Below are 144,179 nucleotides of genomic sequence, written 5' to 3'. Positions count from 1 at the left end.
TCCCCACTCTCCCCAGCCGACTCACAGTGTACAATTCTACCTACCCCCTTACTTTACCCTTGCACACCCCCCCCCCCAATATTTTATTTCAGTGGAATCAGCTTTAAATGGGCATAAAGGACAATTCTGAACAAAAATAGGACTCAGAGGATGGTCTGGTAAGTTGGGAAGGGAGAGGGTGACACTTCATGCATCTGATTTCTGAATCCATAGTATTTCTAGAGTGGGGCTTCTGAAGAAATGTTCTAAAAATCACGTGGGATGTTTGGACCATACTTGGGACCTATTGGGTCCCAGTCCCTGGGGGTGGGTCTGGGAATCTGTTAAGCTCCTAAAACTAGACAGCTGCAGATTTTCTTTTGATCGGATGGTAGTGCCATTTCAATCCCATCATAGCCTCTGGTATTCTGGCCTGGTGTCTGATTTCTACTACTGAACTCGGATCCTTAAATTTCATGAATAAAGACAGCCATCCATCTCCCAGTGCCTGCTTGTTCCTCCTTTTTCCCTAACAGTGACCTGACCCCATAGCACCTAAGTACACATGACTGGAAGGGCGATATGGAATGGAAAGGACTTGAACTTTGGAGTCATAGAGAACCATGATCAAATCTTATCTAGTGATTTAGCTTGCAGGGGCTTCAGTTTCATCAATTAACTACAATCACACCATTGAGAGTTGACTATATTATTATCATTGTTATTATTATTATTATCATTATTTGTCCCTTTTCCCTATTTAAAAATTTTAAAATATGATTTTACATTACATGATAGACAAATATATTCTCATTACAGAAACTCAAATGATATAGATGAGGTTAAAGTCCCCTTTTACCTTTTTAACCCAAAGTCCGTGCCAGATAGGATTGTGCTGAATACTGTTTTGAAATGTGCTCTGATGTCAGATTTTAGGAATCTTTCCATACTAGTACATTTAAATCCATTTCATTCTTTTGAACTGCTGTAGAACACAGTCTTTTTTCCAGAACTACAGATTCTCAAGAAATTGTACATACAGCTTTATATACTGTTTTTTCATTTCATATATGTGAATATTTCCCCATTTTGCTATAAATTCTGATGCTATACATCAGAAAACATGATTTTAATATTTCATAGTTATCCAGCATATATACTAAAATTAAATTAATAATTTATTTAATAATTCTGACTGTTGGATATTTAGGTTGCTTTCAATGTTTGATTATTGTTCCTTTTAAATAATTAATTCAGTGCCCCCTTACACTGCCCATTTCCATGGCTCCCTTATTTAGGGAATATAGATACATATATTATAACCAAGTAATTAAAGTCTTTGTAAAGTGTGTGATGGGGTCAAGGTCAATTTGTAGTTTCTGCCTTTACCTTAGGCACAAATTGCTCTATGAGAGAGAATGGGTGTTACCTTCTAACTTCTTAAACTTTTGTTGAAACTCCACTCTCCTCAGCCAAATAACTGAAGCAAATTGAAGGTATCTTTCCAGAACTGTTTACTTTGAGCAGGTGAGCATTTTCACAATTAGAAGGGAAGTTTGCAATCAGTTTCTTTAATGGAAAAAGGCACTCTTATAGAATTAATCCATGCCTGGCTCAGAGGAAGTAAGACTCTCTGAAATTGATTGGATTAAAGGGCTCCTTAAAATCAGAAATACTTGGGTACTCATCTGCTCTGCTGGGTGATTGACAGAGGTCTTCAAGCCATCATTCTTCATGGGAGGTACTTGGTGTAGAATTGTTGTGATTTCAGAGCCTCCTGGATTAGGATCAATTAAACCCATAAATAGAAATGAGTTGCCATTATTATCCCTAAAATGATACCCCAACACATTCACCTGGCCCACTCCTGCATCATGCAGGAGTTATAAACAGACTTGTAGCACTTGGATGGGCACAGCTAAATGCAAATGCTGGGAGTAATAGTCATGGAAAGAATGTGCTGGGTTTTAAGTGAAACATGAACTTGACTATTTTGCCCCTTTAAAAATACAAAGGGAGCAGGAGACATAGCCTCTACCCTTGAGGACATGTTAATCAAATATTACTATACTACCAACAACATTAAAAGCTCTAAACTAGAAGGCTTTATAAGGGAAATAAAATGCAATAGTGACTAATGGCAGTTGCAGATTTAAAACAACACTGAGAAGGAAATGAATAGCATTACTCCACAAAAGTAGTCTGGATATTCCAAATATTCAGTGTTTCTCCTAGAATTACAATGCTCTTTGACTCAGAAAATTTAGATAATTTGGGGTTCAATTTATGTTGTACAATTTTCATTATTTAACATCTGCTATCTTTGGGAATGTGATTAGAAGGATTGTCCAATAGCTGAGAGGAAGCTGATCTCTCTCTCTCTTTCTGTTTCTTTGTCTCTCTCTCTCCCTTCCCCTCTGCCCCTTGACAGATTCATCCGGTCCAAGGAGAAAGAAAATTAGGATTCTGGATGTATACAGCACCATCTGTCATATGTGGCATATGTGATTTCTTAACACCTTCCATAATGCTGGGAACAGAGACTGCGGTCTCCATTTTACTGAGAGAAAGTAAGGCAGGAAAGAGTGAGTGAATGGTTTACTGGCCACCCAGCAGGACTGCAGCATAGCCAGGATTAGGGCACAGGGTTTCTGAATTCCAGAGTACTCCTCTTTGCTCTTTACCACTCTTACATTTTGGACCAAATGCTTGCACGCTTGCTTCCTGGTTAAAATAATTTATTTCACTTGCTTCTACCAGAAGCAAAAAGTTACCCTTTGGCCATCCCCTGGGTGGAACTTTGTTTTCAAGCACTCACTTCTAACTCCACAGGGCGATAAGACACTGGGTCTCCAGGGAATTTGTGCTGGGAACCCAAGGGTGAAAGGTCATCCCCCCTCACCAACTCCTGTTCTTCCTTTGGTGAGTTGTCAGGCAGCCTCTCAACCATTGATCAATCAACCCCGACCACAGCCTGACTTCCACTCGGCTATCACAAATTCTGACAAAACAGGCATCTTCCTCCCCTACGCAGCTGGCCTCTCTCATCACCTCCGCGTTTTCTCTACCATTCTGTCCCTATCTTATCTTTCTCCTTTCAACTCCTTAAGTCTCGAAGCTGTATTGACTCTAACCTCAGGAATTAGTCACCACCCTCTGCTGACCTGTAGAAGTTTCCATGAATTCGCACTCAGCACCTCATCTAATGTGGTCAGATCACCTGTAAATGTGGGGTTTGTGCATATGAAATAAATAGTGGATGAATCAATAAATAAAGACCAGAGGCTTTGTTAGAGCTGGGAAGAAATGTGGAGGTCATCTGATTCAACCAATTCATTTTTACAAATGAAGAAACTTAAAAAGAGGTTAAGTGACTCTCTTGGGTTACACAATTACTAACATAAATAGTATTAACCAGATCTTCTGACACCCAAACTGCTTTTTCCCCCATGAAACCATCCAGCTTATACTTACTATAACTCTTATTCTATATTTGTCTAATTCCATTCATTTTTTTTTAATGTTAGAGATAACGGCATTTTTTTATTTAAGAATTTACCTATTATCTCTCAGCTTTATTCATTTTTGATAATAATGTATTACATCCCATACAGTATTTTAAAAACTTAAAATTATTTCCTAAATATCAAGGTAATACATGCTTAATGTGTAAAACTCAGAAGTAGTCTATAAAGAAAAAATTATTACCCAGTTTCGCCAATAAGACATAATTATTGTTAATGTTTTAATATATTTCCTTCTAGTTTTCATACACTTTTTACATTATTGAAATCATGCTGTTGGTAGAGTTTTATATTCTAGATTGTTTGTTTGCTTAACATATCATAAGCCTTTACTGTGTCATTATAAATTCTTTGTACACGTGATATAAATAGCTACTTATAATCCTATCATTTTATGGTAACACTGTCATCTTAACCATACCCCTAACTCTGGGTGCTTAGGTTACTTTCAACTTTTCATTTTTTTAAAAAAAATTTTTTTAATGTTTATTTTATTTATTTTTGAGAGACAGAGAGAGACAGCATGAGCGGGAGAGGGCAGAGAGAGAGAGAGAGGGAGACCCAGAATTCGAAGCAGGCTCCAGGTTCCGAGCTGTCAGCACAGAGCCAGACGCAACCTGACGCGGGGCTCGAGCCCACGAGCTGTGAGCTCATGACCTGAGCCGAAGTCGGACACTCAACCGACTGAGCCACCCAGGCGCCCCTCAACTTTCCATTTTTTAAGGCAATGCTTCAATGACACTTATGCATATGTATTTCTGATCTTGGAAAAAAATCCCAGAAGTAAGTGAGTCAAAAGCTATGTATATTTTTAAGGTTGCTACCAGTTGCTATCCAGGTAGATGGTGCCAACTGACACACCTACCAACAGGCTTCAGAGTTCCCCTTTTAAGTATTTTTTCCACAAATAGTATCTCATTTTTATCATCAATTCAGGTTTGACTGGCCCATGGTTTAAAATAGCTGCCGAACACCAGTTCAAAATCAAAATTGCAAACCAGACTCACAGTCCCCTCTGCAACTGTGTTTCCTTAGATTGTTCATGCTCCATTTGGGTTAGCCCCATCCTCCCGATATCACTGCAAAGGAAAGTTGGCAGCTCTTTTTATTTGCTTTCTGACTGTGTGTATTTTACTGTGCTAAATGTAGTTGAAAGCAATAGAAAGTGGACCATATGCTAGAAACCAGAGGTACAAGAGTTTCTAACCTCAAATCGGTCTCAGTATAGACCAGGAGATACACCTCCCAAAGCCAGGAGGAAGGACAGAGGGATTGCTGCTGCTGTACTGGATGTCTGCACAAGGTGTGTGGATGCCCAGACCAGACACACAGACGTCAGCCCCTGGAGGCAAGGGCAGCTTTTAAGGAGAAACAGCACTCAACCTGTTATCTTCAGGGGTGGGGAGTGTGCCAGACAGAAGACCCGAGATGACAACAGTCTATGCAGATGGAATGTACTGAAGCAAACTGCACTGTAGCAAACACTGTAGAGGTCAGCCTCTGATCTCCAGCCCCTTTAGACACTTGTCATCTTGGGACGGTTACTTAACTTCTCTGTAGTTCAGATTCCTCAACTATAAAAATATCACTAAAATAAACAACTTCAGAGGACTGTGAGGAATAATGGAGAAAACTCAGGCAAAGTGCTTAGAAAACATCTTGGTACATTGTAAGAGCTCCCAAGATGTCAGATACCATTGTAGTCATCATCATCACTGAAGCAGTGAGTTCCTACGAGGAAGTGGTGGCAGATGTGGGATTGGCAGGAGAAGGGTCAGTGCACGAAGGCCTTCTATAACATTCTGAGAAGGCTATATCTTACCCTGATATCCATCATTCCCTTTGAGATGTTTGCAGTTTTGGAGTTAACTGTCTCCAGGCAGGAGGATGAACCGATAATCTCCTCAGATTCTTTGCAGCTCTGAGACAGGATTCCCACCTGAGAGCAAACAAAGTCAGTTTTTATTCCAAGCACACAATCTTACAGAACACAACTGCTTCCATTTAGCTTTGTGCCAATAACCAAAGGAAGGTATCTTCCCTGCACTGGTTAACAGTCACCTAGTGGGAATAATTCTTTAAAAAAATTTTTTTTTTAATGCTTAATCATTTTTGAGAGATGGAGAGAGACAGAGCATAAGCAGGGGAAGAGGCAGAGAGAGAGGGAGACACAGGATCTGAAGCAGGCTCCAGGCTCTGAGCTGTCAGCACAGAGCCCTACATGGGGCTCAAACCCACGAACCGCAAGATCATGACCTGAGCTGAAGTTGGACACTTAACTGACTGAGCCACCCAGGTGCCCCAGGAATAATTCTTTTAATAATATCAAACTATTTAGTGACAGAATAAATTCTTAGGGATGGGAGAAGTGTATAAAGGACTCCCAGCCAAAAGAAAAAGATCTCGGGTATTATCACCTCTTGTGGGACTTGATTTTACTGGAAGGAAATGTGAAACAGGAAGGACTGATTTTGTCCAGTGAACAGAGTCTCTCTGCTCCCTTTCCCTCTTTTCCCTTGTAGCTTAAAACACTGCAGCATGGAGGGCAGTTGGACCACAGCAGCCCTTGCCTCCCATGTTGGGTTTGTTTCTTTTTCTTTTTCTTTTTTAATTTTTAAGTTTATTTATTTTGAGAAAGAGAGAGCACAAGCAGGGGAGGGGCAGAGAGAGAGGAAGAAAGAGAGTCCTAAGTGGGCTCCAGCATGGAGGGCTCAATCTCATGAGCCATGAGATCATGACCTAAGCCTAAATCCAGAGTCCGATGCTTAACTGACTGGGCCACTCAGGCGCCCCAAGCGGGGTTCATTTTTGACTACCTCGTTGGTACTTGAAGTCATCCCAGGTACTGCTCCCCTGTCCCCTCACTCCTGTCTCTCTGCCTCAATCTGCCTGTGCCCAACTTCACACAACTCAGCTCCACTCAGCTTCTGTGAAGGCAAATATGTCTCTAGAGATGCATTGTTTTCTACATGGACAGACAGGCTGGAAGAAAGGAAATAACTGTCCCTCTGAGTGTGTACCAGTTGTCCTGGCACAAATATTACAGTGCCTCTTTTCCGTCTCCAAAGTGTCCTGTTTGGAGAGCAAGTTATACGCAAACTCTACAGTCACATGTGCATTAAACATTTATCCTATCAAGGCCAGGGACTGGGTCATTTTTTACTAGGCAATCTCCAGCACATGCCACGAATCTCCTGTACTCTCTGTAATTTAACCGTGGATAATAGTCCTGCCCCCCATAAAGGCTCTGGGAGCTGAACATCAGTTTTTACATCTGTAAAGTGGAGATAATAATACTTACCTTCTAGAACTGCAAAGAAAACAAAGGGACTACTGATGTTATATTCTGGGAAGTGTAAAACATTATATAGATGTCATGTTCCAGAACTTAACATGGCAATTGTCACATGGTAAGCATTCCATAGATGCTTGTTGGTTGAATGAATAGATGAATAAACTAGTAATGATGAATTAACAACCTTTAGTGGGGAAACGATTGATTCCCCTAAAATTGGAGCACTATACTTAGCAACCAAAACTGATTTGGAATCTTACCTTACAGCCAATCTATAGATAATATGGCAAAATGAACCTCTCCCGTAGGCTTGCTGTGAGGACTAGAAAGAAAGTAATTGAGAAATATTAGGGCAAGTGGCAAATGAAGCTGAAACACAACTAAAGGTGACACAAGGAGACAGGTCCCTATAAGTTGGCCCTTACTGTCACTTCAGGGCTGGCAGGTGACAAGAGAGGGGCAGGATGTACCCTACCTGGTTTTCTGGTAAAGCTCATAACCTCTAGACAGTACTGAGCCAGGATGGTGATTCAAGTTGGATTTCTTGATTCTTGTTTAACTTGGGAGCATAACAAGGGAAGTGCATTGCTCATACCAGTGTGGAAATGCCACTGTGGGGTGCACTTTTATGACCTGACTGGTCCCTCACTAATAGGTACCATAAAATGCTAATTCGTCTTCTTTTCTGATTGGAAAGGGAAAGTTCGATTAGAAAACAAAGCATTGAACTGAATTTGTTTTCAGCCTGAGTGTTAGAATGTATGGTTCTGGAATCACAGAAGTCTGACTTCCACATCAGATTTGATTTTTCACAGTTAGAGCTAACAAAAAGGAGATCCTGACAAAGAGGTAGGAATCTCAACTAAATACCCCTAAATACCGATTCTGCATATGTCTCCTAACACTGGAACTGGCCCTGGCCCAGTTATTTGGCATTTTGTGGCATTCGAGCCCCACAGAAATTATAAAGGCTGTGGGATTTGTATTGAGTGATAGGATGTTGGATGTATACAAAGCCTCTTCTTTTAGAACCCAGTTTTTTAACTTTGAAAAATCAGTTTATCAATGACTGTTTCCCACTTATTTATGCTTATCAGCATGGTCCTCTCTGAATGTCAACGACTGGAGATTGGATGAGGTCTCAGAGCCCTTTGGGCACTGTTGGTACCACAAGGAGAGCAAGAGAAGAAGACCCTTTCCTCAACAAGCTTGCTGTCTAATTGGGCTGACAGGACACATCCGTGAGAAAATAAGTAGTGACATGAAGCAGAAATGACAACCATTCCACTGCTCTGAGAGCCTGAATGAGAAGTAGAGAAGTGACATGATAAAGCTGGAGAAGCAAAACCCTACCCAAACAAGCTGAGAGAAGGTGCAGTACTTTGGGGCCATGATGGTTGTGAATTCAGGCATGGGTTTTCAGTTCTTTCCTGCTTCATAAATATCATTAGACACCCCCTGTTGTGGGACAGGCCCCTAATGTGCTGCCTCATCTCAGTTCTGACAATATCATTTGTATTTTGGTCCTGCTCGTGAAAGTCTGTAACCACCTCCTGTGCCTGTGCTAGAACTCTAAGGGCTTGTTTTCTCACATCTGAATCACTGTGGTACCCTGAGTTCTCCTGCTGATCAGTTCAGGTTTCCAAGTTCTTACCCCAGCCACGTGGGCAATGCATCATCCTAGGAACTGGAAGTCATGTAGCAGAAGTGTGACAAGACTAGCAGAACTGATGCAGCATAGAAAGCATTCCTAGACAGGTCTGCAAGTATGCGACACAGCCAAGGAAGTCACAGCATGCAGCCAAGAACACTGTGATACCCTCCAAAGATATACGGCAACGATACAAACTTTAGAGGCAGGAAAATTTGGATCCAAATCCTGGTTCTGCCATGTAGTAAAATGGGAATGTCATAAAACATAACTCCTAAAGTTATGAGGTCTGAATGAACTACCTTTTATAAAGTGTTTAGCTCTATGCTTGGCATATTGTAGCTTCTTTTCTGGAAGTGTGGGAAGAATTGCATAAAGGACACACTGACCCCTCAACTCAATGAAAAGCTTCAGAGAGAGATTTAATCCATCCGGGGAGACTCATCCACAATTAGTCTCACAGTAACAGCAATGAGGTCCTTGAAGAGAAGCATTAATATCCAGGAAAGATCATGAACTTTTGCTGGTCAAAAATAGTGGATGCACTGTTAACTGTCCCATCTCACTTAGAGAGAGTTCCCATCACATTGCTTTTCACATAATGGAAACTGAATAAATGTTTCTTGAAATTACTGTATCATAATATTATATATTAAATATCACATGAATTCTCAAATTTTCAAATAATATCATATTCTGGCTATAATGTTAAAACCATGTAGAATACAAATTACCCTTGGGGGAAGCATAATTCAGATGTTTCAGGATGCTTTCATGCTCCGAGACATTACTTTGCTTACTAGTTCTCACTAAGTGTAGTAGGTTGCATTTTGTCCTCCCAACAGATAGGTGTTAACCTTGGTACCTGTGAATGTGGCATTATTTGGAAATCGGGTCTTTGCAGATGTAATTGGTTAAGACGAAGTCATATGGGAGTAGGATAGGACCTAAATCTAATGACTAGTGTCCTTGTAAGAAGAAAAGAAGACACACAGAAAACAGACACAGAGAAAAGAAGTCCATGTGATGACAGAGACAGAGGCTGGGGTGTTGCGGCTGCAAGCCAGGGACACCGGGATTGCTGGCCACCACCAGGTGCTAGGAGGAGACAAGGAAAGATACTTTCCGAGAGCCTTCAGAGGGAGCATGGCCCTGCTGACATCTTGATTTCAGGACTCCAGCCTCCAGATCTTTGAGAAAATACATTTCTATTGTTTTAAGCCACCGAGGTGATGGCTTATGGCAGCTCCAGAAAATGAATACATCAGGATACACCTGAGTGGAAGTTTTGATGCCCACATTTTATGTTCTCACAAAAGTAGAAGTTATATTTTAATAGGAGAGATGTTCCTTAGTACAGTTAGAAGCACACTCATGTCATAATCCTATACGTTAAAAAATAATGTTATTGAAAATTTATGTGTATATCAAATTGTAGCACCTAAAATCATATGCTAACTACCTGAAAGTATTCACCATTAAACATTCATGTTCAGTGAAATCAGTGGTGAGGCAATTCATCATCTCTACATAGCAAATTTTCAGGAGTAAAAGTAGCAGAGTAGTGTGACTTCTTTTGTTACTTCTAAGACAGCCATGTTTACTTTAAAACTTTTGTTCTTTTCTTATTAAATTAGCAATTATGTGGACCTGCTAAAAGTAACAAAGTTAAGTACCATTTTGAACAAAATGCTGCTTTTCCCTGTAAGATAAAAACTTAGCATAAAACTCTAAGCATGAGAAAGTTCAGGTTGCCTTGTATTTACAGTCTTTATCAAGCAAATAATATTCATATTTTGAATTATGCAAATAAGCATTTACATGATAAATTGTAATTGCTCTCAGACAGCTGTTTATAATTGGGTAAATGAGACACACTTTTAAATTGTCTAAATACATACTTACCCATGTTTACATATTTATACACTACACTGTAACTATTCTGAATCAGCTGTTAGCAACTATTGTGTCTTATACAGACCAAGCAAGGGAAGAGAACTTTTCGTAAAAACAGCAAAATCCCTTTTAACTTGCTAGAATGACCAAATCGTTGGCAATCCTTCTCATCTTCTCAAATAAGCGGTGACCTCTCTCAATATACCCCTTGCCCATGGTATTCCACACTGCTTCAAGCAGGAAATGATTTTATATCACTTTGGTTGGGTGGGAAATTAATCCTGATTCCTATTCTTATCTGACTAGATACACCTGTGACAAAGAAACATGTTCCTTCTAATGGAATGGTTTTATACTTCAAAGGTCCAATTATCTTATATTTGCCATTATATTCTTTTTAAAAAATTATTTATTTAAATTCATATTGGTTTCAGGAGTAGAACCCAGTGATTCTTCTCTAACACATAACACCCAGTGCTCATCCCAACCAGTGCCCTCCTTAATGCCCGTCACCCATTTACCTCATCCTCCCACCCCCCTCCCCCCATTGCAACCCTCCGTTCCTTCTCTTATGAGTCTCTTATGGTTTCCCTCTCTCTCTGATTTCATCTTATTTTTCCTTCTCTTCCCCTATGTTCATTTGTTTTGTTTCTTAAATTCTACATATGAGTGAAATCATATGATATTTATCTTTCTCTGACTGACTTATTTCACTTAGCATAATACTCTCTAGTTCCTTCCTTTTACCAATGTATTCGTATGTCAATAAAAAAAATCAACAGGTATTTTCTTTTGAAAATACAGAAGAAATATAAAGCACCAGCACCTGTCCTGGAGAAGCAGCTAGAATTAGCATGTCTGAAATGTTCAGAAAGCAATCAAAAGGAAAAGCAGATGATGTTGACCACAAGAGCTAAGGGAACTTAGAAAACAAAAGAAGAGGTAGGATGCACGGTCTTGGGCAAGGCGGTCTGGGTTCTGAGGACTCTGGGAATAGCTCACCTCTCCCGGTAGAGTGAGGTCTGTCAGGCTGCTGTGAGGCAGGCCTGGATGAGCAATACAGGGCCTGTGGGATTGAACACACAACCCTCTTCCCACCAAATTCACATGCACCCTGCCCCCCTCCCCCACCTTCCCCCGGAAATCCAAGAGCCTGACGTGAGTGACACAGCCTTGCCATAACCATTCCCTCCTCTCATTTTTCCCAGTAGGCAAAGAATCCTCCTCTGATCCCCACCTTAAAAAAAAAATCTTCAAGCATTTCCCTTTAGTTTCTTAGAGCAGTCAATATTTGCCTTGTTCTGCTTTTCTCTAGGCAAATGCATTTGTTTCTAATTCGTCTGATTCTGTTCTTATACAGTGTTTTATATGTGCCAGAGAGAACTTATACAAGATGCTCTGGCTGAATTGAGAGGATTCACATGCTACTTCAGGGATTCACACACTGGGAAGAATGAATCCGAAAGCATAGTGACTGGGGGAAAAAACACCTTGAAGCGGCTATAGAGTCACCAAGAAATGAAAACATTAGGGCTTGGGAGGCCGAGCCTCTATCCTTCCATTAAGTGCAGTGAGAGCCTCCGCACTGAGAGCAGAGATTTAGAGCCATAACAGCAAATAGGCCTGAGGCCAAAGCTCTGAATCTGGAGGGTCTGGGTTTAATGCAGCGGAGTTTAAGGAAATCTCTTCTGTAGGCAACTTTTTCCTAACTCTGTTCAGAAAAGAAAAGCTACTTCAGGGACTAGTACTGCAGGGCACAGGGAAGTAGAAAGAGGCCTAGATTAGGAAAATCTGGTCTTGAAGCCAAAGTGTGAGATGCTGGGCAAGTCACCCAAACTCTCTCTGTGCCTCAGTTTCTTCTGTGAATTGGATGAAGTTCAATTCAGCTCTGTGACTAACGACCCTAAACTTATTATAGTACAGCTCTCAGCTGCTCTGTGAATATAAAACTCAGCCTCTCCACCTCCCCAGGATAATTATCATAGCAACAATTGTCATGATAAACACCTATTAACTGTGGGCAAACACCATGCCATGCACTTCCTATAAAATATCTCAATAATCCTCACAACATCCATATGAATGATTATTTCTATTTTATAGGTGAGGACACTGTGGCTCCAAGAAATTACAAAAGTTGAACCAGGTCACCCAGGTTTTTCAGATAGTGAGACTTTGAACCCAGGTCTGGTTCTGTGTGTCTGCTCCCCCAAAGCTGGTGCATGTGGGATAGAAAAACCAGGTGCTCCTTCTAAACTCTGCTTTATGCTTGAGTAGATCAGCCTCAATGCTAGCTGAGTGCTTGTGGTTCATGAGTTACTCATATATTTATGGATTACAATTTTCTCAAAAATTTTGCCCCTTGAGGGACTTGCATGCCACTGATAATAAGACTGGGAGGGTGAGTAGCCTTGTGGTGGCTGGTGGAGGGGGTTTTATATTTGTGTAATTCAGTTGACTCTAGTTAGTATTCAGTCGACTCTAGTTAGTATTCAGTCATCATCTTTGGCAGCCTTCTAAATCTACTAGGAGTGTGGCTACTGGCCACAGAAGCCAGAGTGCAGACCTCCCGTCATGTAGGTTATATTTGGAGGAAGAAAATTGGCTGTGGATACAAATGTGGCATGGAATAGGAATAAGACAATTCCCCACCACCTTAGCTCCCTCCTGAGCAGGACTCCGGGTGGCTGGCCTGTCCCCGCCCCTTCTCTGGCTCCAGGTCTCTGTCTGTCTCCAGAATTGACTCAGATCACCTTGGGTGGTCGCTCCCATGGCCATTATGCACGTGCAGCTTTCTGCCTATTGACATTAGGGGATGTGCCCCCACCTTCCCTTTGTTTCATCCTCCATTTAAGACACATTTGTTCTCACTGGCTTTTAACTGGTTTTCAATCTATGTTCATTGCTAGGGTGAGTTATCTTCTTTAAAAAATGCAATTTACAACGGGTTTTCTATGCTGTCCAATTAGCATTGTTAAACTGTTTGGAAACAAATACAACTTAGAGCAGATGAAATCACACTCTGCTAGTCACTGAGATGCTGCTAAAAAGCAAATCACAAGAGGATTCCTAGAAATTAGCCTCAGTTCCCAACAAGGACTTTTAAAATGCTGTAGGCCTTCAAATCTTGGTTGGTATCTGAAGAAAACCACCCCTTCTCCTCCACAATTCCTGATGTGCTGCTCCAGAGGTGATCAAGACAACTCCCTTCCACCAGCCTTCCTCTTACCAACTTCCAGCTGGTAAACCATAGCTGGATAGAGATAGGCAATCACCAAGCTGAAACAGGCACTCACCCAGTTTCTCTTACCTACCTACCTCCCTTCACCCAATTGCTTTGACCTCCACTCATTGGGACACCTTGGATTCACTTAGACACACTAACAGGTTTTCTCCCCTCTGCTGCCTACCCCTTAGGGATGCTCCTCTAACCAGTCGGCTGATGCGAGAATCAAGATCCTACCAGGATTTGAATAATACGGTATCTCTAGGATTTGACTTCACTAGGATTTGAATAATAGAAAAATCTCGACAGTGGAAAACTGAGTGTGCATCATGAAAAGAGATTCTCTTATACTTTTCCTAATTGTTCCATAAAAGAAATGATCAAGATGATAATTCATGAAAACTGGGTGGTTTTTATTTTTCTTATAGAGGAAACTAAAAGGCTAAATTTACTAGAGATGACCTGCTAATCACATTGTCTAGCCTCCTGCATTCTTACATCTGAGCTGTCACAAAGTTCATCATTTAATAATCATTTTAATACATAAGAAATTGAATGTCTAACTTTAGGCACACATATTATTTCTTTGATTTTCCCCCTTGAAATTCATTTCACAGCCCAATCCTTTTGCTTAAGAGGAAAAGGTGGTTTTCTTTTTTTTTTTTTCTTATCAAGTAGTCAAGACCAAAGTAACTGAAATCCAATGTGTAGCCATCCAATTCTTTTCTCATGTTATCAACCATCCAAACATACACTTAATCCCAGTGCCTAAGAAAAGAACTAAGTTTCAACTATAATCCAAAATAATGTGCACATCCTGATGCCACAGCCATCTAGAAATATATCAGTCTAGTTTTTATAAACCGTCTTGATTTGAGCAGCTGGTAATGAAAATGAGCAATGGACACATGCTGTGTCGGACACAGTCTTTATAGTTGGTTCGTGTGGACCATGGACAGAAGAAGGCTGAAAACAGATTTGGTGGAAACTGTAGGGGAGTGACCTGGGACTGGCTATAAATTAAACGAGAACTTGACAAGCAGGTGGGATAAAACAAAAATACAATGCAAGTTTTGTGATGCACTCTCTTAAATTCATCAAGTTCCTGTTACTGAGAAAAACGTTGTATTTTAAGGATAAGCGAACAACAGTTTAGCATAGATCTTGCTAAATAAAATAAACTTATTCGGTGGGAGAAATTTTTTTCTGTCACTTAATTAAAGGTCAAGACCAATTAAAAAATACAAACATATATTAAAGATGAATCTCTCATCTTGGGGATACTCAAACTATCATTTAAGAAGTCACCTAAAAAAACACAGCTTTATCATACATAATTGTGTTAAATACATAGCATACATATGTTAGTATCAGAATTTATTTAGATAAAGTCATTTCTTAGTTGTTTCCCAACTTGAATAAGTCTACTTTATGGGTTTTAAGACTTAGAGCAAGGCAAATAGAACAATAAATTTCTCAAGAAATCCTAAACACCCTTCTTCATATACTGTTGTTGAGATAAAACTAAACTTAAAATGCCTAGTGTTGAGCTTTGTCATTTATATATTTGTCTGATGGCTCCAGAGGTAGTTTCCATGGTAAGCTCCCTGTGCACAAGAAGCAGGGTGACTGGAATGTCTCTTTCCAATGAAGAACTTTTCACTGACAGTGATAAAGGCCAAAAACCTCCTTCACACAAATGATTGAAAAACAGAACACGAAGGACATTTTTATTTTGTTTTGTTTCTTTTGTGTGGTATGTGACTTCAGTGCAAATACCCATTTAATCAAGAATACAAAGACAGCCACCTTTGCTGGCTAAGGGATTTTCAGAGACTGCGGTAAATGTATAGCTTTTTTTTACTTGTGTGTGTGTGTGTGTGTGTGTGTGTGTGTGTGTGTAAATTCTTGCAGGTTGTCATTTCATGCTCTTGTTATACACTTTTGTTTCCTCTTGAGAAAAAGAGTTTTTCCGAAGAAACATTTAAAAGTAAACTAAATAGAATCTAGGAAAATTTGAATGCTTTAGAAGGTGAAGTTTACTTATTTTTTATCTTTTAATTTTCTTATTGAAAATATGATTGATATATAACATTGTATTCGCTTTTAGGCATACAACATAATGATTTGGTAATTGTGTATATTGCAAAATGATTATCAGAATCAGTTTAGTCAATGTCCATCACCACACATAGGTACAGACTTTTTTTTCTTGCGATGGGAACTTTTAAGATCTACTCTCTTAGCATATTACATTATATGTTAACTAACTAGAATTTAAATAAAAATTTGAAACAAAAAAAATCTGCTCCCTTAGCAACTATTAAAGTATATCGTACAGTATTGTTTATGATAGTCACCACGCTGTGCATTACATCCCGGGACTTATTTATCTTATAAATGGAAGCTATTGTAATTAATTTTTAGAAATATAAATACTTTGGGGAAGCATACAGAAGCCACTGTTGACTGGAAATTTCTGGTTCATGCATTTTTTTCTGAGTCAATGAGATCAAATTGAACCTGTCGCTCTAAGACAGCACAGATTTTTCTCTTTCACCTCTTACTCATTATTTTCTAACGCCTTCTATTACAACAGACTTTCTTTCTCCTTTTTACATCCTCTTCATTCCCCCACCAATTTCTTCTATTCTGGGGACATCACTGTCTATCTTCCTTCAAGTCTCTCCTTAAGCTTTGCTTCTCCTAGGTAATCCATCCTGACTCAGGATGCAACAACAAATGTGAGTATACACTGCAACATTCTCAAATGTATAAGATGTAAAGTGATATTTTATTACTACTGCTGTCATCATCACTCTAAGAAAATGGAATATCTGATTCTTTAGACCTATCAGACTGTGGTCCTTGTCTTCAACAGATATTAACAAATACTTCTCTAGACTAATAACTGGTTTAGTGTGTAAGTTGCTGTCAAATAAGACAGAAATAATATCTCACTTTAATAATATAACCCTTTTAAATCTCAAAGTAAAGGTATATAAAAAAGAGGCCTCGTTATAATGCTTGGGTACTTTAAGAAAAAATAACTAATTTGAAATGAAGTGCTGGTGGTTATAAGCAGGTACTGTAGGCAGGCCTATGTGAGGTACAGGGGCAAGTACCATAAAGTACGTTCCTAGGGTCAGTCTACCCTGTCAGTGTCTGTATGTGACACTAAATGTGACTCAGGGCCTGGATCTTCATTGTGTAAACATCAATAAGGATACTATGCTATATAAGCTATATATTAGTCAAGCAAAGGAGTATAAAGTGACATCTTAAAAAAAAAAAAAGAGCAGACAAAGATGAGAAGTTCGGCTCTGAACAACTCAGATTCGTCACCCTCCCCAAGGTGTGTTATTATTTCTATTCTGACAACTTACATTCCATGCTGTCACCGCTACCCTAATTATACCATCGTAAGTATAGAAAAGACCAGATATACCTAAGAAACTAGTTTAGATTTTTTTTTAAGTTATTTGCTGGCTCTTTAGGAAACACTAGATATTTAATTAAATACCCTTACTTTTTAATTCACTAAACCATGTAATTTCCTATATTTTTTCATTTTATACCTAAACAACTAGATAAACATAGTAGGAGAGAAAAACTTTTCTCCTAGAGATCAACAACAACAAAAATCCATACAAAACCAATATTTTAAGGAACTTAAGATGGGATCTTTCAACTCTTGTCATTTAACATTAAGCAATAAAATCCGAAGCCCATTTCAAAGATGCACTAAATCCCCAGTCTGAAAGTCATTGCTGTTCCTTGTCCCATATGTATATATCATCAATACAACTAAGAATGAGTTGCAGTGAGGCCTGGACCACCACCTAGCAATTGATTATTAGCCAAAAAAGGGAAATGTTTACTTATTCATGGCAACTAGTTTTCAGAAGGAAAGGCAAAGGCCTCTGATTTTAAATGCTGCTTTTTCTTTCTATCCTAAGTCTGATCGAGATCATTCACTTCTTCCTGGAGGCATCAAAAGCCCATTTTTATTTCTCCTTTTGCTAGTTTTTAACCAGAATACTGATAAAAAGGGGACAGCAGTTGCTATGAGGCAAAGAAAAATGTCCTGGCAGTTGAGGGCCCTCCATCTATCAAGGGGAATTTGCAATGTTGCCTCTCTTCAATACTGTATAGATTTGCAGGATTTTGTGAAACACTTAACCAAAATGGAAGGATTTAAAAACGGAATGCAAGATATAGATGCAATCATTTTTAAAAATCAAGATACTTTAGTTTTATTTCAGAATTTTCGAGTCTTAAATTCTTAAGCACGCAGCAGTGATGATCATCTTGGATAATACTTTTGAAAGGGCGATTAGTGCAGACTGCTTAAATATATTCACTGTAGCGCAGACGCCTAACGATTAAAAACTCTTACGAGGATTGAGATGCACTACATCCAGTTACAGGGAAACAAATACTTATCTAATTAAATAATAATATTCACAAGCTATGTTGAGTTGCAAAATAAGTTCAAATGTCCAGAACACCAAACAATATTTTAAAATCTAGAAAGGTTATTCAGTTAGATGTTTACTTGTGAAACTAAGAATCTCTTATGAATTGAAGGCAATTTATATAAAGATTTCTAGTGTGTGTAAAACTTAATATCTTGCCTAGTTTTTTCCAATTGACCCAATATCAAAATAATTTTCTCCTCCTGTGTCTTTGAGTTCATCTGATATGAAGAGGCAATAAAGAAAGTGCTTTCACTAATAATTCTGGCTGTTTACCTCCTTTCCCCCATTACTTCAGAAGGCACAGTTTACATGGAGCAGCCTCCTGGAGTCCCCAGGCTCTGGCTGTTGGAGATAATTTAGATAAAGTGCCAGAGCCCAGTTGAGAGGATGATTGGAGTAGGCTGCAGAGGCACTTATGGAGGAGGGAGGAAACCACAATGACACAGGAAAGTTGCAATGCTTTCTAGAACCAGGAGGTACAGAGTTTTCCCAGGATATTCAGAACACAGACTGGGACCCAGGAACACTGTTGCCAGGTCAGGGAAGGTAAGGTTAGAAGTAATATTTGGAGGGGCGCCTGGGTGGCGCAGTCGGTTAAGCGTCCGACTTCAGCCAGGTCACGATCTCACGGTCCGTGAGTTCGAGCCCCGCGTCAGGCTCTGGGCTGATGGCTCAGAGCCTGGAGCCTGTTTCCGATTCTGTCTCCCTCTCTCTCTGTCCCTCCCCCGTTCATGCTCTGTCTCTCTCTGTCCCAAAAATAAATAAACGTTGAAAAAAAAAATTTAAAAAAAAAGAAGTAATATTTGGAGCTAATCCCAGAGCTAGATCCTTCTCAGAGCACCACTGCTAGTTGGGATTGGGGCGGGGGGCAGTATCTCCTCTTCGGGAGCCAAATACTAAGAGTAAAAGCAAATATTTGATGCTGAAGAGCTCTTAAGAATTGAAGAGTGCCATTTACTTATTTCTACGAGTCAGTGTGGGCTTAGGATGTTAAATAGATTAAAAGGCTAAGAGAGGTCAGTCACTCCAGGAAAGACTCTTCTTTTGCATCTCCTGACTTGGTTCTCTTTCCAAAATTGTTATCTACCTCATCCCCACTCTTATGGAAGGTCCTCTGGAAATTTGGAAGATGGCACCTCCTCTCCTAGAACATTCTGGAGAATGTGGAGTCAGAGTCCTGGGGATGAGTACCAGAACTGGAGGGAGGGGAGAGACCGAAGTTGCTGGTTAATACAACGAAGATGGTTTTAGAAAAATTCCAGAAAATGTGTAATAATAAAACTGGTAGAGTCCTTAAAGTTACCATATCTATTCTCCTCTGTTTCAGAAAAGAGGAAAACAAATTCAAAGAGGTTCAGTGTGATGAGGCGATTAGAGCTAGGTAGGGGTCAGATGGGCTACCAACTGACCCTGAGGCTAGAGTTCCTTCTCCCTGATACAGCCATGAAGTTCAGACCCCGGAATAGGAGTCTATCCTAATGCTTCCCCAGGACACTCTGTCAGTGCCCCCTTTCCACCTGTCTCAGGAAATGGGCTAGCAGAGGTTGCCAGGAATTAGGCTCTGGGTGGAGAGAAGCCAGGAAGCCCTAGGCCAATCTGTGACCCGCTCAATCTCTGGGCCGCTGGAGCTTAGGTGCTGGGGAGTGGTGGGCACCGAGTTTCCGGCTTCTGCCGCCCCCTGTCTTCTCTTGGCTCCCTCTGCCGCCCATCTCAAAGAGCACGGCCAAGTCATTCCAATTTAATCTTATTTAAAAAGACATAACTAATAAATCTATTGCCGGGGCGGCAGAGAGACGGCCAGCAGAGTCGATCGTGCTCCCAATCCCATTGAACCCCATTGAAAACCATGACAACACAGGACAAGCTCCGATTTATCCCGGCGTGCTAAAGAGCTTTGTGAGCAGGCGTCAATCACGCATTATTTCGGACTGAACAAATGCAAAATCTTGACTGGAACAAATGCTTCCAACAGGTCCGGGGCGTCGAGCTCCATTTCCCCTTTGTCCGAGGCCTAGCAGTTGGCCTGTATTGGGGTTGCCTCCGCCCGACCACCCAGTGCGCTGGACAGCCCGGGGCGCCTTGGGCACGCTTGACAGGGAGGCTGATGGGGCGGGTGCACCGGGTCAGCGAGCCTGGACCACTGCACAGGAGCCAGGTCCGAGTTAAGCTCAGGTGGAGCTAGGATATCGGGTGCAGCCACCCAAGCGCCGGGCCCCTCACTAAAATTTAGCAACCAAACATCCAAACCACTGCTTCGGGGGAAAAGGAGCCTCTAAAAGTGTCCTCACTGAGCCCTAGACCGAAGCGGGGCCATGCGGGAGCCTTGGGCCAACAAAATGCGTCTACACCGGCAGGCTCCCAGCGCCTTCTAGCTTGATCATTTGCTTGGGTAGGTCTGTGGTAACTAGATCTCAGAGAAACCCCGAGCAGCGAGCAGCGTGTCTTTTCTGCCCACGAGCCCAGTCCTAATTCTCCCGATCCGTCCTTCATCGGACCAGGCTGGCCAGCTACCTTGGAGAGGAAACCCCAGGTCGGAAGCCTGCCCTGGGGCAGAGGCCACCGTCCCCGATACTGGGCCTGACGTTGGGGCCGAACAGCAGAGGCTCACAAGTGGCACCTGGGGGTCTGGCGAAGCCAAGGAGGCCTCATAGCCTTCGTGGGCCTCCCCGTGAAACCCCGCTGCCCGGGGTTCCTAGAGCGGGCCCGGACTGGTCTCTGAGGAGCGCAGCCACTGGGCCTGGGCCCAGGACCGGTAGCGGCCGTCGGGCCGGGCCAAGGAGGGTGGCACTTGGGACCAGAACAGCTTGATCGGATTCCGCCTCCGTTCTGCGGGTCTGGGGAAATCCGCGCGGAGCCGGAGCTCCTGCCAGCCCTTCCCCAGCACACCTTGAGGTGGGGAACGTTTGAGGTGTGGTTCCTAGAGGCCTTCAAAATCCTCAGCCCAGGTGCCGACCGGACAAGGCCACTCGTTCTGTGCCCGCCTGAAATTTCTCGCCTCTGAATCCTTAGAGGGACCCAAACCAAAAAGAGAGCGCGCCCTAGTTTAACGCCGCCTTGTAAATCACTTCCCGGATAATTGCGGGAAACGAACACTCCAGCAAACAAGCTCGAGGAATAAAGCAAACAGGGAATAAATTCCTGGGTACTCATAAACCCACCCATGCCTCCCCCACCCTAGCCGGCGCTCCTGCGGGGCCAGGCCCCGTGTCAGCCAGGAGGAGGAGGAAGCCAGGGCTGGGACAGGCGGGTGGTGACCACCGCTCGCCACCCAAGATGTTATTCATTGGTAACAATCCCCATTATCTGTCCCCACTTTGGGCTAATCAGACAGAATCGCTAATGCCGAGAGCTGCTTCCTGCCGCCTCTGGGAGGTAATGGGGCGCCAAGGGGCGGGGGATGGGGCGGGGCGGGGGGCGGAGGTGGCACCTTCCGGGCTCGCGGGGTCTTTGGTCCAGCACTCATTCAGGTACTTAACACCCTGGAGACCCGGACCTCGGCTTTCAAAGCATCCCGGGTGGGAAGAGCTGTTTATATAAACAGGGATTCCGCTGTAAGCGCGCTAATATCCCAGCAGCCAGCGCATGGCGTGCACCTCTGGCGCCCACCCGTAGCAGCTACGTCCCGGCCGCCCCTCGGTTCCCAGCCTGCCCCGCCCCCCGCCTCCTTCCCCTCCTTGGCCATGGCCACCTCTGGACGCCTGAGCTTCACCGTGCGCAGCCTCCTGGATTTACCCGAACAGGACGCGCAGCACCTGCGGAGGCACGAGCCGGAGCTATGCGCTCCCCAACCCGGCCCCTGCGCCACCTGGTTGGAATCCGAGCGCGGCCACTACCCCTGTGAGTAAGCGGAGGACCACCGCGGGAGTGGGGAGAGGGGAGCAGAACCACGCTCCCGGCCCATGCGCCACTGGGAAGTCGAAACCAGTCTTGGAACCGGAGGCTCTGTCCTCCTCCAACCCCTATTCCATTCGTGCTCTAGTCAGCACATTTTGGGGGCAGATCCTTGCGCCTGACACTAACGCCCGAGATTTGGATTTCTGTTTCTAGAGGCCACAATATTTAAGAAACCGCCCTTAAATGTCTAACAACACGGCTACGTTCTCCAGGCCTCGGTCTGAGATGAGCAGCACTGGAGAACTTAGCTTTACAAGGTTCTGCAAACCTCAGTAAACTGGCGTGCAGTAGACCCGGCGGTGGCCTGGGTTGGTGCTCCAGCTTGCGGTAAATTCGTCCACTAGCGCAGCTACCGGTATGAACTTGTTTTAAGAGGTCCCTGGGGTGAGTTCCTTAGGGGGCGCGGTCTCAGGTTGTGGAATAAATGAGGTCACTGAATTCGGAGAGGTGGGTGTCCAGATGTGGGCCCAGGGAAGAAATGATCGCACCCCTAAAGCCGCTGGCGAGTGGGGGCGCCCTCCGGCCAGTGGCTCGGCGGGCGCGAGAAGCAGCCGGCGTTCGGAGGGGCCGGCGCCTCATCAGGCCGTGTCTCCTTTGCCGTCCCTAGCCTCGGACGAGAGCAGCCCAGAGACCAGCCCGCCCGACTCGTCGCAGCGGCCGTCCGCTCGGCCGGTGTCTCCTGGCTCAGACGCTGAAAAGAGAAAGAAGCGTCGGGTGCTGTTCTCCAAGGCGCAAACGCTGGAGTTGGAGCGGCGCTTCCGGCAGCAGCGCTACCTGTCGGCGCCCGAGCGCGAGCAGCTGGCGCGCCTGCTTCGCCTCACGCCCACACAGGTCAAAATCTGGTTCCAGAACCATCGCTACAAGCTGAAGCGCGCGCGCGCACCGGGCGCGCCGGGGGCGGCGGAGTCGCCTGACCTGGCAGCAGCTGCGGAGCTGCGCGCCGCACCCGGCCTGCTGCGCCGCGTGGTGGTCCCCGTGCTGGTGCGCGACGGTCAGCCGTGTGGCGGCAGCGGCGAGATGGGCACGGCCTCCGCCCAGGACAAGAGCGGCGCGTCCCCAGCCGCTGCCTGCCCTCTGCCGGGCTACGCCGCCTTCGGGCCCTGCTCGGCTCTTGGCCTCTTCCCCGCCTACCAGCACTTAGCGCCCCCAGCCCTGGTCTCCTGGAACTGGTGAGACCGTTGCGGGGGGGGGGCGGGCACTTGGGGCTACCCCGGACTTTGGAGTGGCTCTGCGGCCAAAGCGGGGCTGGAGGCCGAGATCCGCAAAGTACGCCCCCCACCCAGGGCCCATCTCTCTGCAGGTTCCACGTCCTACAGTGCAGGGGTCCCCTGCCCCGCCCTCCCCAGCCAATGCGCGGGGAACTTTCGCCAAGATTTCCCCCTCGCCTCTTGCCTCGACCGCCAGCCCCAGAGCTAGATTTTATTGCTTAAACCTTATTTGTATATTTTTAAATAGCTATTTGTATGGGAAGCAACTTATTTTGAAAGAAATAGAATATTTTTCCTCTTTGTGGTTCGAGAGTGAAATGTGTGTGGTTGGGTCCCTTGAGCACTGGCCGGGAACATAAGTGGAAGCTATGCTTCCAGACCCGAGTGCAGGGCGCCAGTATATTCCCCCTGTCCCAGGTTGGGTGGGAGGGCAGCTGCCAACGTCGACACAACTTTAGGAAGATCATTAGGGAGAAGGGTGGAAGGAGAGTGGAGGGGGGGGGTGGTTGTGGAGCAGAGGAAACAGCTGGGATCCCTGTCTGTGGGAGGTTGCTCTGGGCCCAAAGTGACTTGGAGGCCCCTCTCTGGGCTCCCGAAGCTGCTGGCGTTTCGGACACCAAAAGCCCAACCCGGTTGGTTGGCCACGATAGGGCATACTGAGCTTCTCCATAAGGATTCTCTGGAGACGCGCCATCTGGGCTGGGGGCAGAGTGTACTGCTTTGGAGCAGCGCCGGCCTGGTTGCAAGATGTCCCTTTCTGGAGTGCGGCATCCCAAGACAGGGGCCCGAAGAGCACCCGAGCACCCGGAGACTTTATACACCCCAATTAAGCCTGCGAATGCCTCGCTTGGCATCTGTGACTTCCTGCCTCTTCTTAGCTCCATACCTGGCAGGAGTGGAATGGGGAGGAGGTGGGGCAATGAGGAAATCAAAGGGTGGTGGGGAATGACCCTCCTCAGGGCTGCCAGTTGAGGGAAGATCACTTTGGAGAGCCCTGGTGGGCCAACGTAGGTGTGTGATCTGCTGGTGAGTCTCGCTTCACCCGCACTCCCAATGCACACTAGGCTAGGAGATCTAGTGTTCCACCCTTCGGGTTTGCAACTGCCCTTCACCTCGGTATCCGGAGCGGCAGGGCCTCCCGTGCAAGTGGTTACTCTCGGGAAAGTGACGACCTGTCTCCCTGGAGCCCACTGCCGGGAGATGCGCTTGAGGAGAGCAGGTTCAGGCAGCAGATCCAGGGAAGGGAGCAAGGGCTCAATGAGGCCTGTGAGGAGTAGGCATTGGGCCCGTCCGAGACCCTGGTCCCCCCCAGGCGGAGGTAGGGTGACTGAGGCAGCGGTATCACCTGGGATTTTGGGGGGTGGGAAGAGAGTGAGAGAGGACTGAGGGGGAAGGGAGTGGGGTGTTTGGGTCTCAGCTGCTGGCCACCTTGCCTTCCATATGGATGCGGTTATCTACGAAGAATCTCGATCCTTAAACCTCCTTTTGTCTTGGGAACTGAAAAGGGCATTGTCAGGCCTGAAAAGGACCTAGACAAAATCCGCACTGTTTCGATTCAGGACTCTGTTTAATCAGTCCCTGGTGACAATGTCGTGGGTGTTAGAGAGGACAATAGTATCTTTTTAAACCTTTTTAAACCTTGTGGCCTTCAGGAAGACAAAGGGCTTGAATTTTATGGGCTTACAACTTCAATTAGAACAGTGCCAGTGTGCATGGGAGATTATCAAATTTGTATCATAAAACCTCTTTCTAATAAATGATTGCTGGGGAGGGAGCCTGGACATTGTAAGACATATATTGGAAACCACCCTGGGGGCTTCCCAGTTAGCCCTGGCAGAGCAGATGGGAAAGAAAAGGAGGAAAGGATTTCTGAAGACAGCCTGGGTTGGGACTTGCCCTGTGGTCAGCTGGCTGGGTGCTTGGCTCTTCCATGCCCTTCCTCCAGAAAGGGATGTTTTCTCCAAGAATAGAGGTAAAGATTTGTAGCTTTGTTTTCTGCTATTGGTGATAGCAAAAACCTGAATATTCTTCGAGAGAAAGTGAAAATTATCACCATTTGCCTTTTCTTTTCCTGGAGTTCCAGAGAAAGTAGGTCTTGGGGTGTGCAAAGTGGAGAGAGCCTGTTAAATATGAGATCTATACTGAGGGATCTGAATTATGGAGAGACCCTCTTCCCAGGAGGCTCTTTGGAAGAGCATGTCCTCAGCCAAATTCATCCAGAGGTCTAACCACTAAGAAAGAACTGCTTCCTAGTGAGGTGGTCAAAGCTGTAGCCAGATGCCCACCAGCTAGCCAACTGGTGTCCTGGGCAGGAGGAGGACAGAAATTTTATGTGACCTTAGCATCAGGAGCCTTCGTGTATAAACTCTTACCTGCTTCCTCTTGCTCCTTTTCCTTGAGGCCCTTTCCTTTAGAGAGGAAAAGCTGTAGGGGAGTTTAAAATGTATTCCTATCACTACTGACCCATTTTAGAGATTCAGGCTGTCATGTGTCATCTGTTCACACCTGAGATAAGCTGAGAAAGGTAAATGTCAGTTTTTTGTGTGACCTAAAAGATCAGTTCTTCCAAGCTCTGATGAGAGAAGCTAAACCCAAGGCCTCTCTACAAGCAGCTGTGAGAACAGTTTTGATCTTCCTCCCTAGATGAGAGTGTTTCAAACCTGTCGTCCATCACCAACATCACAAGGCAGATTCACACTCTGTGTTGAAACTTACTGTCTTCCAGGCATTGTTCTAGGCACTTTCACCGTTGATCTCACAGAAACCTTATGTATTGTATATATTAATACCCCCATTTTGCAGATAGAAACTGAGGCTCAATGGTTGGGGGTAAGTGACTTGTCTAAAGCGGTTGTAAACTTCCTAAAATGTTACCATCATCCTTAGTTTAATTCCCATTTAGCCACCATGCAAACTGCCTTTAAGGAGGACAATTGTGATCTTGATGTGACAATATATAAAGTACCCAACCATCTCAAACTAGTCTTTTTTTTTAATGTTTATTTATTTATTTGTGAAAGAGAGAGTGTGGGCAGGGGAGGGGCAGAGAGAAACGGAGACAGAATCCCAAGGAGGCTCTGCTCAGACTCAGGACTCTAACTCAAGAACCGTGAAATCATGACCTGAAGCTGAAATCAAGAGTCAGATACTTAACCAACCGAGCCACCCAGGTGCCCTCATCATAAATTAGTCTTATGGTTACCACGGGCCGTGCACAGAAGCTGTTGACATGACATCACGGTAGTTGCTAATGTTATTGATGTTTCCCGGACACCAGGCAATATTTTAAGTTCTTTTACTCAGTAAACTCATTCAGTTTTCACAACAACCCCATGAGATGGTACTGCTATTCCTACTTTACAGATGAGGAAACTAAAGGCCAAATAGGTTATAAGTAACCTGTCCAGGGTTACACAGCTAGTGAGTGACAAGAGAGGGTCTGAACGAGAGCATTCTAGTTTCAGATCCCACATGTTTCACTACGTGGCAGACCCATTTCCCATTCTTTATATTTTATTTCTCCCAGTGGGTAGTCCTCATTACCTTACAGATGCTTCTCTAAGAGACGTGTTCTTCAGCATCTTTCCGTGTCTGTTTTTGCCTTCCTCCCTCCCTCTCTCCTCATCTGCCAAACCTCCGGCTTTTGCACACAGCCTCTGTGTTTCCCCTGTGTTCGTTTGTATGCATTCTTGCCCAGCTGTCAGTGAAACACAGCTCTTGTTGCAGGTCACAATATTTTCCTGTGACTATCATTCCACCATTCTTCTTCCAGAAAAACATCTGCTGCTGCTGCTGCTTCCTTGAAACCAATTGTCCACTCAGGGTTTGGCAGAGTCACTGCTGACTCTGATAAGCTCCTCTAAGCTCTCCCAACCCCCAGGCCCAGACCTCTGTGGAGCTTTATGACTTTGGCTTTGCTAGCCCTTTCCCCAATCATCTTTCTCCCTTCTGGGTCTCCAGTGTTATCTTTATTATTAAATATCATCCTCTTCACATTTTCTCTCTTTTCTTCCACTGTAAACACTTTTCATCTCACTTAAGTGTCTTGTGGGTGGAGATTGCAATTTTCACTTCAATTTTCTTTTCTCATTGTTCAGAGGATCTTACATCTTAGCAAGTCTCTTATCTGACCAATTTAGCACTTTAGAATCTTAGATAATGTGCTACTGATGGGTAGAAGGAAGTTGTTTGAGCCTGGGTTAACCTATACCTTCCTTTCTAACAATGGTGTTTAGATGTTTGTTATTCTCTTGCCTCTTACACACACAATTAACTTGTCTCTTACACACACACACACACACACACACACACACACTTTACTACTTTAAAGCATTTTAGACTTAGGAATAAAATGTTCAGGCAAGATAATTATTGGCTTAGCATGGTTAAATAGTTTGTTAACCATGTTTATCTGTTCTGCATGTTTCAGTTAACCAGCCTAAGCAGGTTATCTGTGAACAGGAACAATAGTCAGAGGACTTTTTGAAATGCTGAGAAAGTACTCTCCCTCCCTCAGGGCATGATCATTTCTATGGATGTGATTGCATTGTTTACTCTTCAAAATCTGCATGAGAAATTTTATTGTTCTAGGTCACTCATCATTTTCCCAAATCACGATGTAGAAAAGGATTTACTAAATGGTTCCTTAATTATTTTTAGAATTCCAATTCTGCATCTGTTAACTCACCTTTAATCCCCCACTCCAGATTAATAACTAAAGGTATATGACATTCCTCTTTCTTCTTTGTACCCACCATTCATGCTCAATAACAAAACAAACAGCATTCTCTTCAATGCTGATCCATAGAGTGGTGATTTCACCAGGAAGAATCAATTAGACTATTAAATAGTCACACACGTACCCCCAAATTTCAAAAACACAGGGATTCTTATTTTTTCTAACCATGTCCAGTGGAAAATTTTTATTGTTTATCCAGAAAGGTAACATCGTATTTTAGAGGTAAAAGCACATTTTCTTTTCAATACCCTGCCCTATGGACCAATAAAAATCTCTAGGTCTTATTGAGGTCATGTAATTTCAAAAGATCCTGTAGTTTCAATATAGCTTCTGTGAGTAGTGTTATGGGAAGAACATTTGAGGGGACCTTGGTCATGCTTAATTTCCTTCTGCATTCTGACTGGGTGGTCTTTTATGAGTCAACAGGTTTTCAAATGGGTTTCCTAGCTAAAAGCTCTGAATTGGATGGTCCCTTTTCTCTCCTTCCAATACCAACTGCCCCCCACCCATTCCTTCTTTCCTAGGGGCTGGATAGCATACTTGGCAGAATTTACTAGGAGGGTAATGGAGGCTGTTTGCAAATTAAACTGGAGACAAAATTGCAAAACAATCCATTAAAAGGGTCTTTGAATCTCTCACCTGAGATGTCTGTTACACCTTCCTCCTCCAGCTTTTTTGAAGGATAATGTGTTTAGCAATCAGCTCTTCCTCCTAAGGAAGTTATTGGCTTACATTTACATTACATCTTGGGAGGTAAATTCTCAACTAGAGGCAACCTGAATCATCATATGTCAGGGTCAGAATCTGTCAGAAAAGCATTAGTGCAATGACAAGAGCTTTTTTTACAATAAAATTGAAATACAGAGCAAGAAACACAGCATATCAGGAAATGACAAAAGAAACCTGGTGTGGGGAGTAAAGAAGTAACTGCCTTTCTGGGAAACTCTTTTTACTGCCTAATCACACTGATGGAGTCAGTCAATGGTGCTCCTGATTCACTACAGGAAATGCTACATTTTTGAGCCAAAATGTAGAGATAGGGTAGAATTTTCTTATTTTCTGTATTTGTAGATGAAACATTATCTTAAGGTAATCATTTTATCCATTTTGGTGTATGGGGGCCAGAGGGGACTAACTGAATAAAATAGAGCTCCCAGAATTTTGTTGTCCGGGAAACATGACAAGAATGTTCTCTTTCTTCACCTAACTTGTCACTGATTGAGAGGAACGTGAACGTGCCCTCAAATACGTTAGGTATGCCGACCAACTGAACAACGTAATTCCACGACTGTCCTGCTAACCTTTAAACTTTAAGTTTGTCAATATTTTATACATGCATGTGATACATATGTAAGTGGAGATGAAGCAGATTTGGGGAATGTTCAGTTCTTTTAATGAGAAAGAAAAACTCTAATTTATAACCTCACTTGTCAGACCTACTTAGAATGGATACTGGTTTTCTCACTCCAGAACTAACATATTTTCTTTGTAAGATAATATGAAAAATACAGAAATGTATAAATAAGCTATGATTTTAAATGTAGCTATTTTCATATGACACTTGAGTTCTTGTTAATACAATAGTGTAATGAGTAGGAGACTCAAGTAAGCTATTAAAAGTACAGGGGGAAAATCTCATTTGTGTCACTGCAGATTATAACCACAAAGAGAAATGATAGAGATGATATATGTTTGGAAAGAACAATTCCCCTTTATCCTTCAGTTCCTTCTTCTCTGCAGCCTCAGACTGTTCCCCCTATCAAGAGTCATGCATTGGGAATCACAGCCATTTCTGCCATTAGCAAGGTAAAAACCAGACTATGAAGCAGGACAAAAGGACTTGGACAGAAGAATCTGGCTGTTTGTTTCAAACTTGGCATGAGTTCAAACAGGGCAATAAGGTTTCCAGGGAAGCTGTAATTCACCAGCTTCCAGTCAGTCAAAGGCTTCAGAAAGCTCACTACCCAAAACCCATGTCTGTGAAGCCTTAGAAGGCAAAGGAATGATTTATTCTAAATTGATGTTAGAATGTTTAGTTGCCTTCAGGCCCTCTGAAAAGGCACCTTTGCAGACTATTTAACATGAGCTTTCTCCCATCATTGCCACTATGTGATGCCTCCACCAGCTAATCTGTAGACAGCAGAGGGAGGCTAAGAAACTTGTCTAAGCATAGGAATATAAGTGTGGGGATTTGGGATCCAAAGAAGGTTGATTACTCTAACTTCCTAGCAGCTAATACCTCCATAGTTCTGCACAAATGTGGTAATAGATCATCATTGCATGTAAGAAAGACCAGGGCCAAAATATTTACCCCCAAAATCCAAATTAATTCTCTATAAGTTGACCCTTAATCCTATGAACATAGCTATCTATGGTCGCTTTAACAAGGTTCTACCTTCCCATAACCCCATGACTCTTCAGGACTTCCCTTCATTCTATTTCTAGGGGGTCTTCAGCAAGACTGCCTCACCTGCCACAACTCTCACACGCTAAAGCTTGGAATCTGCAGACCATCTCAAAGTCTATTGTGCTTCATCATCCAGCCATCATACTCCTGCCTTGGAACTTGGTTTTAGCCTGTGTTTTGCTGAGAAATGCCCTACACTACAAGTCTAGCTCTTTTTCTTTCTGCACATGACTCCAATTGTAGAACTCCTACCTTGTCTACAAATTTTTCCCTCACTAGTTGGAATACAAGTAAAGAATTCACCTAGGTCCATACTATCTAAAGCTGCAACTAAACTCAGAATTCCTTTACTCAGAAGGCAGTATGAAAGAGTGCAAAGAATGTGGACTTGGGAATTGATTGAGCTTTGATTTGGAAAGAAACAATTGAATGTTGGCTGTCATACTAACTGTGTGAAATTACTACTAGCTTTGTTCCCTTCAGTCTTCATCTAGAGATAACACCATGTATCACATATGGTTAATATGAGTATTGAATGCATGGATAGTGTATGATAGTTGGCACTGAATAAATGTAGTCCTTATTCCATTCTGCAGAATGCACTTAAGGCTTTTACATACATCCAGTGTAATGTTTGGTTTGTTTAGTTTATCATAGAAGTCAGCTTGGACTAAGTTTTATGAACATATAACCCCAAAACCTCAGTAGCTTAATTACAAACTATTGTTTCTTTTTTACGTTACATGTCCCTACAGCCCTTCACTGTTTTGTTTTCATTCAGACTTAGGCAAAAGGAATAATCCCCCATATAGGACATTTCAGAGGAGAAAGAGAACATGGCAGAATCATACAATGGCTGTTAAAGCTTCTGATGGAAAAGGGCATATATCATTTCTCACATTTAAATAACTATCAACAGGGAGAGAGGGACAATGGATATTTTTTAATAGTGAAACAATCTACCACATTTGTGATTCACACATGTCTAATTTATGACCAAACATTATATATGCTTACAATTATTATTTGTTATTATTCCTTTACATTTCCAGAAGAAGAAATATCACAGTGTGACATTTCATACTATAAAATATATGCTATACATACTATATGTTCTTTGCTATAGACTCCAGAAGAGGAGCTAGGTATTTTCCCGTTTGTTTGAAAACCCCAAACCGTAGGCTCTCGGTGACCTTCGGGAGAGTGGTCAACACCCAACTTTACAGTCAAGTAGGAGGGCACCAGAACACACCATGAGCAATGATCATCAGGACTGAGAAAGGACACTGTGTTTACCTGCTCAATTTGAGGGCTATTTCCGTGGAGGCCACTCTTCTATGACTAATCTGTAGGTGATAAAAACCATTGCGAGGACTAATTGCATTCTCATTTACTTTATTCCTTATTATTCTAGAAAGTCTAGTTATAAAATAATATGGGTATTAGAGCAATGGAAGGACAAGCAACAGTAATTTGGAATGCCAGGAAATAAATTCATTGATCCAGTTTCCAGCTAAATCCACAGCATAGCCTTGTATATTACCTGACAGATAATCACACAACCACACAAAACCTGCTTTTAATTTAAGACCAAGATTTATTCAATCAGCTCTCAACTGATAAATACTTGTATAATTGTATTATATAATATAATTTTTACTGTTACATGCTGAAATGAACATTCTTATAGGTATGGTGCATCTGTATCAATATTTGCTAAGGATAAGTTCCTAAATATGGATTGCTGACTGAAGTGGTATGTACATCTTTAAGTCTTCTGATTCCAATCCATTGGTTCTCCCACCCTTCAGTATCCCCCAATCCTTTGATGCCCTCATTTTCCTCCTTACCCAACTCAAATTCCTCAACAAGCATTATCATTTGAACATATCCTCAACCTTCTGACCCCTCTCACTTCATTGTACTCAAGGCAAAATCTGTAACTCCTGTAGAATCCAACTCTCCATCTACTCTGCACCTGTGGTCATCACAATATGGCCAGAGAAGAACACAGAATCATATCGACTGGTCTCACTTTAAATTTATGGCCAATCAAAAAGAATGAAATCTTGCCATTTGAAGCAATGTGGATGGAACTAGAGTGTATTATGCTAAGAGAAATAAGTCAGGCAGAGAAATATATGATTTCACTCATGTGGAATTTGAGAAACACAACAGATGAACATAGGAGAAGGGAAGGAAAATAAGATAAAAAAGAGAGAGACAGGCAAACCATAAGAGACTCTTAAATACAGAGAACAAACTGAGGGTTGATGGAGGTGTGTTGGGTGAGGGGATGGGCTAAATGGGTGATGGGCATTAAAGAGGTCACTTGTTAAGATGAGCACTGGGTGTTGTATGGAAGTGATGAATCACTGGGTTCTACTCCTAAAACCACTGTATGTTAACTTGAAATTTAAAAAATTAATTTAAAACAAAACAAAACAAAAATAATAAATTTATGGCCACCAACTTCAAATGAGTCCTTAATGTTTCCAGGCCAGCATGCTAGATATCTCTAGACCAGTCATCCTCCCATTATCCTCCTTGCCTGTTTCATACTATTTTGTTTCTCATCAACTTCCCACCTCTCCCCCACCTCCCCCGCTCCCCAGTCTTAAACTCAGGTTCCTATTTCACCAAAACTGAAGTAACCAGAAGGGAGAGAATCCATAGAGTTCTACCACACAACACTGTCTTAACTGCTCTTATATTCTGTCTTCCCAACTGTTACCATAGATGAATGGTCTACCTCAAGGATATCACTCCAGCAATTTGCTCTCTTGCTTCTACATTATCATTTTCTCTCTACTGCATCATTCCCATCAGCATACAAACATACTGCTGTCTCTCCATTTTAAAAATAAAAGTATTTTCTCTTGACCCTTCCCTTGCCAACAAGTATCCCCTTTTAGCAAAACTCTTTAAATACTTGTCTGTATTCACAGTTGTCAATTTCTCTCCTTCCATTCTCTCTTGTTATTATCTTCATTGAGGTATAATTTACATACAATAAAATTCACCAATTTGTTGGGTTTTGAAAAATGTAAACATCATATAACAACCACCACAATAAGTTATAGAACATTTCCATCATCTGCAAAATGTTTCCACACACCTTTTATCCTGCCTTTTTTTTAATGATTCCATTTTATCTCCACTATTGGTTTACGAATTATACTTGTTTTGGTTTTTTCGATTAATGGTTGTTCTAGGGAGTCCAGTATACATCTTTAATATATCACAGTTTACTTTTGAAAAATATTATACCATATCACATATAATTTAAGAAACTTACAATGGTATATTTCCAAATTCCCCTCTTCCTTTGTACTGTCGTTCCCATATACTTTGCTTCTGTATGCCTGTAATACATTGTTGGTAGATTTGCTTTAAAGAATTATATTTTAAAGAATTTTTTAATAAGAAAACACTTCTGTATTTATGCACATATTTACCATTTCTGGCATTCTTCTTTCTCTGTGTACATCCAAGAATCCTTTATTATATCTTTCTGCATAGGGCTACTGGCAATAAACAATCTTAGCTTTTGTTGGCCTTAAATTTTTTTTTTCAAACAGAAGGTCTCACATAGTTATTACTGAACCAATCTAACAGTAAAGAAGCATAGAAACACGGAGAAAAATCATTTTCCCAATAAAATACATCTGACTGTTCAGATAGTGGTGATGTTTTCAGCTTGATATGATAAGACACTACTGATTATAATACAGATACAATATGTAGGCCATCTCATGTGCTATTCCTCAGAGACCCAGCTTGGTTCTTCTCCAGTGTTTCCTCTTGGAGTTGTACCTGATTTTGTTACCAGTTTTCATCCAAATCCATCCAAATTAGGGAATGGGATGATTCTGCTTTTGTTTCTTGGCCAAGAATTGCTCGATCCTGAAAGTCTTGTGAGAAAACCTGCTGAGAAACAGAGTCAACTGCATTCATCACAGTGGTAGAGTCAGGAAGTAAGAGCAGTCTTAGAATGTTTTTATTTCGCTTTTATTTTTGAAAAATATTTTCACTGGGCATAGGATTCTGGATTGACGTGATTTTGTTTCTTATAGCACTTCAAAGATACTGTGCTGTTGTCTTCTGGTGTGAAGTTGGCTGTCGTTCTTGTCTTGTTTCCCTGGGCTGCTTTAAAGATTTTTCCTGTTTTCACTGGATTTCAACAATTGATTATGATATACCTGAAAGCAGTTTAATTTATGTTTATTCTGTTTGGGGTTTCTTTTTTTTTTTTTTTTTTTTTTTTTTTTAATGTTTATTTTTGAGAGACAGAGAGAGACAGAGTGTGAGTGAGGGAGGGGCAGAGAGAGAAAGACAGAGAACCTGAAGAGGCTCCAGGCCCTGAGCCGTCAGCACAGAGCCCTATGCGGGGCTCGAACTCACAAGTGGCAAGATCATGACCTGAGCCAAAGTCGGACGCTCAACCGACTGAGCCACCCAGGCGCCCCTGTTTGGGGTTTCTTGATCTTTTTATGTCTATGGGTTTGTCACTTTCAAGAAATTTGGATTTTTTTCTGGTCATTATTTCTTCAGTTATATTTTATGTCCTCTTCTCTTCCCCAAGTCTCCTCTCCACTGGGACTCCAATTATACATATATTAGACACTTTTATTAGCCCCACAATTCATTGAGGTTGTGGGGTTTTTTTCCCTCTGTGCTTCAAGTTTACTTTCTTTTACAGTGTCTTAAAATTCACTTATCTTTCCAGTACTGTATTTTTTTTATTTCTAGAAATTATATTTGGTTTTTAAATATATATATATATATCTTGCATATCTCTCCTAATTAAGTTTACATTTCTCTTGACATCCTTGATCATGTTTATAAGATTTATAGTACTTGTTTTAAGGTCCTTATTTATGAATTCCATGATCCCTGTCATTTTTGGTTCTATTTCTATTGATTGTTTTTTAATCTGATTGTACATCAAATTTTACTGATTCTTTGAAGGGCTGGTAATTTTTTAAAAGTTTATTTATTTATTTTGAGAGAGAGAGAGAGCAGCAGAGGGGCAAAGAGAGGGAGACGGAACCACAAGCGGGCTCTGCACTAAAAGTGCAACAGGTCTCAATTCCTCAAACTGTGAGATCATGACCTGAGCTGAAATCCAGAGTCAGACACTTAACTGACTGAGCCACCCAGGTGCCTCTGAAGGCCTGGTAATTTTTATTGGATGAAGAGTTGTGAATTTTGCTTTACTTATTACTGTACTGTATTGTATTCCATTAAAGATTGTTGAATTTTTTCTGGCATCCAATTAAGGTACTTGTGGATAATTTTGATCCTTTTGAAAAAGGTTTGATTTTAAGCTTTCTTAGAGTGGGTCCAGAACAGGCTTTATTCTGGACTAATTTAGTTCTATCACTAAGCCAAGACCCTTCTGAGGACTCCAACCAATGTATTATGGGATCTCCTCATTTTGATTGGTGGGAACATGAATGCCTTCCAACACTATGCAATCTCCAGAAATTGTTCTGGCTCTTTTCCCTGGCCTTGGGGAGTTTCATTTAAGTGCAGATCAATATTAGCCAAAGACTCTAGAGGGTTCCTGTGGATATCTTCAGGGCTTTTCTCTGTGAAGCACCTCCTTTTCAGTATGTTGCCTTAAAAATCCTAGCTATCTTGATATCCCTGAATTTTGATCTTAATCTCTTCAATTCAGTAGGAGTGTTAGGCTCTTTGGGCTCCCCCTCCCTAGAGTATGACCTGAAAACTGGCTATGAACAATAAGCTGGGAGATCATAAAGCTCATCTCATCTCCCTTCTCTCAGTGACCAGAGTCCTGTGCTATCTTTTGTCCAATGTCTGAAAACCATTGTTTCATCTATTTTATCATGCATTTAGTTATTTGTAGTTGAAGGGTAATTCCTATTGCTGCTAATTCTTTCATAGTCAAAGGATATACTCTCCTTTAAACTTATTCTAATCAGCATTTGCTCCAGCATTCTGCTGACACTCTTTGCATCAAGGCCACTAATGATCTCCAAATTGTTAAATCTAATACTACCTATATGTAAGATGCACAAGGGTACCTGGGTGGCTCAGTCGGTTAAGCATCCGACATCAGCTCAGGTCATGATGTCCTGGTCTGTGAGTTTGAGCCCGCGTTGGGCTCTGTGCTGACAGCTCAAAGCCTGGAGCCTGTTTCTGATTCTGTGTCTACCACTCTCTCTGCCCCTCCCCCACTCACGCTCTGTCTCTCTCACTCTCAAAAATGAATAAATGTTAAAAAAAAATTTAAGATGCACAAAAGACCACTAAGTCCCCTCCAGAACTGATAAAACTATGATAGATGATGTAAGTAGGGTGGCATGTTAAGAGCACTGAATAAAACTATAGCACTTTAGGTCTAAAGAAAACTAGTCATGGATTCTCAAGACTTTCTTAGACAGCATGAAGCTCATCTAGGTGAAATACAACTTGTTTTAAAACATACCCAGGATTTGATTTTTATTCAGGAATGGTGAAGACAACAGAACAGGAGACAATTGCCATTGAAAAGGTGGTTTGTTACTCACTGTTTGAAGAGGAGAGAGATATTCCACACCACACAGGGCAACATGGGGAAGCACAGGGTCAGATAGGAGGCAGAAGGAGCGAGGGGAAATATGGGCAAAAGCCTTTATTTATGGTTTGTGTGGGAAGGAATGAGTAAGGCAGGGTAAACAGCTGATCAGGCATAGGGCTGCATAGTTTGAATTGTTTCAGTGGGCCCTAGTCTATAGGGGTGGTCCCTAGGTGTCCAGTACCTAGCCCTGGGGTAGTTAGGGCAAAGGAATATTGCCTCCTGGAATATAAAAGTGAGAAAGATGGGGTGGTTTTTGAGTACAGTCTCTGGATTTGTTAGTTTGCATACAATAGGTATGCATATGAAAGGCAAGTTGCTATCTTTAGGAATTAGCTAAACCTGGGAAGGGCAGTCCCTCCCCTGTCCACAAGGACCCAACATGTCAAAACATCATAAAATACATATCATAAGAAACATTAATACACAACAATAACAAATTGATCCACCCTACAAAGACTTATCTTCTTCAGGGAATGAGAGAGGGAAGACATAATGATTTCTAGAGACCCTGGTTCAGTCATAGGCCCAGAGGCAGGGCACCAGATTCATTGCAGTATATGGGCCACTGTCTTCTCTCAGCTGGGTTATTGCAGTCTCCTCCTTGCTTCTATTTTTACTTTTCTTCTCCACGCTATACTCCACTGATGTTTAATTGATACATGTCTGATCACATTGCTTATCTGCTTAACACCCTATAGTGGCTACTCGCTACATAGAATCACTCTCAAACTTCCTTACATGAAATATAATTTAGTCTCATTTCTTGCCATAAACCACTCTTCCCCCTCAATGCCCTACACTCACCAAATCTCCCCTCTCCACACATGGTATAGTCAGTTATACTGAACCTCCCCTAGTTCTTTAAAGACATCATACTCTTTTGGGGCACCTGGGTGGCTCAGTCAGTTGAGTGTCCACTTTGACCTAGGTCATGATCTCACAGTTCCCAAGCTTAAGCCCTGTGCCGGGCTCTGTGTTGACAGCTCAGAGCCTGGAGCCTGTTTCAGATTCTGTGTCTTCTTCTCTGTCACTCTCTCTGCCCCTCCCCAACTCATGCTCTGTCTCTATCTCTCAAAAATAATAAATAAACATTAAAACATTTTTTAAAAAAAGACATCAAACTCTTTCTAGTTCTTCATGAGTATTCCCTCTTCAAAGGATCTTTCAGACCTTGATTCAACCATATCCTCCTCAGAGAGGTTTTTCCTGACTGTCCCCCAATCCAACTCAGCTTCAGGGGACCTCCTCAATCTTTGCACAGCACTCACTGCTTCCCCACCACGGCACAGTCTAACAACATTTCTATAATCGCCTATTTACTTCTCCCATCTTCCTTGAAGACAGGCACCACGTAAATTGTTCACCTCTGTATTATCAGCACCTAGTACAGTGGTTGGCACATGAGTCTTTTGAGAAATGTATGTACAATGTGTCTGAATGCACAAAGCAGCAGAGTTCTAAGACCAGGCCTAGGTAAACTGGGTTTGAGTGTCCCCAGGGGGGCCTCAGCAGAGACACTGGTTTGAGAAGTGCATCAAGCTTCTAACATTTTTTCCACTGGGATGAGTGGGGTTGGGCCTGGGTTGGAGAATTCATAAACCTTCATTCCTGGTCCTGAATTAGAACAAAACCAATCTCCAGGGGAACAAGCAAGAGGAGATATAGCATTTTCTTGGGAGATCTCTTCTCAGTAAGTTTACTTTGGGCCCTTTAGTTTTTAATGCCCAAACAAGTTGATATGCTTATCAGTAATAGTGCTGTGATTTTATACTGGTTTAAAATGAGGGGTGCCTGTGTGGCTGAGTTGGTTGAGCGACTGACTCTTGATTTTGGCTCAGGTCATGATCTCACGGTTCATGGGTTTGAGCCCCGACTCAGGCTCCAGGCTGACAGTGTGGAGCTTGCTTGGGATTCTGTCTCTCTTCTTTCTCTGCCCCTCCTGCACTCTTTCTCTCTCAAAATAAATAAATAAACTTAAAAAAAAGATGTAAAATGAGGACAGGGATGACTACACTTGACAAAAGAAGATGAGCTATAAGAAATCCAGTGTTAAGAAACAATAAAAATTCTAACACTTTATAAACTTTGGGATATCTCTCTTTAATTTCAACATTAGATAAAGGTGATGAATATTACATCTCCATTTTTCTGAAGCCATTATTTCCCAGAAAAAGATAATTAAATTTATGAAAGATTTGAGAGTGAAATTTCCAAGGCTAAGGGAAACTTCCTATGGGAAGAGAAGTTACTCAAACACCTACAAAGGAAGAAGAGATGGGGAGGAGGGTGTGGAGGTGGTAAGTAGCTATAGTCAGTTTTGACTGAGGTCTGGACAAGAGGAACTGGCCTGAAATTGTAGCAAGATGTATTAGGTTAGGCCAGAAGGGAAAGTGTGGAATAAAGACCCAAATCACTCTCTCTCTCTGTTAACACACACACACACACACACACACACTAGCAGATTGATTTATACCTAGTTTGTTTAAAAGAAGCTCTGATTCAGAAGAGAAGAGCATATGTCAGACCACTTTCCAAGGCACCTTCAAATATTAAATATCAGACTTTTTTTCTCCCTCTAGCGGTTCCTTTTGCAAAAGAAAGGGACCCTCTACAGCTGGACTGCTCGTTTGAACATATGTCAGCATTGTTTTTTCCACTTTAAGAGATGCTTTCAGAAACTGAAAAAAGAGTGAAAATAACTGATAACATCAACACCAATATCAGAAAAGCAACCATGCTGGTCTGTGGGTACTCTGTATAATATGTTAGTAATAGATGGTGGGAATTGGGGAATAGGAAGGACCTAGGGTTTTTCTTTGTTATTATGTATTGTGAGCCAGGCTTTAGGAAAGATATATCTTACTGTAAATGTTTGCTGTTGAATCCACCAGCACCAACCAGAGCTAAGACTAATGGATTTCAAGATAAAGGCAGATTTAAGTGAATGTAATTTAAGCAAGAAATTGCTAAAATTGAGAGCATTAGACTAGGGAAGCTCAGACAAGGATTTGTGCATTTTAGATAGTTGGCTTAGAAAACCAATTGGTAATGTCCTTTTCAAATCTAAGATTCCTGATGCAGGGGTGTGTGTGTGTGTGTGTGTGTGTGTGTGTCTGTATAGGGTACACTGTGTGTAAAATGCCAGCTGCAGCTACTTCCTACTCTGAGAATGCGCCTTCACCGTGCTGTGGCTTTCCATTCCACAAACTCTCCACCAACACGGCATCTGTAGCAACAAGAAGGGTTTTACGGCCTTTCCTGACCTTTTTGTTGCTGATGTTGTTAGAATGGGGAGGGGTGGGGAGGGGGGGAAAAGAGAAGTGTCCCAGCTGGGAGCACCCTCTGAGGAGGGGGCAAAGATCTCACCTAGAAAGTTCCACAATTCTCTGATTTGTGCCTCTATGTTGTAGGAAGCACTTTAGCTGCAGATTGTCAGAATTGTACTATTTAACTATCTTTTGCCATTTTTTTCTTATAGTCTACCCTGTGCCTGCAGTTTTATTTTCAATGGTTATCCTAAGTTTTTCTGGACACTCCCTGAATCTCTTAGACCTGAATTTCTCTTTCTGGGCCTTGGCCTGTACTGCAATACTAATTTTCATGATTGGTTTCCTTTCTAGGCAAAATTGAGGTTTTGGATAAATGTATCCCCAAATGACAAATTGTATGGTTGTCATATATTTGTCTATCTGTAAGTCCTGTCATTAAAAACAAACAAACAACTAAAGCCATGAGTATTGTGCAAAAAGAAAAGAGTTAACAAGTTGTTTACAAGAAAGTGATAGCCAGTTGTATTTTCTGGCAGCAGAAAGGAAGGTGCATTGATTTTGGAATGAGGAAACTTGGGTTCAGATAGAGGGTCTGCTTTTCATTGACTTCGGGCTCTTAACAGCTCTGTAAAATTGAGAGTTAAATGTGGCTGGATATGGAAAGGCCCCCAGAAAGTCACCACCAATAAAGGGCAGGAGAATTTGCACTGAATAATTAGGAATTGGGGCAAAATTATGGTTTCAAAAATGCCTATACATTTTCTCTGTGCCCCCCAACACCCAACCAAATACTAAATATTAAAAATACAATACTAAATCTTGAAATACTAAATCTTAAATAAAGAAAAAGAAAGGAAAAATCCCAGGAATGTATGTGAATCTGATGTTGCTTTATTTAGGGCCTTTAGAATAGGTGATACTTTCTATAAAATAAATTTTTTCTAGAGCTGAAATGCAAAAAGACTGAATCATTTTTACGAAAAATCAAACTCGTCTTGGAAAGCACTTCATCCCCTCAGACAAGGCTCCCACCCCTCTGAAATCCTCCCATCCGCTGTGTGCTTCAACCCCTAGAGGGCAGCATGCCCTCAAAGAAACTCACGCAGGGCCCAATTAGAAGCCATTTAAATGGCCAATTATTTTCTTGAATTGTTTCTTAACAACCTTAAAAAAAAGACCTAAAAAAAAAAACCTCATTAATAACACTAAAGAATGAAAGAGAGTATTAGCAATTTCTAATGACTACCATAGAAGTATGTTTTATTGATGCCATGACATAAAATTAAGAGAAACTGGTGAATCATCCTCACCTTTACTGAAGGAATTCTCAGGAAGAAGCACCTCTGGTTTCTCAGATGGGGCCGCTCCTTCTAAAGTGATTTCCTGTCATAACCTCTCCTCGAAGCCTCTCTTCAAAGCTCTGAGTGACGAGGCGAGGGTGAGTGATACCTGCTCTTCCTCACCCCATCCCCTACCTGCTCCGCTTGCTTTCCTTCTTGGCCCAGTAACATATGGGCACTTCATGTATCTGAGACCAGGGTCTTAGTCACCCTTCCTTGGTTTCCAGGATTAACTTTCACTTTCCCTCACTAACACCTATATCACTGCCTCATATGTAATGGAGAAGACACAGGCCCACAACACCTGGACCCCATTCCCCACCCTCCGTGATACAACAAAGCCCACTGCACACACCCCTCAGAGACTCCAAGGCCGACCTCACCCTGTTCTACCCCTGGGGCTTCATTCAGCCTCCTCAGCAACTGCCCTGTCTTCACAAGCCCTGGGTTGTAATCCAGGTTCAAACACTAATCAGGACCTTGTGCAGATTCGAATGTGCAAAATGAAGGCTGAAGCCAAACGACTTCACCTACCTTCTAGACAGAGAGGGATTACCAGTAGAGAACCTGGGAGAACAGGTAACACAATTTCTCCCGTTCATAGGAGCTAGCATCTATGCTAATTCTGATTTGACTTTGGGGTTTTTGGTGACTCTCCATCTTTTCTCAAACTGCATTGGTTTAGGCAGATAAAACTATTTGTATCTATGTATGTGATGTTGTTGAAACAGGACACTAGAGGATTTTTTTTTGTTTTTTTCTTAATGAAAAAATCCCCCCAATATTAAAAGGTCATATCCATTAATTCAATCGAACATTATTTTCATAAGCAAATATGTTTGAAAAAATTAGCAAGTAAATGCATAAATAAATTACCTACATTGAAAGCTGTTACTGGCAGATATGATAACATGTTTCCTGTTAACTAGTTTACATTTCTTTTGAAGTGAATTTCTGGCTGACAGTGTTTATGTCACAGATGGTATCCTCACCTGCTTCATTAAGGCCTGTTTAGAATACAGTTCTAATGTAGGTTTTATTCCATGTAAAGCCACCTAGAGATAATTTTAAATGATCATATCGACTAACAAACACGTAATCAAGAAGCTCTTAAAATTTTATTAAAATTCAAGTCTTTTACCATTAGCAAACCTGCTTCATTAACATATTAATAGATAATGTTCCTGCTCATAATTAGCGTGCATTTTCTTTGCATCATTGTAGTTGAAAGAATTCAGGTGGAGTTTGATAGAAAAGTTGGGTTTTTTTTTGTCTGTCAACAAAGCACCTGGGGGGAACAACCGAGGCTCCTGACCACCATTTCCATCGTAATCATTTGCTTCCTCCTACCCATAATTTTCTCTCCTTCAATCTCATCTCATCATTTATATTCCTCATATTCAGCCCACTATGGATTATAGACATGATAAACAATGAACTACAGGTAACTGGGTATGGATCTGGTCCACTCATTGAAGAATGAATCGCTACCTGCAAGAGAAATCCCAGGCACAAACACTATTTTCATCTAGAATTTGAGAGAAGTGGGAACATTAAACCTGAAAAGAAGCTCATCTCTTTCTTTAAAATAAAAAAAAAATTGGGGGGCACCCTGGTGGCTCAGTCAGTTGAACATCCAACTGGTGATTTCAGCTCAGGTCATGATCTCACAGTTCGTGAGATCAAGCCCCATGTCAGGCTCTGTGCTGACATCTCAGAGCCTGCTTGGGATTCTCTCTCTCTCCCTCTCTCTCTACCTCTTCCCTGCTTGCATGAGCATGCTCTCTCTCTCTCAAAATAAATGAAATAAACTTAAAAAAATAAATATATTTCAAACCACTTATTTAAAATGTGTGTGTGTAGAACAGAGAATATAGCCCATGTCTGTGGTATCTTACAGAGAGGAATGATTCAGGGAGCCATCTAGGGCATTTTTGTTTTTGTTTTTAATGACACAAGATTAGATTAAGGCTATAATCGAGATCCCTAGAATAAGGCCACAGTGTTACTTTGAAATATTCTCACTTAAGTGATGTATTAGTTGTGATACATTAGCAACAAAGGATGGAATTAGTATTATCTCTTAAGGTCACAATCTCATCTTAAGATGGAAAATGATATTTATACCAGAAATAAATATTTATGCTACAAATAGCAATTATGCTCTCATATAGTCTAAACAAATGGTTAATTCTATTTACCAAAATGGTTCTGAAGCCACACCATTCTGTAACTTTAAAGCTTCTCTGTGATGCAAGGCAGAAACTACTCACACATTCTAGGCCTACTGGAACATCTTGTATGGGTCAGAGATTCATTTTACTTATCAGGAGTACACATTATAGTTCTGCTGCACTTTCAGTATCTTAGATCTTAGGAACATCCATCTGGTTATCCCACTCATTTTATCCAGGAGCAAATGCAGACCCAGAGAAGTTCATCAACTCTGTCTAGGTCTCTCGGCTTATTAGGGGCAGAATTGGGGATTAAACTTCAGGCCTTCAAGTTTATTTATTTATTTTGAAAGAAAGAGAGAGTGTCAGCAGTGGAGGGTCAGCGAGAGAGGGGAGGGAGAGAATCCCAAGCAGGCTATGCACAGCATGGGCAGTGTGGAGCCCCATGCAGGGCTTGAACCCATTAACTGTGAGATCATGACCTGAGCCAAAACCAAGAGTCAGACACTTAACCAGCTGAGCCACCCAGGCAACCTCTGATTTTTTTTTTAAACCACATCTCTTTCTTACCATTTTCTAGTCCTGATTTTCTCAATACGAGAAAAAAAGATGATATCTACAGATTTTTAAAATGATATAATATGCTGGCTTTGAGGGGAGAGTTAGTTGAATGTAATCACAAAGAATGTTTTCATCACCCACCCAGGACACCACCTAGACAAAGGAGGATTCAAACATACTACTCAAGACTTAGCTGGGACCACCAGGAGAGGTGCTGCCCCTTTGCCTTTCAGTAGTGTGATCCTGAACTAGTATTTCTACACTGATGATTTAAACTTACAGGACTTAGTAAAGCACTGTCCACTAGAATTTTCTGATATGTTAGATATCTAAACTGTCCACTGTGGGAACCACTAGCCATATGGCTATTGAGCACTTAAAATTTGGTTAGTATAACTGTGGAACTGAATTTTAAATTTTATATCTTCTTAACTAATTTAAATTTAGATAGCCGCATATGGCTGGTGGCTATTGTATCGTATCGTATCGTATCGTATCGTATCGTATGGTATTAGCACAGATTTAGTATATCCCAGAGAAGAGTTAGATTCATATAATGTCAGTGAGCTAGAGACCCCTGGTGGAGGGGACTGTTATCTGCAGGACACCAACACAACTTAAAGAAAGGTAGGTGATTTTTTTCCCCTAAAATGCAGACATTTCAGGACTGTTCACATATTTTGATGCTAGGTGTCAAATTTTCTAGGTATTACAGGATGGAATAATGAGGAAATCAGGGATTTATTAAATCGATTGATGTTCACTGTAGTCATATCACGCTTCTGTTACTAGTTTATTGACAGGACACTTAGCAGGACAGTGAAAACTGGTTTAAAACACTGCATTGGATTGTCTGGCATGATTAATGAAATGTCCTAGGGCCCCAGGCAGGCCAAAAAGCATTCATCAGGATGGATGGTGGTATCAAATTGTATTACATCAATTAAGACACGATATAGCTTGTAGGAAGTCTGCACCTAAATTCAAGATAATAGCTGTTTGATCACTTGACTAGAGAAGAAATGCCAATGGTCTTTCTACCCCCTTGCTGACCTACAACCACACACAGTTGCCCCCATAAAGCTAAGGTAAACTGGTGTCATTATATCAAGTTTAAAAGGGGAGATTTTATCTTTTCTCTCTCTTCAACTGTGCTTCTTAAAATGGAGCTTGCTGATATATTTGGTTAATTTCTGATCCTACTGCCTGCTATACTATTTGTTTTTCTCTTTAGCCATCAAAAGCCATAATTACCCAAACTATGGTCTTTATTACGTTCCCTGTCTAGGGAATTGAGGGCTCCCTCTCCTTTCTCTGGCTGTTCTTACTTCTCCTATATTCTGTCTTTGCTTGGTTTCAATCCTGACTCCTGCTTTCTTGACTGAAAACTCCCAAAGTACCAATGACAAAGACTGCTAGCTGACCCTTATAGTTGCCAAAATTAATAGAACCAACTTTGAGCTAGCATATTCTGAGCATTTTCAATGTGTAAACTTCTTAAAAACAATGCTCAGGGTATGCTAGCTGCTATTATTAGTATGTAAAAATCTTAAAGTCCTATGTAGCCAGGCCCATCACTAATGGCTTTCGAGTTTTCTAAATTATATAAGCAGTTCTCCTCCCACACCTCAAAGTTGTCCAAATACCTTCCTAAATACCTGCAGATAATTTGATTATATACCTGGAAAATCAATGATACTCTATTATAAATAATAAGAATTAATGAGAATAAATTGAGAAAGTAGCTAGGTATAAATTTTCAAAGAAAACATAGTAATAACTAAACTGGAACTGAATTTTAAATTTTATTTAATCTTAACTAATTTAAATTTAGATAGCCACATGTGGCTGGTGGCTATTATGTTGGGCAGTGCAGATTTAGTATATGCCTTGGAAGAGTTACATTCAGATAATGTCAGTGAATTGGACCGTGAGTTTAAACATACTCAGGTATGACTTGAACAGTAAAGAACCTATAGAGAAAAATCATGACATTGTATTATAGTACATGAACAATGAAGGTTGATGGGGGTGGGGAAGGGGAAAGTGAGTGATGGGCATTGAGGAGGGCACCTATTGGGATGAGCACTGGATGTTGTAAGAAAACCAATTTGACAATTATATATAAAAATTAAAAAAAATAAAGTACATAAACAAGACATGAATCAATGTAAAGACATACTATGTTCTGGATGGGAAGATGACAATAGGATTTTCTTAGAGCTAAAAAAGTATATATGTGTATGTATATACACACACACACACATATTCATGTGGAAAATAAACACATTAGAATTGCCATGAAAGATTTTTAAAGTTGGTAAAATGTGTCCCAGACATAAAAATCTACTATAAAGCTGCTATGAACAAAACAATATGACAATGACACATAACTAGGATAGTCAGAGAACTCATTACAAAGTTCAGCCTTAGGGGCACTTTGGTGGCTCAGTCTGTTGAGCGTCAGATTTTGGCTCAGGTCATGATCTCACAGTTCGTGAGTTCAGGTCCTACGTCAGGGTTTGCACTAACAATGTGGAGCCTGCTTCAGATTCTGTCTCCTTGTCTGCATCCCCCCCTCCTCTCTCTCTCAAAAATAAATAAACATTAAATAAAAATTTAAAGAGAAAGTTCAGCCTTAGATCCAAGTTCATAAGTGTGTCATTTCAGTTCACTGAGAAAAGAATAGTTTAATGAATGATCTTGGCAAAACTCATCTCCCATATAGAAGAAAACGTGGTTAGATCTCCATCGCATACCCCACAAAAATTTTTAAATCTGCCTAGAGTTATCTTATTTAAAAAAATTTTTTTTAATGTTTATTATTTTTGAGAGACAGAGTGCAAGCAGGGGAGGGGCAGAGAGAGAGGAGACACAGAATTCAGAGCAGGCTCCAGACTCTGAGCTGTCAGCACAGAGCGGGCCGTGGGACTCGAACTCACAGACCATGAGATCACGACCTGAGCTGAAGTTGGCTGCTTAAGTGGCTGAGCCACCCATATGTCCCCGGAGTTATTTTATTCTCAATAAATCACTGGGAACCTCCAATTTCACTTAAAAAAATCTTTTTTTTTTTTTAATTTAGAGAGAGAGAGAGCGTGGGAGCAGGGGAGAGGGGCAGAAGGGGAGAGAGAGAGAGAGAAAGAGACAGAAAATCCCAAGCAGGTAACACCCCCAGCACGGAGCAGGATTTGGGGCTCAATTTCATGATGCTGGGACCACAACCTGAGCTGAATGCAAGAGTTGGTCACTCAACAGACTGAGCCATCCAGGCACCCCTCACTTTTTGATATAAAGATTGTATCAGTTAAAAGAGGCCAGAGGTATGGATATCCTCTGTAAAAAGTTTATAGTTGAAATCTCCATTTTCCTTAAAAAAATATAAGATATATTTTATACCTTATTAAAAAAAGATATAAGCACCTGAAACTAATGTAGCACTGTGTTTCATTGTCTATTATACTCAAATTTTAAAAAGATATAAAATAGATACTAATATTCTCACTTTTTAGATGAAATATTAAATTGCCTTATTCTCAATAATTGGAGACCAAAAAATGACATTAGCGACCCATATTTTTAAAATTTTAGTACTCCAGGAATGCTTGGGTGGCTCAGTCAGTTGAGCATCTGACTTTGGCTCAGGTCATGATCTCATGATTTATGGGTTCAAGCCCCACGCCAGGCTTTGCACTGACAGCGTGGAGACTGCTTCGGATTCTCTGTCCCCCTCTCTCTGCCCCTTTCCCACTCACATGGGTGCTCTCTGTCAAAAATAAATAAAAATTTAAAAATATTTCTAAAAAATTCCAGTACCCCATTATGCAGTATCTTACTGTTTTAAATTTTCCTCTTGTTCTGGTTTTAGCACTGAAAGTCTTGCATGCGGGGGAACCCGCAGTCCTGGGCAACTAGACAATTGGTTACCCTACAAAAGATCTTCTCTTTTACAACCTAAGACAAACCATAACAATAATAGGGCCAAAAAAAAAACGGTGAAACTATCGAGCCATAACTTTGATGAGGACTCTGATGTGAAGAATCATTATCAGCTTGAAGAATTTCTAATACTTTTAATTATAGACAGTATTAGGTGATTTATTGAGTATGACTGACTCCCTGTGGAGAAAATTAGTAAAGTATATTCATGAAATTGCCATCCTAACTGACAGGAATATGTGACAAGATAAAAAAACAAATAAATAATAGTTATTTATCAATAACCAAGTTTAATGAATTGTTTTGTTACTTTTCCTGTCCCTGTGCATGTTAGCTACTGCATTGCTAGAAGCCAGATAGCTAATTACCTACATGAGTGATAGATCAATCTGTGCCAAATCTCAAATCTTGAACTTAAAAAAATCATTTCCTTCTTTATTGCTTTTATTTACTTAATTTTTGGTCATCTATATTTACTTAGTATTTGTGTAAGTAAAAAATTATAATGAGTAGTTTGATTATTAAACAGTTGAAAGTTTTTCTACATTATCATAGACTTTGAACAAATTCCTTTTCCCTTTGAATAATCAAAATTTTTTTAATGTTTTTATTTATTTTTGAGAGAGAGAGAGAGAGAGAGAGACAGAGAGAGCACAAGCAGGGGAGGGGCAGAGAGAGAGAGAGGGAGACACAGAATCTGAAGCAGGCTCCAGGCTCCCACTTCTCAGCACAGAGCCCTGCACAGGGCTAGAACTCGTGAACCGTGAGATCATGACCTGAGCCAAAGTCCAATGTTTAACCGACTGAGCCACCCAGGTGCCCCGAATCATCAAATTTTAATCTAGCATTGCGCTGAAGCCCAGCAGTGGTGGAGTAGAAAGAGTCTGCACTTTGGAGTCAGACAGATTTACTTGGTTGTATGATCTTGTAGAAGTTACTTAGCCTTGCTGATTCCAGTTTCTCCCTCTATAAAATATGTATAATACCAACCATCTCAAAGAATTGTGTGAGAATCAAATATCATTGTAGATAAACCACCTGGCAAATGACAGATTCTCAGGAACTAAAAACAGTATATGCGACGATTAACCGTAAAACAAAATAGATGTTAACAGGCAGTTAGAAATACCACTGAACCAGGCAACAATATTTGGATTAAGATCAAACTTGTCACTTACTGGGGCACCTGAGTGGCTCATTTGGTTAAGCATCCAACTTTTGATTTCAACTCAGGTCATGATCTCAAGCTTTGTGAGATTGAGCCCCACATCAGGCTCCATGCTGACAGCATGGAGACTACTTGGGATTCTCTCTCCCTCTCTCGCCGCCCTCCCCCTGCTCGTGCTTTCTCTCAAAATGAAAAAATAAACATTAAAAAAAACTTGGGGGTGCTTGGGTGGCTCAGTGGATTAAGCATCTGACTTCAGCTCAGGTCATGATCTCACATTTCGTGGGTTCGAGCCCCACAACGGGCTCTGCTGACAGCTCAGAGCCTGGAGCCTGCTTCACATTCTGTCTCTGTTCTGTCTCTCTGCCCCTCCCCTGTTTGTGCTCACTCACGCTCTTTCTCTCTCTCTCAAATATAAAATAAAACATAAAAAATTTTAAAAAACTTGCCCCCTACTAACACTGAACTTTAAATATACCCTTAACTCTGATGTTCAGTTACCTCAACTGTAAAATGAGAATGATTTATCCCTGTGTAACTCAAAGGGTTTTGAAGCTAATTTTGTGCCACCTTTGAAACTCAAATGAGAATATTCCTCAGAGTGAACTGAAATTTGAAGTCCCAGCTCTAGGGCACCAGGGTGGCTCAGTTGGTTAAGCATCCAACTTTGGCTCAGGTCATGATCTTGTGGTCTGTGAGTTCAAGCCCTGTGTTGGGCTTTGTGCTGACAGCTGGGAGCCTAGAGCCTGCTTCAAATTCTGTGTCTCCCTCTCTCTCTGCCCCTCCCACACTCACACTCTATTTCTCTCTCCTTCAAAAACAAATAAACATAAAAAAAATTTGAAGTCCCAAACCTTAGTTTTATAATTTTAAAGAAATATAAAGAAAAATGGAGACTTACAACAAGGGGTTTTATACCTAATTTCCTCCAACAGTTTAAGGTTGAAATGAATTTGCACTATGAGAGGACTCTTCAGCTTAAAAGTTATATTTGGGGTTGAATCACTTTGTGCAATGTTTTATACTTTTTTTTTTTTTTTTTTTTTTTTCAACGTTTTTTATTTATTTTTGGGACAGAGAGAGACAGAGCATGAACGGGGGAGGGTCAGAGAGAGAGGGAGACACAGAATCCGAAACAGGCTCCAGGCTCCGAGCCATCAGCCCAAAGCCTGACGCGGGGCTCGAACTCACAGACCGCGAGATCGTGACCTGGCTGAAGTCGGACGCTTAACCGACTGCGCCACCCAGGCGCCCCCAATACTTTTAACTTGCCTTGAGAACAGAACAATGAGAAAAGTATGCTTTATTTCCATGAATGAATGACAATAGTAAATGGACAAAATTGTGATATGATGCTTATTTCACAATATTTTTCTTCTGAAACTAGATGTATGTTGGCCTGTCTTTTTAAACAGCGCAAACAATTTTTCCTGTAAAAGGCTGGTAGTAAATATTTTCAGCTTTGTAAACTGTGTGGTCTCCCTGTCTACTATTCAACTGTGCTGTTGCACTGTAAAAGCAGACATAGACAAAAAATAGACTAATGGGTATAACCCTGTTCCAACAAAAGTTTGTTTATGAAAACAGGCAGCAGAGGTTGGCCTGTGGGCCATAGTTTTAAACCTCTCAGAGATTCATTGTTTGGCCATTTGGGCCCTCAAGACTGTTGAGTTAGAAGAATAAAGGTAACTAACTTAGGCTGTTAAAGCAAAAAAAACTGGAAGGAGTTGAAAATCATAGTAGCATCTCATTGTTCCTTTTTTTTTTTTTTAGTTTATTTATTTGTTTAGAGAGAGAGCATGCATGCACACGCAAGCAGGGGAGGGGCAAAGAGAGAGGGGGAGAGAGAAACCCAACCAGCCTCTGTGCTCAGCTAAATTGCACAACCATGAGATCATGACCTGAACCGATATCAAGAGTTGGACATTCAACGGACTGAGCCTCCCAGGCACACCTCATCGTTCCTCTTTAAATTAAATCCAGCATTGGAGAGGATGTGAAGAAACGGGAACCCTCTTGCACTGTTGGCAGGAATGCAAACTGGTGCAGCCACTCTGGAAAACAGTGTGGAGGTTCCTCAAAAAATTAAAAATATACCTACCCTATGACCCAGCAGTAGCACTGCTAGGAATTTACCCAAGGGATACAGGAGCACTGATGCAGAGGGGCACTTGTACCCCAATGTTTATAGCAGCACTCTCAAAATAGCCAAATTGTGGAAAAAGCCTAAATGTCCATCAACTGATGAATGGATAAAGAAATTGTGGTTTATATACACAATGGAGTACTACGTGACAATGAGAAAGAATGAAATATGGCCCTTTGTAGCAACGTGGATGGAACTGGAGAGTCTTATACTAAGTGAAATAAGCCATACAGAGAAAGACAGATACCATATGTTTTCACTCTTATATGGATCCTGAGAAACTTAACAGAAACCCATGGGGGAGGGGAAGGGAAAAAAAAGAATAAAAAGAGGTTAGAGTGGGAGAGAGAGCCAAAGCATAAGAGACTCTTAAAAACTAAGAACAAACTGAGGGTTGATGGGGAGTGGGAGGGAGGGTAGGGTAGGTGATGGGCATTGAAGAGGGCATCTTTTGGGATGAGCACTGAGTGTTGTATGGAAACTAATTTGACAATAAATTTCATATAATAAAAATTAATTAATTAATTAATTAAATCCAGCACTGAACATTTAGAACTACCAAAATGTGGCAAGATATCTACGTGTTCTTTAATTCTCCTTTACGTTCATGTCCACACATCAGCTATCCTACCATAAGTTTTGCCTCAGTTAGATATCCACGACCTCCAAGGTTGACCCTCATTTGGCTATTTTGTTCCTTCCCAGCCAAGATGTAGCTCCTAGTCACCAGCTCAGTTCCTTGTCCCTTAAATGGGTTCCTGGCAAGGCCAGTGCATAATTTTCAGGGTACAGTGAAAATTAAAATGCCAGACACTTTGTTCCAACAGCAGGAATTCAGTGCCACTAAAGGCACTAAATATAAAACTAAACACTCTCACCATGTGATCCATCAATCAAGCTCCTCGGTGTTTACCCAAAGGAGTTGAAAACTCATGCCACAGAAAAACCTGCACATGGATGTTTAAAGCAGCTTTATTAGCAATTGCCAAAACTTGGAAACAATCAAGATGTCCTTTAGTAGGTGAATGGATAAATACACTGTGGTACATCCAGACAATGGAATATTATTCAGCACTAAAAATAAATAAATAACCATGAAAAGCCATGGAGGAAACTTAACTATATATTAGTGAAAGAAAGAAGCAATCTGAAAAGTCTACAAACTGTACAATTTCACTAAATGAAATAGTAGAAAAGGCAAAACTACAGAGATAATAAAAAGATTAGTCGGGTGCCCCTGGCTGGCAGTAGAGCTTGGGACTCTTGATCTTGGGGTCATGAGTTCGAAACCCACATTGGGGGCAGAGTTTACTTAAAAACACAAATAAATAAAAAATAAAAAGATGAGTGGTTACCAGAAGTTAGTGGGGAGAGAGGAATGAATATAGGCAGAGCACAGAGGATTTTTTGGGCAGTGACCCTGCTTTGTTTGATACTATAATGGTAGATACATGTCATGATATATTTGTCCAAACCCATAGAATGAACAACATGAAGAGTGAACTCTAATTTAAACTATGGACTCTGGGTGACAAGGTTATGTCAGTGTAGTTTCATCACTTGTAACAAATGTACCCCTCTGGTGGGGGATATTGATAATGGGGAACCTATGCATGCATAGGGGCAGGGGATATAGGAAATCTCTGTACCTTTCCTTTAATTTTGCTGTGTACCTAAAACTGCTCTAAAAAGTAAAGTCTGTTTTTAAAAATGGGAAATGAGATTGTCTCCTTGACAAATTTTGCCCACCATGCTTCCTTGAACAGATTGTGACTACGTCTTATATTAGTTATTGATTCCTCACATTTCTTCCAAGAGTCCCTGGAAACTTTCAGTGCTGAGATTTCACTATCTAGCACCCAAAAAGAGGCTTTCATTACCCTAAGCTCTGTTCTAATTGTCCAAGGAAATAGGTTCTCTCTTCTATCTTTTGTAATTCCTCTATCCAGGACATTTTTTCTCAGCTAATATTAGTACCAAGAAACCCTAAATATCCTTTAATGGTCAATTCTTCTGTCTGTTTGAAACTATTTCCTCTTTTTATTCAAGTCCCTGGGGCTTGATTGAAGTACACTAGTTTGTGCAGATTTTATAAGTTATTGTTTTATAAGTTACTAAATCTCTTGTCTTATATTTCTCAGCACAGACTTAAAATCAGACTCTCTTACCTGAAAATTAAAATAAATTATAAAATGTTCTTTAAAAAAACCAATTGAGGGGTGCCTGGGTGGCTAAGTTGGTTAAGTGACCAGCTCTTGATTTCAGCTCAGGTCATGATCTCATGGTTGGTGAGTTCGAGCCCCACATTGGGCTCTGCACTGAGCATGGAGCCTGCTTAGGTTTCTCTCTCTCTCTCTGTCTCTCTCTCTCTCTCTGCCCCTCCCCTGTGGGTGCACTTTCTTTCTTGCAAAATAAATAATAAGTAAACTTAAAAAAAATCCAATGGAAGGAGTGAAGAACTGATACATGATCCAACATGGACAAATCTCAAAAACATGATACTAAGTGAAAGAAGCCAAACACAAAGACCACATGTTGTATGATTCAACTCATAGGAAATGCCCAGAATAGGCAAATCTGTAGAGACTGAAAGTAGATTAGTGATTGATTAGGGCTGGGGGAAGGAATGGGGAGTGACTGCTAATGGACATGAGGTTTCTTTCCAAGCTTATGGAAATGTTCTAAAATTGGACAGCTGAACAATTCTGCAAATACACTAAAACCATTGAATTGCATATTCACAATGGAAATTTTTATGGTATGGAAATTACATCTCAATGAAGTGTTTAAAAATAAAATCAATGTATATGAGCCTCTGTTGGACATAAAAATCTAATTCCAGCTCTTCTCTTCTTAACCTCTCCTTTTCTCTTCCTTTTTGCCACTTTCTATTTTTATTCCTTCTAGAGTAGCCTTCTAAAGCTCATTCAAGAACATCACAAGTCTTCTTTTTAAAAATGCATTTAATACATGAAAATCTGAGTAGGGACAACTACTAAAGTATGAAGTTATGATTTGTTTTATGACATCCTCCCTCATTTCCATAAGTTGGAAAATTTGCCTAATAAATTATGAAAAGTTTATTTAAGTTTTTATGAAAATCTGCTTACTTTATGAAAAATATCAAGGCAGGGGTTGAGAAGAGAGGAGACCCCAGATAGGGCTGCTGCTATGATGTGAATGTTTGTGACCTCCCCAAATTCATATGTTGAAGCTTAATACCTAACATGATGATGTTTGGAGGTGGGGCCTTTGAGAGGTAATTAGGTCACGAGGGTGGAGCTCTCATGAATGGGATTAGTGCCCTTATAACAAGAGTCCCAAGAAAACTTGCTTCTTCTCTCTCTGTTCTCTGCCACATTAGAATACACTGAGGAGATGGCTATCTGCAAACCAGGAAGCAGATCTCACCAGACACTGGATCTGTTGGCACCTTGATCTTGGACTCCCCAGCCTTCAGAACTGTGAGAAATGTTTGTTGTTTAAGCCACCCGGTATATGGTATGTTTGTTATAGTAGCTCCAAGCTGACAGCACCAGAGTCCCCCAGAGTTCACAGCACTGGGACAAAGTTGCTGACAGTATCAAAACTTTGGCTACAGGGATGCCTGGGTGCCTCGGTAGTTAAGCATCTGACCTTGGCTCAGGTCGTGATCTCTTGGTTTATGGGTTCAAGCCCTGCATCGGGCTCTATGCTGATAGCTCAGAGCCTGGAGCTTGCTTCAGGTTCTGTGTCTCCCTCTGTCTCTGCTGCTCCCCCACTCACACTCTGTCTCTCTCTCTCAAAAATAAATAAATAAATAAATAAATAAACATTAAAAAATATATTTAAAAAAATCTTTGGTTACATAAACAGTCCCTAAACATATATTGTCTGGTTGCTGGACCTGAACTAGAAAAAAGCAATAGAGAGAAGCTAAATATAAGTTAATACTAACAACTGCCATTATTGGCCATTGATATGCACCAGGCACTGTGCTTGCTGAGTGCTTTACACACATTCAGCTAATCAACACAACAATCAATCTTATGGGCAATTATTATCTCTAAAATACAAATAGAAAAATTGAGACTCAGAGAAGTTAAATAACCTGCCCTAGGCCTCACAGCTAGTAAACTAATCTCCATATGTGTAATCAGACCTCCCATTCAGTGAAGAACCCCAGAAAAATTACTTCTACAGCCTAAATCCCAGAGAGTAGAGGGCACCCAAAGTTCCATTTTAGAACCCACTAGTTGTATGGTATAGCATTAAAACTAGAGTTATCATCAATGAAGTAGTTGTTTTCTTTACGTTTGCCTGTTGTGGTTCAGATTGCTGAGTCTCTTCCCCCAGAGAATGAAAATATACTTTAGAGCTTTAACTCATAACAAAGGGAAATATGTCATCTTACTACTTATTTTAAACCACCCCCTGGAGTGCTATGATTTGCCCATCTTTGATCAAATGTTCTTCCCAAGCAGGCTGATTTTATGAATTTTCTGGAGCTGTGTTAAATGGTATCCCATTAGCATCAACATGAATGAGAAGCGAGGGGGTGGGCTCCTCACAAAAGCATGACCTCTTATTAGTTGCTATTCTGATACTTCATTTGTCAGCACTGATTTAATGGTGGGAAGAGAAGGCTCATAGGAGATTATGTAGAAAGACTATGCTACACTTTGTAGCCTTTCTCAAGCCATCAGAATAAAGAATTGACTGCTACTTACATCCATAATTATATGTGGCATTTTGGCTCTGTAATTAAATTCAAAATAAGTCACATGCAGCAATTTGTTAAATTTAAATAGTGTTACAAAAAATAAAAAAGATCACTGAATGATACGAGCTTCTGAACTTAGAGATATGACTTGAGGAAAGACTCATTCACTCAAACTAGTAGGGATTATCGCTGCAAAAATAAACTCAGTAACAATTCTGTGAATCTAGGATGTATTAGAATCTGTGCCATTGGTTGGGATTATACAATAAATAAGAAATTCAAAACTTTAAGTTCAAATAAGTAATATTCATAGGCTGGTTTCAATTTGTTATCCAAATGTTCTTTAAGAAATACGTGTAATATTTATTAAAATCTAGTAGGATTTTCCCAGTCCTTAAGAAGGACTGAGTTACAAAGAAGAGATTATTCAAATCAGTAGCAAGAACTAGGACAAATCAAAATAACTGTGTATAACAACAAAAACACTGGATGCTTGCTGAAAATTTTTTGGTTGAAAAGCACTTTTATATAGGTACAGATATCCCAGGAGAGTCCAGAAAAAAAAACACTTGATTTGTGATCACTTTAAGCTGTTCTCTGTCAGTTGGAGGAAACAGGCAATGTGGGACAGGGAGAATTGGGTAGCCCAAAGCTAGACTTGCCCAATGGATATGATAGAGAGTGGGTGGAGGTGGGGGTGGGGGTTGATAAGGGGATTTTTGCCAGTGTTGTCATAGACAGAACTTGAATGTTCAGAACCTGGATATTAGGCATGGATGATATAGCACACACAGTGTGCTGGTGTGGCTGGAAGTTTAAAAGGCTTCACTTCTCCAGTTGGGTGGAGTATCTTACTTTCAGCAAGCTAACAGGAAGGCATTAAACTTCTAGTGTGATGTGAAGGAGACAATGGGAAGCCATATCTATCTACCTGTATCTCTATCATGGGTATAAACTTTGCTCTGCTTGTTGGTTGCTTTAATAAATCAAAGTAAAGGCAAACTTGAACCAAGTCTAAGTTATTGTTCTTGCCTATCCTTGAAACTGAACCAAACATTATAGTTTTCTGAATACACTGTATTCATCCTCTATGGCCAAAACCAGGTTCCCAATAATCTGAATTATGAGTTATTCAGTCTGTTATGAATATATATATATATATATATGTGTAGTATATACATATATATATATATGGCTATGGTTATAGGAAACCAAACTCCTTAGAAAAGTTGTAGGCTTTGTTTGGCCAAATTATGGCTATGGTTATAGGAAACCAAACTCCTTAGAAAAGTTGTAGGCTTTGTTTGGCCAAATTATGGCTATGGTTATAGGAAACCAAACTCCTTAGAAAAGTTGTAGGCTTTGTTTGGCCAAATTATATTTTCTGTGAATTTAAGTATCCCTTAAACCCATTTTACCCAATTGTTTACCTTAAAGATGTCACCATACATCTTACATATTTATATGGTGCTTTTATAATTTTCAAAGAATTTTACCACTATCTTTCACTTTTATTGTCACTATATTCTTTTCTTTTTCTTCCCGTTGGCAGGTATTAGACATTGAATTTGAAGAGTTGCTGGCAAGGTTGCAGAGCAAAAATTCTCATATGCTACTGGTGGGAATCCAAGGAGGTACAGCCAAACAGTTTGGCAGTTTCTTATAAAGTTAGATATAAACCTATAATATGACCCAGCATGCAATCCCATGCCTAGAGAGGTAGCTAAGAAAAATGAATACTAATGACTGATTAGTGATTGTGTGATTAAACACAGAAATCGGTATTTACATGCTGCTGGGAGCTTTGTTCTTAATTGCATGCATGCACGCGCACGCACACACATACACACACACCTGAAAACAACCCATATGTTCTTTAACTGGTGAAGTAATGAATAAACAAGCTATGGTACATCCATACAAAGGAATACTCCTCAGCAGTAAAAAGGTATGAACCACTGGTACATGTAACAAAATTGATAAATCTCAAACACATTATGCTAAGTAAAAGAAACAACACTCAAAAGGCTATATATTATGTGATTCCATTTATATGAAGTTCTGGAAAAGGTAAAATTATAGGGCCAGAAAATAGATCTGTGGTTGCCAGGGGCTAAGGGTAAGAAGAGTTGACTGCAAAAGAATGGCACAAGAGAATTTGAGAGATGACTAGACTGCCATGGTTTCCACAAGAATGACCCTGAAAGATAACCCCTTTAGTGGGTGTAGAGTGCTTGGGGGAACAAATCTGGGAGTCATTTCAGTGGTGTCTCCTCCCTCCAGTACTCCTGAAGACAATGGGCCCCAGCTGCTGCAGCGTAAGGGCTTTTCCTGTGCAAAAGGAAGGAAAGGAAAACTATTTTATTGAATTCCCACTGTGGTGCCTGAAGGAGCTGAGAATAAGAAGTTTTACACACATCTCATTTTATCTTCATAACAGCTTATCATCCCCATTTTACACATAAGGAAACTGGGGCTCAAGTGATCCACTGAGAGTGAACTCAGGCACCTCTATGCTTAACTGACTCTCACCTTATTGAGCACAGACAATGGACTCACACACTTGTTATTAACCTTTCTTTCCTGTTACAGAGTCACAAAAATTTTCTATAACTAGAATATGGAACTACATCTATTCTGGAGGAAGGAGGGAGCACCCTTTTCTAATTTGTACAAAAGTGCTATCTGGGCAAATAGTGGACCTAGAGTCTTTTCACTGGCCCTGACTGACTGCCCTCCTGCTGGTAAATGATCACGATGCCTATCTCTACAGACCACCCTTATCCACCGGAGCCCATGTTCCTCTGGCCTCGGGGATGAGAGTTTGGGCTGGTATATCTGGGGGAGGGAAAAATTCTCTGGAGTCTGAGGAGACAGGATGGGGAAGTCAGGAGGGCAGAAGCAGAGAACAAAAAAAAACCTAAGGAAGTTGAAGGATGAGGGCAACGAAGTATAACAGTGGAGCCACCAGGAAAGTCTAACTGCTTTGTCTTATGCAATCATTGGGTAAGCTTTCAGAGTTTGCTTACCCTAGAAAAACTAGTTCTCTGGTTAATCAATCTGTGTGAATCAACATCCAGACCGGAGTCGTAAAAGCTCATCCCCTATAAACTGAAATTGTATCCCAGTTTTTAACTCTAGGAGAAAAGTGGGAGCCAAAATGGTTGATAAGGTTTGTGACTGAGTGTTTTGTCTGCCATGTCTGTACAAGTTGAAGTTGCTTTTCACTACAGTCTTCCAGGCAACACCATTGGGGTTCTACCAGTCTAGTCTCTACTGTGATGGACTAATTCCCTTGTCCCTGATGGAGTAGAACTGGTCTTGAAAGAAATGACAAAAGCTATGTTTAATTGAACTTCTATCCCAAAGCCTGTAAAAAAGAGGGTTGTAGTCAATAATGCCATTCATCAAATATTTTCACACTTCTGGATCATGTTAGGAATGTCCATCCTGGCCCCTTCATGGTTCAGTGAGGCCATGTGTCTATTTCTGGCCTATGAATTGTTGGCAGAAATGAAATGTGGCACTTTTAATGTCCTCTGGCATGGAAATGGGCTATGTTAGAGACTATGCCTGCTCTCACGGCCTGGATTTCCCAGTGGTTGCAGTGAGCAGAACACCCTGCTGAATCACAATGGACACGTTGTTTTAAGCCGTTGAGATTTTTTGTTGTTACCACTGCATAATCTGTACTGACTGATCTAATAGCTTTTTGGTTTAAAAAAATTTTTTAATGTTTATTTATTATTTTGAAAGAGAGACAGAAACACAGAGAGACAGAGTGCAAGCAGGGGAAGGGGCAGAGAGAGAGGAAGACAGAATCCAAAGCAGGCTGCAGGCTCTGAGCTGTCAGCACAGAGCCTGACGTGGGGCTTGAACTCATGGACTGCAAGATCATGACCTGAGCTGAAGCCAGATGCTTACCCAACTGAGCCACCCAGGCACCCCTACAATACCTTTTTGGTTTTAAATAATGTTTGCTGGGTTTTATGTTTTGGTAGGCTAAGAATAGTGATTTATGACCTATATTTCTAGTTACCACTGTTCTGAGTTATATAGTAATATGATATAAAAATTTTCAAAACAAAAATATAGCACTGTGTTTGAAACTGTCTAAAAATAAATTGTCTAGGGGCACCTAGGTGGCTCCATTAGTTAAGCGTCCAACTCTTGATTTTGGCTCAATCATGATCTCACTGTTCATGAGTTCCAGACCCAAGTGAGGCTCTGTGCTGACAGTGTGGAGCCTGCTTGGGGTTCTCTCCCTTTCTCTCTGTCCCTCCCCTGCCCACTCATGCCTGCACACGTGCTCTTTCTCTCTCTCAAAATAAAAAAACTTAAAAAAAAGTTAATTATCAAAATTAAATAAATTTTCTATAATTACCTTAATAAAATTCCATCAAAGTAGGAAGATATCCAAATTAAATACTTATCACAAAACCATAAGGCTAATTAAGCTTTTATATGTCTCTAATACAATGTTCCTTTAAGAAAAACTCAATAATAAACCTTTAATGTTGACGGAAACAAGTTTTAAATTTTATTAATTTGTATATTAACCATTACTTTATCACTTATGTTATCATCTGTCTGATGTGTTGGAAACATTTTGAAAAGCTAAAAGACAAAGGTTCGTAAATGTTCACAAAAGAAAAGAAAATATTAAAACCATTAGAACTGTAGGATTTTATTACCATCTTTTAAAAATATCATTAGCTTTTAGAATGTTATGTACTGTATGGAGCATGTAAGAGAATACATTCACAATGAAACACTTTTTCTTTAACTTTCAAACTTGCCAGCATGCACAATACTACTTTGAAGCTGTTCATTATCCTTAAAGAATACATGTTTATTTTTTACCTTATATGTCCTTAAGTTAAGAACGGCATGAGAATAAGAATAGACAATAAGCATCTTAGACAATAAGAACCTATTTTAGTCAAATACTAAGACCCAAAGAAAAAGTCCTTAAATGTTTACTTCTGAGATTCCAAGAGCTATTTGGATCCTACTTTCCCCATACTTGCTGTGTTTCATTGATTCTAAGACACATTCTTAAAAATGTTTACATTTTACATCTTAACATTACTATTTTCCTCTAAATTCTGTAGACAATCACCCTATTATCATCAGATACTTAATTTTGTATATCTGGGAATAACATGACTTATTTCTTCAAAGACAACTTAATTCTATCTAAATGCTTCTAGAATTTTTTATGTTTTATAATTAGCAAATATTTTGTATTTAGCAAAACCCCCAAAAATATAGTGGCTTAAAGATGCAATGATTTATTATTTGTCAGGGTTCCATGAGTGAGCTAGGCAGTTTCTCTGCTGGCTTCACGTGGCACCCTTGAACAACTGCATTTACTTGAACGATCAGCTGGGCTGAAAGATACACAGTGACCTAACTCACGTGTCTGGCAGTTGTTCCTGGCTGTCAGGTGTGGAGTCTACTTTCCTCCATGAGGCCTCTCATCCTCCATTTGGCTAGACTGGATTCTTTTTGTGGCAGTGTTCACTTCCACCACATTCTATTGGTCGCTACAACACCCACTCAGACTGAATGGGTGAGAAATTAGATTACAATTTTTGATGAGATATCCCCCCAAGAATTTGTGGCCATATTTACTCCCATCCACTATCTGGCCATACTTATTTACATTTCTCCAACATATATAAGACACTTAACTCCTTCTCAAGACCTCTAAAAGTTTGATACAACTATCAGATCTAATATTTTATTATCTGCATCTGATTCAGATATGAATAAGGCTTCTCCCATGTGCCAACCTATGATCTAAAAATCAGTGAACCAGGGGCACGTGGGTGGCTCAGTTGGTTAAGCATTCGACTTTGGCTCAGGTCATGATCTCATGGTTCATGAGTACAAGCCCCATGTAGGGATCTGTGCTGACAGCTCAGAGCCTGGATCCTGCTTCCAATTCTGTGTCTCCCCCTCTCTGCTCCTCCCTTGACCATGCTCTGCCTCTCTCTCTCTCTCAAAAATAAATGAGCATTAAAAAAATTTTTTTTAGAGATCAGTGAACCAAAGTAGGGGTCCAACACCTTTTTCTGTCAAGATCCCCATGGTAAATATTTTTGGCTTTGTGGGGCTGTTTAGTCTTTGAAGTTTTTTTGGGGGGGGAGGGGTTGTTTGTTTTTTAAAGATTTTATTCTCAAGTAATCTCTCCACCTGACATGGGGCTCAAGCTCACAACCCCAAGATCAGGAGTCCCATGGTCCACTGATTGAGCCAACCAGGTGCCCCTGTACAGTTTCTGTTATAACTATTTGATTCTTCAATTGTAATGTGAAAGCAGCTATAGAAAACATGTAAACAAATGAATGTGGCTGTGTTCCAATAAATCAGGTATTTACAAAAATAGGCCAAGGATTGGTTTTAACCTGTGGGTCATAGCTTGTGCCCTCCAAATTAGAGTATAAGAGACCCCACCGAGGAAAATCGAGGTGCCCCAGCCAACAGTTTGAACCAACTATCTGACATAAGAGTGAGATGATTTGTGACTTTTAGTCCAGCCAGCTCCTGCACTGATTTAACCGATGTGAAAACAGCAGAGGAATCTCCCAGCCAACCTACAAAATCATGAGAAATAATTTCTGTGTTTTAATCCACTTAGTTTTGGACATTTCATTATACAGCAGTAGTTAACTAAAAGAGAAATTGGTACCTGAAGTGGAGTACTAGTTTGGCATTTGGTTAAAAAGTAAATATATGCACATTTTTCTGGAGTGAAAAGCAGTAACTTTAATTAAATCCTTATGGGGATATAAGACCTATAAAAAGGATTAAGAACCTCTGTCTTGATATATCTCAAAGAACACTTTTAGGGTCAAGATATAGATTAAATATGGCCACACACTTTTTTTTTGCTCTAATTTTTTTTAAAAATTTTTTTTAACGTTTTATTTATTTTTGAGACAGAGAGACAGAGCATGAACGGGGGAGGGGCAGAGAGAGAGGGAGACACAGAATCGGAAGCAGGCTCCAGGCTCTGAGCCATCAGCCCAGAGCCCGACGCGGGGCTCGAACTCATGGACCGCGAGATCATGACCTGAGCCGAAGTCGGACGCTTAACCGACTGAGCCACCCAGGTGCCCCTTTTTTGCTCTAATTTTTAAAATTACATTAGTATCCTGCAACTCATCTATGGAGAACCTGAAGTTGAAAATCCCTAGCTCACATATTAGTATATTTTAATTAATTTTCAGTTAACCCTTTCCATCTGCAGACACAGTTCTTTAGCTTATTAAAATCATTTTTCATTGTTGTATCTTTATTGTAATACAACAATTCATTGTTGCATTGCTTGTGTTTCAAGTGTTCATGATTTATCTTCGTAACACTAACCATCCGTATATAGTCTCTCTATGCTCTGCCTTACATTATCACCAGCTTCTCACTTGTCATTTTCATCTCTTTATCCTTTCCTTTGTAATTTTAGCAAGTTTCTCATATATTTCCTCCATATTACTAATTTGATTTCCTTTGGTGTCAGTTCAATTCTTTATTGACATATCACTTAAAAATAATGTGTGGATCTGTTTCATATTCCGATTACATAAGCCAAGTACTTGAAGAAATAATTATTGAGACAGTTGAGGAAATCTGAACATCATCCAGGTATTTGATGTACTAAGTATTATAAGTCTTATTCAGTGTGATGGTGGAATTGTGGTTACATTTTTGTTTTTTTTTTTTAAGAAGAAAGGGGGCTCTTGGGTGGCTCACTAGGTAAGCATCTGACTTCAGCTCAGGTCATTTTTGAGTTGAGGCTGGTGAGTTTAAGCCTCATCAGGCTTCCTGCTGTCAGTGCAGAGCCTGCTTCAGATCCTCTGTCTCCCTCTCTCTCTCTCTCTCTCTCTGCGCACCTCCCCCACTCAGATTCTCTCTCTGTCTCTCTCAAAAATAAATAAACATTAAAAAATAAAATAAAAAAGAAGAAAGAATGACTTCATGTGAAAGAGATACTTATTGAAGTATTTACAGGTGAAATTATATTGTCTTTAGGATTTGATTTAAAATATTTTAGTACAGGGTCCCCTGGGTGTCTCAGTTGGCTAAGTGTCCAACTCTTGATTTCAGCTCAGGTAACGATCTCATGGTTTGTGGGATCAAAGCCCCACATAAGGCTCTGCACTAATAACAAGGAGTCTGCTTAGGAGTCTCTCCCTCTCTCTCTGCTCCCTCCCCTGCTCGTACTCTCTCTCTCTCTCTCCTCTCTCAAAAATAAACTTTAAAAAATAAAACAAATTTAAAAAATGAAATAGGGGCGCCTGGGTGGCGCAGTCGGTTAAGCGTCCGACTTCAGCCAGGTCACGATCTCACAGTCCGTGGGTTCGAGCCCCGCGTCAGGCTCTGGGCTGATGGCTCGGAGCCTGGAGCCTGTTTCCGATTCTGTGTCTCCCTCTCTCTCTGCCCCTCCCCCGTTCATGCTCTGTCTCTCTCTGTCCCAAAAATAAATAAAAAAAAAAAAAAAAAAAAAAAAAAAATGAAATAATTCACAAAATATTGGTAACTAAGTTGAATGATTAAATGGTGATTATTACATTGATCTCTCCACTATGTATCTATTTTAAACATCCCACAATATCAAGTATCAAAATTGCAAAAATAAGTCTGAACTTTATTGTTTTTAAATTTTTTTTTAACGTTTATTTATTTTTGAGACAGAGAGAGACAGAGCATGAATGGGGGAGGGTCAGAGAGAGAGGGAGACACAGAATCTGAAACAGGCTCCAGGCTCTGAGCTGTCAGCACAGAGCCCGACGCGGGGATCGAACTCATGGACCGCGAGATCATGATCTGAGTTGTAGTTGGACGCTTAACCAACTGAGCCACCCAGGAGCCCCATAAACTTTATTTTTTTTTTCAATACAGATTTAATATATGAGATTTTACTGTTTGTTTTTCCTTAATCCACCCCACTTCCTTTCTATATTTCTGCCTGCCTCTCAATCAGCTTTCTTTCCATCTCAGTCTGCTATTTTATATTATCTTTTATGTCTTATTTTATAGAATAAGTTTAAGGATTTTTTTGAGAACACTAAGCAGATGTCCTGTTCTTGCCAAAAATCTGTTTTAAAAGCCTGTTCTTCTTACCCATCTTGAAACTGTTTTCTCCATTTTTCCATTTTTTAGAATCTTTTCTTATCCCCAGTGTTCACTTTCTTTCTAATTATTGTCCTTAAAATAAAAAGGTACTATCAGGCCTGGTTTCCCCCGTAATCAGGGAAGGTATATTCTACTTGGTTCCTTCATTATCCCCAGGTTGTTGTTATATTTTCATTCCAGTCAAAGTCTAGTTAATACAAATTTTAGTAAACCAGAATTTTAGGGCCCATGAGAAAGATATGGAAACACTGAAAAATCCAAGCAGAAGAACTTCTTCTCTATAGTATCTTTCCACTGTGTCTACTGAAGCTGCTATACTGGAAGCTAAACTTCTGTATCTAGAGTGCTAATATTCTATTTCCATTGGGCCAGTAATTCATGTTAAGTGCAAGTACTTAAGGGTCTCCTATCAACTACTGCCTGCTTCATGGGACTCAAGATCCTGCCGCTTGGCCAGCTCTGCTCTTGGTGGTTTCCCATTGCCACTCTCTTTAATAACTGCTGATTTGCACTGATGAAATGGAATCCAAGTAGTTTCCATGGAACCAAGTGCTCCTGTGTGGTTTTTTAATGTATCAACTGGCTGGGCTGAACTACATTTCCCAGAATTCTCTTTCCTGTATGTTTTCCAGTTACAGTGAGCCACAAGAGACAGTCTTGTATGAGATTTAAAGGGCAAAAATGGGCACCACAGCCTTTTTTTATTATTATTAATAGCTTCCGTACATTTTTATTCACCTCCTGGCTTACCTTGTTGGTCTGCAGCAGCTCCATCTTCACCTGGATCCTCTCCAACTCCTAAGCCAGTTACCAATTTCTCCTGCAGGACACCCATGTGATCAAGACCAGAGACCGTGAGAACTGACACAGTGTTCAGTTCACCTTTGTGTGTTTCAGATTGTGCTTATCGGTCCTAGTTCATCCTTTCTCTCCTGCACTTAATTTTTTTTTTTTAATGTTTATTTATTTTTGAAAGAGAGAGAGCCCATGTGCAAGCTGGGGAGGTACAGAGGGAGAGGGAGACAGAGGATATGAATTCACAAACCGTGAGATCATGACCTGAGCCCAAGTCAGATGTTAAACCGACTAAGCCACCCAGGCGCCCCTCTCTCCTGCACTTTAAATTCGCCTTCCATTGGGGCACCTGGGTGGCTCAGTCAGTTAAGTGTCAACTCTTGATTTCAGCTGACAGCGCAGAACTTCCTTGAAATTTCCTGTCTCCCTTGCTTTCTCTGCACCAACCCCCTCTCGAAATAAATTAAAAAATAAAAATAAAGGAGGAGCCAAGATGGCAGAACAGCAAGGAAGTTTCTTGTGTGTCTCGTGTCCATGAGATACAGCCAGACCGACACTAAACCATCCTACACACCTAGAAAACTGACCGGATGATTAACACAACAATCTGCACAACCTGAACCACAGAATTCAGCAGGTACGCGGCACAGAGAAGTGAACTTGGGGAGCGAGAAGACACAGGAAGGGAGGTGTTTTTGTCAGCAGAGAGAGGATGGAGACTGGGGGGTGGGAGGGAGAATATGGGAAAATCACCCCTCCCCAAAAGCAGCTGGAGAGAAAGTAGAAAATTAGAAACAGCCACAGGGACTAAACTAAAAAGGGAGAAAGGAGAGGGTTTAAATTTCGTTAAGACTGTAAACAAGGGGAGCGCAGTCTGCAACTCCACAGCTCAATACCTGGCGGTGCTCTGGTGGGAAGGGCGAATCCCCAGGAACAGAGTGGGGTCCAGGAGGTTCTCAGGCCACCTGGGGAAAAGCGGTTCCACTTCTGGAAGGACATTTGGTAGAGACTGTTGAAGCCACCTGGTCCCAGCAGACCCCCGAAGGCGGCCACATTTGCTGGTGCTGGAACAAAGTCATTAAGGGTGAAGCCTGGTGCCAGATGTGTGTTGTGATTTTCCATAATCCCTGATAAGCTGCTGCTACACTGTCTCAGAAACTTTTACTGGGGCGCACTGGCACCCGGCCGCAGTCTCAGGGCACCGGCAGCAGCAGGGTCCATCAAGTGTTCCTGGGTGCAGCCAACATTCAGCCATTGCTCATTCAGCCATTGTTCGGTAAGACCCTCCTGCAGAGGGGCGGAAGAGGTCAAAGCCGCAGTCCTTCAGAAACAACCACATCTGAGTCAAAACGTGGAAGAGAGGCTTGGGGCCTGGTCACGGAGAGTGAAAAAGCAGGGAGTGGATGAAAGCTGAAGACAGAGGACAGGGGCGTAATTGCTGATCCGGGAGAACACATCGGGTAAGGGGTGGCGCCATTTTTACCGCTCCGGCGCATGCGCATACACACCTAGGAATCCCGCAACATTCCACCCCAGTAGGATAGCAGCGCCATCTAGTGGAGAGCGGAGCTATTACACTGAGCCCCGCTCAAGTGGGCCAACCTCACTCTTCAATAACACAAGTCTCACTGCTGGCTTAGTCTATGGACTATGAAACGCTACATATACTGACTTCTAGGGGAAAACGAAGTAATGTCAGTCCTACCTCATTCTGTTAGCAGGTCCATCTATTCAATTTTCTTTCTTTCTTTTCTCTTTTACACTACTTGTCTTTTTCTTTTTTTTTTTTTTTTTTCCCAACGTTTTTTATTTATTTTTGGGACAGAGAGAGACATAGCATGAACGGGGAAGGGGCAGAGAGAGAGGGAGACACAGAATTGGAAGCAGGCTCCAGGCTCTGAGCCATCAGCCCAGAGCCTGACGCGGGGCTCGAACTCACGGACCGCGAGATCGTGACCTGGCTGAAGTCGGACGCTTAACCGACTGCGCCACCCAGGCGCCCCACTACTTGTCTTTTTCTTGAATACAGAAAGAGAAAAAATTTATTTTTATTTTCAATTTTTATTAAAAATATTTTTCCTTGATTTTTATTACTATATTTTTTACTTTTGTGTAAAATTTTCAAATTCTATTTTACGTCCATCATTTTATTTTAGCATATTCACCTTTTCAAATTTTCAAACGATTTCCTTTTTTTTCTTTTAGTTTTTCTCTTTTTCGTTTCTTTTCTTTTTCTTGAATGCAGCAAGAGAAAAACTTCATTTTTACTTTCAATTTCTATTAAAAATATTTTTATTTAATTTTTATCACTATAATTTTTACTTTTGTATAAATTTTTTCAAATTGTATTTTACTTCCATCATTTTATTTTAGTCTACTACAGTGTATTCACTTTTTCAAATTTTCAAACGATTTCCTTTTTTTCTTTTTTTATCTTCTTTCTGTTTTTCATTTCTTTTCTTTTTCTTGAATACAAAAAGAGAGGATTCATATTTATTTTTAATTTTTATTAAAAATATTTTTCTTTATTTTTTTTCTTACTTTATTCATTACTTTTGTGTATATTTTTTCAAATTCTATTTTACTCCCATCATCTCATTTTAGTCTACTTCAGTGTATTCATTTTTTAAATTCTCAATTTCCTCCCCCCGCCCTTTTTTTCTCTAATCTGTCAAACCACTTTCAACACCCAGACCAAAACACACCTAGAATCTAGCATCATTTATTTGATTTTGGTGTGTGTGTGTGTGTTTAATTTTTTAATTTTAATTTTTTAATTTTAATTTTTCTACCTCATTAATTCCTTTTCTCCCTTCAAAATGACAAAACAAAGGAATTCACCCCAAAAGAAGAGCATGAAGAAATGACAGCCAAGGATTTAACCAACACAGATACAAGCAACATGTCTGAACCAGAATTTAGAATCACGATAATAAGAATACTAGCTGGAGTTGAAAATAGATTAGAATATCTTTCTGCAGAGATAAAAGAAGTAAAAAATAGCCAGAATGAAATTTAAAATGCTGTAACTGAGCTGCAATCACGGATGGATGAAGCAGCGGCAAGAATGGACAAGGCAGAACAGAGAATCAGTGGTATAGAGGACAAACTTAGAGAATAACAAAGCAGAAAAAAAGAGGGAGATTAAGGCAAAAGAGAATGATTCAAGATTTAGAGAAATCAGTGACTCATTAAAAAGAAACATCAGAATCATAGGGGTCCCAGAAGAGGAAGAGAGAGAAATAGGGGTAGAAGGGTTATGTGAGCAAATCATAGTGGAAAACTTTCCTAACCTGGGGAAAGACATAGACATCAAAATCCAGGAAGCACAGAGGACCCCCATTAGATTCAACAAAAACTGACCACCATCAAGGCATATCATAGTCAGCTTCACAAAATACTCAGGCTAGGAGAGTATCATGAAGCAGCAAGGGAAAAAAAGTCCCTAACCTACAAGGGAAGACAGATCAGGTTTGCAGCAGAACTATCCACAGAAACTTGGCAGGCCAGAAAGGAGTGGCAGGATATATTCAGTGTGCTGAATCAGAAAAATATGCAGCCAAGAATTCTTCATCCAGCAAGGCTGTCTTTCAAAATAGAAGGGAGATAAAAAGTTTCCCAAACAAACAAAAATTAAAGGAATTTGTGACCACTAAGCCAGCCCTGCAAGAAATTTTAAGGGGGACTCTCTGAGGGGAGGAAAGATGAAAAAAATATATATATAAATAAATACCAAAAGCAACAATGACTAGAAGGACCAGAAACTCCAACTCTACAAGCATCATAATGACAATAAATTCATATCTTTCCATATTCACTCTAAACGTCAATTGACTCAATGCTCCAATCAAAAACATAGGGTAACAGAACGGATAAGAAAACAAGATCCATCTATGTGTTGTTTACAAGAGACTCACTTTAGACCTAAAGACACCTTCAGATTGAAAATAAGGGGATGAAGAACCTTCTACCATGCTAATGGTTGACAAAATAAAGCTGGAGTAGCCATACTTATATCAGACAATCTAGACTTTAAAATAAAGACTGTATCAAGAGATGCAGAAGGGCATTATATCATAATCAAGGGGTCTATCCACCAAGAAGACCTAACAATTGTAAATATTTATGTGCCAAATGTGAGAGCACCCAACTATATAAATCAATTAATCACAAACATAAGGAAACTCATCAATAGTAATACCATAATAGGAGGAGACATCAACACTCCACTCACAGCAATGGACAGATCATCTAATCAAAAAATTAATAAGGAAACAATGGCTTTGAATGACCGGACCAGATGGACTTAACAGATAGATTCAGAACATTTCATCCAAAAGCAGCAGAATATACATTCTTCTCCAGCGCACATGGAACTTTCTCCAGAATAGACCATATACTGGGACACAAATCAGCCCTCAACAAGTACAAAAAGATCGAGATCATACCATGCATATTTTCAGACCACAGCGCTATGAAACTCGAAATCAACCACAAGAAAAAATTTGGAAAGGTAACAAATACTTGGAGACTGAAAAACATCCTACTAAAGAATGAATGGGCTAACCAAGCAGTTAAAGACGAAATTAAAGAGTATAAGGAAGCCAATGAAAATGATAACACCACAACGCAAAACCTCTGGGTTGCAGCAAAGGCGGTCATAAGAGGAAAATATATAGCAATCCACGCCTTCCTAAAGAAGGAAGAAAGATCTCAGATACACAACCTAACCTTATGCCTTAAGGAGCTGGAAAAAGAACAGCAAATAAAACCCAAACCCAGCAGAAGACAAGAAATAACAAAGATTAAAGCAGAAATTAATGTTATCAAAACCAAAAAGCAGTAGAACAGGTCAATGAAATCAGAAGCTGGTTCTTTAAAAGAATTAACAAAATTGATAAACCTCTAGCCAGTTTGATCAAAAAAGAAAAAAGGAAAGGACCCAAATAAATAAAATCCAGAATGAAAGAGGAGAGATCACAACCAACACAGCAGAAATACAAACAATAATAAGAGAATATTATGAGCAAGTATATGCCAATAAAACGGGCAATCTGGAAGAAATGGACAAATTCCTAGAAACATATACACTACCAAAACTGAAACAGGAAGAAATAGAAAATTTGAACAGACCCATAACCAGTAAGGAAATTGAATTAGTAATCAAAAATCTGCCAAAACACAAGAGCCCAGGGCCAGATGGCTTTCCAGGGGAATTCTACCAAACATTTAAGGAAGAGTTAACACCTATTCTCTTGAAGCTGTTCCAAAAAACAGAAATGGAAGGAAAACTTCCAAACTCTTTCTAGGAAGCCAGCATTACCTTGATTCCAAAACCAGACAGAGACCCCACTAAAAAGGAGAACTATAGACCAATTTCCCTGATGAACATGGATGCAAAAACCCTCAACAAGATATTAGCCAACCGGATCCAACAATACATTGAAAAAATTACTCACCACGACCAAGTGGGATTTATACCTGGGATGCAGGGCTGGTTCAATATCTGCAAAACAATTCACATGACTCATCACATCAATAAAAGAAAGGACAAGAACCATATGATCCTCTCAATAGATGCAGAGAAAGCACTTGACAAAATACAGCATCCTTTCTTAATAAAAACCCTCAAGAAAGTAGGGATAGAAGGAGCATACCTCGAGATCATAAAAGCCATATATGAACAACCCAACACTAATATCATCCTCAATGGGGAAAAACTGAGAGATTTCCCTCTAAGGTCAGGAACAAGACAGGGATGTCCACTCTCACCACTGGTATTCAACATAGTATTGGAAGTCTTAGCTTCTGCAATCAGACAACACAAAGACATAAAAGGCATCCAAATTGGCCAGGAGGAGGTCAAACTTTCACTCTTTGCAGATGACATGATACTCTATATGGAAAACCCAAAAGATCCCACAAAAAAATGCTAGAACTGATTCATTAATTCAGCAAAGTGGCAGGATATAAAATCAATGCACAGAAATCGGTTGCATCCTATACACCAACAATGAAGCGACAGAAAGAGAAATCTAGGAATCGATCCCATTTACAATTACACCAAAACCATAAAATACCTAGGAATAAATCTCACCAAAGAGGTGAAAAATCTATACACTGAAAACTATAGAAAGCTTATGAAAGAAATTGAAGAAGACACACACAAAAAAGGAAGAAGATTCCATGCTCCTGGATAGGAAGAACAAACACTGTTAAAATGCTGATACTGCCCAAAGCAATCTACATATTCAATGCAATCCCTATCAAAATAACACCAGCATTCATCACAGAGCTAGAACAAACAATTCTAAAATTTGTATGGAATCAGAAAAGACCCCGAATAGCCAAAGCAATCTTGAAAAAGAAAACCAAAACAGGAGGCATCACAATCCCGGACTTCAAGGTATACTACAAAGCTGTAATCATCAAGACAGTATGGTACTGGCACAAGAACAGACACTCAGATCAATGGAACAGAAGAGAGAACCCACAAATGGACCCACAAATGTATGGCCAACTAATCTTTGACAAAGCAGGAAAGAATATCCAATGGAAAAAAGACAGTCTCTTCAGCAAGTGGTGCTGTGAAAACTGGACAGCGACATGCACAAGAATGAACCTGGACCAGTTTCCTAAACCATACACAAAAATAAACTCAAAATGGATGAAAGACCTCAATGTATGACAGGAAGCCATCAAAATCCTTGAGGAAAAAGCAGGCAAAAATCTCTTTGATCTTGTCCACAGCAACTTCTTACTCAACACGTCTCCGGAGGCAAGGGAAACAAAAGTAAAAATGAACTACTGGGACTTCATCAAAATAAAAAGCTTCTGCACAGCGAAGGAAACCATCAGCAAAACTAAAAGGCAACCAACAGAATGGGAGAAGATATTTGCAAATGACATATCAGATAAAGGGTTAGTATCCAAAATCTATAAAGAACTTATCAAACTCAACACCCAGAAAACAAATAATTCAGTGAAGACATGGGCAAAAGATATGAATAGACACTTCTCCAAAGAAGACATCCAGATGGCCAACCGACACAGGAAAAAATGCTCAACATCACTCATCGTCAGGGAAATACAATCAAAACCACAATGAGATACCACCTTACACCTGTCAGAATGGCTAACATGAACAACTCAGGCAACAACAGATGTTGGCAAGGATGTGGAGAAAGAGGATCTCTTTTGCATTGTTGATGGGAATGCAAGCTGGTGCAGCCACTCTGGAAAACAGTATGGAGGTTCCTCAAAAAACTAAAAATAGAAGTACCCTATGACCCAGCAGTTGCAGTACTAGGCATTTATCCATGGGATACAGGTGTGCTGTTTCGAAGGGACACATGCACCCCCATGTTTATAGCAGCACTATCAACAATAGCTAAAGTATGGAAAGAGCCCAAATGTCCATCGATGGATGAATGGATGAAGAAGAGGTGGTATATATATATAATGGAGTATTACTCGGCAATCAAAAAGAATGAAATCTTGCCATTTGCAACTATGTGGATGGAACTGGAGGGTATTATGCTAAATGAAATTAGCCAGTCAGAGAAAGACAAAAATCATATGACTTCACTCCTATGAGGACTTTAAGAGACAAAACAGATGAACATAAGGGAAGGGAAACAAAAATAATATAAAAGCGGGAGGGGGACAAAACAGAAGAGACTCATAAATATGAAGAACAAACTGAGGGTTATGGGAGGGGTTGTGGGAGGGCAGATGGGCTAAATGGGTAAGGGGCATTAAGGAATCTACTCCTGAAATCATTGTTGCACTATGTGCTAACTAATTTGGATGTAAATTTAAAAAAATAAAAAATAAAATTAAAATTAAAAAATAAAATATTAAAAAATAAGAATAAAATAATAAAATAATAAAATAAAATAAAATAAAATAAAATAAATTCATCTTCCCTTCCCACCTATCTACCCTGTGAACTTCAAGCTCTAACATCAGGTAAAATCAACAGCCTTACAAAGACTTCTAGAGCAGCTTCTACAATTGAGGTCAAATTCCTATAACAAAGACATTTGTGTGTGTGTCTGAAATACATCTTAGTATAGCTATCTATATCTAGTTGTCTAGCTACCTACATATCTATCTATCATGTATATTTCATAGTGATTCTGCTTCTTTAATTGAATCTCAACTAAAAAAGCTCCACATCTGATCCATGACCCACTTTAGTTCCTGTTATTTTGCTTCAAAGTTTGGGAATTCTTGTTGGCTTCTCCCAAAGTCTCAATTTAACTTTGTGGTTATTTTGTTGTTTCTTAGGAAAGGGCTTTCACTACAACACTCAGTGACTTTCAGTTGAATGTGCACCTCATTTAACAGAAACTCCTTTGCCTTTTGGGCCCGTGATATTGTCTTTGCCTAGTAAATCAGAAGCAATGATCAATCCATGAGGGCTTTAGGTGCAGGGGCTTATGTAAATATTTTCTACAGCTGATTCCTGGGAGGGAAATCATTGTCAGCCCAAATCTAATTCTATATGTTTTATGTCCAAACAAATGTCACTCTATTGACTCTAGCTCTTGTTTTGAAGATTTCTGGGAATTAAGAAAAAGATCACTGGTCCCACTTCTAGCCATGACTAACTAGTGCCAATCATGCCTTCTCACTGTCTGCACGTAGACAACTAGACAAAACATGTGAAACAAATTTTCAGACATTGGACCACAACTAATTCAGAACTGTGATCTTGAAAATAGAGAAACAAATGAGGAGGGCTGTATAATCACCCCAGCTTTCTGGATGCAAGGACCATTTAGACAAGGACACAGAGAAGGGATCTTAAGCAGCATATAGAGATCAAAGTTTGAGGAGAAGAAAAAAAAGTTTGAGGAGGATAAGGTAGGTAGAATGTGTGGAACAGTCTAGAGAGGACAGAGCAATGACAAAAAAAGAGCTCCAGAAATACGCATAACATATCCTTGAGTTTTTGACTGAATGTAAGCAGTGTATAAATAGGATGGGATTCCAGAAGGCTAAGTAATGAATGGATCTGTCAAGTGAAAAGTTTCCATAGCTCACACTGGATGGGGAAGTTCTAACAAGTAATGGAACTGGAGAAGTTTTTGACTTTTTTGCTTTTTTCTTAAAGAGAAGCCATAGTTGCAACTAAGCCTTAGCTGGAAAGCTACAGAGTTTCTACAATGAATCATCAAGATGGATGCAATCCCAATGATACTATGGAGAAAAAATAAAATGAGACCCATACACAAAACATAATCAATGAATACCAACCTTAGAATGACCCTAGTGTTGAAATGAGCAGACAAGGATTTTAAAGCAGCTATTATAACTGTGCTCAAGGACATAAAGGAAAATATACTTGTAGTAAATGAACAAACAGAAACTATAAGTGAGAATCAAATGGCAAGTCCACAGCCTGAACATATGGTAAGGATGTGGGGCTCTTGGCCAAAGTGAGGTGGAAGGCCCTGGAGCAAGACAGAGTCCAGACCAAGCATTAAGTTTAGCTTGCAATGCTTATAATTAGAATGAATAATTTGAAATGGCAGCTTCACCTGATGCAGTCATGTCCTCTTCATCCAATTTCTTAAGATCTCTCTCAGTTTATGAACCTCTTAAAAGCATTAATCTCCTAAGATCTGATTGTTAAACGCTGTGGGATAAATCAGAATATTATTACAGAATTGTCAAGTTAATATTGCTGGTGTTTCAAGGTCCAACCACAGGTGTCTTTTCCGCTAGAATATATGATGATGACCACAATACCAAGATCCAGTACAGCCTATACTGTGCTTTTTGGACTTGGGCTTTAAACCCTTGCATGTAGTCACATTGATAATGAAAAGAGAAGGATGTAGGAGCTTGGCTGTAAAATGCATGAGAAGTATTTTCTACTGTTACATGCATCAGGATATTAAGGCCCAGAAGTTTAAGCAGGACACAGCCCAGTTCTTTTGGATATTTTTCAGCCACAACAGCATGAAATATGACTAACCAGGCATCGAACCAGTGAGTCTTTGAATAGAACTTCCACTGAGTTCTCTGGCCAAGCAGCACAGATCCTGCAAAACAAAAAACAAAAAACAAAACAAAACAAACACTCAATGGTATCATATCTGGGAAGCATTTACCATAGCAACCAACCTGTCAGATATGATAATATATGAGAGAAATGTCTTTCTCCTTCTTGAAGTCATGTTGGAAAATATCAACTAGCCACAAATATCAATTGTGGAGTTATTAATGGCTATATTCATTTTGCTGGAAAGAAATCTTCAGTGAGACTTTCAAGACAAAAAAGTAGATCTAGATAAACTGGTGAAAGAAAAATTTTAGTAATTTCAAAAATATGAGATTCAACTAAAGGAAGTTGACAAAAAAGATGATGTGACTTCCTTTTACAACACTCTCCCTAGTCCCTTGCTAAAAAAAAAGCTATCATATATATATATATATATATATATATATATATATATACACACACACACACAGGGGAGGGGATGAGGAACACCTGATTGCCTAAGTTCAGCTCACAGGTCAGCCAGTGGTCATGTCCTCTCGGTGACCTCCTTCAACAAAAGTTTAGGGCAGCTGGAGATAAGGGGGAGAAGAGGTAGGTAGTGAGGCAGGGAGAAATTAGTTTGGAGGAATATGTTGGACTCTGTCCTGTGGACAAGAACCATAGACTAGAGTGGAGAGAGCCTAAAGGTAGAAACAAGAGCTACATGATAGGCAATAGATGATGAATGGCCTTGACAGAAGCGTAAGGAGGGAAGAACTGGTTATGAAGAAGTAAGGCTGGATTTGGGAGACATCTAAGATGTGGAATTGATATGACTTTATAACTAGTTGGATGAGGAACAGGAAAAGGATGATATTCAGATAGATGGTTTGGAAGCTGGTTTAGACTGAATTTGTCCCCCAAATTCATATGTTGAAGCCCTAACCATCAATATAACTGTACCTGGAGGTAAGGTATTTAGGAGATAATTAATGTTAAATATGTTAAATGAGGTCATAAGGGTGGGGCCCTAATCCAATAGGACTGTGGCCTTATGAAAACAGGAAGAGAGAGAGAGAGAGATCTCTTCCCTTCAGTTAGAAGGTACTGTATACAAGCCAGGAAGAGTTCACCTGAAACTAAATGGCAAGAGCTTGATCTTGGACTTCCCAGCTTCCAGAACTGTGAAAAAATAAATTTCTGTTGTTTAAGCCACCCAGTCTATGCTATTTTGTTATGGCAGCCCAAGCAGACTAATACAAGAGCCAATGGGAGGAGTGGGATTATGGGGAGGGGACATGTTCATGCAATTCACCTGGATCAAGAACACAAAACAAGAAGCCAGTTGCAGCAATGTTTTGAGTTCAGATTGGGATATCTCAAGATTGGGATGTCTAAATCATAGACATTTATATGAGAAGATAAACGGCTGGAAATCTATGTATGAAACTCTGGGGAGTGGTTGGCTGGAAGTACATACTTGGAAACCATCAGCAGTAGGTGGTAGTTGAAGCCATGGAGATGGGCAAGCAGAGGAGGAAAGAAGTTCAACAATGCAGAATAAAATAGCCAGAGATGGAGGAGAACCATAACTGAGTAGTGACTTTGAAGCCAATGAGAGAATTTTGAAAAGAGATGATTAACAGGATCAAATGCAGTGCACTGAGCCCATTTCTGGGGACCTGTCTAAGTGTTTGGCACAACCCTTGAAATCAAGGGCCCAACAGTCTAGCTGAAAGGAGAACACAAACATATGAAACAATTAGGAAATCATTCAATTAGAGTAAATTGTCTTATTACTGTAACAGACAAGTGCAATATAGATCCATCCATTTATTCTGCAAACATATTGAGCTCCTACTGTGTGTCAGACATTTCGTTTTTGAGAGAGGCGATTGGGCTTTTTTAAAAGAAGGGCATGACTTAGTTATGGAGGTGGAAATGATATTCTAAGTGAAAAAGAACAAAAGCTGAGTAATTTAGGCACATGAGGAGAGGGGGTGGAAAGGATGCAGTCTTGGCAAGAGTCTAAGAAGGGGTGACTATCTGGGAAGAAAGCCTGGCTAGGTGAGTTTGTGCCAGAGATTGGAGGGCTGGAGGGCACCCGTCAGAGTGTAACTAGTTCCAGAAGTATTCCCGATCCGGTATATTTTCTAGGTGCTATCTACCTACTGCTTCAATAGCAAGGAGAGCCCCCTTGTGTCGAGCCAGTGGGGCCACTGCTTTCTGCAGACCTTGGACATGCAGAAAGTGCAAGCTTCTACAGGGGCCACCAAATACGTGTCGAATTGCCGTCAGATACGGAGAAGAGATTATAACTAGATATCAAGGGAAAGCATAATTAGAGGAAAGCTTTAGATATCACAGCAGTTTCCATGGCCCTGATCTACACATGAGCTTTTTCAAATAGCAGGTGCAGGAGACTGGGAGATCCCAAGCATCCATCATAACATCTATACTGCAGTGGCTCTGGGTGGACCGATTAGCAGCCAGGCGTATGGCCGGGTAGACAGTATGATGAATAGTGATATGGGCAAATTCGTGGAGGATGAACCACTACCAGTCTGAACGCTACCAGTCTTGCCTGGCGGACCTGGGAACAAAGCTTGCTTCCCCCAGGACGGCCCTGAGGGTGCAGTTCTCCGAATGGCTGGAAGAGGGCGCTGCGGATCGCACTGGTCCGGTAAAGTCCGAGGTCGACCCAGAGTCCTGGGAGGCGAGGGGTGGGGAAGCCAAGCTAGGTCTCCTCCCAGAAAACCCGAAGCTGCTGAAATCCGCAGAGCGCCTGGCGGGAGTGTTAATGCGGCTGCTTGAAACTTTGCCTGGACCCAGTGTTGGGGGTTGGGGGGAAGGATGGGAGATTGGAGAGGGGAAAGGAACAGAGAAATAAACCCCAGAGCGCTGCTGGCAACTCTGAGGAAATCACGACTACTATAGGCCCTCGGGCTCACACTGCTGGGGCTTCGGTTTGATGGGAGACCGAAGGGTGGAAGAGCTGCAGGCTTCAGCTATCTAAAGTTGAATGCAGCTGCACAGGTCCTAGGGCGAAACAGCCGCGGCGCCGCGAGGAACCTTCTTGAATCTTGTCATTTCGGCTTCAGCAGTCGCTCCAAAACTTTCTTCCGAACTGCACGCGCCTCCTAGGATGTTCCCATTCCTTAGGATGGGGGCTTCCTACCTGTCCAGAGTATGGCGAAATCACCACCGTCCACCCTGTCTCGCCCACTTACAGGCTTTTAATTTAAACAGGAACGAAGAACTGGGAGCAAACAAGCCAATCCGCTACAGGGCTCTGGCTCTACTTATGCCTCTGTCTTCCAGGGCGCCCCGCATCGGCCTCGCTGGGTCTCCCAGCAGCTGTAGGTCGGCCCCCTCCCCACTTCCCACCCCAGTATCGGTTTCTCCGCATTTCAAAGGATGCTGCTAGCGCTGAATTTCCTCCTTCTCTCTACTTTGTAAACCAATCCCCGAAGTCGCTGCTACCCAAGATCTCTTCCCGCCAGGGGGCGCCTTGACTATAAGGGCTCTGGCTGTAACTTGGGACAAGTTGAATTAGGCTTGAACCGTGTGACATGAAAATAGGCAAGTTCTGAGACCACAGGTGTGAACCTCTTGGAAGACTTGACCTGACAGAGGAAAAGGTTCTTTGACACTAAAGGCCGGAGGATGGACTCTCCTCCCTGGGAAGACTCCCACTCGAACACCAGACAGCGCCAGTGCAGGGAGAAGGTGACACTGGAGCTACTCTCAGACATCCCAGCGTAGCCTCCCCCCCCCCCCCCCCGTGCCTGCGCAGAAGCCACGGCTTGAGGAGGGTGTCCGGAAAAGGAAGGTGGCCCGCGAAGACCCTAGATGCTCAAGTCCAGACAGGAAGCAGTGAGAGAGCGCGCCTTAGCTCCGAATCTGTTCCTCGAACAGCCTCTTCGAAAGCCTCCTCAGGAAAGCCCCCTACTACAGCCCCTGCCCTCCACCCACCTTCTTCGAATAGATCCCTCAGAGGCTCTCAATTCTGGTGCCTGGGAAAAAAGCGCAAGGGGTTCCGGTGAGATCCTTCAGAGAGAGAAAGACGCCCTCCAGAGGGGGCTCCGGATTCTCCGTTCCTTGGATCTCATTGGGGAGCAGCGACCCCCCGCGCCTGGCTGCTTTCCTGCTTTCTCTTCCTGGGTGTCGTTGCCTCGACGGCACCCGAGAACCCAGCTCAGCCAGGCTCGGGAGCCTGCTCCTGGCTGAGGAAGGTTTGCCCTCTGGGGGGGCTAGGCACAGGAACAGCCGGGGGCCCAGAGAGCTTCATGCAGAGTTAGAAGCCTGGATTCATAGTTTCTATAAATTCAAGATACAGAGTCCTAAGTAATAATCCCTTTCATTTGCTAGCAATTTTTATGCTTTACAAACTCATGGATCTCATCCTTAAATACTTGGATCCCTAGTACAACCTGGGAGGTACACAAGGAGAGATTATGACTATTTTTTTGCCGTTCAGGAATCAGGTGCTAAGAGGCTTTGTTTCCTTAATTCAACATTTCTTGAGACACTGGAAAATTCAAGAATAAATAAAACAGGATCTCACTCTAAATTAGGGAGGCCAGTAAGCAACACCTTAGTTTACTCAGGCTGTGGGCAGAGCGGCTCCAGGGTGTGGTGGGAGTCCAGGAGAACTATACCACAGAGCTGAAACGTGGCAAAGCCAGGGCTCCAGTCCCAGGACTTCTGACTTGTACTCAAATGCTCTGCCTATGACCCCTGAGCACTTTAAGATGGGCTATGGTGAAGAACACTCCCCACCCCCGTCCTACACACACACACACACACACACACACACACACAACTTAAGATGAAGGGGAAGGTAGCTAAAAGAAAGGACACTCCTGGGTTAGGAAGAGGTGTTGGGGCCAGGAGACTTCATCAAAACCTCTATCTTGGTTGGATCCCAGAGTAACATTGTCACAAAGTAACTATGTACATATTATTTGGGTGATTTATTGTTAGTTTATAAGCTCTGTGTGGGTAGGAGCCACATCTAGCTTCTTTAAAGCTGAATTGTTAGGCCTCGCACGGAGCCTGGCAAAGAGCCAGTACTCAACAAACATTTGTTGAATAAATCACGAATTGCGATAAAACTCAGAGCAAAATAACACCAGAAGGGAACATGGCCGCTCACCGTCCTAAGAGAGGTGTGAAGGACCATGAAGAGAATTAGAAAAATGTGGCGCTGAGGACTGGGAAGGACTTTTCATTTCTCTAGCGATCCAAGCTTCAGACTCCGAGTCATACAGCCTTGTATGAGCCCTCCGTCCTAAATTCTCAAAGAAGTGACTCCAGAGGGACAGAAAGGCGCTTCCCCCCACCATAAGGGTGGTGAGCAAAGGTTGGTGCCAGTTCAACGCGTCCCTGGCCGGGCCTGGACCTGAGCCCCAGTCGCCCGGGCTCCTTAGATTCCAGTCCAAGCTGCAGAGAGCAAAGCTATGTGGCCGCGGTTGAGGTGGGCGTGTGCGGCCCCACCAGGGAAAGCTCCTTGAGAAGCCCGAAATGGACCCCACTGCGCCCACTCTGCCTGAGAGAGTTACTGAAGACGCGGGGACCTACAGGGAGGATCTCAGGCTTCCCAAGTATTCCCTGCAGCCATGAAGAAATTACTAGGTTAACCTCGGTCACCCTACTTAAGATGAAGGGGGAGGTAACTAAAAGAAAGGACACTCCTGGGTTAGGAAGAGGTGTTGGGGCCAGGGACGGACTCTCAAAGCCTTTGGTCCGGCAAGAGCAGAGATGGAGATATATGCCTTTTCCCTCCGGTAGACGCCTCAGTCCTTCAGGCTTATTGTTGGCAGTGCAGAGAGTGTGGGGCTGTGTGTGTGTGTGTGTGTGTGTGTGTGTGTGTGTGTGTGTAAGGGGCAAGGGTAGAAGAGGTGGGGGTGGGGTGCCGCAAGGTGGTGCAAAGGCCCAGGCGAGGTCTAGTCCAGAGCTAGTGCTGGTGCGCGCGCGCCTGGCGGTGAGGTGCAGCATAATCTTGGTTGCGGGGGTGCAGGGGGGAGGGCGGAGCAGCAGCCTCGGCCAGCCGCCGCCCTCTGCCCCCCAACTCCCGGCCCAGCTCCAGCTCAGTGCGGAGACTCAATGCCTGCTGCGTGGCTGGGGGTCGAGGTCCATTCTGCAAGCCTGAGGGTGGGGGTGGGGAGCTGCCAGCCACGTGCGCAGCCGGAGCCTGCTGCGGGACTGCGAAGCTGCCGAGGGACGAAGGCCCAGGCTCAGGGCCTGCGGAAGACGCACCCAACTCTCCCCTTCACTCAAGGCCTAAAGGCAGGGCAGGGTGGGGGGTGTGCTAACGACAATACAGAAATCTGGCGCTCTGGCAATGAAATTAAAAATTTTCTAAAGCTTTCGGAGAGCTTTTATGTGCCCCATCTTATCTGAAAATCTCAGAGAAACCTTGTGAAGAATTACCTACACTTCTAAACGGCATTGAGACCGAGAGAGACGTACACCATTCTATACTTGGTGTTTCTTATACTTACCAGTAATGTGAAATAATGGAGAGGGAAAGGGAGAAAGAAGACAGGTGACTGGGAAACCCACCCCGCCTTAGCAATAAGACCCCAGTCAAAACAAAAGCCCGGGATTCTGGGCCGCCTGCAGACAAGATCTGTATTCAGTTTTGTCTGCTCTCCTCGACGGTTCATTTGAGCTCAGCGTCGTCTTCCCTCCTTGCTCCTAGGGCTTAAATATCACATAGATCAACGCGCAGTTGATGGAGCCTGAGTCTTCCTGAGAGCGCCGCCCCCCCACCCTCCCAGACAAGCCCCTTGGAAGAAGCGCAAGGAACCAGCCTGGCGCTTGTCTTTCACAGTACAGCGGACAAGCACGTCTCAGAGCCCAAGTGCAGGGTTGCCTGCCCCAAAGCCGCCAGGGGAGCTGCGCAAAAACGTGGGCACATGCGGGAGGAAGGGGGTGCCCTGGGCTTTGTCACCCTTCATAAGCGACGTAGGTGGTGAGGAAACCGAATGTTAGTATACAAGTTGGCTTTGTATTGAGGGAGCACAGAGCACTTCTCAAGGAGAGAACCGAAATGTTAAAAAGCCAATAACAAAACAAGTTTCCTTACTACAATTGCTGTTAATGGAAAAGGCGCCTAACCTGCTGAATTAAATCGTTCAAAAGTGCCTGTTCATCACTGGGAGTTCCTTCTCTACAAGGAGGGGAAAGAAAATGAAAACAAAAAAACAAGTTCGAGAAACCCCCTTAACTGGCCCTGGCAGCGTGTTGGAGGCCCCAGCCTGGACAAGGAGCTTTCCACCCTCCCAGCCTCTAGCCGGAGAGGAGGCTAAAAGAGCCAAAGAAAAACCAAACCAAAACAACGACAAAACGTTTGGAATCTCAGGGGGAAAAGTCGGAGTGGGTCTCGGGATCTGTGCCACGCAGGGCGCGACACTGTAGTCCATTGGGCTGGAGGCCGGGGCCTGGCCGGAGCAGCAAGGCCGGTGCCTCTGGTCCGGCTGGGGAGCGAAAGCCCACAGCTCCCCCTCTCCAGGCGCCCAAGGACCCTCAAGGCGCGGGGCTCATACTTGAAGCCTGGGAACGCGCTGACAGGAAACCCACTTCCTCCTAAGCAGTTTCTTGCTCGCCGGATGAGAGGCGCCCAATTGAAGCAGAATGATCCTCATCTACTAATATCCAGCGTGGCCACAAAGCGACTGGCCATTTACGCCGCCACTTTAAACAAAGATATTTGGTTATTCCCGGGGAAGCAAGTGCACTTTTGCATGGCTGAGCTCCGGGCGGAGGCGAGCCTCAGCCCAGCCTCCCGCCTGCTGGGCTGCTCGCGCCTCGGGATTCGCCCCCTCCCGGCCAGCTGGTCCCGCCGGGGTTCAGGCTCAGTTCCGCCCGGCAACAGGCGGGCGGGTACTTACGACGCTCCCTGCCCGCGCCCTCCCTGAAGCATCAGAGGGGAAAACAGCGTGGCCCTGGGCTCGGGTGCTGGGGCTGTGATGTCCTCGGAAAGTCAGCTCCAGCCCCAGAACCCCGCGTGTCCGGGCGATGGGCGAGGGTCGGGGACACCAGGTTTGTTCGAGGTGGGGCAACTTCAGCAATGGCCCTTCGGGTTAGTGCCCCCCAGCTTCCCAGCTCTGGCGGCCAGTAGTGTGCTTGTCTTGGCCAGGAATGGGGGTGGGGAAAGGGAGCCGCGGGTGGGTTGTTGGGGGGGGGGGCGTGATGCAGGGGGCCCTGGACCGCTGAGAAGACCCTGAGCTGGGGGGAGGGGGACGCGGGGATCTGGGACAGCCTCTCCGAGGCAGCCGATCCCCTGCTCAGCGTCCCCTCCGCCCGCTGGGATTCTCTCTCGGGTAGGGGGAAAGGGGGCGGGGAGCAGAGGTGTCCCTCTGACGGCGGCAGAAGAGGCAGACAGACGGACAGACACGCAGAACAACAGTGCGGCCCCAGGGTTCGTCCCCAGACTCGCGAGCTCGTTTGGTGGTGACTGGGGCTCAGCGCCGCGAAGCCCGATGTGGTCCGGAGGCAGTGGGAAGGCGCGGGGCTGGGAGGCCGCGGCGGGAGGGAGGAGCAGCCCCAGCAGGCTCAGGTGAAACCCCTACCCTGTCCCTTGGCCCCCTCCCTCTATAGACTTGTCCCCGCCCGGGAACCCCGACTATATTGGAAAGTGGTTCACTTTGTAACTCCGAAAGTTGGTTGCAAAGCAGCATTCACCTTCCTTCCTCCCCACCATCCCCCCTCCTCGGCTACTCCTCACCCCACCTCTTGCCCTCCCCTCTCTCGGTTCCCTCCTCCTTTCCCTCCCCTGTCTCCCCCCGCGCGCCGCCCGCACCCCACAAAAAATGGGGTGGGGGTGTCCGGGGGAGGGGGAAAGAAATGCTTTGGGTCGTGTCTCTGCCTCTCTCTCTCTCTCTCCCTCTTTGAGACCTAAAAATCCTGACAAGTGAAACTTAAAGGTGTTTACCTTGTCATCAGCATGTAAGCTAATTATCTCGGGCAAGATGTAGGCTTCTATTGTCTTGTTGCTTTAGCGCTTACGCCCCGCCTCTGGTGGCTGCCTAAAACCTGGCGCCGGGCTAAAACAAACGCGAGGCAGCCCCCGAGCCTCCACTCAAGCCAATTAAGGCGGACTCGGTCCACTCGGTTACGTGTACATCCAACAAGATCGGCGTTAAGGTAACACCAGAATATTTGGCAAAGGGAGAAAAAAAAAGCAGCGAGGCTTCGCCTTCCCCCTCTCCCTTTTTTTTCCTCCTCTTCCTTCCTCCTCCAGCCGCCGCCGAATCATGTCGATGAGTCCAAAGCACACGACTCCGTTCTCAGTGTCTGACATCTTGAGTCCCCTGGAGGAAAGCTACAAGAAAGTGGGCATGGAGGGCGGCGGCCTCGGGGCTCCGCTGGCGGCTTACAGGCAGGGCCAGGCGGCTCCGCCGGCCGCGGCCATGCAGCAGCACGCCGTGGGGCACCACGGCGCCGTCACCGCCGCCTACCACATGACGGCGGCAGGGGTGCCCCAGCTCTCGCACTCCGCCGTGGGGGGCTACTGCAACGGCAACCTGGGCAACATGAGTGAGCTGCCGCCGTACCAGGACACCATGCGGAACAGCGCCTCGGGCCCCGGATGGTACGGCGCCAACCCAGACCCGCGCTTCCCCGCCAGTAAGTGAGGCCGCCCCACTGCCGGGCCGCGGGCTGAGTACGGGAGGCGCGGGGAGAGCAGCCCAGAAGGCGCGGCTCCTGCCAGCTGCGCACTGGGCGTCAGGGTGGGCGGCCCGGCAGCCGCGCCAGGGAGTAGGGTGCGGGAGCTGGGGATTCTTTCCCCTGCTGGATTGAGGTGTCCCAGAAGAGACACTTGGTAACGCTGGGGTCCTGCGAGCAGTATTCGGCGTCTCCCCAGTGCGGCCGACTAGGAGCTCTGCTCGGCGCAGGAGACCTCGGAGTGCCGAGGGAGAGCCTCCCTCCCCCCACCCCACCCCCAAAAAACCCCTAAGGGAGCTGGGGGCAAGCAGGGAGCAGAGAGGCGCGGCCTGGCCGGGCCGGAGGCTGCCCTACTGCGACGCGCTCAGGCGTCCGGCCCGGCTGGCTCTCCAGTCTAGGCAGGTGGAAGGGCGCGCGTGGCTCCAGAGGGGGCTGTAAATGGAACGAGCAAGTGCCCTCACTGGGGCTGACAGGAGAGAGAGCTGCCAAGAGGCAAAGCGTCTGGGGTTCTAGCTTTCCGAAAGTGAAGACTCCACTCTCCTAAGCTCCCAAAGTTGGGGTCTACCGTGGGACCCCAGCTTTTGGTGTGGGCCCAGTTCACCGCCTGTGCCCCGATAACCCCACGACTCTGGCCGGGGATGGGCACGAAAGGAACGGAAGCGGCCTTTCTCCACTTTGCTTTTGGGCTGGAGCACTGAGACTGGGGAGGCAACCGGGGTTGAGGTGGGGAGCTTTCCAGTAAATCCCTCGACGGCAAGGCCTGGGGCAGGCGCTAGCCATCCTTGACACCTAGGCCTCTCAGGGCGGAGGCAGCTTAGGTGAGGAGGGAGCCGTCGGGGTGGGCAGGGCCGGCCAAGGCCGCGGAAGGCAGAGGTGGCCTGGCCCGGCCCGGTCCCCGCCGACGCTGTGCGTTTGTCGCCTACAGTCACCCGCTTCATGGGCCCGGCGAGCGGCATGAACATGAGCGGCATGGGCGGCCTGGGCTCGCTGGGGGACGTGAGCAAGAACATGGCCCCGCTGCCAAGCGCACCACGCCGGAAGCGCCGGGTGCTCTTCTCCCAGGCTCAGGTGTACGAGCTGGAGCGACGCTTCAAGCAACAGAAGTACCTGTCGGCGCCCGAGCGGGAGCACCTGGCCAGCATGATCCACCTGACACCCACGCAGGTCAAGATCTGGTTCCAGAACCACCGCTACAAGATGAAGCGCCAAGCCAAGGACAAGGCGGCACAGCAGCAACTACAGCAGGACAGCGGCGGCGGCGGCGGGGGCGCCGGGTGCCCGCAGCAGCAGCAAGCTCAGCAGCAGTCGCCGCGCCGCGTGGCAGTGCCGGTCCTGGTGAAAGACGGCAAACCCTGCCAGGCAGGCGCCCCCGCGCCTGGTGCCGGCAGCCTTCAAGGCCACGCGCAACAGCAGGCGCAGCAGCAGGCGCAGGCTGCTCAGGCGGCCGCGGCGGCTATCTCAGTGGGCAGCGGTGGCCCTGGCCTGGGTGCACACCCGGGCCACCAGCCGGGCAGCGCAGGCCAGTCTCCGGACCTGGCACACCACGCCGCCAGCCCCGCGGCGCTTCAGGGCCAGGTCTCCAGCTTGTCCCACCTGAACTCCTCGGGCTCGGACTATGGCACCATGTCTTGCTCCACCTTGCTATATGGTCGGACCTGGTGAGAGGACACCGGGCCAGGCCGGGCCCAGCGCGCTGCCTCATCGCTTCCCCTCCTGCCGGTCACACAATCACCAACTACCCGCCGCTCCCTGCGCTTCGACTTTTCTTAATAATCTGTCCCGTTTAGACCGAGGGGAAAAAACACAAAAGCCAAACTGCTGGACGTCTTTTTTTTTTTTTTTTTTCTAAAATTTGTGGGATTTTTTAAAAAAAGAAAATAAAAACATCCAAGTGAATCCAATTCTTTAAGGAGTCTTTAAAAAGAGAAGGACATAACAAGAACAGCTTTTGGGGTGTCTTTTTGGTGATTGAAATGGTTTCACTTGCTCAGGCAGGGTGCAGTTTGGAGAGGGCTCCACGATGACTGGCTCTGGACTCTAAAGATCGCAAACTTCACTCTGGGTACACTGTGCCAGCAAGGCGGACTCGCTTGTAAATACCCGGATTTCTTTTGAAGGGATGATGGGGGCTGGGGAGAGGAAAGACTCTTCGACAGGACCCACTTGTCATTGACACAAAGGAAATGCCCCCTCCCAGCGCCCTCTGGCCGCCCAGGCTCAGCCCCGGGGAAAAGCCCTGGCTAAAATTGTTTTATGTTTGATGTGAACTTGTAGCTGTAAAACGCTGTCAAAAGTTGGACTACATGCCTAGTTTTTAGTAATCTGTACATTTTGTTGTAAAAACAAAAACAAAAACAAAAACAAAACCAACCCCTGTCCCCAGCCCATCATATTTTTTATGGGCATTGACAAATCTGTGTATATTATTTGGCAGTTTGGTATTTGCAGCGTCAGTCTTTTTCTGTTGTAACTTATGTAGATATTTGGCTTAAATATAGTTCCTAAGAAGCTTCTAATAAATTATACAAATTAAAAGGATTCTTTTTCTGATTAAAAGTCCACCTTTTGTTTGGTTTTAATTTGGCTTTAAAAGGCTTTTTTTTTTTGGTGGTGGTGGTGGGGTCAGCTCATCATTGGCCTGATGGGGTTGGAATTGTTTGGGGGCTGAAAGGATACTAAACCAGCTAAAGAGCTGGGCCCAGAGTCCTTGTCCCACAGGGAAATGGAGTTTTGTTCTGTCTCCAGATTGAGTAGAACCAAACCTTGAGCAGTCCTGGGACTTGACAACCAAAAGGAAAAAAAACTAAATACTTCCATCAGGAGGGAAAGGGTGAAAGGAAGAGAAAGAGACCAAAGGACTAGTTTTCAGCACCAGGCTTCTGGTTTTTTGTTTTTTGGGTTTTTTTTTGAAACCTCAGAAGTGTCTACTGTGGTCTTATACAGCTAAGGCAACGTTTAAGACTTTAAAATGTTTAAATAACATGCATTTTAAATAATCTGAATGAGGGATCATTTTTACTGAACGAATGGTCCCTGTAGATTTCAACACCAATCCTTGTTTCTAATCTGCTGTAGAGCCTCGTCAGAATTGGAATTCAGGGGAAGACTATTTTCAAAAGAGGGAAAGTTTATCTGGGTCTCTGTTCTGTTCTAAAACAGCTATCCCCCATGCAGGGTTAGACATGGATCCCAAGCCTCTCAGGGTCTTTCTGGTCTTGGGAGGTTTCTGACTGGGCTACACCAAAGGCAGGACTTTGGAAGCTGGGCTTTCCCTCTTTGTTCCACCGGTTTCCATCTCTGGAATATCTTTGTAGTAAGGAATCTTTTTCCTGTCTCCAACTCTCTACTTCTCGCTGCCCACCCCCTGTCACCACCACCCCAGCAAAATAATCATCTTTGACCTTTCTCCCTCCTTCTAATTTCCTGGTCTCTTTGGTACCCAGATGTGGTTGTTGGGGAAGGTTGCCCTGAGGAGGGGAGGAGGAAGGAGTGGCTGTGGACAGAGAGAAATCATAGTCCCTAGATGGGCTATTGCCGGTTTCAGTGTCACCCTTGATAAACCTACCCAACAAAAGTGGCCGGGTGAGCTCCTATTAGCCTGAAAGTGTTTGTGGGGTTCATACTTGGCATTTACTCATTTCATGCCCAGAATTCCATCTTTCTTTTTCCTTTCTTCCCTCTCTTCATCTTTTCTTCCTCTCTTCTTTTCATCTCATTCTGTCTCCATCTCTCTTTTCACCGGACTTTTCCCATACCCCACTTGTGAAGGAAATTGCATAGACCAAGGCCTTGCTCCATGACCAGCAGTATTCTTTGTTAACTTCCTGGGGGCTCCTCTCCCTGAATGCCTTAGGACTGGGGGCCAGGGTGAGCTTCCTCCCCTGGGTCTGGCTGCTGAGATATGGTTTCCAATATCCAGAAGAGACTGGAGAATCCGAGGATGGTTGGGTTTACAGAGTGTGCTGGTTGGGGAAAATCTCAGCAGGCCTCACATTTTGGTAAACAAGCAAAAATCAGTAAAGTTTGAACACTTGTGTTGGAAAGAGCAGCAGTGGTCCCGGGACAGGGTGCATAGGTGGTCGAGTCACAGCTCGCGCCGGGTCTTTGCCAGGTAGATGTTTGCTCTAAGGTCCCAATTCCATGGGGGATGGGAGATTCCACTCAACCTGCCCCAGGCCCAGCACAAGCCCCGGGGGCGGGGGAGGGGAAGCAGGTGGGGCTTGAGGCAGGACACTGGCAAGGATGGCTGCTCCCCCAACTCCTAGCCGGGAGCAGGCGCCTGAGAGTCACAATTTTTAGTGGGTTGTGGTACCCTCGGCCTTATCACCCTTACACTGGATGGAATTTTCTCAAATACATTCTTCTCCCTGCCGTCTAGGGTCGGCTTAGTTTGAAGTCTGTTTACTTGTTCAGGTGTGGGGTGGGGGAAGGAGGTGATTTCAGCCGGGTCTGTGGATGGGACCGAGACAAATAGAGGCTTGGCTGCTTCTCTCCATCCATCACGCTCTGGCCGGGAGAGTGTAGTAACTTCAGGAAGCAGCCGTGGAACGCAAGCTGAAGCTTTTTTGATAGGGAAACGTGTGCGCGCTGGGCGCAGCTAAAGACCCCAGCCTGGGAACATTCCCCAGCCCACATCTCGAAGAGCCTCTGCGACGCTTGTCATCATCTACTCCTGAAGTAGACCTCCCCTCGGTCTCCAGCATCTCTGGCCCAGGTTCTGGCCCGGAGAAATCAGCCTTCTGGGGATGTCCTTGGCCCTGAATGCTGGAAGAGCCGGAAGCTTTCCCACGTAGGGGGCAGCGCAGTTCGCCCCAAGATCCCAGAGAAGCTGAGCGCCCCCGCCTATGCACCCCACCCATCCCTAAACCCTGACGGGTGAGGAGAGTGGGGGAGATCTTGCAGACAGCATCTCCCATACCTCCTCTCCCCCACCCCACCCTGCCAAGTAAACACGGGGACTTTCTCGAGAGCCCTGGAGAGCGGCTCTAGTGGCTTGGGGCCTGAAACCCCAGGCTTGGCTTGTTTGATGTTTAGCATCCCAAAGCGGCACACCACCCCCTCCCCAGCCTGGGAACTTGGAGCTGTGGGTCGGAGAGGGAGGAAAGCAGCCCTCTCAGTCGGCCAGGCCGGGGACTGGACTTGGTTCTGGAAAGGCGAGAAGAGTCGGCCAGAAATGCTCTGAGCAGGGGAGAAGGGAGACCCGGCTGCCGCGCCCCCCCCCCCCCAACAGAGACACTTGTGGGTACAGCTGGAGTTGTCAAGGCCTGGAGGTGGGTGGGGGCAGGGAATGCTCAGCAGCCGGGCAGGGGCTCTGGGATAGGGGCTGGCCCTGAGGGAGGTAGCTTGGGGCCCTCGAGTGAAATCAGACTCAGGCCCGAGGCGACCGCGCGAGAAACGGTCGGGGCACTTACTCCTGGAGGCGGAGGAGGCCCCGCGCGCTCCAGTCCAAGGGCCTCGCAGGAGGCAGGTCTCCTTCCCGCTGTTTAGGACTTGGCCTTACAAAAGGGAAGACTTGCTCGGGAGCCTTCCGAGGATTTTAAATCCTCCTGGGTCAGGGGCAGGCCTGGGGCTGGCATCAAGGTCTCGGGTTTTGAGACCCCAGGGAGGAATTCTCATACTGAGGCCACACACTTCTCCGAGCGCGCTCGCCGGCGTATGCGCGTCGGTGAAGGGCTATCTCCAGGCGCGAGTGCACAAAAGGTAGCGTGAGTCTCTTCTCAGGCGACTGGAGATAAGAGGAAATGAGAGCGGGGTTTTCTGACTTCCAACTCATTAGGGACCAGGTAAGGTCAATGCTTTCTCTATTATGTCTTTATCTTAAAAGCGGGTCAATTTAAGATAAGGGAAAAAAAATCCAGGATCTGTGTGAACCGTACTGATAAAGACTGACCCCTTTCCAGAACTAAAAGCAAGCCAGGCAGACATTCATTTTCTATAAACAAGAGAGTTGTGAGAAGCTGCCTTGAATTCTGATCGAATGTCTCCAGTCTCTCTAGACACGGCTCACCCCCTCCCCCAATTATTAGAGCTGGGAGCAGAGTGCGGGAGGATATTATTTGTGGAGAACTAGAAAGCCTGTTGGGAAATGTGAATCTGAGATGATATGGCTCTTAGGCATGGTTTGCTGGCTTGTTTGCTTCAAATGTGTCTTTCTTTTAGAATGGAAGGAAAGTGACAGACATGAGTGTTGGGAGGGATGAAGCTGAATGTTTTCTTTGCTCTGCCAGGTTCCTATTAAGAGATGCTGGACACCACCTTCCTCTGACCCTCCCTGACTTCCTGACTGGTGTGTTTGTGGTTGTGTAGTTGGGTCCTTTTCAGCTCAAGGCCCACCCTTTGTGGGGCTCGATTTGGGCTCCCTCCTCCACTAGGAGCACAGAAAATTTTGCGCTGCTTTGGCCAGGAGCTTCTGGAAGGAGTGTCCTATCCCCAGTTGCCCTCTGTGGCAAGTTTGTCCACCCAAGTGGCTGGATATATTGGGTATGGATAAGAGTAGTGGGAAGAATGTGTTTTATTGAAAGGGAGGCCCAGGGCGTGCATGCTCCCTCTTCCCACGTAGTTGTGTTTCTCAACTTGATGGTTCTCAAAGGAGCAGAGGAGAAGCAGGCTTAGCAACTTGACAGCACAGTTTCTGCCTCATCTGAAGCCACAGCTGAAGTAGCAGGCTGAGTTTCTCTCTGATAGTGACCTAATACCGTACTTGGAGGGCATCTAGGCATGGCCCCAGACTTCTTATTTCATGTTTCCCATTTGATCTCTGCTTCTTAAACATTTATTGTCTTTGTTATGCTGAGTTGTAAATAAGTTTTGGAAAGGATGAGATTTAAATCCATTCTCCTGTTCTATTTATTTTTTTAGTTACTTGCAGGACACGGCAATATAAATTGATTATTGTTATTGCTCTACTTGAAATGCAAATAAACAATTTTTTTTTAATTGCAAGCAATAGGTCTTGTTAAAGAGGACTCTCCTCCAACATAATATTCACATCTGATTCTGCCAACTCTGTATGTAGGTATAAATGGTTGCATAGAGACATCTGTCTTTGTATGCATTATAGAAGTATACACATATGTATCTATCTCATATATCTATTTTAGAAGGTATTAAAATAGAAAAAAACTTAATGTAGGATTCTCTCAGTAGGGCATCTTATGGAAACTGTTAGATGCAAAAAAGTTGAATGCATTCATTGCCTCAATTAAGATTCACATAAAACCGAGTGTCCCTTAAAAAAATTATACGAGTAAAGAAAAACTTTCTTCAGCTTTATCCATTTTAAATTGGAATATTAATTTATTTTCATGCAAAATTCTGGAGAATTATGTTTGGGGAAAATATTAAAATTTGTTCTTAAAGAAAATGAACTTGTTGTCTGAGACGCACAGCTGTAGATGAGACTTCTTGAGGCAATCTTTTAGAAAAAATATCGTTTGTCACATCTCCATTATCCACTAATAGATATCATTAGTATGAACACTATTGGCCAGCTAACAAAATCAAATGGAAATGTTTCTGCCGCTCCTTTGTAGCAAACTTCCCTCCTACTCTGGTCTTCACAGAGTAGTGGAAATAAGAGGGCAGGTCTGAGTGTAGTCCGGCAACAAGGAAAAAGACCAACTTTTTCTCCTTCCCTCCATTTCCTACATTTCCAGGAATCCTGTCTTTGCTAGATGAAATTGTCAATAATTGTCAGTAACCACCAGGCTGTTGGTAGAGGGTCAAACATTGCATTTCTAGGGTTTTCAGCAATTGTTGATAATGTCATTTCTACAAAATCAAAGATGTTAGGCAATGAAAAGTGTGCTTGGATACCCTTCCCCAGTCACTATTGCCCTGGAGCCGTTCTGTGGAAAATCACCCAGGATGGTAGGGCCTCCACCTTGCCTAGCATTTTCCCTCTCAATACTGCTGCTCGAAGGTGTCCAAAGCTCTAGGAAAACAAGGGTTTATTTGGTTCGCGCGCTGCCGATTTACCTGATCTCCTCGGCACACACACAGCTGAGTGCGCGCGCGCAGATGTAAACCTGGGAATTACCGTAATGACACGAAGAGGACTAGGAGCTGACTCCTCCGAGCTGGCTGTTCGCTCTGTTCTAACCTAGGAGAACAGGTCAATGGTTTAACGAATCTGGCTATGTTGATGTATACAGCAAATCCGGCATGGTTAGGGTCCCCGCGGGCGCCCCCAAAGCACTGGGTTTCTAAACAGGTTTGGAGCGACAGGCTTTTTCAGAGGAGATTCTGAAGCCAAAGAGGATTAAACCACTCTCCCCGCCTGGCCACTCGACGGTGCCTTGAGGTCTGCAAGGCACTGTTTTCTGGGTGGGGACTAATGGGGGGTGGGGGTGGGGTGGGTGCGGAGCTGGGCAGTGACGGCTTCCTCCTCCCCTTCTGAGTGTGCTTCAGAAAGAATTGCAACTCTTTCACCAAAGGCATGCCCAGAGCATACATCCCCATCCCGAGCCAGGGTAGACACAAGTTGTAGCCAGTTCATTACTACTCACTAACCTGCACTATGAACTGAAATGTTGATTACCATTTCCTGGCAGGACTGCTGAGACTGAGGCCTGGGTGTAGTAAACTTTGGAAGTACCGCAGCATATCATTATATACAATTCACATAGCAGGGAGAGTTCAGTTATCTATGTGCACTTCACGTTGGCTTCGTACTGAAATCCAATGGGAGAATCTTTGGAAATATTCCACAAAAAGTCAACCCATAGCCATAATCTAGCCCTGGATGGGTTAAAGAGAACATCTATGAGATCTATGGTAGCATACACGGAGCTTCAGGCATCCCTAATAGTTGATATTAACTTTCCAATATGAACTGTTTTCTAACAACCGTATGCCATACCAACCCTAAATTGGTTACTGAAAATTCTCGACAGAGCTAAATACTTAGGTTCTGTGGAAGCTGGAGGGTTGTGTGTGCGTGTGTGTGTGTGTGTGTGTGTGGTTCTGCACAGAAGAGAAAAGAGGAAAGGAGAGGGGACTGGAAAGGAGGGGAAGGGAGAAGAGAGGAACACTGCCTGGTGACAGTGTGTGGAGTTCTGCTGGTGTTTTTGACAGCTGAGTCATACTGGCCTTTGGGTCCAAGGGTTGGGGCAGATGGATGAGTGTGTACTGTATGTGATTTTTAGGGGGTGATGCTGGTGGGTAGGGCAGGGGGGCCGGCTGAAAGGCAATGTGTGTCCCACCTCTTGGCTGGAGTGTAACACAATGGGAACATAATTACCTAGCTGAAACAAGCTCAAAAGGCAAAAAGTTGCAAAATAGATCGGCCTCCCTGAGAAGAAGGGGAGCCAGTTCCAGAGGTCTGCAGCCATCATCCTTTTTTTTTTTTCCAATACATTTTCAACAAGAGGATCTAGGGAGTGATTCCGATTCAATACACATAATCAGTTTGCAAGTCTTATTTCCATTTGAAAACAGGGCCATTTGCAATCATAAGAGCCGGACACGCTGAAAGATACAGAGCGCTTTCTGAGCAGATGATGGGTGACAGAATCTACAGGCAAGCACTAAATATTTTCTTCTAGCCTCAGGCCGTATGCATCAGGCTTTAGTCCCGGTGTATTTGAAATCGAATATTCCTGTTGTATATATAATTTAATTGCTTAGAAAATTGAGACTCCATGGTTGGAGGGGGGAAAGAAACAGCAGGAAAGGTGAGAGAGAAACCATGTTTGTGCTTCCTCTCGTTGCTGATTGATAGTCATTTAGTGAAGAGTAGACGGGCAAAAGATTTGATGTGAAATTCAAACTTGTTTTTAAAGGAAGGGCCGCCAGAAGAGGTTGCTCGGGGCTAAAATTTCGCGCGTTGGAGTCGTGAAGCCCTGCCGGGGTGTTTCGGGGACCAGCAGGATGTCTGCGGGGCCCGGGCGCAGAGCTGTGACCGAAGCCCTACGGGCGGCTCCGCGGCCTCCCAGTTGCACCGCCAAAGACCTAAGGGCCCCTAGCGGCCCCGCGGTTTCAAATTTGTTGTCAGGCGACCCAGCTGCAAATGTGGACACTTAAAATCTCCGGCTATTTTACGGTCTTTCGTCGTAAAAAGTTTCGGTTTCTAGAACCCAGTGTAACAGCTGTCGGCGACCTCCCCCCTCCTGCCCGCGGCCTCTGCACTCCCCACCCCCTCGGCCTCCCGCTCTAACCCCAGTCCTAGGCGTCACCCCGCCCACCCGAGGTCTTCCCTCCCACGCGCAGCTTGCGGCCACGCGCTCTCTTCCCACCCAACCTCTCGAACCCCCCATCCCCACCCCCCACCCTCGGCAAGGCTAGCAGGTGACTCTCCAGCCCGTTTTCAGTTCACGCTGGGAACAGCCTATACTCTGAGCTGTCTGCCGACAGGCTCCTAACCCCTTCTGGAGACCACACTAAGAAGTCTGGTGTGAGGATAAGTAGAAATTTCCCGTGAAGTTTGACCCCAGAATATACAGATAATTAGTTCACTGGGTCACGATGATGATCAAAACCCTAACCTAAAGGGATTTTTTTTTAACGATCTGAAAACACAATCTTTATTTGGATAAACAAAATCAAACAAAGCCAGCGAGCTGCTGCTGTTTCCCTAACGAGTTTTCCTACGGAAAAGAGAGATTCCGCCTCTGCCTAGATACGAACATCTAACAAACTTTCTGGCAGGCAGAAACCCAGTCTAATAATAGTATGTGCTTAATGCCGATTCCATTTTTATTTCAAAAGGGAATAATTTATTAACCTCCTCAAGTTAGTGCCTCTTAGGCAGGCGTTGTGTTTTTAAACGTCCTTGCAAAGCATTTTCACCTCTGAGAAGATCTCAGGAGAACCAATCGATGGGGGGTAGGGGGTGGGGACGATCTGCACAGCTTCCGCCGGCTTGCTCAATCTAACGCAAAACTCTTCCTAAAAGCCCCGATGTTCTCTTTAACATGTCAAGTTACAGAGACCATAAAGATCTAAAGTCACCTTTCACACACACGCACACACCCCAGCTGTAAACTCACTTTTTTTTTCCCCCCCGCTCTCTAGAATTCATTCTGTGGTTAAGCGGAGTGAGTGGTCCTGAGGCATTAATCCATCCTGGGTGCAGGTGGGAAGGTCAGGCCTCCCACAATAGGGAGCCTTCAGGCTCCCTATTTCTGCAGACGGGGAACACAGAACTCCTAAAACTGACAGGAGGTGAGGGTGAGACTGGGACCAGTGGGACCCAACCTGCTAGGGTAAAGGGGAGCTAGCTCACCCAAATGAGGACAGGACCCGGCTTAGTCTTGGCTGGGTAGGCAGAGAGGGTGCACAGGGATGTGTCCCAGAGCAGCAGAGAGCTAGAGCAGGTTCCCAGGGCAGGAAGTCCCAGCCACCTGACAGCTCCACAGAGATATGGTGACTATGTGGCCATTTCTAGGAGTGGTGGCCGATGTGTGGTGACTTCTTCCCACTCTCCAGGATCTCCCTGAAGACCAAAACCACACAGGCTGGGGATTGCTGGTCCACGTCTTCAGGAGCAATCCTAATCAGGGAGAAGAAACCTCAGTCTGCCTTCCTCAGGGAGCCCTCTCCCTATCTCCCAAGGCAGATGTGGGACACCTTCATTAGGAGCCAAAGATCACCTACGGGAGCATCATATTCTTGTATTTATAGCTTGATGTGACTCCTTCATCTACTTTTTATTTGTTACTTCATCCCACTCATTTTCCATTTCTTCATTTCAACGCCTATGTTTTACTTGCTTGCTTGTCCAATTCCAGCCTCACAGCTGCAGTCATACTTCCAAGGCAATTCGGTATCATTTTCCTAATCATGTCGGCGCTAAAGGGAAAACAAAGTGGATGCACTAACCCATATAGAATGAAAGCCAGTAAAGCCCATATGGGAGGCCAGTGGTAGTGGTGGTGTGGAGAGGTGTTGCTGAAAGGACCAGTGAGCCACCAAGGTCAGCCTATCAGAGGACTAGTGAGAAAAAAGTGACAGAAGCAAAGAGAGGCAGCAGTGCAGAGAAATTCAATTAATGTCAATAGATGCGAAGTAAGGAATACAGCCCCGACCTAACACATATGCCTGGCCTGGACAGGCATAGAAAGGGATGAGGAGGAAGCAGATGTGTATATGGTCATCTGTCTCTGAACTGAGAGGCAAATCTAGCAACCTCTTACTTTCCTCCTGCTAGACATTAAGAATAGAAACTTTATGCCGGAGCAAATTAAAGGGCTAGGGAGCTGAGGGGCCAGGAACTGTTGTTGTTCGCCTCCAAACTCCAGCCTGGCCATTTGGGCTCTACACTTTGGGGAAGGAAAAAATTCAGCGGAGCCTGGGGGCGGAGGGCGAAGCCCCTGGGATAAGAAATAGTGGCTCCTGGAAACTTCCGGGAAAAACAGACAAAAATCCTTTCTTTCGAACAAGTGCCCCACCCCTCCTCCCTGCAGTTGGAGAGGGGCCTTAAGAGAAAGGGGAGACTCTAGGTCTTTTCCGACCCTGGCTGTTGGACAGCGCCCTCTTTTGTCCCCGCCAGCGCGGCCTCGAAGGAGGTACCACGTGGAGGGAGCCCCAGCTGCCTGGGAAAATGGCAGGGCGATTCCACTAGGACTAAGAGCCGAACCCGCCCCCCCCCTCCCCCCAGCTCTCATCTTCGGGCCCCGTACAGCTTCCCATGACAGAAGGCGGGTCCTGAGAAGGCGCCCGGTTCCCCGCTACCCAGTCGGGCCCCATCCTTCTGCGGACGCGCAGCGGGCGGGGCCACGGCTGCCCCGGAGATCCCTCCGCGGAGCCGGAATCTCTCCCCCCGCCCGCTCCCCGGGAGGGTCAGGCTCCGCGGGGCGTTCCCAGCCTCTGGGTCCCGCGGCTGCGGCACGGGAGGAGACCAGGCTTGCCCTGTCGCCGGGCCTCTGCTCTGCGGGGAGAAGGGAATCCCCCCCACCCCCCAAAAAACTACACACAACCTTCCAGGGCCGGTCATTTCCCTCCACCGCCCCCTTCCCTTTCCCAGCCACTTTGGGGTTTCTCCAAGGGGCCTGGAGCCCCAGGGCCCTTGCTTTCTTGAGAGTTTCACACGCTCTGTGATATATTTTAGCTGCAACGTATTAACCCATTTACTACCCCGGCATGACACAGGTGTTGATTTGGACTTCATTTGGGCGGTGACCGCAGAAGGGCACATCTGAGAAGCTTCTCAACTTGTGAAGCACAGGCCGAGGGTGAGGTCCGGGAGAGGGACCCGGAGCGAATGCCGGCCGGTCGGGGAGGGAGGGCGGCGGTCCAGACTTCCTGCGGTCGGCGCCCACCGCTCCGCCCCAGCTGCAAGAGGCCTCGCGCAGCTCCAGTCCCCGCCCGGCGGTGTCTCCGCTAACGGGGCTTTTCTCAGCAAAGGGTGCTGCAGCGCGACGTCAGCCCCGCCGGGTCCAGAAGCCCGAATCCTCCTTCTTGGACCCGCGCAATCGCCTCTCTTTCCCCTTTATATTCTTCGGTAATTTCGGAGGCAAAGATTTCAACTTTGGGGGAATTTGTTTCATCTCTCCTAAATTCAGAAACGGAGTCTTCAAAAGTCTTAATGTGTGTGTTTACTTTTTTCTAGCGTTGAAATGAATGCGAAGCCACGGATCGAATCCCGTCACTCATTTGGGGTTAGCTTCTCCCGATATTTCACACGGAAAACAAAACTGGGTCCCTCTTATTTGTACTTGTCCTTAACCTTTGCAGCAACTGCTGTAGATGAGGCTCTGTCCATTCTCTAATAGATTTTACTAGGGGCTGGTGACAGAGAACTGATTTCTTTTCTATTAGGGTTTAGCACATCTTTGTTGAAGGCCTGTAGAATGACCAGGGATTAGATTTGCATCTCTTAGGCGCCCTGTGTGGTCTTTGTGTGAAGCTTGTAACTGTTAAAAATGACTTGTTAGGAAGCGTGTGGGCTCTCATCGCTCTCCTTTTGACAGAATGATTGTGAAATTCAGATTGGCCCTGTAGGATTTAGCCCGCAGATTCCACCTGAACCCTAAGCAATTAGACCCTAATCTCACTGCAATCATATTTGAGTTAGGATTTGTTGCACTTTGTTTACTTCAATTAAAAGCAGAGGAATATTTTTTTTTTCAGCCTTTAAAGTGAAATCTCCAGGCGCAAAACCTCAGGACTTCTCAGAAACGGTTTTGGTGGTGATGGGGATTTCTTTCCTGTAAGGTTTCCTCCTACTCCTCCCGCCCGCCCCTCCCCCATTTAAATAACTCTTTCTCTCTGTCTCTCTCTCTCTTTTTCCCCCTTTCCCTGTTACTCGCTAATGTCTGGAGCATCTATCTTCTTAAGGGTTGAATTCAGGTCGCCTGGGAAGAAATGCGTCGAGATGACTCCCAGCTGCTAGGGGCGCCCAAGCTCCGGGAGTCCCCAAGTCCCCGACAGAGCGCCTACGTCCCGCTCCAGCGCGGAGGTTTCCCACTCTCGCTGGCCACGCGGCGTGCGTGGGCTCCGGGCAGTGGGCGCCCGTCCAGCTTCTGGCTTCCTGCGGCTGATTCTCTTCTAAGGCGCCTGGCGCCCGCCCCGCCGCAGGGCGACTGCCGAGACCCGGTCAGCTGGACCGCGGCGTCCGTCCCGGAGCTGCCCTTAGGATTCAGCGTGGCCTCCACGTGGGCTTGGCTTCCGCCCTGCGGCCTGCTGCGCGCACAGTCCGCCCCAGGAGGTTGGGGGAGGTGGTCTCACCTCTGCGGGGTCGTCTTCTGCCCGGGTGCCGGACCGGCCGGAGTTGGGCCTCGAGCGGCCTGGCTCCGGCGGTCCTACGGGCCCTGAGCGCCCGGGGCCGGCCTCTAGCCTCTCCTCGCCAGGCCCCAGCGGCCTAGAGCGCCGGCCTCTGTGCGCCGCCGTCTGACCGGCTGCGGAGGGTCAGTGGCCCAGGTCGTCAGGATCTCTGCAATTCTCAGGGCATTTAACCCCGATGCAATTCCTAAGGGTCGCCTGCGGTTACTAACTGTCAAGTCAGGTCACCTTAGTAGTATTGCTTGATCTGTGGTGAGTTTATCGCCTTCATTTATTTATCTCGTGCGACTTTGTTACTTTTATTTTCTCGGAGGATCTCATTGGGGAGACACATAATGACAATGACCCTTGGTCATCGTTTGTCCATTTTGACTCATGACCACTTATTGGGTCCTAGTGAGTTTGATTTGGTTCCCTAAAATACTGCTTCGCCTTTATGAGTTAATACTAAGGTGAGAGCCAACATAGGATGTAAACTAGAGAAATATTCTGGCACGGGAGGACCTCAATGCCATTTATTTGAGGGGGAAGGGAAGATGCCACTTTTAAAACTTCCTAATAAACTTTTTAGTAGCAAGTGTTCTCATTGACACTCATGTCAGAGAAAAAAAAAAAATTTTAATGTTTTTTATATTTGATTCCATAAGAACGAAGGAAAGCCAGACTACAACTTCACTCTGCCTGCGTAGCTAAAACATTTTAAGTGAGGACAACGTACTCTACCGCCGCTTAGGTACTATATAAATGTGAGCAGTGCAAACTAATTTAAGCAAATGGTGCTCTCTTCCAATATTTTCTGGGGTGGGGTCTGCTTTAAACAGGCTCATCTTTTGGGATAATTCTAATAGCTATTCTTAACTTTATTAAGAATTCATAAGGGCTTAAGGGAATAAGGGAGATTCTGTCATGCCAGTGGATTGGGGGGAGGTGGGAATGTGGTCTTGGAGTAGGGAAGAAGGGGGAGCAAGACTGTGATAGTCTCTTTGAGATCTACCAAAAGAAGTCTTGATCTATTGATTGAAGATCCCTGCTTTAAATCAACCCTGTGTGCAGTTTAGTACAGTTTTTCATTTGTGAATAGGAACTGTATCAAAACCCTAGTGTGACCATGACAATTGGGTAATCACACACAAGGCATCTTTGCTAATGGAGAGATTCTGTAAATATGTTTCTAGTGAATACACAGATAACAGTCACAGTGGAAGGGTCAGGTGCCACAAATCATAGATTACTCTGCCAAGGGTTGCCAGCCATCTGAGGCTTGGAAGGACATTAACTGCCTTTGCATTCTCAGAATACTCCCCTCAGTTCGTGATTTCACTTACTTGACCCTACTTCTGTTATTAAAAAGCTGGCAGGCACAATCAAGGGCGAGCAGGTTGGCTACCTACCCTTCTGGCAGCTTGCCAGTATTCCCATTTAGCTGCCAGCAGACAAGGAGAGGAGCGAATCAGTCGTAATCCTACAGTAGCATCTAGAAGGTATCAGGAAAACTTTAGTGGCAGCAGGAGGGTCCACCAATCAGCCCTGTTTCTAAATTCTCCACTTCATATCTGTAATAAATCCCTCTGGGGGAATTCACTACTGGGAAAGGTGGGGAGGGGAATGGATACAGGAGCTCTCAAGCAGTTTCCTTGAAAAGTAAGCTGTAAGTGCATTACTTGATAGTCCCAATTTTGAAAACGGGCATAAATAGAAATAGGATTCTTGTTACTAACAAGAGCAAAAAACCAGGAAAAGTGTCCCTTATCAGTGGGGGGGGGGAGGGGGGGAATCAAGAGCTTTTAATAAAATTTGTAAGATTATCCCTTTTTGTCAATAGAACAAACTTCTGCCTTTTCATGTTTGCTTTAATAGAGAAATTATTGCTAACTTAATAAGATTTAGACATTCAACTTTCAGAGAAATTATATAAATCTAATATTATATAAAAATAGTTTTTTATTCCTATCTCTAATTGAAACAAGCAGGTATTTGGCACACAGGGTCATTGTAAAAGCAAAATCTCTCTTTCTAATATTAGCACTTTTCCTTGAGGATATAAAATCTAGGAGTCTAACACAAAAGAATCTATGGGTGAAACAAGACTTTCTGGGTCCCCTTTGTTGGCAGGATAGGCTCTTTTCTCATACTTTTAAATTGGAAGTAGCTTTGCGATCTAGATTAACTATCATGATTGAGATAAAGCCATAACTTTTACTCGTAGGTACCATGAAAAAGTAAGTAGACTGACTTCATCAGTGAGGTTTTCTTCAGGGGATTTGCTTGTGGGAGAGGCCTTGTTGCACTTTTTGAACAGAAAGGTACAATTCACTGAAGTATGAGTGTTCATAAAGGCTAGCAAAGTGTATTTTTTGAAGAATATTATATTTTCTAATATGTCAGGTTCCTAGATGTGAGATATAAAAAAACTAATTTAACTTTTTCTCCCAAAATTATACCATCATTACATTAGTGTATTCTTAAAGAATGGAGATGGACATTACTCATCTACATTACCAAAGGGGAAAAAAATTTAAAAACCAGGTGGCAGATATGTGCCTTATAATTTAAACAATAGTGAGTGATGAACAATCTTCCAAGTTCATTGAAGCAGGAATGGGAGAGAATATCTATAAAAGTGAATAAAAAAGGATCTTGTACAAATATGCCTAACCCTCCATTTTATTAGCTTATAATGCAAATTATTATTTGCTCTTGCTACTAAGAGCCATTTTAATGTAATGGATTCATTTCAGACCCTCAAGAAAACCAAAGCCTATGTCCTTTTACAAGTTTGTGAAGAACTTTCAAATGGCCACATCCAATTTGAAGACAGATATATTTTTTCTTGCTTATTAAGTTATAAAGTTGGAATTTATGCTGATGAGCATTTTCCATCTTGACTAATACTTTCTGCCAAAGAAGTTTTTCTTTTAAAAGAAAAGATAGCAAGTGAACAGAAGGAAATTCCAAGTCTCTGTGATTTGATAGTGGTCACCATTTCACATTCTTAAATTTAGAGCTGTAAACAACCATATTCTTTTTTTTCTTTGTGTATCTGTGGGTTAGTCAGTATCTTGTATAGTGCCTTGCACACGATAGTTTGATAAGTTTGCTGAACAAATGAATTCATGAAACACTTTCACTATTTACCGTGTAATCTTTTCTGATGTGAAAAATATAAAGGTAAAGGAGTCTTAACATTTTTCTTTATTTATGTGAATAAAAAATTGTTAAAATTCTCGATGGGTTTGACTTAAAATGACAGAAAAGCAGCCCCATTCTATGCTAGTTAGCAAGAGAAGAATCTCTTAAGATTTCCCTGCCTATTGAAATGAAAACTGTTTGAGGTAATACTATAATGTTTAAAACAAACAAAAACCCCCAAAGCTTAGATGTAACACAAAATGAACCTTAAAAATTAATGACTTGGAAAGTCCTTTGAGTTAATCTCTTTTTACATTCCAGATTTAAACTTCTATGGCATACTTATCTTTCTTGAGACCTTTAAAATTCTAAAGTGTAGCCATCTTCTGAAGTGGTGAAGGAAACAGAAGGTTACAAATCCTATCATTCTTTTGGGAGTGGGAGTGGGAACTGGCCAGTATGGTCTTATCTACTAGAAAAGAATATAAGAACTAATGTTGATTGTTAATGATAATGCCACATAGGGCTGCTCTACGGAATGGCCAAGAGGAATCTATTATGCAAGAGCGATGGCTACTATTGCTGTGTTCCCAACTTCTATTCCTTAGTGAGCACCTCTCACATTTGATTAGGGACTATAGCTTTGGGGCACAATGGAACCAGTGGAGTGAAGGCAGGAGGAATCAAAAGATTGGAAGTAGCTTCAGAGTTGGGATGCACTATGCCTTGTGTTGGCCCAAACAACTCCTAGAATCTCTCTTCATTGATTTGGGGACTGGTTCAAGATTACATACCTGTTAAGAAAAGACTATACTGGCAGATTCTTTTCCATTTTGAATGTGAGACCTTTCATCAATGAGTATGAGGATATTATTTCAAGTGGAAATGAGTGCTTATATAGCAAGGATGTCCCTGGCTTCAGCTGAGTAGGCTCCCTAGGCGGTATTTGCACCTCAGCAGCATTTGCTCAGAAAAATTAAGAAGACTGGAAGGAGTCAAACAGCAACAGAACCCTAAATAAGTTAAATCTTGAATCTAAATTCCATTTACTTAAGATCAAACATCCTCTTTTAAAGCACTCACTTGGCACGAAGATACAGATATTGCTTCCTGTTTATATGCAGTTTAAATATGCATTTACACTCTTAGTGGGTTACAGCTAATCCTTCAACTTTTGTTTCTAACAAGAAATGGATTCCTAAAAGGAAATGTTCTTTACCAGTGTCTGGAACAATGATGACCCATTGCTCTCCCCAAAATTCTCTGTTTTATTCACATGTAGATAGGACTTGGTATTTCATCACCAAGTTCATAACAAAGTCAACTCACTATAGTGGAAGAGTATTTATAAAATTATACTTTTTTGATAGAAACCAAAAACAGAGGTTGATATAATATCCTGTTGTCAGTGCATATCCAGCTTAGACATTATACAGAAGAACTAGGCAGTATCACCCTAAGACATAAATATTTTATGATATGGCCTATTTATTGATTGATTTATTCAGTCAGTAAAGATTCACTTACATCAGGCAAAGTTCTACGCATGCAGAAAAAGATATGTCTCTAACCCCAAAGACACTGTGTTTGGAGAGACAAGCATGAAAATAGACAATCACAGTTCAATGCAATGAGTGGAGTAATCTGAAGTCTGTGCAACATGCAGTGGGATCCAGAGGGAAGAAGCATCTATATTTGGCAGAAGGAGAAAAGGTAACACTTGAATTCAATCCTGAAGGAGAAACAAGGTTTTATCAGGTATTCCGGGTAGAGGAAAAAGGATGTGCAAAGGCCCAGAGGCAGTGAAAAGCATGTCCTGTTCAGGGAATCATACCTGGATTGTATTGCTGGAGGAGAAACTGTGAGGAGAGTGTTGGGAGTAAAACTGAAGGGGTGCTATGGGCAAAACATTTTGAAGACCCTTGAATGCCAGGCTAAGAAGTGTAGGTTTATCTTGCAGCAGATGGAAAGGCACTGAAAAAATTCAAACATAATCAGATGTGCATTTTAGAAAGACCATGCAGTCAGCAGATTAGAGACTGGATTAAAAGGGACAAATTAGTGACAATGGGACTATTTGGTGGTTGTTTTTACCTGCCCGCTTGGTGTAAGAGTGCTAAAGAGAACTACCTTTTATTAAATAGGTACAAATCCTTAAACCCTGGCAAAAAGGAAGGCATAAAGATATTTTCCAAGAGGCATCTTTTTAAGGAAAATGACTGTTCCCACTAAGTAAATATTGCAAATTAATTTTGTATGTCCTGTGCATTGCTCATTGTTTTACTTTACTGTAGGACTGACATCCACCTGAGCTGACATTTCTGTCACTGTATTGAAAGGCTGTGTAGTGTTGTAGAAAGTGTGCTACCACAAGTCAAGACACTTGCCTCTAATTGAGCTTTATATCTTAGTCTTTGTAAGACCTTGGGGAAGTCATTTTACCTCTTTGGGCTTCATTTTCCTCAGTTGTAAAGCTGAGGGGCACAGTGTAAATTATTTGAAATGCCACTTGATTTTTATCGTTACATGATTTGCAACTTTGCACTTGTTAATCTCTCCTAACGTTTCTTTCTTACCTTGTCTTTATGTTTTCTCACAATTTTAAGAGGGACAGAAGTATTTGGAAGATAATCCCAGGACATTCTGTTTTTATTGCACTATACTTAGTGTACTTAGCCTTCTCCTGGAAGTATTAGGATGTTGGCAGCCATTTTGAAACTAGGCGTTTCTAGTTGCATGAGTCACATTTTATCTTCATATGCACAAAAAGAGGACTATTTAATCACTTTCAACATCTATTAGACCAAATTAGTAACTAATTTTTAAGTTATAAATTTTCCTTTCCAAAATGATTGTTTCTTGGGTCAGAAAAGGATATGTTCTTAGAAAGCTAGTGTATGGATAAAGTTGGCACTTAAAATTATAGGAAGTGCACTGTTTCTAGTAATATTCTGTTTTAAATTCTGCATTTCCTTGGAAACTTCGTGTTATTTAATGCTCTTTTTTTTCACTTAAGAGGCTGTTTACATTGGTAATATATCTTCTAGAGCTCTGGGAGTTCATAGGGTTTGTACCTACAAAACAGCACAGCACTGTTACTGTGCTTCAGAGACATGCAGGGGTCCCAGGGCAAATCAAAATGTTTTTAAATGTATGACATGTGTGAAGTTGATGAAAATTCATGACTTCTCTCTGTCAGGGCTGCTTAAGCTTAAATCATCAGAGAAAGGTGAGTGCAAAGAATTTTATTTAATACTTTTAATTCTGAAATCCTTTCCATCCCTTGCTTGTGGTCCTGTGTTTCAGTTCTGTTCTATTTAGTAGTCTGCTAACAAAAATGTTTAAAATTAAAAATTAGTCGCATGCTCTAAACTGCTTTTCAGATTTGCCTTCTTAAACTATCACTCAGATGTATAACTTTTAAAGGGGAATTGAAATGTGGTTTGAGAATGTAATCACGTACTATAGAACATGCAAAATACATGTGAAAGACCACACGAGTGCTGTTAATTTAACTGATTATACTTCATGCTTTAGAAATGTTTTCAAATTTATCTTTTAAACTTGAAAAGAAAATATTCCATGAAAATGTTAAGAGATAAAAAAAAAGCCAAAATGCTGTGGATATTGAGATCAGCTGTTTTTAACTAAAAATCCATTCAAAGCAAAATAAAAGGCATTGTGTAGTGTGGGCTGGCTAAAACTGAGAACACAAGAGCATTGCAGTTAATTAGAAGCAATCAACAGGATGCTTTGCAACATTTCTCACATCAGCGCACCATCTGATCGCTATAATAAAAATTTCCCACAGTCTTGATGCAAAAAGGAGTAGAAATAAATATTTGAGTCATTAAAATATAGAATGTATTTCAATCACTCTTACTAATAATTATTTTTACTTAGTTATTATTGTTAGGAAAATAAGATCTTGAAAATCCCCAAAGGTTGTTCTATTTGTGTTAATCTTACATTTTTGTTTTAATTTTGTATGCATTTGAATATGAGAAAAATACCAATTTTTGAAAATAAAATTTAGGGCATGAATTTGAGTTGTTATATGATTTATGTGTGGTTAGTACTTGTAAAAGATAACTGGGCTGGCTTTTCCTGGACTGTTGGGCCATATATTATGAATGATTATTATATTACAAATAACTAAGTACTATATTATAGCTATTTTCATATTAACACAATATTGAACTAAGTTAACTATATTAACAGCTGTATCATAGAAGTCTTAAAAGAATGTACAATATTTAACACTATTACTTTTCTACAATTTGTTCAATGCTTGATTCTACTCAGAAGTTTTACTTTAGTTTCATTTTTTCGACATCAGAAATTATTTTACTAGGGCAAAAATATTGCTTTTGTCATATTTTTATGAAGTTCATAATCTGTTCATTATAAGTAACATTTGTTTTTTTCTTCCCGCCCACTGCATCCTTTTTTTTTTTTTTTTCCATTTTGGTGTGTGTATGTGTGTGTGGGTGTGTGTGTCTGTGTCTGTGTGACAGATTCTTTGTTATGTTGTCTTCTCACATTAAAGGTAGAGCTCGCTCTGGGCCACTGAGGTGCTTCAAAACACATAAACACGTAAAATGGTTTGTTAAAAATGTTTAGCATGAATCAGAACTATATACATTTTGGCAATAGTTTTACAACTTTTTTTCCCTCAAAAAAGCTTATTTGTGAATGTCCAGGAGGCGCCCTTTTTAGAGGCAAAAATAGCTGTGAAACCAGTGCTATTAATAAGAGAATTGTCTTCCAAAAAAGTCTACAATTTGTTCTCCTGTATTTATAAAGTACAACTCGCTGATGAGAGGAATTTTCTCTTCAGACTATAGTCATCTCTTGCTGAAAGAAAACATGCTTTAGAAGAAAATACATTTGGTTTGTTTTAACTATTTTTGTTTATTGTTTGTTTTGTTTTGGTCTGTATGTTTTCTCCTCTCACATCACACAAGATTTTTTTTTCTCTCCCTGTTCCCCAAAAAAGCTTTTTGCTAAGCATGTTCTTTCTAGAGCACTCATTACATTTTTCTGTAGAATAAAAAAAAATAGTTTCAAAGAACTATCTTCTCTTTGGCACCAAACTATTTTTTTGTACTCTTCTTTGTACAGATTTGATCTACTTCATTGCAGGAGGGTGTCTCTTAGCTAGGTTCTCATTCGGGAATTTACTCTTTCTGCTGCTTTATAGAGACAAATAGCTTTGATGATAAATACTTTAGAATACACATCTTACAAGTTCAGGAAAAGGCTATGTTAGGATGTCAATATTTTTCTTCTGACTAAAGAGCCTATTACATGCACAGTACTATTTGTGCTTAAAATTTTAAACTCTGGTATTTTTGCTCATCAAGATTGGAGCATTAGCTACAAACGTTCACTGCTCCAATGAAAAGCAGTTCAGTAACGAACAGCCTGAAATTGGCTCTGTTGCATTTAGTTTGGTTTATAGGAATTGGAATAATAATGCTCTAAAAATGCATATTAAAATACCTGCTTATCTCTAACATCATTATTTCTTAAAGCAAACAATTTAGACAGAAAAGTCATTTGATAAAAATAATTGATTTGGACAAAATAATACTCACATTCTTCTGCCAGATAATGATTTAGCAGCTACTCTTACTTCAGTGGTACTTCATTAGACACAATTCTCATTCATCTGAAAGCCTTACAAAAAAATCCACATTTTTAATTCTTTAAAAATTACTTTATTTTTAAAGAAATGAACAAATACAGGAAAAGAGAATAAAGTCCCTAACAGAATTTACTTGCTGTTATTCAGTTCTTTAAAAAATTTCTTAAGAGACAGAAATGTCATATGCTTAGTTTCAGGACAAAGGCACCTTTTTAAATGAAGGGCTTAAAGAAAATCGATGAAGAAGTTTGCTTAATAGAAAGCGGGCTAACTAAGCTTTTGGTTGTAAAAATTATCTATATTACAAAACAAGAACATAACTAATGTTTAGTGAACTTTAGAACTAATATAAGGCTAGTCTTTAATAAAAAGTATCTTAAAAAAAAAACAATTATGAGCAACTTCTGGAATTCACTTTGGGTAGCATGTCCAGGGGGTACATTGTTTTACTCTTTTTCTATGGTAGAGCCGATTTAACTTGGGAGTTAAGAAAACTTATGTAACTTCAGAATGTTTCCAGCTAGTGGTTTTATGTAGGACTAGTATTATGCAGTTAAAAACAAAAACAAAAACCTTATAGTCATACAATGTTAATTAACTCATTTAGCAATGTGGGTTGTTATTATTATGATTATTCTTTTGCTTGAAAAATGACCAAGCTATGTAGATCAGGAATCAAAATAATTCAGGTTCTTAGCAATGTTATAAAGTGTTCTTTTTAATAGTTTAGCAATTAATTAAAAGTCTCTTGCATGTGATTCATTAATATTCATTTTTACATTTTGAGACTTAAATATATTTAAATTTTCGTGATCATTAAATGCTTTTAGCTGCATATTGTGTTTAAGTAAGAAAAAAAATCTATTGTAAACGGGCTGAATTCATTTAAGAGAGTGTTTACATTTATATTTCTTTTTAATAAACAAAGTTGTTACATTTAATACATCGTAATTTTGCTAAAGTTGCAAGCATTTTGCTAAAATGTTTTATTTGGTAATGAAAACAATTTCATAAATATTAATAAATCTTCACTTCCTTTACTACTTTCTATCAATTTTTGATTCTTTTTAAAATACAAACATATTATTTATTTTTAATGGAATGAATAAATATATTTAGGATTCAAATTTCCTGTAATGAAACAGAGTTTAAAATCTTCAACAGGATAGTAAACTATTTACTTGGCTTCACTCTGTCTTCTATATGATTTGACAGAACTAAGTAGTGAAAACTAACCAAAACCAGAAATCAACTGAGAGAATATTCAAGAAAGAAAAAGGAAGAGTTGCAGGAAATGATATTTTCCCATCAGTGGATAGGCATGCATATATTAAAGACATAAAAGGCAGCAAGGGGAGAAACAAAAGCTGTATACTGGGGATTCTGCAAGTCTGAATTAACTAAATGGAAAAAAAATGAAATCATTCTGCTTAAACTTGTTCACTAATAAAAGGAGAATTGCTTTTGTTAAATATGCTTGGTGTGATTATCAAGCAAAATTTTTTTTCTCCCAGACATCTATGAATAAAACATGCGTTTGAGCATTAGGTAAACAAACAATAAATGGATGAGTTCAGTTGCAACATAATAACATTTTATTTAGAAAACATATATAATCATATTTGTATTGGCAATCCAAATTTAATGACTTCTTTCAGTAAAATTAAAGTGCCTCACAAATAACATCTTATGCATAAGGATTGCTTATTCTTTGCCCAATTTCTCCTATTTTTTCAAAGAAACAGATTTTTAAGGTCTCTGCTGAACCATACATAAACCAGAGGAAGCACGATTTCTCAGAAAAATAAAATTTGAGTCATCTTAATTTTATGTTACAGATCTTGTAAAAAATTTTTAAAATATATTTCTGGGACTGAGGGAGAAAATGTTCTCAAGGCTGCTATAGCTTGAGCTGATTTGAACAAGGCTCTGTATGCAGCTGAACCAGTCTTTGGCTTATTAGCCATTTCATTAACACAACATCTTCTGTAAACTATGAATGAGAATAAACCATTTACAATAAGGAAAGCAAACAACAGAATGAATTTCCTCTGTTGGTGTTTTATAAGACTGTTAAACAGAAAATGGAGGGAAGAACTCTCTTTAGACGATATCACTTAATTAAGTAAAGCATCCTAATCAGAGTCCCCTCCAATTGTAATGACTGTAGGGAGTCAAGTACATTTCTGTCTATATTAGAGTATCTAACTGCAATGATTTATTGATATTTATTTTAGAAGTACAACACAAAAGCAATAAAAGAGAAGAAGCAGGGAGAGAGGGAACATGCCATTGCTTACTGCAGGTACAATCAGAGCACTTCAGCAAAATTCCTGATTTTCTTGTGGGGTGGGGGGGTTTACTTTCTAAAATCAGAGCACACCTTTAGATGAGAATGGTCCTTTCCTGCATTTGACTTTTCCAAATATTCGCTGTGACGTTTCTTTGTCCATTGGGTGAATCATTGATTCACTTTCTTCACTGCAAGAATCACTGCAAATGAGAGGATGAGCACCTGCTGTTTTCTGCAGTGACATTACTAGATGCATTCTACACTGATTTGAGTCTTAAAGTACAGCTTCTTTGTATGGGAGAGAGATTTGAGGAACGAGAGTAAATATACTGTATAGGCAGACAGACATTGGCCGCCCTCCAAGCTGCACACAGCATAAACCTGTTTATCTGCCACATTTCACAAACCTCAAAAACATGTGAATAAATCAGGCGAGCAACTGGATAAGTGATTCACACTAGGGAATCTAACCAATATTCTGATGAGAGGGTACTATAATGCTAAGACATTGGGGCAAATAGACTTGTAGAAACTGCACATAATAAAATTGATTAGTGGTTCAAAGGAGAAAATATTCTACACCAAAACGAATCTGAAGAGGTATCCCAACTCTGTGAACTTCTGTTGGATATTTACGTCCAAGTTATCTGGAGAGTGGGTTCAAAAATATACTGTCACCCATATTATTCCAATAATTGGGGCCAATGTGCATTTGGACTTCAAGTTAGTTATCAAAATACTTTATTTCTGGATACCTGGATCTAAATATCGGAGGCTAGTGCCTTGAAAGCCCCTAATTACACCAACACATATATTCGAAATTAAATTACCGAACACGCTTTGAACCTATTCACTTTGTGAAAGCAAACTTTTCTTTTTTTTTTTTAATTTTTTTTTTCAACGTTTTTTATTTATTTTTGGGACAGAGAGAGACAGAGCATGAACAGGGGAGGGGCAGAGAGAGAGGGAGACACAGAATCGGAAACAGGCTCCAGGCTCCGAGCCATCAGCCCAGAGCCTGACGCGGGGCTCGAACTCACGGACCGCGAGATCGTGACCTGGCTGAAGTCGGACGCTTAACCGACTGCGCCACCCAGGCGCCCCGAAAGCAAACTTTTCTTAGAAAGTTACATCCTTATAATTGAAGATGAATTGCTTGGTAATAAGTGAATTATGCAAGCAAAGTCATAATTATTGCTACATGACTACTTTTTCTCTTACTTTCTGTTATTTCTAACTCATCTGCTGATCTTTTTTAATGGTTATTGCGCCTCAGCATTTAGTTGTAAAATGGAAGTTCTCATAGGTTTGGGGGCTAACCTCAAAAGTATGCTTTGGTCCTGAAGATCCCTTAAGATTGTTTATGAATTTCATGTTTGGATTATTTCCCTAAACTAGACCTGGTTATAGTCACAGCAAGATGAATTATCCATTTGCTTGTTATGTCTATTAGCTTCCAGTAGAGACCTACCATCTTACTACCAAGAAAGTGTTGTTTTCTCTACATTTGCAAACACAAAATACTATTCCAGAGTGAAGAGGAATCAAATAAGGCATTCCATGACTTTGTTTCCTACGCTGCAGAATAAAAAGGCAAATTGCTAAAACTTTTTGGCCCTGAAAAACCTTATTAGATCAGTAACCTAAGACATCATCATCTTAGCAACAGGAAGTCATGGAAAAGGTAGGTGGCCCGGAAATTTTGGCAGGTTCAAGATTCTTGGTTAAAGACTTGCCTCCAAAGAGCCTGTTTGAATCTATTGACAATTGTATCTACCAAATTTTTTTTTTTTTTTTTTTTTTGCCTTGACGTTTTCTCATCTTCTTGCTTCTTGTCTCAGGTTGTTTCTTCAGGATCAGGCACAGAGACTGACTGAATGGCTCCAATGATCAGGATTTGAAAACCTAATATCAGAATCTGCTGTTTTGTGTAAGTTGGCCCTAAGCAGTCTCTTCTTTAGCATTAGAACACTTACACAATATGGGGGCATCTTCTTCACTTCTCCCTGACCTTGTAAAATATGACACAAACTTGTGGGCAGTCAAGAGTGATATTAAAATTGTTGGTAATTTCGGGGTGCCTGGTGACTAGTTGATTGAGTGTCCTACTTTGGCTCAGGTCATGATGTCACAGTTTGTGGGTTCAAGCCCTGCATCAGGCTCTGTGCTGACAGCTCAGAGCCTGGAGCCTGCTTTGAATTCTGTGTCTCCCTCTGTCTCTGCACCTCTCCCACTCACACTGTCTCTTTTTCTCTCAAAAATAAATAAACATTTAAAAAAAATTATTGGCAATCTCATCAGTCTGAAGGCTAAACACATTGATTTTTATAATCCCAGAAAATTTTACCTAGTTTTCTAAATGTGTTGAATTTTTAATTTACGTCCACAAAGCTAAAAGCTGGTTCTGTGAACCTCAATTAAAGTCAATCACAACCACAAAGAACTCTTTGGAAGAGTTTTCTTTTTCTTTTCTTTTCTCTTATTTTTTCTTTTCTTTTGTGGTTTTATGGTTTTATTAACACAAATACAACATGCACATAAGTTGTCTGTCTATTCATTTTCTTCACTGCACAGCCTGGCATTGGGATTGGTGACTCTGATGGCCAGCTCAGCTGCTCTTTCCACAATGGCTTTGCAGTTCTTGGAGGAGACACTGTGAGCAATCTGTGCACAGTAAGATATTATTGCACATCAGCAGCTCTTCAAGATCCTCGATGTTGTGGACTAGGAACTTCCGGAAGCCACTGGGCAGCATGTGCTTTGCTTTCTTGTTGCTCCCATAACCAATGGTGGGCATCAGGATCTGGTCCGTGAATCTTCTGAGAACTCCATATTGTCAATGCCTCTGGGTTTCCACCAGTTGCACTTAATTTTGACTTATCTATGGTCTGACTGTTTCCAGAAGAACTTCTTGGTCCTCTTTTTAACCATCTTGGGCTTCACAGGAGGTCTGAGGGCGGCCATGATCCAGAGTAGGAGACGGCTGCCACTTCCATGGGCAGGTCGAAGAAGGGCTGGAGGATTTCTAAAGTAGTGGCTTTTCTAAGTAAGAAATGATCATTAAATCTTGTGTAATCTGTACACCATGGGAACCTAAGAATTAATAGGTTTAATCATATTTTGTAATCAATATTTGTAATCATATTTGCAATCAATACAGACAGCATATAGAATTTTAAAAAAATTGTTTCTTGCTTCCTAGCCTCCCACAATCCCATTCTCTAGTAGTAGCCATTAATAATAATTTCTCATATTTTTAAAAAAGTTCATCCATTTATTTTGAGAGAGAGAGAGGGAGAGGGGCAGAGAGAGAAAGAGAATCTCAAGCAGGCTCTGCACCACCAATGTTGGGCTTGAACCCACAAACTGTGAGACCATGGCCTGAGCTGAATTCAGGAGTCAGAAGCTTAACCGACTGATCCACCCAGGTACCCCAAGTTTCTCATATATTTTAAGAGGCTTTAAATTTTTTTCCCTTTCTTAATTAAGTAATCTCTACACCCAATGTGGGGCTTGAACTCACAACCCTGAGGTCAGGAATCACATGCTTTACCAACTGAACCAGCCAGGCACCCCAATTAATAGACTTTTACATTCATATGTAAGCATGTGTTATTTTAAGTCACAAATAAATCATATAATATATCTACTCTTCTGAATTTGCTTTTATTTGATTAGCAGTGTTTTTGGCTGTCATTCCATTCCCTACATAGGAGTCTATTTCATTCTTCTAGCAGCTGCACAGGATACCAAACAATATGCTATCATGGATATAACCATTCCCATATTGATGGACACTGAAGTTATTTTTTGTCTTTCTGTTTTTTCAAATAATACTTTAGCAAACGTGCACATTTTTGTGTTTTTCTAAGTGTATTCATAGAATTAAATGCCTGAAGTGAAATTGCTATATAAAAACACACGTTCACAAGTTTTGAATGCTGCTGCCACCTTATTGGTACAACCAAAACATTGCACCAGTTTACTTTTCACTGTAAGTTTTTGAGAGGCAGGGATTTTGGAAACAGGCTTAGCTGAGTTCTGTGTGTTACGTTATCTGCCTGCCATTCCATCTCTTCAAACCTGATTAAACACAGTTGAGGGGCAGCAGGGATGGTTAGCGATGACCTAGTGCAGAGAGAGTGCCCCTATGACTTAGGAGCTGGGAGAGCAGTGATGGCTGGGGAGGGACAGCACCGGGGCAGGGAGGGAAAGAGCTGGGAAGTATGGCTGCCCGTCAGTTTAGGAAAAGTCTGAGTTTTCACCAAGTCTCTTCGCTAGCAGCTTTCCAGACAAGTGAGGGGGCTGCAGAGCAGAATTAAGAGCCATTCACATAGACTGTCATAAAAATGGAAAAGAAGGTGAATTAGAACCATGTTACACAGACATACTCACACACACACACACACACACACACACACACTTCTCTGTTCAGATTCCAGTCCAGGTGTGCATTCACCTTTACACCCTGTCTTGGTCTGGGTTGCTAGGGAAGGACTGTTCTCTGACATTCCTGGCTGATCTTCACCAGGCAGGAGTCCTCCAGGCTCCCTCTCTATTTTACCATTAAGCTTCTCTGCGTGTGGATAACCCGGAAAACACACATGACATTGTCCTAGTTCCTGGATCTGAAGAGACATCTTCATCCTTGAAACTTCTACTCCTTATTCAATATTTTCATTCGGCCTGGCATTTTATAAGTCCCATTTTCATCCTTAAAATAGAAACTTAGAAGTGCCTCTTCATCTATACCCTAGATCTCAGCCTTTTAAATTGAGGGGTTACTTTAATGTTCTCAAGGTTATAGTTACACTAGGAAGTTTATTTTGTATTCAACATTAGCATGCCAGGTAGTATGGTAGGGGCTGTGGATGCAAAGATGAATGAGACACGGTTCTGCCTTCTAGAAGCTCATAAAATAATGACGAGATAGCACAAACTAAAACACACACCACTCTTTGATAAATGTAAAAACAGAGGTATTTTTAAAAATTTTTTAATGTTTATTCATTTTTGAGAGAGAGAGAGACAGAGTGTGACTGGGGGAAGGGCAGAGAGAGAGAGGGAGACACAGAATTCGAAGCAGGCTCCAGGGTCCAAGCTGTCAGCACAGAGCCTGATGCGGGGCTTGAACTCGCAAACCATGAAATCATGACCTGAGCTGAAGTCAGATGCTCAACCAAGCCACGCAGGTGCCCCAAAACAGAGGTATTTAATCAAAATTATATGAAGTATCTGTATCCTGCAGATATACTTGTACACGTACAAAAGGACACACAAGCCAGAGTTGTTCGCTGCAGATGTTTGTGATACTAAGAGTTAAAAAAACATCCTGAGCATCTATCAACAAGGGCACTATATGGTTTAATAAGTGCTGTCTATGTACTGATATAGCGTAGTCTTCAGGAGCTATATATATGCATGTGTATATATATGTGTGTGTGTGTGTGTGTGTGTGTGTGTGTGTGTGTGTATACATATATACATTTAATATATATATACATATATATTAAAGTTTATTTCTTTATTTATTTTGGGAGAAAAAAAAGAGAGCAGCATAAGCAGGGGACGGGCAGAGACAGAGGAGAGAGAGAATCCCAAGCAGGCTCCATGCAGTGAGTGCAGAGCCCAATTCAGGGCTCAATTTTGTGAACCGTGAGATCATGATCTAAGCTGAAGTTGGACGCTTAACCTACTGAGCCCACCCAGGTGTCCCTGGGATATATTTTTATATGAAAAAAGCAAGCTGCAGAACATGTATGTTGCCTCCAATATAAGAAATGTAGAAAAATAAGAATATGTATTAATGTTTGCTTGTATATGCATAAAAAGACCCCTTAAGTGGAAGACCCCTTAAGAAACCAATGCGGAGTGCCTGGGTGGCTCCGTTGGTTGAGTCCCACCCTTGATATAGGCTCAGGGTTGTGAAACTGAGCCCTGCATCAGGCTCAGTGCTGAGCATGGAGGTTGCTTGGGATTCTCTCACTCCTCTCTCTGCCTCTCCCCTGCTCTCTCTCTCTCTCTCTCTCTCTCTCAAAATAAATGAACTTAAAAAAAAAATGAAAGCAATGCAAGTGCTAATCTATAGGGTGGGAGTGGGCATCAGGGATTACTGAGTGGATGGGAAAAGGAGGCGAAACAGATTCTCAGTGTATACCTTTTTATATCATTTTAAGTTTTGAGCCATGTGAATGTATTATTTAAAATTATATTAAATAAATTTAAGTTATAAAATAAAATTCCCCCTCTCAGAGCTTTGAATTCTCTGAGGTCTTTGCAAATGCTTAGCTATGTTTACTTGGGATAAAGAACATTACAGCGGACTGGACAGGGAGGCTCTGAACACGAGAAAGAAGCCTTTTTAGAGACTGCTGGATTTTTCTTACTACATTCTTAGACCCGCTCTTTCATGAAAATGATTTGGAGCAGAATGAGGAAGAATACCTTTCTCTACAAAGTTTTCAGAGATGGGATATCTTACAAACAGTATATCTGTCTGACACAGGAACAGTTTTAGAAGTAGATTTCATTCTTTAAATTTCCTGCAGATAAGGCTGTTTAGAGTGGCCCCCTCTGGTTTCTCATGATAGTTTTATAGGAAAGACATGATTTGCCCATACCTTCAGTTGATCTGCTTAAGTCATAAAATGGAACAATGTGAAAATTTTCTTCTTTAAGCTTTAAATAATGGCCTCATGCTGAGTTACAAATAAGAGAGATTGGCTGCCTTGCCACAGAAATGCTATTTTTCTTTGACAAGGACGTGACTCTGTAAATTTTTCAGAACACCACATTCAGGTGAGTTGGAGAAAGATAGTGGGATAGAATTAGTTTTGAGAATTCTCTGGTCATTTCCATGAACTGAGATTATGCAGTTATGAAATAAGGAGGTAGAGAATAAATAACAAGAAAAACAATGTTGATGATGATTTTGTGAGTATAAGAGACAGTGTTAGAAGTTTGTTGAAGAGTGATAGAATCATCACACAAGCCACACTGGGCCAGAAAAGGCCACGGGTGTTGAGGAGGGATTTTACTCCCCAATATATCTCAGCACCGATTCTCCTCGCCACTATTACCGCTACTATTACTGTCCCTGCCTTTTCAGTTCATTTTAGCCATTTTTGCCCATATGACTACACCCAAGTGGTAAGCTCTGGTTACCTGGGAAGCTAGTGGTAAGTGTGTGGAAACATGGAGGTGGGTGCCCATGAAGGCCAGTGACTCACCACCTTCCATTCACCAGTTTCTGTCATTGCCTCCTCCCTCCCCCCTCCCCCCACCCAAATATCATTTGCTCTTTCAGCTGGCTTCAAATCACTCCTGTGGAAAGTGTCTGAAAAATTTAGATTTTGATTTAGAACACATGAGCATGTTAAGGAAGCTATTGCCAGCAATCAGAGCCACTTGTGACATCACATCAATAAAAGACATTCAGGTGAGAGACAATAATGACTATAGGTATTTAGCCCAAATGTATGTGAGTTTTAACTCTTTAAATGCATTTCCTTTAGCAGCTACTTGAAATACTTTATCAGTGAAAGTCTTGACTCAGCAAACATACATGTAAGAACGTGGGTAAGTAGACTTATACACCTTAACAAAACGATGGCTTTATGTGTATTCCCTTTGTAATTAAAATTTTTAAAAAAATATTTATTTATTTTTGAGGGGGGGCGCAGAGAGAGACAGAGACACAGAATCCAAAGCAGGCTCCAGACTCTGAGCTGTCAGCACAGAGCCCGACATGGTGCTCAAACCCACAAACTGAGAGATCATAACCTCAGCCAAAGTAGGATGCCCAACTGACTGAGCCACCCAGGTGCCCCACTCCCTTTGTAATTTTAACTAAATATTGCAGTAAGTGGTTCTGATTTTAAATACTAAGTATATGGGCATTTATTACATACAATATGAAAATACTTCAGGGGTCTTATAATTAATGCCATAGTATTTAGGCACAGTTTATAGAGACTTTCAAAGACAAAAGGCCCAAGCAGATGATGAAACACATGAAAAAGATATGTTCTTAATGTTCTCAACCTGGGACTCAATCCAGACTTGCTCATATCATCCCAGGTCCAGCTCCTGGCTTATCAGGAATGTTCCCAAGCAAATATTCTCTGCACCTGGCCCAAGGTTGCCCTGTGGATTAATCTCTATGGTAGGGTTGATAGAGAAAATACAGCATGCCAGCTAATTTTAATTTCAGGTAAGTAAATCATAACTTACAGCCTAAATATATCTCAAATATTGCATACAACATACATAAGGCAGACATATGCCCTAGCTCCTATGTGCTTACTCTCTGAGACAAGATACCTCGCAGGTTTGAAACCCTCAAATCCAGAATTTCAATCTAGCCTAATCGTTTGATTCTCCTTTTGGATACTGCCTCACCCTCTATTGTTTAGGCTTGCTTTCTCTAAATGGACCATTTTATTCATAGTGCATATTTTCAAATATTTTAAACACTAGTAACTGGAGAGAGACATTAGCTACTTTGGAACAATTATAATAGAGTTTTAGATAAAATTATAAAACTGACTTTATTCCCCACCTCCAGCCCCCACCCCACCAATTTAGATTTTTCAAAGGCATGTCTTTAGGATTTGATGCTAGATTTAAAAGTGTGGACAGATGTGGAATAAGATAGAAGGGCTCCTTTCAGACTAAGTTTGTACCCCTGGCTTATTCTCTTGGAGTTGTGATAAAGATAGCTACTCAAAGATTTCATTTGCAATTTTTGGACTCAAGTCAAATGCCACCACTACTAAAATCCAGCAACGAAGGAAATGGAATAGCAGCGTGGTAGAATAAATAAAAAATGTAGAGCTGGCAGATTTGGGATTGAAGCCTGGCTCTGGACCCGAACTAGCTGAAAGATCCCAGGAAAGTCCTTCAGTTTCCAGAAACCTCAGTTTACCCCCCAATAACATGGGGATCATAGGGCAACTATTAAGAGAGATACTGTGGATAGGAATGATTTGGAAACTTTAAGCCCAGACTAGACTAGATGTTTGCAGTGGTGATGATGATGATGATGATGATGATAAAAATGGTGGCCAAAAGATGTAAAGAGGCATTAGAGAAAGTCAGTTATTAAAGAGATACTTTAATTTAGATTCTGAAATGTTTACTTCCTACTCAGTTCACAATAATTATATACATAAGAGTATTGTTCTTATACAGGTTGGAAAAAGGAAAAACACCCAATAACACCAAAGTCAGTCCAATTCCATATACTTTTGGAAGAAAGCTTACTAAAAGATTTTGAGTCAAAAAATGAGATGTTTAGGGTAGAAATATTTTATTTATTTAAGATCACATCAAAAAATGGATAACAGAAAGGCACACTGAGAAACACTTGTTTAAAGCCTTTTACTTTTATTTTGGGTCAACAGTCATTCAACAACCAGCCTATTTATTTTGTAAGAGCCTCAGAAATATTTATTATTATTATTATTATTATTATTATTATCTAACATAGCAGCTGGGAGTGTTCAATACACAGAGAAGGCTTTCATGAGGTACCAAGTATAACCATTTGCCCAGTGGTAAAGCAGAGGGAGCAAAAGAAGAGATTTGACCAGAGGTCCTCTCCTTCCCTTTAGCACTTCCACTCCTCACTCAAAGAGAATGCTGAAGGCTACAGGAGGACTAAGCCATGAGGGCACTGGATGTCAACTCTGACTGAAGAGTATTCATCCTTGTTTAACTTTATCTCACTTTTATTTATTTATTTTTTAAAATTTATTTGTTTATTTATTTATTTATTAAGTTTCTTAAGATTATCAAATTTATCTGCACCTGTGTGCAAGCGGAGGAGGGACAGAGAGAATCCCAAGCAGGCTCTGTGCTGTCAGTACAGAGCTGGATGTGGGGCTCGAATCCACAAACTGTGAGATCATGACCTGTGTTGAAATCAAAAGTTGGCCGCTCAGTGGACTGAGCCACCCAGACACCCCTAATTTTACTTCACTTTTAACTGCACAACCAATACATGTGTGTTACAGAAAATTAGAGAGTGTAGATAAGCAGAAAGGTGAATAATGTAACAGTCACCCCTAACTCTTCCCTACAGAAATTTGGAATACTCATTTGGGTTGCCCTATGTCCCCACATGTGCAATTAAACCATGAGGGATCAGAATTTATCCTACTTCGTCTGAACCCAGCAGAGAAGCCCTTTCTGGTGTTCTGCTCTGAGGGATTTCTTAACAAGTACATTTCAACCAAGGCTTAAAGTGGTAGAGTAAGCATAAGCCCACTAATGTTATTCTGTAATGACAGGACAGGATAGAAATTAAGCCACTAGATTTAAAAATTACACTTCTCATACTTTCTTTATCTCCCTTTATAGAACTCCCTAAATTTCTGAACAAAAGACAACGCTTTCCAGCAGAGATTCAGAATATAAATGAGTGCTAAGAGCCTTTGACGTCAAGGGTTCACCAAATCCTGAGCTCCATTTCCTACAGAGTCTCAAAGTGTTTTTCTGTCACTTACTTCCACACTTGGTCTTGAGTCTAAGTGAGATGGAGTCCCAGCTCTAGGCTAAAAATGTCCCCACCTCTAGAATTCAGAATCATCTAACCTTGCCTGAGACAAAGAGGGGCGGAGAGTCAAGTGGAAAAAGCACAGCTCAGTTACAAGCCATAGTGTTGGAGCAGAGTAGTGACTCAAGTACCTCAGGGTCAGTCACATTGGCCCCAGGCCCAGATTTCCATGGACTCATTTCTGGGTCCTGGAAGAGAGAGAGGACTGTGAATAGAAACTAGAAGACCCATTTTTACCCAAACCTCTTGAGACTTCGAAGAGCTAGCCAATATTACTTTGGTAACATCTGATGCAGAGAGAAAATGGAAAGGTATTCTCCATTGTGCCACAGACCTCTGAGCAGCATTGGCCCATCTGGTGCTCTAGGGGTTTGAGGTGGCACCCAGCATAAGTGCAGTGGTGGTGCCCAGAAGAGGGGTGGATGCCCTGGTGATAATGCAGAGGGCAGTGGTTCCCAGAGAGGCACAGGCATGGGGAAGCCCTGAAAAGCAGTGGGACCTAGCAGGGAGACAGCAGCATTAAGTTTAGAGTAGACATGGTTGTACCTGCAAAATGCAGTGGTACCTAACAGAGCATAAAAGCATAAAAATGGCATCTTCCACAGTAACTATAACCAAGCATAAGACACAATCCAAGGTTGTGTGCGTGCGTGAGCGCGCGCGTGCACGCGTGTGTGTAAGAGGGCAAACTCTAGAGCGGGCTCCATTTCAGCTATCATACCTATTTCCTCTTCCCTAAAACCAGTCCCATAGGTTGTTACTAAAATAATAAAATGATCGTCTTTCCTGGCATTTGACTAAGCTACTCATAGACTCAAAGTCTTCCTCAAAGCCTATAGAACTTGGATTGGATTCAGGCGTCGCCACTTCCCACTCCAGAATTTCTGGGCTAATAGTACTATTTACCTTGTATGGTTGTTAGGAGGATTACAGTGTAGTACTTGAAAAAGGCTTAGAACAGCACTGGGTACATGTTAACCCTCCTCAGTATGAAGTCTGGTATGAACGCTGTCTAAATTTGCCTCCCAAACAGGCCCCATTTGGGACCTAGTGCGTGGTGAGAGAGACTTACGCTTAACTTGTGACTCATAATTTACTAGCTGTAAGTCCTTAGACAAATTAATTGACTTCTTGGTAATGTGAAGTAATCCCACAAATATGAAGCACATTGTATGCCAGACATTGTACCAGGTGCTGTAGACCCACAGACGGACAGGCACCTTGAACACCACCTTGCTGCAAAGCACTCAATGCCTGGGGGTGGGAGGCAGGCAACTAAATACACAAAAATAATAGAGCTGTAAGGATAGCACACTCATCCGGCTTGAGTTAGATCAATAGTTAATAGATTAATCAAACAAGTCAATAAAGTGGAGAATCATTAAAAAAATGTTATCTACATGCTTTAATTGTTCTATTTCAACATAAACAGTTTAGAGGTTGCCAGGGAACCGGGGAGGGGAGAATGAGGAATGATTACTTAAGGAGTGTTTTTCTGGGGTGATGAGAAAGTTTTGGAACTAGAGAGACTTGATGGTTGCACAACATTGTGAATGCACTAAATGCCACTGAATTGTACACTTCAAGATGGTTAGTTGCATGTTATGTGAATATCACCTCAATAAAATATTATATAAATGTGCATTATTTTACCAATCTTTCAATGTATGGCTAAGGACTCTTCTTGAGGTACATGCCTAGAACTGAAGCCCCAGGTCATCTTTCTGGCATAAACCACACCCAGAAAATATATATTATATATTATTTCCAGTTTTAATTTCTTTAAACTGGGCATCATCTTCTTCATCTTAAAAATATTAACCACCTATTGCTTATAGTGTTACACACTATTTGTGGAGAACTACATAGATTTGATCACTGCATTTTAAAAGTTTACAGTCCAAGAAAGACTGATGCAGGCATGCATGCTTAAGATTCACCAGACGTACTGTACCAGTACATTTCTGAGAGCAGCCTGCTTGGTTCTGTGACTTCCTCCCCGCTTTCCCTCTTGACCCTTATTACCTTCCTGGCCCCATTACCATATTACCTTCCTGGCCCCCAGCACTGCCTCACGTCCTCGACCACCCCCCCCATTGAATACCCTGCCCTTGATGAGTGGGGGTGGTGGGTGGCACTGGTTTGAAGAGCTTACCAGATCTCCCAGAGCCAGCCAGCCTGGAGTTGTGTTTGCAAACACAGGCCCTGACTGTGGCTGTCAGACCTCCCAGACACGTATCTGCTGCCCATCTGTCACCACCATCTTCAGGTGCCGTGTTCATCTGGCTGGGCTGCCTACTACCACCCTCCACTGCAGCTGTCCCCAGTACCTGTCTCCCTGACACCACAAGAAAGCACATCTAGACTCCAGGAACAAATGATCCTTATCTGCCTCATTCCCACTGAAGATACATTACTCACAACAGCATATATTTAGTGAGTGCTCACTGTCATTCATTTAATTGTTGGCTCTTCCATTCCTGGCCATGACAAGGGATATGCTATAACCTACTCCTGAAAAGATTCGATGACATGTGTGGACAAATGTATTAGCACATTATCACTGGAATCAAAACTAATGCCCCCTGTGGACCCAGAACAGGCCTACAGGAGAGGAAAGCAGAAAGCAGAAAACCTACCTGCCTCACTGCTTCTGTGCCAAGTCCAGGAATGGTGTTTGCCTTGCTACATCTGTAAGCCAGCAACAAAGGAGGAGGCCATTAGAGGTCAAGGTCTTGTCTTAAGAATATTCATTAAAATAAAGGCACTGACTTCATTCTTAGGCAGATTCTCATCCTGTGGAGTATCTAGTCCTTTTGACTCATATTTTTGTTCTTCTTGAGTCTGATCTGGATCTGTTCTAATGTGTTTCAGCTATGAGGGTAGTGGAAGTAAATTAAAAAGAAATTTAAATAGCTTCCCATCCCCTAAATTGGTTTCATACTAATATGACCCTAAATCTGAAAGTTTTTGATGATCTGGCTACTGCAGTCATCCATATGAACTCTCTTACTGCTGACTGAGAGTTAATTATCATCAAATACCCATCCACCGAGGGTCAGTTACAAGTTGGGACAACTGTAGTGAATAATACAAATGTGGGGTGCCTGGGTGGCTCAGTTGGTTGGGCGGCCAACTTTGGCTCAGGTCATGATCTCGCTGTCTGTGAGTTTGAGCCCCGTGTCGGGCTCTGTGCTGACAGCTCAAAGCCTGGAAGCTGCTTCTGATTCTGTGTCTCCCTCTCTCTCTACCCCTTCCCTGCTTGCTCTCTTTCTCTCTCTCTCTCTCTCTCTCAAAAATAATAAAAAACATTAAAAAATTAATAATACAAATGCAATTTATTTTACTGTTTACTCTCTCATGTCAGAGTGATCAGCTAGTAAAACAAAAATTATAGATAAGTACTTAAAAAAATTTTGTTTGTAATGTTTCTGTCCCATCCATATGAAATTTAAACTTTTTTCAAATGTAATTTACTAATAATATACCCTGTGCCTGAATCACATAATTACGTCCTCTGCCCACTTACCCATAAATGTGTTTGAATTGGTAATGTTCATAAATATGTTTGAATAAATTTTCATATGGTTGAAGATGATAACAGTTTCCCATTTGTGGTGAATAGTCTTTTGTTTTTATTGTTACTTTGTTGTTTAGAAGTTTAAAATTTTTTATAACTACATTTGACCATTTTATTCCACTTCACATTTCTTTTCTTGCTTCAATTATAAGAAGATTATCACCTTAAAGTTAATTAAGGGACTAAAACCCCTCATTTTCCCTGAGGATTCCATTCCCCACCATCCTTGAGATCTTACACTGACATTCTCTGGGCCTGGGAGTCCACGTCCCATAACTCTTCAATATATTATTTTCACAAAGGTTGAACACTTGTGTTATGACTTTATTGTTTTAAATTTAATTTAATTAAAAATTTTAAATTGAATTTTATTTTATTTTTTTTAATTCTCAAGTTAGTTAACATACAGTGTAGTCTTGGCTTCAGGAGTAGAACCCAGTGATTCAGCTCTTGTATATGACACCCAGTGCTCATCCTGAAAAGTGCCCTCCTTAATGCCTGTCACCCATTTAACCCACCTCCTACCCCCATCAACTCTCAGTTTGTTCTTTGTATTTAAGAGTTCTTTATGGTTTGCCTTCCTCTCTGTTTTTTATTTTTCCTATGACTTTAACAGAGCAGTTACCTACAGAGTCCATTGTTCACCTGTTTATCCTGGATTTAGAACTATTTCTTATGTTTGCTGATGTCTGAGAGGCTACGGCTTACTTCATTTATACCCAGGTTGGTATACACATTCACTCATTTCTTCATTCATTTACACATTTATTTATTCATTCACTTTGTTATTTGTGGCATACAGATGCATATGTAGCCCTCAGTGAGCCCTGCTTTCTGGTGTTTACCCATGTGTGTGGGCAGGACATATGACTTGCTTCTAACCAACAGAATATAGTAAAGGTGATGAAATGTCCCCTCTGTGATTGATTACATAATAAAGACTCTGTCTTGTTGGAAGACTCAATCTAGAGAGTGTCCTTGCTGGCTTGATGAGATAAGCGGCCATGTTGGGGAAAACCCCATGGTGAGAAACTGTGGACAGTTTCCAGACAACAGCCAGGAAGAAGCTGGGATCCTTGATCTTAGAGCTGCCGGGAAATGAATTCTGCCAAGAATGTGAGTGAACTTGGAAGGTATTTCTTCCCCAGTTGAGCCTCCAGGTGGGAACACAGTCCAGATGATACCTTGCTTGCAGTCTTGTGAGACTGTAAGTAGAGGGACCATCTAAGCCATGCCTTCACCTGTAGAAACTGTGAAATGATAAATGGCTATTGCTTTTAGCTACTAAGTATGTGTTAATTTGTTGTGCAGCTATAGAAAATGAATACATTGTGCTGTGCTAACTACCATATAGGCCTTCTCTCAGTACCTGAAGTAGCCTCATGAGCCTGACACTAATATTATTCCCATTTTACAGATGAAGAAACTGAGGCTCAGGAACTGAATGCAGAATGTCCTGCTCTCAACCACTGAACTATCATGCTATGTTTCATTTTTAATGTATTTCATTATTTCACAAATTCAAATTTATCATGGTTTAAAACTTATCTCCTGAACATGCCAACTGTATTTACAAAAACCCCTACTAGGCACACCTAGTACACAAAATAAATGTTTTTATAAATGCAACATTACAAGGAACTTTTATTTTGTGCTACATTTTGACCATGTATCTCACAGAAATAATATTAGATTCATGAATAGAAAAGTTTCTATTTTCTGTTAAAGTAGTGATAGACTGCATCACTAAAATAGTGATAGACTGTAAACTATTTAGAAGGGAGAATAATTATGGCTGATATAAGCCCCAGATTCGTGGGAATTGATTTGGGAGTTAAAACAGTCAAGTAAACATCCATTAGAATGTGCTGGATCTTACTGCAGGACAAAAACGTTTCATCTTGGGTCCTACCTTTCCCATTTATGTTCAGGTATAGGGAAACATTAGGAAGTGGGGAGATTGAGAAATACTTAAAAGAAAAACAACAACAACTAAAGTCCTATTTGGATCAGTGCTCTGAGAATCTGAGATAGGATTATGACCCCACTACTGTGTCTTCTAATGAGAGCTCTTTCTATTCTGCATTTATCAGATGTTAATTATTCATACTGCATGATTGATGATTTTGGAGTCAGAGATTCACCTGCAATATTTGGAATACTGGTGGAGGCCTACATCAACACAGAATTTATAAAGCAGCTGGTGCTAGTCAAAGCTAATGATGGAATTTCAGTTTAATAAAAAGACCCCCAACTGAGCACACCATCTTGAAAAAAGTATACTTATCGAACGGCTTTCAATCAGTTCAAGAGAGACACCTTAATTGGGAAGAGGAAAATTTGCAGAGTAGTTTGTCATTGTGCCAATTCTAGATCAATAACTGCATGTCTGCTCTTTGGGAGACATAGCTTTTGCTTTATATTGAGTAACCACATTGACTTCCTCTCCACTTGGGTACACTCTGTTTCATTTGATAATGTTACATGATATCTTCTTTTAATTCACCTCTGTGTCTTCATAATAAACATGAGCAAATGTAGACTTGTGATTATGAAGGTCAACTTTTTAAATTTTTAAAATAAATTTTATATTTTTGCCACAAGAAGGCAATGCTTATAGAATTTTGATATTTTCAAAATTGTTTTATTGGAAAAAATCACATGGGTAGAATTAAATTATGGTGGTTTAAGTAAAAGAAGAATATGATGAGCAATGATGATTTGGATTCATATAAAATTATTCTGGAGAATACTGTACAGAATCATCTACTAATTAGAAACAAAAATAAGGACACCGGGGTGACTCAGTCAGGCATCCAACTCTTGATTTTGGCTCAGGTCATGATCTCACGGTTTGTGAGCCCCACATTGGGCTTCCCACTGACAGCACAGAGCCTGCTTGGTATTCTCTCTCTCCCCTCCCCTGCTTGTGCTCTCCCTCCCTTTCTCTCTCTCAAAATAAACTTTTAAAAAAGAAACAAAAATAAAATGGATTTACCTTTGGAAGAAAGGATTTGGAACACTAAAGAATGTAACTCAGTCATCAAGTCTTAGTTTCCTTATTTGTTAAAAGGAGATACTCATTCAAACTGATGGCTTTCAAATTGGTCTAGGTGGTACATTAGAGGGCATTATGGAGCAGGCAGGGTAGGAGGGTGATGAAGGTGATGGCCCAATGTGAAGATCAAGGCAAAGAAGCCCTCCCAAAGAAGGGAGGGCTCTAGTTCCCTTTTTCACTTAAACCAAGGCAAATCTTTGCTTTCCTTCCTTTTCTTTCTCTTCCTTCCTTCTTTCCTTCCTTCCTTCCTTCTCTCCTCCCTCCCTTTTTCTTTTTCCCTTCCTTCTTCTTTTGTTTTTTTCTCTCTCTCCCTCTCCCTCTTCTGCTTCCTTCCTTCTTTTCCTCCCTCCTTCCAAAGTTTATACATATTTATATCAATATAATTTAACATACAGAAATCGCAAGTTTCTGTATAATAGTTCTTTTTGAAAAATAGGGTTCTACTGATAAAACATAACTTGAAAACCATTGAGCTAGACAATTCTAAGTCCTCTTCCTTCTGTGAATTTCTTCCTTCTAATAATGCTTCAATTACTTCTGGGATTTCAAGATCCAGAAATGAAACAGCAAGGGAGATTGAAGATATTTTAGAAGACACAACAGATACCTATTTTGCACAAACTATAATTCTACTAAAAGCTATAGGTGAAGTGGCATCTTACAGACCCCTACAGAGATATGGGATTATGACTAACAGGTCTAGGTTTTTTTTATTTTTATTTTTTTGAGTTAACTACATAGAACAGAGCTGTGGTCTTTTAAGCATTTAATCTACTAGATGATGTTCAGGTAGAGTGACAGAATTATGGCCTAATTAAAAAAAAAAAACAAAAGTTTCTTGCATTTAGAGAATCATATACCGTTAAGAGTCAGTGGGAGACTCTGAGATCATTTCTCTCATTTTATACATTCACTTAACCATTAAATTAATACCTTTTTTATTGAATTTGAGTGTGTGTCGGCCAGTGTGTTAGGTGTTGAGGTTATAGTATATTGTCCCTGTCTGTAGAGGAATTATGTTTTAGTGGAGGAAACAGCAATGAAACCCACAATCCTACACATAAGAATATAATTACATATTTTTATGAGCATTATTAAGTAGAAGAGCAGGATCCTCTGAGATCACGTGTTAGAGAGTACAGGACAACACTAGACTGTAGAGAGTGACAGTGACTTGCACTGAGCTGAGCACTGCAGAGCTGGCACTAGACTCAATCTCTTGTTCTCTGTCTCACCGGCTTGACTGAGAAAGTTTAGGTTAGGTGATGGAAATCCAAAATCCATGAGCTCCTTTCCTGGCTTCTCTATTACTCTGAATTGTTGGGCAGCCTTGAGAGACACCTGAATATCTGCACTAAGAATGGAATTGTCTTCTTTGGTGAAGATCTCTCTGCTTATAGTGTGGTTGACTAGAGGCTGAAAAGGATTTGCAGCGGTAACAAAGTCCATGATTAAAGAAAAGAAATTACTTAGTATCTATAGAAAGACTACTAATTATTAAAACTTCCAGGCTGCATCCAAGTTCAACAGCTTTTTGGAGTCTGCTTTGTTGTGAAATGAGTGGTTTTGTTCCTATCGAAGGTCCATCAAAATGGACACCAATTTCCATTACAAACTTAAAAAAAAAAGTTTTTGTTTATTTTCGCTTCAAGTTTTAATTTAAATTCTAGTTAGTTAACGTCAGTTAATATCAGTGTAATATCAGTTAAAGATTTTATTATTTTATTAAAATTTTTTTAATGTTTATTTATTTTTAAGAGACAGAGAGAGAGACAGAGCATAAGCAGGAGAGGGGCAGAAAGAGAGGGAGACACAGAATCTGACGCAGGCTCCAGGCTCTGAGCTGTCAGCACAGAGCCCGATGAGGGGCTTGAACCCATGGACCACGAGATCATGACCTGAGCTGAAGTCGGACACTTAACCAACTGAGCTACCCAGACGCCCCTAAAGATTTTATTTTTAAGTAATCTCTACACCCAACATAGGGCTCGAGCCCATGACCCTGAAATATATGAGAACTGAAGTCATTTATAATGTTCAATGGGACAAGTGATTGACTTCCGTCAATCTAAAGCCTATGTCATAGTCAAGTACAACTAGTTTGAGATGTTTTGTTTGTTTTTATATATTTTTATTATATTCAGCAATTATTCGCACATATACACTATATATAAATCTTTGCATTAATGAATAAATGGGATTATAGCATACATGTTGGGGTTTTTGGGTGCAAACTACTTTTTTTTTCCTTTTGTAAACCTCCTCCCTCCTCTTCTGTTTTCCTGCCATCCCCAACCCCACCACAACCCATGCTATCAAACTAGCTTGTATCTTTGTACATTTTTACCCATGCTTATATAATCCTATGCAAAAATATGTATGTATGCAGAAGGTATATGTATTCCCATACATGGGTTTTGGGGGCCATATTTTAGAAATCATAGTAAATACCCTTTCAGATCATATTATATACCCTTTGCCCTACATTTGTCTTTCTCGCTAGGAAATACCTCAGGAGAAGGTCTCCAAGTCAACTGGCATAGTTCCACTTCATTTTCTACTACTTCTGTGGTGTAGATGTACCACGGATTGCTTCATTTGCAGTTTTCTGCTGTACTGAACAATGCTGGGATTAACTCCCTGGGTCATTTGTCCTTGGGTCCTGGGGCTCTTACTTTGATAGGATAGCTTTCTAGAAACGAGAATTCTGAGCCAAAGGGTGTGGCTATTTAATTTTAATAAATGCTGCCAGGTTGTTTTCCAAAAAACATTCTAACAATTCTCCTTTCCACCAGGAATGACAGCGTCATTTGTCCCTGCATCCATACCAAAATGGGTATTACTCTTTTTTATTTTTGCCAGACTAATGGGCTTAAACTCGTTACTTTATTTTCCATTTCCCTAACTACTAGTAATTTAAATCTTTTCATGAATTTGTAGGTTATCTGATTTTGTTCCTCTGCAAGTTGGCTACTTTCTTTTTATTTTGGGCTGTATATTGGAAGAACTCGTTGCATAATGATCTTATATCTCTCATTTGTGTCAAAACTTTTTCTAAATTTCTCATTTGCTTATTTTTGTTCTCATTTGAAATACATATTTTAATATACCTGAAAGTGCCTATCTTCTCTCTTACAGCTTCTAGGTTTATTGTCTTAGTTATGAACAATGTCCCCAAACATGTACATTCTTACAACATTTTTATTGTTAGGTTTTATTTTAATTTTTTTAATGTTTATTTTTGAGAAAGAGAGAGAGTAACAGAGCGTGAGCGGGGGAGAGGCAGAGAGAGAGGGAGACACAGAATCCAAAGCAGGCTCCGATCCCATGAACCGCGAGATCATGACCTGAAGTCCAGAGCTCAAGTGACTGAGCCATCCGGGTGCCCCTATTTGTATGCTTAAGATTTTAACCCATCTAAAGTCATTTCTGTAAGGGGGTTCAACTTAATTTTTCTATACAATTTAAAAATAATCCACCCTTTTGCACTGAACTGGTCTATCACCTTCATCATATATTAAATTCTCATATATTTCAGGATCTATTTCTGGATTCTGTATCCTTTCTACTGATTTATCTATTCTTATGCAAATATCTGATTTGTTTTTAGTGCCTTTATGAGATTGTCTGATATTTGATTATGGATGTTATGCCTAACTATTCTTCTTTTCTTTCTATTTAAAATATGACTGGATTGGGGTGCGTGGGTGGCTTAGTTGGTTGAGTGTCCGACTCTTGATTTCAGCTCTGGTCGTGATCCCAGGGTTGTGAGATGGAGCCCGGCTAAGATTTTCTCTCCCTTTGTGCCCCTCCCCCCCGCGTGTTCTCTCTTTCTAAACTAAAAAATATAATATACAATTGGGTTATCTTTTGCACTGTTGGTGGATAAGCAAACTGGTGCAGCCACTCTGGAAAACAGTATGGAGGTTCCTCAAAAAGTTAAAAATAGAACTACCCTATGACCCAGCAATTGTACTACTAGATTTTTACCCAAAGAATACAAAAACACTAATTCAAAAAGATATATGCATCCCTATGTTTATTGCATCATTATTTACAATAGCCAAATTATGGAAGCAGCCCAAGTGTCCATTGATAGATGAATGGATAAAGATGTGGTGTATATATACAAAGGAATATTACTTAGTCATAAAAAAGAATTACATCTCGTCATTTGCAACAACATGGATGGAGCTAGAGAGTATAATGTTAAGTGAAATAAGTCAGTCAGACAAAGACAATACCATATGATTTCACTCATATGTGGAATTTAAGAAACAAAGCAAACGAGCAAAGGAAATAAAAAAGAGTAAGAGAAAGGCAAACCAAGAAACAGATTCTTCACTATAGAAAACAAACAGATGGTTACCAGAGGGGAGGTGGGCAGGGGCATGGGCAAAATAGGTGGAGGGGAGTAAGAATACACTTGTCATGATGAGCACTGAGTGATGTGTGGAACTGTTGATCACTATATTTTACACCTGAAACTAATATAACACTATGTTAACTGTACTGGAATTAAAATTTAAAAAGGAGAAAAAAATACGATCAGGTTATATTTTCAGGCATTTGTCCCTTTAAGTAAACTTTAAGGCCAATAAGTGTAAGCAAAAGCTGTGTCTCCTGGACAGAAGGTTTAGGAGCCAGAATAATGTGCTTCATCTTCTTCCCTATCTTGGTGATGGCAGAAGCACTGATGAGATGGAATCTTCTTTTTGCCTGGGTTCCTAAGTGACAATGATGAGCAGAGCCACCCTCATGATCCATGTTGGACATGTAGAATCAGTGAGAAATAAACTTTGGTTATGTTAAATCACAGAGCTGTGGGGTTGTTATTGCCTATCACCTACCTCATTCTAACTGATGGGATTGTTGCGAGGCTTGGGTCAGATAATACATGGAAAAACACATGTTCTAAAGCAACTTGGAACCAAGTTACAGATCAGTAAATGTTAGGCAATATAACTAAAATTACTAGCAAATAGCAACGATAATGAAGCCACTCTCAAGTCTAGAGACAGGGCTTTCTGGCCATATTGTTTTTTTTTTAAATTTTTTAAATGTTTATTTATTTGAGAGGAGGGGGGAGGGGCAGAGAGAGCCAGAGACATAGAATCCAAAGTAGGCTCCAGGCTCTACACTGTCAGCACAGACCTGATGCAGGGCTCAAGCACAAGAACTTCAAGATCATAACCTGAGCTGAAGTCAGACGCTTAACTGACTGAGCCATTCAGGTGCCCCTCTGGCCATATGGTTTAATGTCAGGTTATGAAGAAGACACATGTACCAGAAGAAATATCTGACTTGCCTGCTAAATATTGTAGCTAAAAGTTTAATGCCTATAAAAATGCAAACCATCTCACAATGATAAGATGATAGTCCATTAACATAAGGAAGGAAACTTAGAACACATTTGAAGATGATGATTTATATCAGCGATTGCAAACTGATGGCCCATTGCACCAAAAAACATGGGCCATAGATGTGTTTTACTTTGATTACAATGTTTTAAAATCAAGGAAACACACACACACACTTCTGGCTTCTCTTGGAAAAACTGGAAGACCTTGCAACTATGAGATTATATTTCTGCATGACCCAAATCTCCAGAGCTGAATCACTACATTTTCTAGTTCCCCAGTGCCCCCCAACTTGTTTTCTTACACTCAGTCCACTTTGCCCATTTACATTTCCCACAGGTCCAGGGTTGTATATGAATGTGTGACCCCTGGCTGTAGTGAATGAAAATTTGATTATTTCTTGAGTAGTAGGGTACAGTGAGGTCTGGGTCCAAAGAATGTAACTCACTATGGAAGGAAGGAAAAATAAGGTACTGACGTCTAAGCCCTTTGGTATCTTTTTGACAAAACTGGTTAGTAGAGGAAAAGACATTTCTCTTCCTGCAGAAAAGAATAAAAATAGATCTTTGATACCTCTGCAGCAATTTTCATCATCAACTCAGTTCCAGACCACATGGGATAATTGATTCTCTCAGCCCCTTCATAGGGTGAGAATTTCAGAAAAACCATTAGTCAGAAAATGAATTTGGGAAAACATTTGCAAAATCCTGTCACTTAGGAAGAATCTTGATACAACAAGGTACCGAACTGTCAATAAAACCTTCTAATTGAACCTCCCCCATCTTGTTCATTTAGAAAAGAGTATCTAACACAGAAAAGTGGTTGGACAGAAAAGTCTAGAATCCAGATTGTTCAGAGTATAATTCCTATGCAATTGCTTCGGCATTATCTAAACTCCTACACATTCATGTCTCTTAAAATCCCTCTTACGCTAATCATGTTTATCATTTGGGCTCCATTTTCATTAAAAGAGAAAACATCTTGATCCCACTACCACCCGGAAGTCTGATAACTGGCCTAGTTTTCAAAGGCAGAATCTCCCAGTAAAAAATATGCCTCTTGGTATATGTGCAACCAATAAAACAAAAACAGCCTGTACAATTTAATGTAACTTATTATAGGTTTCCATGATATCAGTAACTATTTTATTAGTGTCCTAATTTAATTCAAGATATTGAATTGCTCCAAAGTAATGACTATGTCTTCTGAATTATCAGGAATTGTCACTAGGTTTGAGAGTGGGCCATCCTTGGATCTTTGATGAGATACCTCTGTTTGCTGATTTTTTAAAGGTCATGAAGAGTTGGTTGAGAAAGAAGGGAACATGGAATATTTGATTTTAGATAATCCCAAACTCAAATTTATCTCATCAATAAAATGTCACTTTAGTTCTGCTTTTTCACTGGACAGGAAAGATGTGGAAATTTAAAAAGGCCTGAAGTAACCTCATGGACTGAAGAGAGTGAGTCCTCAAACCAGAGATGAGGACTTTTCCATCTGCATTTTTCAAAAATGGACTTCTTATTATACATATATTATATATATATATATTATATATATATAATATATATATTTAATGTTTATTTTTGAGAGAGAGACAGAGCATGAGCAGGGGAGGGGCAGAGAGAGAGAGAGAGTGAGACACAGAATCCAAAGCAGACTCCAGGCTCCGAGCTGTCAGCACAGAACCTGACACTGGGCCTGAACCCATGAACTGCGAGATTATGACCTGAGCTGAAGTCGGATGCTCACCTGACTGGGCCACCGAGGCTCCTCTCAAACACAGACTTTTTTTTTTCAGTCTTATTTTATTATTTTTTTAAAAATATACTTTATTGTCAAATTGGCTAACATACAGTGTATACAGTGTGCTCTTGGTTTTGGGGGTAGATTCCTGTGATTCGTCACTTACACACAACACCCAGTGCTCATACCAACAAGTGCCCTCCTCAATGCCCATCACCCATTTTCCCCTCTCCCCCTGCCCTCACGCCCCCATCAACCCTGTTTGTTCTCTGTATTTAAGAGCCTCTTATGGTTTGCCTCCCTCCCTCTAACTATTTTTTCCTCCTTCCCTTCCCTGATAGTCTTCTGTTAAGTTTCTCAAATTCCACACATGAGTGAAAACATGTTATCTGTCTTCTTCTAACTTATTTCACTCAGCATAGTATCTTCCAGTTCCATCCATGTTGCTACAAATGGCATGATTTCATTCTTTCTCATTGCCAAGTAGTATTCTATTGTATATATAAACCACATCTTTTACATTTATTTATTTTTGAGAAACAGAGAGAAACAGAGCACAAGTGGGGGATGGGCAGAGAGAGAGAAGGAGACACAGAATCTGAAGCAGGTTCCAGGCTCTGAGCTGCCAGCACAGAGCCTGACGCGGGGCTCGAACTCACAAACCTGAGATCATGTGAGATCATGACCTGAGCATCTGAAGTCAGACACTTAACCGACTGAGCCACCCAGGCGCCCCGATATAAACCACATCTTTATCCATTCATTCATTGATGGAAATTTAGACTCCTTAATTTGGCTATCAAACACAGACTTTTTAAAAAATTAACTTAACTTTTAGTTTCAATACCTTGAATACCTTAGAAAACTGCATATCACTGGTAAATTTTAAAATAACCTTCCTTCTTCAAACGTAATAAGGATCATTTTCATAGACCTCCTGTATAGCTTCAAATGAAATAAATACAACAGATACATGAGCTGTTTTCTATTTTCATTCTAGTTACAGCAAAAAAGTTTTTCTGGATTCTGGATATTAGCAGTTTCCTTTAAAAATACTCTGGAAACCTTCCACAAATGAAAGGAATGTGTATAGTATGCAAATTCAAAGTGTGCTGTCCTCATTTACCCAGTGGAATTCAAAATAAGCCCCAACTTGTGAACATATTAAAGCAGATTGAAATGGATATTAGCGGGATTTGTAAGGAGAAGCACTCCAGTCAGTCAAACATGCTACGCACGAGAACTTTGATAATGTTGTTTTACTGATAATTACCTGCCGGCTGTCACCTCAAAGTGGGATTTCATGCAGGTTCCAGTATTTAAATATTACATTCAGAGCCAAGCCTGCAAAGACACTTATGCTGATCTGGCCACGTCCATTTTACTTCACAATTATCTGTGTCTTTTCTCATGAAAAGCAATGCAGTTAACTCTCTTTTAATTGTGTTTGATCTGTGTGAGCAAGAGAACATCAATACCACACTCTCGCTTCCATGGTCCAAGCAAGCCGGTCCTGCCTCCTCTCCCTTGCAGACATCAGCGGACACCAGAATTACTGGACAGCAGCACTTCCTGACTGGCATGAATATTCATCTGACCTCAGAAACTAGTCAGTGGGGCAAGGCGAACACCCCACACTTGATGTACATCAACTAAAAGTGGTTTAAAGGGAGAGGACCAACTTCCGTGGTCCTCCTGGGCTGCTAGTGCTTGCTGGTCTCCAGTCCTGCAGCGAACTTCCTTTTCTCTGCCACCCCAGCCCCATCCCACACAAACACACTTTTGTTCCCCCTCGTACTGAACTCCTAATTAAATTTAACAGTTTCAAGAGTTTAAACTGTATATCTTTTTAATTGTGTCCTACTTTGTATTGGCTGATGCGCAAGTCTGAAAATGGATATTACAGCTTTTTATGATATAATATCACCGTAATTGGTGCTTCATAGGCCGTGGTTGAATTCTTTTCAATTAAGCTCTAACATACAGTAACTGTTTCTCTCTGCAAATGCTGGAAAGCCATTCACAAGAGAGGACTGGTACTGCACAATTCCGAAGTACCTTAATGTGTCAAAAATGTTTTGTGAAGAAAGCTACACTGTAAATGCAATCACCTACATTGGTGTTCCCATTGTTAACTGGGAGTAAAAGTATTGCTAATTGTCCTGCGTTTTAGCTGGGTTTTTAAAGCATTATGTAGCAAGTACACCGGAGGGTCAATTTGTGAAGTGAAATACTTAGCATGCAAAGCGTAATACAAGATGCTGTGTAATACTTGACCTCTCAGCATAATAAATGTAGCAGTGAAACGCTGTGCATTCAGTATTCACTGAATAGAGCCTTCGCAGAGGAACAAAACCAGAAAATGTTCTCTTCATTCCTTTTTTTTTCACTAAGCGAAAATTATTCTTTATAATGGCCATTGCAGCAATTAGCTGGCATTTGGTAGAATAAATGTGCAGAAATAGCAATTTCTTATTTTAAATGAGATTTTGTATGGAGCCTGCAAATTACTTGAGGTATATGAATAATTGTGCCTTAGCTTTATGCTACAGAATAGGGTGTGGGTGGGTATAAAGATTTCCTATTTGCAGTTAAATGTTTAGACATTTTATTATTTTAATTTCACTCGCAGTCTGCCTGGATTGACCCTGCTTTCCCATTGATCATTTTATGTGCGCCTGGAAGCAAGTGTGCAGATGGCGGGAGACTCCCAATTAGTGCACTATGTTTTTTATGAATGTGACATGTAAGTGCAATCAGGTCTCCTCTGGAGGCAATGGCGGTATTTAGACTTTGAGATCCTAAATCAATACAATTTAATAATCTGCATGGAATGAACATTTATCAATATCCTCTGTAGTCAAATGCAATTGGAAACTTCATTAAATTTTTATCCAAAGTTTTTCACCTTATTGAAATGCATTCTTCCAGGCATTCATGATTCATCTAATTAGCCTTAAGTAGGGTATTTTTTTCTCTCTCAAAGTGATTCAGTTAATTATGTCCATATATTCATAATTATAAGGTGGATGAGTTGGGTAAAACTGAAATTATGAAATCTTCAGAGAGATTCTATGAGGTTCAGAATGCAGAATATGAAAGAGGGATGCGTAAAAGTCAGAGCAATGAAATTCTTTGTTTTAGTCGCCCTCAGCCTACTGCACCCCAACTGCTTTCTCACAGAGTTTTGTGTATTTATTTATTCACTAATCATTGGTAATCCAACAGTTTCCAAAAACTGTTTTGAGGCAAGCACAGAGTGAATGATATATATAGAAAGTAAACACTACAAATACCAAGGACACCTGACTAATGTCTTAAAAGTTATTTTTAGTTTTAAAATTCAAAGATAATATACAGTCAAATAAAGTATAAGTCATGATTATCATCCACATGCAATTACTTTAGCCAGTTTCTTACATGTTCTCCTCCCACATTTTGACGTCTTTTCTTGTGATTCTAGTCCTCCACACACTTTGCTTACATATTTTAATCATACATATTCTATATCTTAAATTTCAAGAATTTTGTTACATTTTTTCCTTCACAATTTTTCTAGTTCAAGAAGTTTTTGTCTTTAAAATCATGGTTTTCAATTATTTTTTGGGTGACAGGACAGTCTACCCCAATTTTTATTTCACCTAAGACCTAAGCACATACAAGTTTTTACTCAAACTAATATTCTTTCTATCATTGAATGATGCCAGAAATTCTTTTTCCAGGGCTATATTGAAGGTAACCCATCATCAAATGACATAACTTATGTATTAAGTCCAACCCATGATACTACAAAATTGGAAATAGCCCCAATTAATTGCTGTTACTCTAATCTGGGTAAAATGATGTTCTCACATAGCAAGGAGCTACCAATCCATCACTCTACACACAAGTTATACTCCTCACAACAAGGCCCAGGGAGGGGGCTGGGTTATTATATTGCTGTCTTTATCTGATGGTTATGCTCAAGATCTGTAAACAATGCATAGCCACTGGCCAGAATTGGACATGATTTCTGTCCTATTTTAACTCCTCATGATCCACAATCATAGTTTTGAAAATGATTTATAGTAAACCCAGGTAGCTGACTAACAAGGATAAATTTAATTTTTAAAATTATATATATGAAATGAAAGAATGTGAGTTATAAAATTTTTCTAATTATTCCTTTCTTGAAATGTTCCTCTTGAAACCTTCCAAAGGAGAAGAATGTGGTGGACTAAGGGTAATATTTAATCCATATCTTTGTGAGGCATATGCAAATGCCATATATAACTGTATGAGTAAAGACACTGGTAGGTTAAAACAGAGAGAGAGAGAGCAGTGTCACCTGTGTTTTTATATTGCTATTATTAAAGAATATTGCCCTGGTCATGGTGATCACCTGAATAATTCTTTTCTTTTTTAAAAAGTTTATTTATTTTGAGAGAGAGAGAGAGAGAGAGAGAGAGAGAGAGAGAGAGAGAGAGAGGTGGAGGGACAGAGAGAGAGGGAGAGAGAGAATCCCAAGCAGGCTCCACACTGTCAGCAAGGAGCCCAACTGGGGGCTCAAACTCACAAACCGTGAGATCATGACCTGAACCAAAATCAAGAGTCAGATGCTGGATAATTCTTTTTGTAAGATATTTCATGTCATTATACTCATCTAACAAATCTTCACCACATCCTGAGAGGTATATAGGAGGTTTTGTAGTTCATTGAAAAAAGAAAAAAAAAAAAAAGATGACACAAATAGTGAAAATCTGTTGTACATTGAACTTTTATTCTCAACACCATTGTGAGTTTTATTATATCACTGCCATAACATCTAATAACAATGTTTTCACTTGGAACATTTACCAAGGTACAAACTTTCTCTTCCAAACATGGAATAGAGCACCTATGTAGGGGCTACTTCCTGTTTTGAGTATCTACACCAAGAAAGAAACTTCTTTTCCTGTTACACCAGGGAAGTCTCAAGAAATTCCTAGAATTGCCTTGGGAAATGTCCATGCAGTGGGCTCAGGCTGGATGACTGCCCATTTCCCATATCTATTCTTGCTCTCCTATATCCTGCCTTCACTTGGGATGAAGTGATCTTTTGGGATCTTCTCCTCATTCTCACTTCTGGTCATCCAATTCCCTCTCCTCCTAGACTTTTCAAGGTCTAGGTCAAATGTTCTCTCCTCCATGAAGCTTTCTCTGTCATCCTACTTTGAAGGAATCCCTCCCCCTTCTGAACAATGAGAGCAATTTACCTTTCTACCTTGTGGTTATTTAAGTACATTTCATCGTCTCTGCTTGACTGTAGGCTTCCTGGAATTAGGATCCATGTCTGAGCCAATTACGATGCCTTACACACCATACACATTCAATATATACCTCTTGAGTTAATAGATTTTACCATAAGATTCTGGTCAGTGATCCATGATTATAGATGGTGACGAGTTAAACAAACAACCAACGAAATGTAAACATTCCAGGAATGATCTCTTTTCTAGAACACAGCATTGAGCTTTTCTGGTTTTCTTGTAAGTTTCCAGACAGGCAATTTCCTGTGCCTTTGCTTTGTCTGAATCAGACAAACTAGTATGCAACTCAGCTGGATCTTTTGCTACCTCTAGGGCTGCTGTGCAAAGCAATTTAGAATATGAATTAGTTTTTAAACAGCCCTCAATCATGAACATCGCTTGGACGGAACTTTGTGAACTTAAACAAGCTGGGTAATCTTTCTAAACCTCAGTTTTCCCCATCTGTAAACAATAATGCCTTCCTCACAATTGTTTGAAGGGTTAAATGATTAAGTGCCTAATGGATAGGAAAATAGTACTATTTAGGCTGGACTGCCAAGAGGTACATGATGCCCTGTGTATTTATTGGAAAAAAGCATCCATTTCCCATCTATCTAAAATTATCTAATAAACACCAAGTCTATAAAGTGACTTGTGCCCCCTTAGAATGTGGTACTCTTTTATACTCAACTGTGCATAATGGCCCAGGATCTTGCTTATAACAATGATGATGATGATGATGATGATGATGATGATGATGGATCCTTATTTTTAACTGAGAAAGTTCTGGCACTGTAACTGAGAAAGTTCTGAGGAATCAGGCTAATTTGTTAACTCATATCTCACTACGCTATAAAATTGGAAAACACTTCTGCCTCTAGACTATGTACAACATAAGGGCAGGGCCAAATCTTATTTCTCTGTGTATCTCCAGGGCCTAACTGGGGCCTGGCACATAGTAAGTGTTCAATAAAAGCTGGTTACATGAATGAATAGTTGAGTATGTATCTCTACTACAATTTAGCTACTTGTTTCTTCTCAACACACCCAAGAGGTGACAGGTTGAGATGTGGTATAAAAAGAAATATCATGGGGTGCCTGGGTGGCTCAGTCGGTTAAGTGCCTGACTTCGGCTCAGGTCATGAGCTCATGGCTGGTGAGTTGGAGCCCTGTATCAGACTCTGTGCCAACAGCTCAGAGCCTGGAGCCTGCTTCAGATTCTGTGTGTCTGTCTCTCTCTCTGCCCCTCCCCCAGTCATGCTTTGTCTTCTCTCTCTCAAAAATAAACATTAAGAAAATTAAAAAAAAAGAAATATCACATCCACACGTGTATACACCAAAGTGAGAGCTCATCCACATACTTATGAAATACAACTTACTCTGTTTTAAACTTGGATTATTGAGAGATGGTGTTATTGATGGAAATCAATTTCTCCTGTATTGAGGGTACATTATGTGACTAAAGTATTTTTTAAATGTACCAAGGGCTCTGAATCTTTGAGATGTAAAAAGAAAATCTGCATAATGCCTTGAGTTGGATAGAGCTTGCTGCCTCCTTATCCTGAGGGCACAATGATGATTGTCTTATTTGTGGCATTCTGGATACTTCCCTGGGGTAGGACTCCTGGAAAGATACCAGAACAAGCTTTTGTTACCTATTAAGAATGAAGACTGTGGACATATGCAGAGGAGATTTGTCAAATGGTCTCTCCACTTGGATCAGTGTCCTAGGCTTTGAACTTGTTTCAGAACAATTTCCTATAATTTGGTTTTTCCTTCCTTCAACATTTTAAACATTAAAAAAAATTCCTTTATATTGAGTAACTACAATATGAATTTAAACTGGTTTTCCCCCAGTTCTTTTCTGATGCTTATGCTCTATTGAGCCTGATTTTTCACATTGTTCAGGGTCTAAAAACTTCAAGGTACACACATTGTACATTTGTTGTGCCTAGTGAAATGGCCAGGTTCTTACAGCACCCCTCTGCCTATGGCAAAAAAGTTGGTGCATAATACGGAGTGCCATCATGGGATTTCTTACTTTGTCCCATGTCTGGTTAAAGGTAGATAAACTCTAATGGACCACAGCTTCTTTCATGCATGTTTATTTGCCATTCTGGTTATCTGGCAGAAAAAGTTTATTAAAAATAATTTTTAAAAATCCAACACAGTAAAAGGTCACTAACATTTTTTTGAGGGTTCTCTGCCAGGAGCTGTACCGAAGTTTTTGCAAATATTGTCTTAGTTGATCCTCACAACATAACATGAGGGAGAAACTATTATTGCCGCCATATCCCCGGGAGGGAACTGAGCTGAGTGGTCAGATGGCTTTCCAAATGATATTACCATTCTGGGAAAGAGCAAAATCAGGACCCAGGTCTGTTTAGATCCATAACCTGAGCTCTTACTCCTATTCCCACACAAATCCAGCCTCGCAGTTTCCTTCACCCCTCTCCTTACTGCACTTTCCATGGAATTTTTTGACTGAAGATGGTGTTCATCCACCTTTATGGAAACTGCTTACCAAGAGTAAATCAAACTCCAGGGGCTATGGGCAATGATGCCCCAGGGTGTCCACAAAAAATACCATTTTTAACCAAAAATAATTGCCTTAGATCACATTTGTCCCTAATTTTATGTAACATGGGTTGTGTTATGGGGAAGGAAAAGAGGCTGAGTGAAGGCACAAACGTTTCTCTTCACTTCTGAGGGAGGGTGCTATCACACAACTAAGCAACCAAATGGGCTTCTACCCCAGTGGTGGACTGAGGGGTGAAAGACAGGATCCCCTAGCCCCCCTGGGAGTTGTGGCTCTGGACCTGAAGCCCTTAATACCCAAAACCCCAGTGTGTGCAAGGTGAATCCATGCTGATATATGGATTCCAGAACCCAGTGCCTGGAAAAGTCTTCTGTGTGGTGTTAGGACAGACAGAACAGTGATGCCCCTCACCCTGACAAATTTTCCACAGTAAGGGAGAGAGTTAGACTAAACAATTTATTCAAAGAAACAGGCAAAACCCCATCT

At 41.8% G+C, this 144,179-nt stretch overlaps 2 protein-coding genes, 1 long non-coding RNA gene and 2 pseudogenes across 10 annotated transcripts; 3 read left to right on the top strand and 2 right to left on the bottom strand.

Moving 5' to 3' along the window:
• Window positions 1-21,546: 21,546 nt before the first annotated feature.
• NKX2-8 (NK2 homeobox 8) lies at window positions 21,547-23,343 on the top strand. Its single transcript, XM_060617405.2, has 2 exons — window positions 21,547-21,889; window positions 22,554-23,343. The coding sequence occupies exons 1-2, from the start codon at window positions 21,733-21,735 to the stop codon at window positions 23,117-23,119; spliced, it is 723 nt and encodes a 240-aa protein (XP_060473388.1). The 5' UTR covers window positions 21,547-21,732; the 3' UTR covers window positions 23,120-23,343.
• A 10,601-nt stretch (window positions 23,344-33,944) lies between these two features.
• Window positions 33,945-41,681, bottom strand: LOC145715540 (large ribosomal subunit protein eL39-like; annotated as a pseudogene).
• Window positions 41,682-83,859: 42,178 nt separating this feature from the next.
• On the top strand, window positions 83,860-87,701 carry NKX2-1 (NK2 homeobox 1). Of its 5 annotated transcripts, none has more exons than XM_060619536.3 (4): window positions 83,860-84,166; window positions 84,452-84,683; window positions 85,368-85,753; window positions 86,718-87,701. In XM_060619536.3, the coding sequence occupies exons 1-4, from the start codon at window positions 84,094-84,096 to the stop codon at window positions 87,452-87,454; spliced, it is 1,428 nt and encodes a 475-aa protein (XP_060475519.1). In that variant the 5' UTR covers window positions 83,860-84,093; the 3' UTR covers window positions 87,455-87,701. The 5 variants fall into 5 exon arrangements, with proteins under 5 accessions (XP_060475519.1, XP_060475520.1, XP_060475522.1 ...); XM_060619537.3 differs by having other exon boundaries at window positions 83,862-84,166; window positions 84,452-84,545; XM_060619541.3 differs by lacking the exon at window positions 83,860-84,166 and adding an exon at window positions 85,126-85,270 and having other exon boundaries at window positions 84,573-84,683.
• A 2,414-nt stretch (window positions 87,702-90,115) lies between these two features.
• On the top strand, window positions 90,116-129,559 carry LOC132669563 (uncharacterized). 4 transcript variants are annotated; one of them, XR_013556149.2, is made up of 5 exons: window positions 90,116-91,062; window positions 113,427-113,515; window positions 119,103-119,163; window positions 126,340-126,446; window positions 126,682-129,559. It is a non-coding gene; the product is annotated as an uncharacterized LOC132669563 (long non-coding RNA). The 4 variants fall into 4 exon arrangements; XR_013556146.2 differs by having other exon boundaries at window positions 119,100-119,163; XR_013556147.2 differs by having other exon boundaries at window positions 119,100-119,407.
• Window positions 113,526-119,093, bottom strand: LOC132669562 (large ribosomal subunit protein eL32 pseudogene; annotated as a pseudogene).
• Window positions 129,560-144,179: the final 14,620 nt, after the last annotated feature.

This window comes from Panthera onca, chromosome B3, assembly GCF_046562875.1.
Source record: "Panthera onca isolate mPanOnc1 chromosome B3, mPanOnc1 haplotype 2, whole genome shotgun sequence".
In the NCBI taxonomy this organism is placed as follows: domain Eukaryota; kingdom Metazoa; phylum Chordata; class Mammalia; order Carnivora; family Felidae; genus Panthera; species Panthera onca.
Note: the sequence above shows the minus strand (reverse complement) of the source record. Positions and strands in the feature narration are given on the sequence as shown.

Excerpts from the sequence above, each read along its gene's own strand:
- NKX2-1 (XM_060619536.3), top strand. The coding sequence starts at position 84,094 with ATGTCCTCGGAAAGTCAGCTCCAGCCCCAGAACCCCGCGTGTCCGGGC. Across the intron at positions 84,167-84,451 it reads GCGAGGGTCGGGGACACCAG|GGGGAAAGGGGGCGGGGAGC; the intron begins GTTTGTTCGAGG and ends TCTCTCGGGTAG. Across the intron at positions 85,754-86,717 it reads AGACCCGCGCTTCCCCGCCA|TCACCCGCTTCATGGGCCCG; the intron begins GTAAGTGAGGCC and ends TGTCGCCTACAG.
- NKX2-8 (XM_060617405.2), top strand. The coding sequence starts at position 21,733 with ATGGCCACCTCTGGACGCCTGAGCTTCACCGTGCGCAGCCTCCTGGAT. Across the intron at positions 21,890-22,553 it reads CGAGCGCGGCCACTACCCCT|CCTCGGACGAGAGCAGCCCA; the intron begins GTGAGTAAGCGG and ends TGCCGTCCCTAG.